The sequence below is a fragment of the Pan paniscus genome, chromosome 9, assembly GCF_029289425.2.
Source record: "Pan paniscus chromosome 9, NHGRI_mPanPan1-v2.0_pri, whole genome shotgun sequence".
NCBI classification, from domain to species: domain Eukaryota; kingdom Metazoa; phylum Chordata; class Mammalia; order Primates; family Hominidae; genus Pan; species Pan paniscus.
Window position 1 is genome coordinate 108511393 of NC_073258.2, and position 140011 is coordinate 108651403.

The following is a 140011-nucleotide window of genomic DNA, read 5'->3' on the forward strand; positions in this document are numbered from 1 at the left end:
CATCCAACAACCACAGAATACACATTCTGTTCAACAGTGCATGAAACTTTCTCCAAGATAGACCATATGATAGTCCACAAAACGAGCCTCAATAAATTTAAGAAAATTGAAATTATATCAAGCACTCTCTCAGACCACAGTGGAATAAAGCTGGAATCCAACTCCAAAAGGAACGTTCCAAACCATGCAAATACATGGAAATTAAATAACCTGCCCTGAATGATCATTGAGTTAAAAACAAAATCAAGATTGAAATTAAAAAATTCTTTGAAATGAACAACAGTAATGACACAACCTATCAAAACTTCTGGGATATACAGCAAAGGTGGTGCTAAGAGGAAAGTTCATAGCCATAAACGCCTACATCAAAAAGACTAAAGAAGCACAAACTGAAATTCTAATGTCACACTTAAGGAACTAGAGGAACAAGAAGTAACCAAACCCAAACCCAGCAGAAAAAAAGAAATAAAGATCAGAGAAGAACTAAATGAAATTGAAACAAACAAAAAAAATACAAAAGACAAATGAAACAAAAAGCTGGTTCTTTGAAAAGATAAATAAAATTGATAGACCATTAGCAAGATTAACCAAGAAAAGAGAGAAAATCCAAATAATCTCATTAAGAAACAAAACAGGAGATGTTACAACTGACACCACTGAAATACAAAAGATCATTCAAGGCTACTATGAACACCTTTATGCACATGTACTAGAAAACCAAGAAGAGTTGGATAAATTCCTAGAAAAATACCACCTTCCTAGCTTAAATCAGGAAGAATTAGATACCCTGAATGGACCAATAACAAGCAGCGAGATTGAAATGGTAATTTAAAAATTACTAACAAAAAAAAAAGCCCAGGACCAGAGGGATTCACAGCAGAATTCTACCAAACATTCAAAGAAGAATTGGTACCAATCTTTTTGACACCATTCCACAAGAAAGAGAAAGAAGGAACCCTCCCTAATTCATCCTATGAAGCCAGCATCACCCTAATACCCAAACCAGGAAAGGACATACACAAAAGAGAAAAGTACAGACCAATATCCTTGATGACCATAGATGCTAAAATCTTTAACAAAATACTGGCTAACTGAATCCAACAACATATCAAAAAGATAATCCACTATGATGAAGTGGGTTTCATACCAGGTATATGGGGGATGGTTTAACATACACAAGTCAATAAATGTAATATGCCACATAAACAACTAAAAACAAAAATCACATGATCATCTCAATAGATGCAGAAAAAGCATTCAATGAAATCCAGCATTCCTTTATGATTAAAACTCTCAGCAAAATCAGCCTGCAAGGGACACACCTCAATGTAATAAAAAGCCATCTATGACAAACCCACAGCCAACATAATGCTGAATGGGGAAAAGTTGAAAACATTCCCTTTGACAACCGGAACAAGACAAGGATGCACACTCTCACCACTCCTTTTCAACTTAGTACTGGAAATTCTAGCCAGAGCAATCAGACAAGAGAAAGAAATAAAGGGCATCCAAATCAGTGAAGAGGAAGTCAAACTGTCACTGTTTGCTGACTATATGATCATTTACCTTGAAAACCCTAAAGACTCCTGCAGAAAGCTTCTAGAACTGATGAAAGAATTCTGCGAAGTTTCTGGATACAAGATTAATGTACGCAAATCAGTAGATCTTCTATATACCAACAGTGACCAAGCAGAGAATCAAAGCAAGAACTCAACCCCTTTTACAATAGCTGAAAAAAGAAGTAATACTTAGGAATATACCTAACCAAGGAGGCAAAAGACCTCTACAAGGAAAACTACAAAACACTGCTGTAAGAAATCACAGAGGACACAAACAAATGGAAACACCTCCCAAGTTCATGAATGGGTCGAATCAATATTGCGAAAATGACCATACTGCCAAAAGCAATCTACAAATGCAATACAATCCTCATCAGAATACCACCATCAATCTTCACAGAATTAGACAAAACAATTCTAAAATTCATGTGGAACCAAAAAAGAGTCCACATGGTCGAAGCAAGACTAAGCAAAAGGAATAAAACTGGAGGTCTCACACTACCTGATTTCAAACTATACTATAATGCCATAGTCACCAAAACAGTGTGGTACTGGTATAAAAAATAGGCACATAGACCAATGGAACAGAATAGAGAACCCAGAAATAAACCCAAATACTTATAGCCAACTGATCTTCAACAAAGCAAATAAAAATGTAAAGTGGGGAAAGGACAATCTTGTCAACAAATGGTGCTGGGATAATTGGCTAGCCACATGTAGGAGAATGAAACTGGATCCTCATCTCTCACCTGATACAAAGAGCAACTCAAGATGGATTAAGGACTTAGATCTAAGGCCTGAAACTATAAACATTCTAGAAGATAACATTGGAAAAACCTTTCTAAACATTGGCTTAGGCAAGAATTTCGTGACCAAGAACCCCAAAGCAAATGCAATAAAAACAAAGATAAATAGCTGGGACTTAATTAAACTAAAGAGCTTTTGCACTGCAAAAGGAACAGTCAGCAGAGTAAACAGACAACCCACAGAGTGGGAAAAAATCTTCACAGTCTATACATCTGACAAAGGACTAATATCCAGAACCTACAATGAACTCAAATCAGCAAGAAAAAAGCAAACAATCTCATCAAAAAGTAGACTAAGGACATGAATAGACAATTCTCAAAAGAAGATATACAAATGACCAACAAACATAAGAAAAAATGCTCAGCATCACTAATGATCAGGGAAATGCAAGTCAAAACCACAGTGTGATACCATATTACTCCTGCAAGAATGGCCATTATCAAAAAATCAAAAACCAGTAGATGTTGGCATGGATGTGGTGATCAGGGAACACTTATACACTGCTGGTGGAAATGTAAACTAGTATAACCGATATGGAAAACAGTGTGGAGATTCCTTAAAGAACTAAAAGTAGAACTACCATTTGATCCAGCAATCCCACCACTGAGTGTCTACCCAGAGGAAAAGAAGTTATTATACGAAAAAGATACTTCCACACGCATGCTTATGGCAGCACAATTTGCAATTGCAAAATCGTGGAACCCACCCAAATGCCCATCAATCAACGAGTGGATAAAGAGACTGTGGAATACTACTCAGCCATAAAAAGAAATGAATTAATAGCATTCACAGAGACCTGGATGAGATTGGAGACTATTATTCTAAGTGAAGTAACTCAGGAATGGAAAACCAAAGATTGTATGATCTCACTGATATGTCAAGGCTAAGTTATGAAGAAGCAAAGGCATAAGAATGATACAATGGACTCTGGGGAGTTGGGAGGAAGGGTGTGAGGGAGGTGAGGGATAAAAGACTACAAATAGGATGCAGTGTTGATTGCTCAGGTGATGGATGCACCAAAATCTCACAAATCACCACTAAAGAACTTATGTAACCAAATACCACCCGTACCCCATTAACCTATGGAAAAAGAAAGTATGTATCTCCTTTTGAGGCATAAGTTTAGAACTTGAACAGAGTTGCTTCTGCTGCAAGTGATTGTCCAAGGCAAGTCAAAAAACAACTCCAGATTCCATCTCTTGATGGGAAGAGATACAAAGTCATATTCCAAGACCTACACCTGGAAGCAAAAGACCAATATCTATTATCGCGAAAACACATGAAAGTATAAAACCCACTGGTACAGCAAACACACAAATGAGGGAGAGAAAAGACTCAAATATTACTACTGCAGAAAACCACCAAACCACAATGATAAGCAATAAGAGAGAAAGAAAGGAACAAAGGATATACAAAACAACCAGAAACCAATAAATAGAACGACTGGAATAAGCTGTCACATATCAGCAATAACCTTGAATGTAAATGAATTTAATGTTTTACTTAAAAGATTATAGACTGAGGCCAGGTGCAGTGGCTCATGTCTGTAATCCCAGCACTTTGGGAGGCTGAGGCAGGAGGATTGCTTGAACCCAGGAGTTCATGACCAACTGGACAATATAGTGAGACCTTGTCTCTAAAAAAAATAAAAATAAAAAATGAAAAAATAAAAATGTAAAAATTAACCAAGCATGGTGGCATGAAATTGTAATCCCAGCTACTCAGGAGGCTGAGGTGAGAGGATTGCTTGAGCCAGGAGGCATAGGCTGCAGTGAGCCAAGACCATGCCACTGCACTCTAGCCTGGGCAGTAGAATGAGACCTTGCCTCAAAATATATATATTTTGAAGGATGACTCTGACTAAATATATACAGTCAGAGAGAGAGAGAATGAGAGAGAGAGACTAGCTGAATGGATTTTAAAAATTACTGAACTATATGCTGCCTATAAAAAACTCATCTCACTTGTAAAGACACAAAATAGACCGACAAGAAAGGGATGGAGAGAGATAGTCCATGCAAATGGAAACCAAAAGTGAGCAGGATATACTTATATCAGAAAAAGCAGACTTTAAGTAAAAGACAGTAAAAAGAGACATTATACAAAAAAGGGCATTATATAATAATAAAGGGATCAATTCAGCAAGAGAATATAACAGTTCTAGGCCAGGCATGGTGGCTCACACCTGTAGTCCCAGCACTTTGGGAGGCCAAGGTGGACGGATCACCTAAGGTCAGAAATTTGAGACCAGACTGACCAACATGGTGAAACCCCGTCTCTTCTAAAAATTCAAGAATTAGCCAGGTGTGGTGGCACGTACCTGTAATACCAGCTACTCAGAAAGCTGAAGCAGGAGAATCGCTTGAACCCAGGAGGCAGAGGTTGCAGTGAGCAGAGGTCACACCACTGCACTCCAGCATGGGCGACAGAGTGAGACTCCATCTCAAAAAAAGAGAGACAATATAACAATTCTAAACATATACAACACCAAAGCACTCATCTGAGTGCATGGAATGAAACTAAATATTATTAGATCTAAAGGGTGAGATAGACTTCAATGCAATAGTAGTGGGGGACTTCAACACCCTACTCTCAGCATTAGACAGATCATCTAGACAGAAATTAACAAAGAAATTTTAGATTTTAACTGTGTACTTTAGAACAAATGGACCTAACTAACATTTACAGAACATTGTACCCAACAGCCACAGAATATACATTCTTCTCATGAGCACATGGAACATTCTCCAGGATAGACCATACGTTAGGACACAAAACAAATCTCAAAAATTGTTTTTAAATTGAAGTCATATAGATTATATTCTCAGATCACAATGGAATAAAACTAGAAATTGATAATAAAAGAAACTTTGGAAACTGTACAAATACATGGATATTAAACAACATGCTCTGGAATGGCCACAGGGACAAGGAAGAAATTAACAAGGAAATAAATGAGTTAGTGTTTGTAAAGTGCTTTAAGCAGCAACTGCCACAGAAAACCTATGTGTGTTTGCTTATTTGTGTTTTTTGTTAAGTTTATCTTTCTCTTGTCTCCTGACTTCCCTGTCATGTTTCCTCCTGAAGCAAGGGATCAATCTCAGTCAACTTTCCTTTTCCCATGAAAATTCCACCCATCCCTCAAGGTTCTGTTCAAACACTTCGTTTCCTCGTGACTCTTCCTTAAAACAGGGTCTCGCTTTGTTGCTCAGGCTGCAGTGCAGGGTGCAATCATGGCTCACTGCAGCCTCAACTTCCCAGGCTCAGGTGATCCTCCTACCTCAGCCCCCTGAGCAGCTGGGACTACAGGCATGTGTCACAACACCTGGCTAGTTTTTTGTATTTTTTGTAGAGACAAGGTTTCACCATGTTGCCCTGGCTGGTCTAGAACTCCTGGGCTGAAACAATCCACCCACCTAGGTCTCCCAAAGTATTGGGATTATAGGCATGAGCCACTGCACCTGGCCTTCCTTCTTCCTTTTAATCGATATTACTTTTTACCCCTTCTGTACTCCATCATCACTTTTTATTTCTCTGACAGCAGTTGTTACATTTTGCTTTGCATAGATTATATATTTCTTCATCCAAAAAATAATGAGCTCCTATTACATTCCAGACACTGGATATAAGGCGATGAACAAGATAGACAAACTAACTGGGTTTATCACCCTACAGTAGAGGTGTGTGTGTGTGTATGTGTATGTATATACATATCTTCTAGATTACACCTCCTGAAATCGGATTCACTTGTCTTTCACATACCCTAGGCAGAGTAAGTACTCAAAAGCCATTCTTTGGGCTGGGCACAGTGGCTCATGCCTGTAATCCCAGCACTTTGAGAGGGCAAGGCGAGAAGATCACCTGAGGTCAGGAGTTTAAGACCAGCCTGGCCAACATGGTGAAACCCCATCTCTGTTCAAAATACAAAATTAGCCAGGTGTGGTCGTGCACGCCTGCAATCCCAGCTACTCAGGAGGCTGAGGCAGGAGAATCTCTTGAAACTGGGAGGCGGAGGTTGCAGTGAGCCAAGATCATGCCATTGCACTCTGGCCTGGGTGACAAGAGCAAAACTCCATCTCAAAACAAACAAACAAACAAAACCCATTCTTTGGATTGAAATAGATTGAATTGAACTTAGTCATGTTGAAGGTTATCAAATTGACAAGTTTCATTTGGGTCGCTAGTTAACTGTCTTGTTGGTTTCCTGTGACCAGGAAGGGAGCTAGATTGTCTTTAACCTTCATCAGTGGCATCTCCTAAACCATCACTTCAAGATCTCCCTATTTAGGCTCTCAGTTTAAGCCAGACCTCATTTTCTCCAGCTAAATAAAGCCAGAACAGTCAGCTCCCAGAGCAAGTGTCACTTGTGGCTTTTCATAGAGTCCGTGGGAACAAAGCTGCTTCTCGTCCCTTTGTGCTGCTTCCCGTAAGATGAAATGCGTGTCCATGACTCAGTGCTATAATAGACCCACGGAGTTACTATCAGTGAGTGTGACATGACTGTGCTCTGACTCTGAAAATACCTTCAAGTCTTCAATCATATTTTCATGGTACTATGCTTCTAGGACCTCTGCTATGGAGTTTGAGAAGTCAGTGTAGCACAAGATGAAAACAAACTAAATCATAAAATAAATGTAAAAAAAAAACTTATGTTCTGATTCTCCCCATGATGACTGTTTTTAATAACAGAAAGATCAAATTCTGGCGGGGCGTGGTGGCTCACGCCTGTAATCCTAGCACTTTGAGAAACTGAGGTGGGTGGATCACCTGAGGTCAGGAGTTCGAGACCAGCCTAGCCAACATTGTGAAACCCCATCTCTACTAAAAATACAAAAATTAGCTGGGCATGGTGGCAGGAGCCTGTAATTCCAGCTACTTGGGAGCCTGAGGCAGGAGAATGGCTTGAACCCGGGAGGCAGAGGTTGCAGTCAGCTGAGATCATACCACTGTACTCCATCCTGGGTGACAGATTGAGACTCTGTCGAGAGAGAGAAAGAAATCAAATTCTTTCAAAATGTTTTTCTCATATTTTTTGAGTGGGATTGGGAGGACCCTAAGTACCTGTATAATCAATGTATTTGATACCCTAGAATGGGGCCAAGTATCATTGTTACTCATATTTAACAAAACAAAGGTAGAGAAATAGGCAAGCTAAGGGGTTTAACCAAGATCCCAATGTTAGTTAGTGGCTAAACTGCAATTCCAGATTTGCATTTTGCACTCTCTCCCAATAGATTGTACTGTACAAATACCAAAGGGTGTGTGTGATATGTATTTGTTGGGATCTACAAATAACATGGTAGCCGGGTGTGGTGGCTCATGTCTGTAATCCCAGCACTTTGGGAGGCTGAGGTGGGAAGGTCATGAGGTCAGGAGTTTTGAGACCGGCCTGGCCAACATAGTGAAACCCCATCTCTCAAAATACAAAAATTAGTCGAGCATAGTGACACGCACCTGTAGTCCCAGCTACTCAGGAGGCTGAGGCAGGACAATCACTTGAACCTGGAAGGCGGAGGTTGTGGTAAACCAAGATCACACCACTGCACTCCAGCCTGGGCAAACTGTCTGAAAAAAAAACACTGACTAAATCTGACTATCTGACCCAAGGAAGGCTGGGACTCAGAAGGCCCAGGTTGACACATTCTCTGTGGACAGTTGCTATGGAGAATATACATTCCAGGGAGAGTCACATAAAGGTCCCTGAGACTTGGAATCTCAGAGTGAAGCACCACCCACAGAGTGCCTTAAACCAGACATGGAGACGTTTCTCCCATAATTACCATGGGGCAAGACTTCCTCTGTTGCAACGGAAGTGGTGCAGGATTCAGAGTTGCTTTTCAGGCTGGGGAGGCAGAAAAAGTATCAGCCCATCTGCTGTGTCTGGTACAGGCGTCCAGAAGAGAGTGTGAAAGAGATGGCAAGCGGTTTATTCATAGGGGGCAAGTTTTCAGTTTCACAGATGGATGATAAAACAAATCTGAATGCAGTCTTACAAATCTTAAAGAGTCTTAAGAGCTGATGTTTGCAGCCCAAGCTGGGGGAATATGGAGCCTCCAAAGTAATATAATCTTGATCAGATATATGTTCTTTCACCAGTTATTAATTATCAGGATGTCAATAACAGGACTTGACTGAAGAAGTCCCAAGAGCTTCTTGTTCTTGCATTAGTTAATGCAGGTATTTATTTTCCAAAATTTTTATTTCAACACCGCCATCTAGTGTACAGTTTCCTGATTTTTACCAAGCCTCAGGGTATCTGTTCAAGTGGGTGTTATTCAGTTCTTAGGAGGAGCAATATTCTCTAGCTTGGAAAGATGTCTATGACATTTCACTAAGTGCAAAAAAGCAAATTACAAAATGATATGTACTATGTGGTTCAATACATGCAGACTACACGTATGTATTTGTGCAAACTTTTTCATATGTGTATATGCATAAAGATCTGGAAAGGAGGCTGGGCGCCGTGGCTCAGGCCTATAATCCCAGCACTTTGGGAGGCTGAGGTGTGTGAATTACTTGAGGCCAGGAGTTCAAGACCAGCCTGGCCAACATGGCAAAACCCCAGCTCTACTAAAAATACAAAAATTAGCAGGATATCGTAGTGCCTGCCTGTAGTCCCAGCTACTTGGTGAGGCTGAGATGGAGGATCACGTGAGCCTGGGAGGCGGAGGTTGCAGTGAGCTGAGATAGTGCCACTGTACTCCAGCATGGGTGACAGAGAAAGACTCTGTCAAAAAAATAAAATAAAGATCTGGAAAGATATTCTCCAAATTGTTGATAGTGATTGTCTGTGGTTGGGAGAATTGGGGGAATTTTTTGTTACTTATTCTTATCTGTTCAGTTTTTCGTAATTGATCATTGACATATATAGGGTGAAAACTTAATTTTTAAAAAGATCAAAGGAGCCCCCAAGGTGAGAATCCACCCAAAAAAGATTATTTTCTAAGGCAATTATATTCAACAGTTATTTATTGAACAGCTACTATGTACAATGTATCCTCCTTTTTTTTGTTTTTGTTTTTGTTTCTTTGGTCTTTTTCCTTCTGTTACAATGTTTTCTTTTGATCTTCAAATATACCAACAAAGTAAGATAAACCCCTCTACCATAATACCAGCTACCATTTAATGAGTGTTCACTGTGTGTTAAGCATTGTGCTGAGCACTTTGCATTCTGAATCTTAATTCTGGAGGTGAAACTACTGAGGTGAGAATACTAAGGCTCAGAGAGGTCAAGTAGCTTACCCAAAGTCCCAAAGGATATATGGGATTTAAATACACAATACAAGTATTTTTCCAAAGCCTGAACACTGGACCACTACACAATTACACAATTCCCAATTCCCCTCCAATTTTTTTTTTTTTTTTTTTTTAGACAGAGTGTCCCTCTGTTGCCCAGGCTGGAGTGCAGTGGCAGAATCTCGGCTCACTGCAACCTCCACCTTCTGGGTTCAAGTGATTCTCCCACCTCGGCCTCCCAAGTAGTTGAGATTACAGGCACTTACCACCATGTCAGCCTAAATTTTGTATTTTTAGTAGAGATGGGGTTTAACCATGTTGGCCAGGCTGGTCTCGAACTCCTGACCTCAGGCAATCTGCCCTCCTCAGCCTCCCAAAGTGCTGGGATTACAGGTGTGAGTCACCACGCCTGGCCCTTCCCCTTCAACTTTCTAAGAAATTCCCTTGGCCCAGCATGGTGGCTCACACCTGTAATCCCAGCACTTTGGGAGGCCAAGGCGGGCAGATCACCTGAGGTCAGGAGTTCGAGACCAGCCTGGCCAACATGGTGAAACCCCATCTCTACTAAAAATACAAAAGTTAGCTGGGTGTGGTGGCGGGCGCCTGTAATCTCAGCTACTCGGGAAGCTGAGAATCGCTTGAACCCAGGAGGCGGAGGTTGGAGTGAGCCAAGATGATGCCACTGCACTCCAGCCTGGGCGATACAGCAAGACTCTGGAAAGAAAAAAGATAAGAAGGAAAGAAAAAAGATAAGAAAAAAAGAAAAGGTGAGAAATGAACTATCAGAAATGCCTAAAGAAACCAAAGAACAATGGAATATAGATGGGATATAGTTGATTCACTAAAGGAGGCTTTCACTACTAAACTGCTGATGACTTACCCACTATCACAGATGCCCCTTGGCTAGGAAGGAGCTGGCCTAAAAACTCCACCCTGATGATTCTCCAACACACATTTCCTAGGTTAGACCAGATATTATGTCAAGCAGGTAATGGAAGACTGATTCAGTAGTGATTTAGCATTGGAGTTTTGCTGGGCAAGATGTGGGTACAAGCAAATGGTGTAGGTGGAATGGAAGAAGTCCAAGCAATCAACCAGACTCCAAGCAGGGTAGAGAGAAGAAAAAGTACTCAAGAAGGGGGAAAAAGTCAACATTCTTAAAGAATAAGAGTTCAGGGGAGTATACAAAATGGCTGTGCTGGGTTTGAAGAGGTGAATTGTGCTCAGCATCTGGAATACGCGAATTTAAGATAGGGAAAGCACTTCTGAGTGGTAACAAACTTTAGAGGTAATATGGGAGTAGCTGCTAGAGAGAAATTAAGGTAACCGTCATTGGCATTAAGGAGATAAAGAAGTTATGAGGTTCAAGGGGAATTGGCCATGAATCATTCAAGTGATGGAGGAAGCTGGGTGGGAAACCTATAAGCCAAGTTTCAAAGTCTTTATTGAAGACTGGAGAGTGAATAAGAGGCAGAAGTGGACAACATCAAGAGACAAAAGGTATAAAACTAGACATGATTGGAGACACGGGGGGAAGAGCGGGAGAGACTTGAGGGATAAAAGACTACACATTGGGCCAGGTGCGGTGGCTCACGCCTGTAATCCCAGCACTTTGGGAGGCCGACGCAGGTGGATCACGAGGTCAAGAGATGGAGACCATCCTGGCCAACATAGTGAAACCCCCATCTCTACTAAAAATACAAAAATTAGCCGGGCGTGGTGGCGGGCACCTGTAGTCCCAGCTAGTTGGGAGGCTGAGGCAGCAGAATCGCTTGAACCCGGCAGGCAGAGGTTGCAGTGAGATGAGATCGCACCACTGCACTCCAGCCTGGGCGACGGAGTGAGACTGTGTCTCAAGAAAAAAAAAAATTACTGTACACTGTACACGCTGGGTACAGTACACTGCTAGGGTGCACCCAAATCTCCAAAATCCCCAGTAAAGAATTTATTCATGTAACCAAACATTACCTGTTCTCCCAAAAACCTATTAAAATAAAATTTTTTTAAAGATTACAGAACTATTGTGATAGATTCTGCCACTAAAGCATACACAATTAGCTAATGTATTAGAATCCCTTAGAACACAAGCCTCCTTAAAAAAAAAAAAAACTAAATATGAAACAGGGAGATAATAAACTAAAATTCACAGCTGTATTATTGGAAATACATTTTATGGTTGTGAGAAAATCACAAACTAATTTTTCCATTGGGCAAAATTGAAATAATACCATTGGAAACAAGTTTTATCACCATGGCAATAAAGCACAAATAGCTATTAATCCCCATCAGAGAAAAGATTTCTGGTAGGTGTTAGGCTTTTAAAGAACAATCGTCAGATTTTTATTTCTAATTTATTTCCCACACAATGTGGATGTATTTTTCTTATATTTTAAAATTTATTAGATTTTTCAAACCTGATAGTTTATTCTTAAGTGTGAATCATCCTAATAATGTAGTGAAATGACCCAGATAAATTTATGGGTTGTTTTTTCTCTTTTTCAGCAAGGAAGGTACTAGAAAACTGCCATAGATGCATTGAGCACATCATCTTTTCGAAAGGGAATAGGATAGCTTATATTCATTAAAAACAGTCATTGCTCCAGAATTTTATATGAATATATTAGAATCTCTTGGGGGCATCTCCTCTAAAAAGATCAGTATTAAGAGTTGCATCCTGGCTGGGCACAGTAGCTCGTGCCTGTAATCCCAGCACTTGGGAGGGCAATGCGGGCGGATCACCTGAGGTCAGGAGTTTGAGACCAGCCTGGCCAACATAGTAAAACCCCATCTCTACTGAAAATACAAAAAATTAGCCGGACATGGTGGCACGCACCTGTAATCCAAGCTACTTGGGAGTCTGAGGCAGGAGAATCGCTTGAACCCAGGAGGTGGAGGTTGCAGTGAGCCGAGATTGCCCACTTCACTCCAGCCTGAGTGAAAGAGTGAAACTCGGTCTCAAAAAAAAAAAAAAAAAAAAGTTGCATCCCTTAGGAGGGCTGATGGTCTTGCTTTGGTAGAGGAAGAGAGGATATTCTGTGTTTTGAGGATTGAACATTTTAAAATTATTTGACCCCTAAAGATGCAAACACCTGGCCAGGCGCGGTGGCTCACGCCTGTCATCACAGCACTTTGGGAGGCTGAGGCAGGCGGATCACTTGAGATCAAGAGTTCAAGACCAGCCTGGCCAACATGGTGAAACTCCATCTCCATTAAAAATAAAAAAAAATTTTCCGGGTGCTGTGGCGGGCGCCTATAATCCCAGCTACTATGGAGGCTGAGGCAGGAGAATTGCTTGAACCTGGGAGGCGGAGGTTGCAGTGAATCGAGATCACGCCACTGCACTCCAGCCAGGCAGACAGAGCAAGAGTCTGTCTCAGAAAAAAAAAAAAGATGCAAACTCCTGGGCAGGAAAAAAAGTCAATCGTTCTGGGCAGTAGACACTTAAATCAGTCCTTTTAAGTGCCTAAGTCCAGCTGATGCTTTAAGGGATGACTGCATATAAATTAAAATGCTAAGTATAACCAGGCATGATGGTTCATGCCTTTTGTCCCAGCAATGTGGGAGGCTGAGGCAGGAGGATCACTTGAGCCCAGGAGTCCAAGACCTGCCTGGGCAACACAGTGATACTGCTATCTCTATAAAAAAAAATTTTGGCCGGGTGCAGTGGCTCACACCTGTAATCTCAGCACTTTGGGAGGCCAAGGCAGGTGGATCACCTGAGGTCAGAAGTTCAAGACCAGCCTGGCCAACATGAAGAAACCCCATCTCTACTAAAAATATAAAATTAGCCAGGCGTAGTGGTGCATGCCTGTAATCCCAGCTACTTGGGAGGCTGAGGCAGGAGAATCACTTGAACCCGGGAGGTGGAGGTTGTGGTGGGCTGAGATCACGCCATTGCACTCCAGCCTGGGCAACGGGAGTGAAACTTCGTCTCAAAAAAAAAAAAAAAAAATTTAGTCAGGTGTGATGATGCATATCTGTGACCCTAGCTACTCAGGAGGCTGAGGTGGGAGGATCACTTGAGTCCAGGAGGTCAAGGCTGCAGTGAACTGTAATCACATCACTACACACCAGCCTCGGCAACAGAGAAAAAATGCTGAGTATTAGGCACTGGAACATGTGTAGCTAAGCTTCAGCAGGTTTTTATTCATTCTCTCTTTTTGTGGGGCACAGGGGTGGGAGGCAAGTTCTTGCCCTGTCACTAGGCTGGAGTGCAGCGGCATGATCACAGCTCAGTGCAGCCTCGACCTCCCAGGCTTAAGGGATTCTTCCCACCTCAGCCTCCTGAGTAGTTGGAACTACAGGTAAGCACCACCACACCTAGCTAATTTTGTATTTTTTTGTAGAGACAGGGTCTCACCATGTTGCCCAGGCTGGTCTCAAACTCCTGGGCTCAAGAGATCACTTATCTGGCCGGCATTTCTAATAGTTCCCTGGGTAGCAGGCCTGTGTCAGGGAAGTGACCAAAATCTGGAGCCCACAGTGGAACTGTAGTATGGCCAAAAAATAATTTTTTTTGACAGGGTCTTGGTCTGTCACTCAGGCTGGAGTGCAGTGGTGTAATTAGGGCTCACTGTAGCCACAACCTTCTAGGCTCAAACAATCCTCCCACCTAAACTTCTCAAGTAGCTGGAACTACAGATGTGTGCCACCATGCCCAGCTAATTTTTTATTTTTTGTAGAGATGGGATCTCACTATGTTGCCCAGGCTGGTCTTGTACTCCTGGGCACAAGCAATCCTCCCACCTTGGCCTCCCAAAGTGCTGGGATTACAGTTATGAGCCACCATGCCCAGCCAGCCAAAAATTAAATCTTGTTTTAAGCCAATAAGATATTTGGTGGTGTTTGTTATAGTAGCATAACCTAATTCTGTCCTGCCTGGTACAAGCCTTCATTTCCTCATTGGTTAAATGGAGATATAAATATTATATGCCTCCTTAAGATGTGAAGTTTAAATAAGACAATGTATGTTTTTAAAAAACAGTCCATTGCCAGGCACATACTACTGTTAGATCAATGAGAGTTATGAAAGGGAAGTGACAAAGAATCACCCTAGATCATCCAGCTTTTTAATGATAGAACCTGTTTCTTCAATCCTAAGCAGTCGTCTGCAGAGTCTGTAAGAGTGTGAATCATCTACTCAGATATGCAGATTCTGGCTCCCAAATATAGTCATTTTCACAAACATTCATGTTAACACCGGAATAATCATATGTTCCTCTCATTCCCCTTCTATTTACTTTGTCATTTGTCAATAGCATGTGTTCCAACCATAGAAAAATATAACCTATTGAATTAAGCTTTCCTTTTCCTAAATAGGAGTAGCACTTCCTCATCAAGCATCTTCTAAAATTCTTTGTTCTGTCCCATTTACGTTATGCCAAGAAAGACTTCCTGGAAAAGATTAATATGCAATTTAGAGATATCATATTTGGGCAATGTCTTGAATATTAAATCACTTTTTGCTTTGTTACATGGTAGGATTATTACTACTTACCCAAACAAAAAGTAGTGATTCACAAGTTTAAGATCTGATAGAACATAGGAAAAAGCATAGTTAATCAACAAATACAAATGCAATATTACTGAGTTCCTGTTACTTTTAAGGCTTTATGTTTGGTTCTATGTTGAATATTTAAAAAGTGTTTGTTTCTGACCTTTCCCATTCCATTAAGATTTTGATACACTGCAAAGTAGAATAAGGCATGTCTTGGTCCATTCACACTGCTATAACAAAAATACTATAGATTAGCTGGCTCATGAACAACAGAAATTTATTTCTCACAATTCTGGAGGCTGGGAAGTCCAAGATCAAGCTGCCAACAGAATCCATGTCTGGTGAAGTCACTCTTCCTGGCTTGTAGATACACTGTGTCCTCACATGGTGTAAGAAGGAATGAACTCTCTGGGTGTTCTGTTATAGCAGCATAAATGGAAAAAGACAGCATGGAAACCCCAGCTACTAGCACTACAAGTTCTCTACATCACACATTGTGTACAGACTGTGGCCTCCCCAATGGGCAGGCAGTGAATGTAATAGCTGATTGAGTGAGGCATATATGGAACCATCTGAATGCTTGTTTATGGTCAGTTGGAGCTAATAATTGTTCAAATGGCCTCTTAAAATTGGTACGAATTCTTTCATTTCCTTCTCCAAAAGTGTTCGCATTTTAAATTGAGATTGCTGGAAGAGGCTGGGTGCAGTGGCTCACACCGGTAATCCCAGCACTTTGGGAGGTCAAGGAGGCAGATCACCTGAGGTCGGGAGTTCAAGATCCAGCCTGACCAACATGGAGAAACCCCATCTCTACTAAAAACACAAAATTAGCTGGGCATGGTGATGCATGCCTGTAATCCCAGCTACTCGGGAGGCTGAGGCAGGAGAATTGCTTGAACCCAGGAGGCAGAGGTTGCAATGAGACGAGACTGCACCATTGCACTCCAGCCTGGGCAACAAGAGCAAAACTCCGTCTCAAAAGAAAAGAAAAGAAAAGAAAAGATTGCTAGAAGAGGAAAGTATTTAAACCAAGGATTAAGGTACATTGTAAAAGTTTGAGCACTGGGAGAAGAAAGCTTGGAACATTAAATCCTACAGGTTTGTGCATGAAGGATGGGTAAAATTTTGTCGTTCTGAAGAGGCTTTGCTTCCCCTAATGCACCATTTATATATTGCCAGACTTCTCAAAACACCCTTTAAAGGACTACTAGAGAACTGCATGGTCAGCATTATCTAATTTCCTCATAAATCTCTTGCCTTTTAATCAGCTAAGTGGCTATCTGCTAAATTTCTCTGATTTATTGATGTATTTTGAAGGCTGAGGATATGTCCAGATACTAAGTGATTAAATGTAGATGAAATGGCACATCACCATAATTATGACAGAAAAGAGAATCGTGACTAGGCATACATAAGACCTCACAGAGACAAACTGTAGACAGCTTCTTAAAAGGGCAGCCCCCAGCGTTGCAGATAAAACTGTATTACCAAGCTAGTTTTTCCAAGAAAATCATCCCAAGAGCTCTCATTAGAGATGCATTTGTATTTGCTGTCTCAGCAGTGCCACAGCAACCATGACCCCTTCAGAATTTACAGAGCGGAGACTTTGGCTGCTGACTAAACTGAAAGTTTAAAATCCTGGTTTCTGTTTTTACCTTAGCCACCAAACTCTGTGTGACCTGAGACAGATATTTCAACTTTTCTGAGACCCCAATTCTTTGTTTGTTTTTGTTTTTTGGTTTTTTTTGAGACCGAGTCTCACTCTGTCGCCGAGGCTGGAGTGCAGTGGCACTGTGTTGGCTCACTGCAACCTCCGTCTCCTGGGTTCAAGCAATTCTCCTGCCTCAGCCTCCCAAGCAGCTGGGATTACAGACACGAGCCACCACGCCCAGCTAATTTTTGTATTTTTAGTAGAGACCTGGTTTCACCATGTTGGCCAGGCTGGTCTTGAACTCCTGACTTCAGGTGATCCACCTGCCTCAGTCTCCGAAAATGCTGGGATTACAGGTGTGAGCCACCGCGCCTGGCTGGGAACCCAGTTCTTCAACAGTTTTTTTCTAACCTACATAGTCAATGTTTATTTTTTTTTCCCAGTAGATGTCCAATTGCTCCAGCACCACTTGTTGAAAAGACTATCTTTCCTCCATTGAACTGCTTTTGCACTTTTGTCAAAAATTAATTTCAGCATATTTGTGTGAGTTTCTTCCTAGGTCCAATTGATCTATGTGTCTGTTCCTCTGCCAGTGTACCCAGACAGAACGAGGGGTCCAGCTGCTTGTTCTCATAGTTCAATAATGAGATGCAGACAGACTGAGAAAGAAGGGAGTTTATTTCTGCAACCAGTTTCAGGGAGAAGGTCAGAGTAACTCACCCGACCAACTCAAATTTACAAGGTTTTTTTTTTCAGTGCTTATACATATTCTAAGTTATTTGCCTATGTGTAGGAGTGCACCTAAAAGTGGCAGTGTTTCATTCAATCTATATCTAATCTTTAACTAGGATCTAGGGTCTGGAAAGCTTTCTCTAGAGTCTTGGAAAGTTTCTTCATCTTGAATGAGCTCTGGCACGAGGTGTATGTGTAAGAATGCTTTTATTATTTGATCAGACTTTAGGGCCGGAGAAAACCCAGGCCAGGTCTTAATGGGTTTGTTTTTGCATTCCAGCGCTCACCCTCAGGCACCAATTTCTTCAGTTTTTTAATGTTTAACTTACACATTCATCAGAAAAGTGTTAGTGAACCTGACTGTTCTGGTTGATAATGGAAACCTGGCCTGACATACCAGTGCCACAGAGGCTTAAAAAAAAAGGGAAAAAACAAGAAAAATATATATATATAATATATATTTTATATATATTATATATATTTATGACATATATGTGTGTATAAGTGCAGGTTTCTTACACGTGTATATTGGGTAGTGGTGAAATCTGGGCTTTTAGTGTACCCATCACCCAAATAATGAACACTACACAACAGGTAATTTTTCAACCCTCACCTCCCTCCCACCCTGCCACTTTTTGCAGTCTCCAGTATCTATTATTCCACTCTGTATGTCCACGTGTACCCATTGTTTAGCTTCCAACAATTATTCATCTGTTAACCAAAGGTAGCCCCTGATGAGGACAATCTTTATAATACTCTTTTTAAAACAAAACACTTTGATTTACAGGACGTTATGGAAGCACTATAAAATGACAACACTGTTGTTTATGCAAACGGTCTTTAGGTTGTTAGAATTGTTAAAGCGCCACCTGCTGGAAAGTCCACCCATAAATATATACCAATTCCTTAAGAGGCTGAAGACAACTTTGTTTCAAAACACAAATAGTGAAAGTGACACCAGCAAAATCCTCTCTTCTTACAGTGTTGCCCCAGTCCAGTTGCACAGTATACTTCATCTACACAACACTATGGAAAATGTAGCAACTCTGTTAAACTATCCATCAGTAGGGTTTGGGCTTTTTTTAAATACTTTTTTTTTCTAATTTAATGGGGGGTAGGGGACGGCTATGTTGCAACTATGTTGCCCAGGCTGGTCTCCAACTGTTGGGCTCAAACAGTCCTCCCATCTCAGCCTCCCAAAGTGCTGGGATTACAGGTGCCAGCCACCAGCAGTGCTGTTTGTTTGTTTGTTTGTTGTTTCTTTTTCTTTTTTGAGACGGAATTTTGCTCTTCTTGCCCAGGCTGGAGTGCAATGGTACAATCTCGGCTCACTGCAACCTCCGCCTCCCAGGTTCAAGCGATTCTCCTGCCTCAGCCTCCCAGGTAGCTGGGATTACAGACATGCGCCACCATGCCCGGCTAATTTTGTATTTTTAGTAGAGCAGGGTTTCTCCATGTTGGTCAGGCTGGTCTCGAACTCCTGACCACAGGTGATCCGCCCGCCTCGGCCTCCCAAAGTGCTGGGATTACAGATGTGAGGCACTGTGCCCGGCTGGGGTTTTTTTTTTTTTTTAATGGCATTAATGTCTACAAAAAATATTTTAAAATCAATAAATATTGTTCTAATAGGCTTTTAAAAAGCATTTAGAGGAGGTTTTCTTTTTTCTTTCTTTTTTTTTGAGACGGGGTCTCACTCTGTTGCCCAGGCTGGAGTGCAGTGGCGTGATCTCGGCTCACTGCAAGCTCCGCCTCCCAGGTTCACGCCATTCTCCTGCCTCAGCCTCCCAAGTAGCTGAGACTACAGGCGCCCGCCACCACACCCAGCTAATTTTTTTTTTTTTTTTTTTTTTTTTTTTTTTTTTGTATTTTTAGTAGAAACGGGGTTTCACCGTATTAGCCAGGCTGGTCACGAACTCCTGACCTTGTGATCTACCTGCCTCTGCCTCCCAAAGTGCTGGGATTACAGTCGTGAGCCACCGCGCCCGGCCTTAGAGGAGGTTTTCAACTAAAGAAGGTGTGTTTCAAAAGCTTGTGCTTGCTCCTGATTTTTAGCCTCAGGGATCAGCACGCATTTAGATAAATTATTTCTTATCTTCATGAATGGAATTTTATTTAATACTCACTGAAAGATTCTTTATGAAAATGGTTGTTATCAAATGTATTTCTGATTTTAAATGTTGTGATAACTTAGATTCAATCTCTGTAATAAGACAATTTATATCAACAATCCCTAGGAGAGTCTTGTGAGCAGCCGTGATTCTGTATAGGTCTGCAGCAACTCGATTCTTGCCTCCTCAGAGGAAATAATTAGTCTAAGAGTCAAGGCAGAGTGAGAGACCAAGGCACGTTTTAGAGCAGGAATGAAAGTTTATTAAAAAGCTTTAGAGCAGGGGCCAGGCGTGGTGGCTCACACCTGTAATCCCAGCACTTTGGGAGGCCGAGGCAGGCGGATCATTTGAGGCCAGACTAGCCAGACTAGCCTGGCCAACATGGTGAGACCCCCCAACTCTACTAAAAAACACAAAAATTAGCTGGGCGTTGTGGTGTGTGCCTTTAATCCCAGCTACTCCGAAGGCTGAGGCAGGAGAATTGCTTAAACCCGGAAGGCAGAGGCTGCAATGAGCCAACATCATGCCATTTCACTCCAGCCTGGACGACAGAGTGAGGTTCTGTCTCAAATTTTTTAAAAAAAAAAAAAGAGAGAAAAGCTTTACAGCAGTAAAAAAAAAGTAAAGTACACTTGGAAGAGGACCAAGCAGGTGACTTCAGAGATCCAAATGGAGTTTTGAGTCTCTCCTCCCTTGATTATTCCTTGGGGTGGACTGTCCGCGTGCGCAGTGCCTGCCAGCACTTGGGAAGGGTCGCATGCGCAGTGTGTTTACTGAAGTTGTGCACATGCTCATTTGAGGCATTTTTGCCCTTACCAGTCCAGGCTTCCTGGAGGGATGTCATATACCAGTTAAACTCCGCCATTTTGCATCTTAGCGTGCATGGGTGAGCACACTCACTCAGCTCCTAAGATCTTATTGGGAAGCTGCTGATAACCAGCTTCAGGTGTTTTGTATCTATTGGGAGACTGCCTTTCCCTGGTGCTAGCTGTGACCAGTTATTATTTTAGACGGAGAGTTTAAAAAGCACCTGACCATCACCAGATGGTTGCCTAAGGTTCCTTAGGGAGAGCCCTCTCCTGTGGTGTTCATGTTTGCCTGCCCACCTACTCTAACAGTCTAATTTGAAGAAGTTAAGAGTTCATTGTTCAACAGGGTAGTCACCAGCCACATGCGGCTATTGGATACATGAAATGTGGCTAGTGACACACTGAAATAATATTTTTAATATATTCATTAAAATATATTATTTTAAAAAAATTTTTAAGATCTCATGTAAGCCAGATGTTTGAAAATAAATTTTTCAAGGAAGCAGTGTTATACAGGCTGGTTAAACTCTCAGTTCTCACAAATTTCTTTAAACCAGGATGCATAGCCTTGCGCAGTATTATGATATAATAGCTGTCATTCATACCATTGCTTCTCTGGGACATTGTTTTTTAACTTGGGATGCCCTGATTGGAACTCCTCTGCCCCTCTCCAGATGAGGAGCAGGCAAAGGGAAAGACTAGGACTAAAAGGCCCAGCAAGAAAGAAAACAGAGCAGGGTAGGACAACTTGCTAACCACATGTGTCTGCCTAGAAGGCTTTACTTTAGGTCAGTGTCCCCTTCAGTGTTCTGTACTGAGACAAAAGGTAAAGTTTATTTAACCCAAGAGGTGAGCTGACCAATGGGCTAGAAAGATGAAGAAAGGGGCCGGGCACGGTGGCTCACGCCTATAATCCCAGCACTTAAGGAGGCCGAGGGGGGCGGATCAACTGAGGTCAGGAGTTCAAGACCACCCTGGCCAACATGATGAAACCCCGTCTCTACTAAAAAATATAAAAATTAGTGAGGTGTGGTGGTGGGTGCCTGTAATCCCAGCTACCCAGGAGGCTGAGGCAGGAGAATTGCTTGAACCTGGGAGGCGGAGGTTGCAGCGAGCCGAGATCATGCCACTGCACTCCAGCCTGGTGCAGAGCGAGACTCCTGTCTCAAAAAAAAAGGAAAAAAGGCCACTGTTGACCTACAAGAGCTCCAACTGGGGTGAGGAAGGGCAGGTGGATAAACCGCAAGCACTGTGGTAAGTGCTAAAAGGAAGATATGAGCAAAGACTATGGAAGCTTAAAGGCGGGTGGGACCCAGGCTGAGAAAGGGTTCCTAAGAGACTACATTTGAGATCAACCTTGATGGACAGATGAGATTTTTGTCACCTGAGATTCTCTACTTCACCATTACACCATTATCCCTATAGAGATAGAGGTTTATTTTTAAATTTTATTTTATTTTATTTTATTTTTGACACAGGGTCTTGCTGTCACCTAGGCTGGAGTGCAGTGGTGGCAATCATAGCTCACTGCAACCTCAAATGTCTGGGCTCAAGTGAGCCTCGTATCTCAACCTCCTGAGTAGAGCTGGGACTACAGATGCATGCCACCATGCCTGACTAATTTTTTTTTCTTCTTTTTTGTACAGACAAGGTATCACTGTGTTACCCAGGCTGACCTTGAACTTCTGGCCTCCTGGCCTCAAGTGATCCTCCCGCCTTGGCCTCCCAAAGGGCTGGGTTTAAAGGTGTGAGCCACCACACCAAGCCCAGGTTTATTATTAAGCAAAATATTTTAGGAAATGTGTGCTCAGAGATCCCTGGCCTCCACCCCTGGAGACTGACTCAGTAGTTCTGGGATAGGGCTTGATAATCTCTATTTTTAAAAGCATCTCCAGTGTTTCTGACATTCTGCTAAGTGAGAATTAGTAATGAACTAGGAATCCAGTAATGAACTAAGAATCCATTTTCGTCTGGCATAAAACTCAGACAAATCACATCGCTTTCCTGTGCCTTCCCTTATTTATCTTTAAAAAGGGAATTGGGCTAGATGATAATTAAAATGAGAGGTCAAGGTTTTCAAATTCCTTGATTATTTACATTATTGGGAAAGTTGAAACTACTTGTACACAACTCATAACGTCCAACAGTAGGCGGAGAGATATCCTTCTTAGAGTAATAGAGAAGTAGAATGTACAATTGAAACATTGGTTGCCTAAAGTGGGGGAGATAAAATTATGAACGGCTGGCTTACACACATTCACGAGTGTGTGCTCACACTCAAAATGAGTGGAACTAGAATCTCCCGCACTAGAATTTTTTCTCCTTCTGGTTGATCTGGGGAAGGGGGGCTGGGGAGGATGTTGGTAATGACTATACAATTCTTGCCAAGGGAGGGATACACTGGTATAATGACTATAATTTTTTCTTTCTTCCCCAAATTGTAACCGCCCAGTGGGTTCACGTTGCCTGTTGCCTAGAGAGAGCTGATTTATCAAAACAGGAGAATTGCAGTAGAGAAAGAGCAATTCACGCAGACCCAGCTGTGTGGGAGAGTAGAGTTTTATTATTACTCAAATCAGTCTCCCCAAGCGTTTGGGAGGACAACTTGGTGGGTGGGGAGAAGCCAGTGAGCCGTGAGTGCTAGTTGATTAGGTAAGAGATGAAATCATAGGGAATTGAAGCTGTCCTCTTGCACTGAGTCTGTTCCTGGGTGAGGGCCACAGATCAGATGAGCCAGTTAGTCAATCTGGGTGGTGCCAGCTGATCCATCAAGTGCAGGGTCTGCAAAATATCTCAAGCACTGATCATAGGAGCAGCTTAGAAAGGGTCAGAATCTTGTAGCCTCCAGCTGCATGACTTCTAAACCATAATTTCTTATCTTGTGGCTGATGTTAGTAGTCCAGTCCCCAGGCAAGGAGGCTTGTTTTGGGGAAAGGGCTGTTAGCAATTTTGTTTTATTTTTATTTTTTGAGACAAAGTCACATTCTGTCACCCAGGCTGGAGTGCAATGGTGAGATCTTGGCTCACTGCAACCTCTGCCTCTTGGGTTCAAGCGATTCTCCTGCCTCAGCCTCCCAAGTAGCTGGGATTATAGGCACCCACCACCATGCCCTGCTAATTTTAGTATTTTAGTAGAGACAGGATTTCACCATGTTGGCCAGGCTGGTCTTGAAATCCCAACCTCAGTTGATCTGCCCGCCTTTGCCTGCCGAAGTGCTGGGATTACAGGTGTGAGTCACCATGCCCAGCCTCATCTTTGTTTTAAACTATAGCCTATAAACTAAGTTCCTCCCAAAGTTAGTTCAGCCTATGCCCAGGAATAAACAAAGACAGCTTGGAGGTTAGAAGCAAGATAGAGTTGGTTAGGTTAGAGTTCTTTCATTGTCTCAGTTATAATTTTGCAAAGGTGGTTTCAAAATCACCTCAAAAAAAAATTTTTTTTTTTTTTGAAATGGAGTCTTGCTCTGTGGCCCAGGCTGGAGTACAGTGGCGCCATCTCAGCTCACTGCAAGCTCCGCCTCCCAGGTTCACGCCATTCTCCTGCCTCAGCCTCCCGAGTAGCTGGGGCTACAGGCGCCTGCCACCACGCCCAGCTAATTTTTTTGTATTATTAGTAGAGACGAGGTTTCACCGGGTTAGCTAGGATGGTCTCGATCTCCTGACCTCGTGATCCACCTGCCTCGGCCTCCCAAAGTGCTGGGATTACAGGTGTGAGCCACCACACCTGGCCAAAAAAAATTTTTTTTCTCTCCACTACCTAATGCAGTGGTCCTAGGACCAGGTCTGTAACTACAAGTGCTGCAAGCAGGAATTATTTCTAAGCAGGAAGCTGTCACTATGTTTTTAAACTTTGTCAGAATTCCTAAGGGCCTGATGAGGGGTTGGTTGTGCCTTCACCCCATCTGGAAAAATTGGGATTAAGAATAAATACAGGCTGGGTGCGGTGGTTCAGGCCTGTAATCCCAGTACTTTGGGAGGCTGAGGTGGGTGGATCACCTGAGGTCAGGAGTTCGAGACCAGCCTGGCCAACATGATAAAACCCCGTCTCTACTAAAAAAAAATACAAAAATTAACCGGGCACGGTGGTGTGTGCCTGTAGTCCCAGCTACTCAGGAGGCTGAGGCAGGAGAATCGCTTGAACCTGGGAGGCAGAGGTTGCAGTGAGCTGAGATCACACCATTGCACTCCAGCCTGGGTGACAGAGCAAGCAAGACTCCGTCTAAAAAAAAAAAAAAAAAAAAAAGGCTCACTAGTTCAGATCCTATGTGACCTTTCCTTCTATGAATGGGCGTGGACTGAGGGGGAGGCACTCGCTAGACAGGTACTGCTACCAGCGACATGAATCAGCACAGTGGCCAAACCTAATGTCCCTTCCAAAAGTGGAAAAATTGGGGTAAAATTAAATGACAAATGGAAAAAAGGAGGAATAGCCAAGAATAAATAAATGAAAAAGTGCGTTATAAATTGAGGAAAATCCAGTATCATATTAATGACTCTAAAGAGACTCAGAGCAAGAGATGACACTGTCTCTTAACTCGATGATCCCAGATGCCTGAAAGGGCGAAGCAGTGTGCCTGCCGAGACCACTCCTGCTTTTGGAGTCTGACAAGATTAAAAGGAAGCTTGCAAATTTCAGTGGCCTCTGCCTGGGAGACAGTCACACAATATGATGGACTAAAGTAATTATTAAAGATTCTGTATATTTGTTTTGCTGTAAGGGATCCATGGTTGAAAACCAGAGGTGGCCTATGGTGTCATGATATATATTAGTTTGCATACAGTTCCTGGTTCCTAACTCCCATAGCCCCATTACAGTCTTTTGTTATGTTGGGTTAGGCCTCAGGAAACAGAATTTTCTCCTGCCCTCCTTTCACCTGCCCCGAGGCAGGACTTGCCCGCTTTTCTGATTGTGGGTCTTCAGACCCTCCCCAGAGTGAGTCCCGCCCTATACCCTGGGGGAAGGAATGCTGAATCAGGAAACTTCCATAAAAACACAAGAGGGCCAGGCGCAGTGGCTCACACCTATAATCCCAGCACTTTGGGAGGCCAAGGCGGACAGTTCACTGGAGTGCAGGAGTTTGAGACCAGCCTGGCTAACATGGTGAAAACCAAAAATACCAAAAAAAAAAAAAAAAAAAAAGAAAGCTGGGCATGGTGGCTCACGCCTGAGGCTGAGGCACAAGAATTCCTTGAACCCAGGAGGCAGAGGTTGCAGTGAGCTGAGATCGTGCCACTGCACTCCAGCCTGGGTGACAGAGCCAGACTTCCCTCAACAAAACAAATCCAAGAGAAGTGAGTTAGGGGAGCTTCTGGATAGCTGAAGCCATGAAGGTTCCTGGAAAGTGGTGTGCCCAGGGAGAGCATGGAAGCCCCTCGCCCCTTCCCCCAGGCTTTGCCCTACACATCTCTTCATCTGTATCCTTTAAAATACTTAGACACGATAAACATTCAATATCTGTTTAGTGAGGAGGAACACAAATCATATTAGTTGTAAGGGGTGACTTCAGGTTTCTCTAAGAACACTCAGACTCAAGTGAGTAACTCAATTATGTTAAAACATTAACCTTCACTTGTGGTGTATTTTCTAGTATAATACATACATCAAAAATTATTCTCTAAAAATGTTTAATTTTGTGTTTTGAATATATAAACAAAGTATATCTCTAAAAGTTAACAGAGATGGCCGGGCATGGTGACTCACGCCTGTAATCCCAGCACTTTGGGAGGCCGAAGTGGGCAGATCACGAGGTCAAGAGTTTGAGACCAGCCTGACCAATATGGTGAAACCCCGTCTCTACTAAAAATACAAAACTTAGCCAGATGTGGTGGCGCATCCCTGTAGTCTCAGCTTCTTGGGAGCCTGAGACAGGAGAATCATTTGAACCCGGGAGGCAGAGGTTGCAGTGAGCCAAGATCAGGACACTGCATCCCAGGCTGGGCAACACAGCAAGACTATGTCTCTCAAAAAACAAACAAAAAAAAGTCAACACAGATAAGTTGAGATTTGGATGGTTTCCTAGGGTTCAAAAAATGCTATCTCCTTTTTCTTTTCGTCTCTCTCTTTTTTTTTTTTTTTTTTTTTTTTTTGAGACAGGGTCTGTTGCCCAGGCTGGAGTGCAGTGGCATGATCTCGGCTCACTGGGGCCTGGACCTCCCAGGCTCAAGTGATCCTCCAGCTTCGGCCTCCGGAGCAGATGGGACTACAGGTGCATGCCACCACACCCAGCTAATTTTTGTGTTTTTTAGAGACAGGGTTTCGGCATGTTAACCCAGCTGGTCTCCAACTCGTAGCCTCAAGTAATCTGCCTGCCTCAGTTTCCCAAAGTGCTGAGAAACAGGACTAGCTGGATTTCCTAGGCTAAGAATTCCTAAGCCTAGCTGGGGAAGGTGACCTCACCCACCTTTAAACACAGGGCTAGTAACTCAGCTCACACCCAATCAGGTAGTAAAAAGGGCTCACTAAAATACAAATTAGGCTAAAAGTAGGCAGTAAAGAAATAGTCAAATCATATATCGCCTGAGAGCATGGGGAGGGGACAATGATCGGGATATAAACCCAGGCATTCGAACCGGATCGGGCAACCCACTTTGGGTCCCCTCCCATTGTATGGGAGCTCTGTTTTCACTCTATTAAATCTTGCAGCTACACACACTTCTTGTCCGTGTTTGTTACGGCTCCAGCCGAGCCGTCCACCACTGCTGTTTGCTGCCATTGCAGACCCACCATTGACTTCCACCCCTCCGGATCTGGCAGAGTGTCCACTGTGCTCCTGATCCAGAGAGGCGCCCATTGCTGCTCCTGATCAGGCTAAAGGCTCGCCATTGTTCCTGCATGACTAAGTGCCCAGGTTCATCCTAATCGAACTGAACACTAGTTGCTGGGTTCCACGGTTCTCTTCCGTTACCCACGGCTTCTAATAGAGCTTAACACTCACCACATGGCCCAAGGTTCCATTCCTTGGAATCCATTGAGGCCAAGAACCCCAGGTCAGAGAACAAAAGGCTTGCTGCCATCTTGGGTGTGGCCTGCCCCATCTTGGGAGCGGCCCGCCACCATCTTGGGAGCTCTAAGAACAAAGACCTGCACGTAACAGTGCTGGGATTACAGGCTTGAGCCAGTGCACCCGGCCTACTTCCTTTTTCTAAAGTCCATCCTGGTGTATATGTATCCTAAACACCCAAATATGTAACCAAAGACTTTGTGAATGACCCTGCTCACCAAACAGCAACCTTGCAGGATCAGCAACTGCAGTTCTGACTGCGGCTGTCGCTGGTGTAAATAAAATGAAACAATGAGCAAAATAGCACAAATTTAAAACTAAACCATCAGTGTGCTAATCAAACTGAAAGTCTTCCTAAAAGAGCCAAACATTTTAACATAACCTTTCCCACTCTCATAGTTGTTAATGTTAGGGAGCAAAAACCAAACATCAATTGAAACGGCAGTTTTAATTGGCTGCAGAAAATGAAAGGTTACTTCACTCAAAAAAGTAAAAAAAACTCGTGGTAATTCAGAATTGGAAAATGTTTATTCCTGCAAATGATCAGTAAGCTTGCTCTGAATTCCCTTGAATCCCAGCATAGTCCCCAAATAGACAGGCTTGCCTCACCCCACAGAGGATACGACTCTGAAAAATTGAATATGAAGAAATACTGAATATGTCAAGTCATTCAAAATCCACAAGGAGGTCAGGCGTGGTGGCTCATGCCTGTAATCCCAGCACTTTGGGAGGCTGAGGTGCGTGGATCACTTGAGGTCAGTTCGAGACCAGCCTGGCCAACATGGTGATACCCTGTCTACTAAAAATACAAAAATTAGCTGGGCATGGTGGTGCATACCTGTAGTCCAGGTAGGAGAATTGCTGAACCCAGGAGGCAGAGGTTGCAGTGAGCTGAGATAGCACCATTGCACTCCAGCCTGGGCGACAGGACAAGACTCAAAAAAAAAGAAGAAAAAAAAATCCACAAGGGTTTTGAAGGACGGCTTTACTGGAAAAAAAATCCACAAGGGGAAATGGTTAATCAAAGAAACCACACAGTTGATGTATTTCCACGAATTCAAAGCCTTTTAATGATGTGAACACTTACTCCCCATTTCTTTTTTACATTGTTACAAAAAATTTACATACAGTTTTCTGAAAGTGGCATTTTGTTGGTTGTTATTATACTGATGATACATATTAACACTTTGTATTGAAGAAGTATCATAAAAATCACAGGGCATTACAAATTTTTGATAAGAAGAAGTAATAGTATTGTCTTTTAACAGCTGGAGGCTCCCAGGCATACTCTTTGGTGAGAAATGATTAATTTTATATTTTCATTTTGATGAGAATCTTTTCTTGTTTTTACCAGTTATAAAAACAAAGCTTTTTCTTTGTTGTGATAATGTGCACTAAGACTTAGTTTCTTGAGCTGATGCTAAATAAAATGAGATCAATAGGAATATTCCAGGAGATCGTGAGAAGTTTTTAGAAGGGATGGCATCTACATATACATGGAGCTCTGAAAACTGTTGGAGAGTATGACCTGGGACTGAAACTGTGGAGCACATAGCCAGTGTCACAGGCTCCGAGAGCAGAGAGAGTTTGCTCTGGGACCTGGAATGAGTGATGGAGAAATGTTTTAAACAAACAAACAAACAGGCCAGGCACAGTGGTTCACATCTGTAATCCTAGCACTTTCGGAGGCCGAGGTGGGCAGATCGCTTTAGCTCAGGAATTTGAGATTAGCCTGGGCAACATGGCGAAACCCCATCTCTCTACAAAAACAAACAAAACAGGCCTGGCACGGTGGCTCAAGCCTGTAATCCCAGCACTTTGGGAGGTCGGGGCAGGCAGATCACTTGAGGTCAGGAGGTCAAGACCAGCCTGGGCAACATGGTGAAACCCCATGTCTACTAAAAATACAAAACTTAGCTGGGCGTGGGGCCACATGCTTTTGTAATCCCAGCTACTAACACTTGAACCCAGGAGGCAGAGGTTACAGTGAGCTGAGCTTGCACCACTGCACTCTAGACTTTGCATCTCAAACAAACAAAAAAACAATTGTGGGAAGGTTCCTAGGTTTACTGCACTCCAGTTTAATGCTTGTATAGTACTCACACTTATATCTCAGGACTTTTCAAGGGCTGACCCACCCGTTTTCTGCCACATGCAGTTAGCCCCAAGGCCTCATCTGTACCCAAAGGCCTGTGGACAATAACTGCCTCAGCAGAAAAAAAAAAAAAACTTGAAGCATCTGACAGAGGAAACGTACTCCAGAGCCACCGTGAGCTGCCCCTGTTCCTGACCACCAAGCCCAGCCTGGACAGCCTGCTTTCCCGCCCTGGCCTGAGGCTGGCTCAGTCCTGGATCTCTCCCCAGTCCTGCTTTCCCACTGGTGCCTCTAAGACCCCAGTGTGGAGTCTGCACCTCATCTCCTCAACACGAACAGATATTGGTCCTCAAACACAGAAACACACTCTTGGCTTGGTTTCTGCTCTATTTTGGTATTTCTACTTTTGAACTTTGTTCAGTGTTCCTTTCTAAAACCTAACCACTGGATCCAACCCAGGGTTGTAGAGTGTCCATTCTGAGTCTGCTATTTCCCCAAGTGTCCCCTCAGCAGGCAGCAGACTCTGCTTTATCCTGGTGGGGGATGGGTGCGCCATCTTCTCCAGCTACAAGACAGCAGAGTGGGTCTCCTGAAGGTTCTCCTCCAGCTTCAGCCCCAGGTTGTCAATCCCAATGCTGGTGACTGGAGGCACGCTGCTTTCAGCCGGCTCGGCCGTGCGAGTAGGGGTGGAGCAGTACAGGATAAACCCCACCATGATGACAGTGAAGGACAGGATGTAGAGTCCTGAAAACTAGAAGGGAAGAACAGGCAGTGAATTGTGCCCCTCACATACACATCTTTGCTGCTGGCTTTTGCCAACTGTGCTTTGAGGATTACCCTCTCATAATCCTTTTATTTTCTTTCTTTCTTTTTTTTTTTTTTAAGACAGGGTCTCGCTCTGTGGCCCAGGCTGGAGTGCAGTGGCACAATCTCGGCTCACTGCAACCTCCACCTCCCAGGCTCCAGTGATCCTCCCGCCTCAACCTCCAGAGTAGCTGACACCACAGGCACTCACCACCACACCTGGCCAATTTTTGTGTTTTCTGTAGAGACGGGGTTTTTTGCATGTTGCCCAGGCTGGTCTCGAACACCTGAGCTCAAGCAATCCGCCCGCCTCAGGCTCCCAAAGTGCAGGGGATTACAGGCGTGAGCCGCCATGCCTGGCCTCATGATCTTTTTTCTGAAAGTTACCTAAGGAGATGCTAATGCACAAAACCTTCCCATGTATGCTGGTGAATGATAGGACTCTGCCAACAGCACCTGGCACATAAGCCACCTGGATCCTTGGATCTTTAGGAGAAATGGACCTTTGCTTTTCTCTGTCATAATCCAGCTACACCCGACTCTGCATATAGTCCCACTTAGTGGAGAAAATAAAAGGTCATCATGGATACCACAGAGAGCCCCATTCAGACCCTAGACACTGCTTACAATATTGGTATGAAGCAGAGGAACTTAAGACTGTGATGAAATGTGGAAGTACAGAAGTGGCATCTGCTCAACAGCCTCTCAATGTGTGCTATTTAATGAAATTCATTTTGCTAAAATTTAATACATTATCTTGTCTCTGTGGGCAAGTATTACATAGTAAAATTTATGGTGGACTGAGCAGATTCAGAATTGTAGAGCTAGAAAGAGCCTAAGATACTAGAAGAGTCCAAAGCCCAAAGAGGTGACTGGGTGTAAGGTCCGGTGAGGACAATCATAGGGAACAGAGCCCTGTGAGAGGCATCTCATACACTCTCTGTTCCCAGAAGGACCAAAAAGAGCAGGAGCCCATTCTGACAGAAATTTTAAAAGTATGGATGGAGTTTTTGGTGACCTTCCCCAACTTTCCCCTTCCTAAGACTGAAAACCACCACCCAGAGCAAAATGCAAAGAGGAAAGAACACTAATTCATTGGGTATATATATGGAAAAATGATATACCCCAAAAGTCTAAATAAATTCTATTAAGAATTTTGTATATTTCCTCTTGAGTTGAAAATCCATACAAAAGTTGAAGTATTAAAGAAATCAGTCTGTATTTTTTTCTTTTTTTCTTTTTTAGACAGAGTTTTGCTCTGTCTCCCAGGCTGGAGTGCAATGGCGCAATCTTGGCTCACTGCTACCTCTGCCTCCCGGGTTCAAGCGATTCTTCTGCCTCAGCCTCCCAAGTAGCTGGGACTACAAGCATGCACCACCATGCCTCTAATTTTTGTATATTTGGTAGAGACGGGGTGGGGTTTCACCATGTTGGCCAGGCTGGTCTCGAACACCAGACCTTGTGATCCGCTCGCCTTGGCCTCCCAAAGTGCTGGGATTACAGGCGTGAGCTACCACGCCTGGCCATCAGTATGTATGTTTAGCAGCATGATAAAGCACAGAAAGAGAGTGGCTAAAGACTGACCAAGAATGGTGTACTAAAAATTAGAGAAACTATGTACTGTAATTAATGTGTAATCAAATACCCAGGGCCTTATTTTTCCTTTCAACTGGAGAAGCAAACTCAACTTATGATTAATCCTGCTAACCTGATTTTAAAATTAGGAATGGAGTAGCTAACATCATACTGAATGGGGAAAATATAAAAGCCTTACTTTTAAGAACTGGAAAAAAACAAGGATGCCCACTTTCACCACTCCTATTCAACATAGTACTGGAAGTCCTAGCCAGAGCAATTAGGCAAGAAAAAGAAATAAGAGGCATCCAAATTAGAAAAGAAGAAGTTAAATTATCCCTCTCTGTAGATGACATGATCTTATATCCAGAAAAATCTAAAGATGCCACAAAATAGCTCTTAGATCTGATCAATAAATTAGGTAAAGTTGTAGGATACAAAATCAACATATAAAAATCAGTAGCCTTTCTATACACTAATAATGAACTAGCTGAGATAGAAACCAAGAAGGCAATCCCATTTACAACAGCTACACAAAATAAAATAGGATTAAATTTAACCAAGGAGGTGAAAGACCTCTATAAGGAAAGCTACAAAACCCTGAAGAAAGAAATTGAAGATGTCACAAATGGAAACACCCATGTTTACGGACTGGAAGAATTAATCTCATTAAAATGAGCATACTGCCCAAAGCAATCTATAAATTCAATGCAATCCCTATCAAAATATCAATGTTATTTTTCACATAAACAGAAAACACAATCCTAAAATTCATATGGAACCACAAAAGGGCCCAAATAGCCAAAGCAATGCTGGGCAACCAAAACAGCATGGTATTAGTATAAAATGAAAATGAACTCCTATCTCTCACCATATAAAAAAATCAACTCAAGGTGGGATTAAAGACTTAAACGTAAGACCCAAAACTATAAAGCTACTAGAAGAAAACACAGGGGAAACACTTTAGGACATTGGTCTAGACAAAGATTTTATGGCTAACATCTCAAAAGCACAGGTAACAAAAACAAAAATAGACAAATGGGACTATATTAAACTAAAAGGTTTCTGCACAGCAAAGAAGACAATCAACAGAGTGAAAAGATAACCTCCTGAATGGGAGAAAATATCTGCAAACTATTAATCCAACAAGGGACTAATAACCAGAGTATACAAGTAACTTAAATGACTAAAGAGTGAAAAACAAATAATCCTATTAAAAAGTGGGCGAAGGACATGAATAAACATTCACCAAAAGAAGACATAAATGGCCAACAGGTATATGAAAAAATGTTCAACATCACTAATCATCAGGAAAGTGCAAATCAAAGCCACAATAAGATATCATCTTACCTCAGTTAGAATGGCTATTATTAAAAAGTCAAAAAATAATATGCTGGCAAGGATGTATAGAAAAGGAACTCTTAGGCCAGGTGTGGTGGCCCACGCCTGTAATCCTAGCACTTTGGGAGGCTGAGGCGGGTGGATCACCTGAGGTCAAGAGTTCGAGACCAGCCTGGCCAAGATGGTGAAACCTCGTCTCTACTAAAAATACAAAAACTAGCTGGGTGTGGTGGTGGCACCTATCCAGCTACTCGGGAGGCTGAGGCAGGAGAATCACTTGAACCCAGGAGGCGGAGGTTGCAGTGAGCCGAGATCGTGCCACTGCACTCCAGCCTGGGCAACAGAGCAAAAACTCCATCTCAAGAAAAGAAAAAAAAAAGAAAACGAAAAGGGAACTCTTAAACACTGCTGGTGGGAATGTAAATTAGTATAGTAGAGCCACTATGGAAAACAGTACGGAGATTCTCAAAAAACTAAAACTAGAACTACTATACAATCCAGCAATCCCACTACTGGGTATTTATCCAAAGGAAAAGAAATCAGTATATCAAAGGGAGATACCTGCACTCATCTGTTTATTGCAGCACTATTCACAATAGCAAAGATATGGAATCAACCTAACTGTCCGTCAGTGGACAAATGAATAATGAAAATATGATATATAAACACAATGGGATACTATTCAGCCACAAAAAAATGAAATCCTATTTGCAGCAACATGGATGGAACTAGAGGTCATTATGTTAAATGAAATAAGCTAGGACACAGAAAGACAAATAGTGCATGTTTCACTCATATGTGGGAGCTTAAAAAGTCAATCTTGTGGAGGTAGAGCATAGAATGACAGATATCAGAGGCTGTGGAGGATGTGTGGATTGGGGGTGGGAGATAAAGAGAGGTTAGGTTTTTGTAGTGGTGGTTGTTTTGAGACAGGGTCTGGCTCTGTCACCCAGGCTGGAGTGCAGTAGCTCAATTTCAGCTCACTGCAACCTGTGCCTCCCAGGCTCAAGCAATCCTCCCACCTCAGCCTCCCAATTAGCTGGGACTACAGGTGTGCACCAACATACCCGTATAATTTTTGTATTTTTTTTTTGTAGAGACAGGGTTGTGCCATGTTGCCCAGGCTGGTCTCGAACTCTTGAGCTCAAGCAATCTGTGTGTCTTGGCCTCCCAAAGTGGTGGGATTACAGGTGTGAGCCACCATGCCCAGCCTAAGGGACGTGTTTAATGGGTACAAACATTTAGTTAGATAGAAGGAATAAGTTCTAATGTTTGACAGCAGAGTAGGTTGACTACAGTTGAAATGATAAATACTCGAGGTGATGGACGTCTCAAATACTCTGACTTGTACAGAGTCTATGCATGTAACAAAATGTCTTATGTATCCCATAAATATGTATAAATATTTGTATCAATAAAAAATTAAGAATGGGGCATTCGATTTTATTCACACCAATAAATAGTTTTAAATTAGCTTAAGTTTCATATTATGCCCAATAAAAAGTTCAAATAAGGAGATGACAGCGAAAAACAGTAAGAAAACAGAATGGGCTAGGGAAGGAGGGAAAAGGAAGAGAAAGAAGATGAGAAGGAAGGAGGGGGTGGAAGGAGTGAGACAGAGAAGAAAAAGAAAGCAAGCTAGCTTGGCACAGTGGTAGGCACCTGCAGTCCCAGCTGCTCAGGAGGCTAAGGTGGGAGGATCACTTGAGCCCAGGAGTTTGAGGCCAGCCTGGGCAACATAGTGAGACCCTATCGCTAAAAAGAAAATTAAAAATTAAAAAAAAGCAAGATACACTCCCAAAGGTAAAAGAAAAAACTAAGTAATTTTTTGAAATGAGTATTAAGTAGATTGCTGGTCACATCCAGCTGTGGGCTCCTTGGGTCACCAACAGCTTTAATGTGCTAACTTGTTATAGATGCTCAATTATTTCTTAACGTTAAACCTTAAGAATTCTTTAAGGAATGTAATAGCCACAGCCCTCCCCAAGACAGGAAAATGCTTCCTGGATTAAATGATAATGCAAAACCAATAATAATGTCAAGCTAAGCAGACAACTATAATTTCCTACCACTGACTTTCAGTCTTGGATCTAATACATAGCACAGGGCCCAACACATAGCTGGTGTTTAATAAATGTTTGTTGAAAAAAATTGATTCAGAGAATATTAGGGGAAGTTAGAGCTGTTTAGAGTACTCTAAACTTTTAAAGTTGGTATTTTTTATTTATTTGTTTGTTATTTTTATTTATTTATTTTTTGAGACAGAGTCTTGCTCTATCACCCAGGCTGGAGTGCAGTGGTGCAGTCTCAGCTCAGTGCAACCTCTACCTCCTGGGCTCAAGCAATTCTTGTGCCTCGGCCTCCCAAGTAACTGGGATTACAGGTGCCCGCCATCATGCCCAGCTAGTTTTTGTATTTTTAATAGAGATGGGGTTTCACCATGTTGGCCAGGCTCGTCTCAAACTCCTGAACTAAAGTGACCCACCCACCTCAGTCTCCCAAAGTGCTGGGATTACAGGTGTGAGCCACTTGCGCCCAGCCTTAAGTTGGTATTTTGAAAGGTAATCTTGCTGTCCCATAAAATGTTTACTGTTACCTGTGAAAACACCTATGTAACTTGTTCAAAACCTGTTATATTTGGTTTGGTGGCTTTTAAATGTTCAGAAGAAAAACTATCATGTCTCTCTTAAGAAGGCAGTTGATTAAATGGAATCACTTTTATTAGGATGGAGAGACTAATAAAGAGATTAAGTCTCCTGAATTAGAGGCACTTACTTCTTTGTCTTGTAAAATTCTTTGTGTCTGGATCTATACAGGAAGTTTCTTGCGATTACTTTATTCAGCAAATATTCACTCAAGATCAATTTCAGGAGAGGCAGAGTGCTTAAGGGACACGGATGAGCGTAAAAAATTCTGAGCCTCTTTTTCAACTGTCTGCTTCAAAAAATTAGAGCCAAAGTTATTTTAGACACAGTTTTTAAAACTGGTAGTGTATCAAGCTTACAATCTGCCTTTAAAAACTACTTCTTGGCCAGGCTCAGTGGCTCATGCCCTGTGGTCCCAGCACTTTGGGAGGCAGAGGCAAGCGGATCACCTGAGGTCAGGAGTTCGAGACCAGCCTGGCCAGCATGGTGAAACCCCGTCTCTACTAAAAATACACAAATTAGCCGGGTTTGGTGGCAGGTGCCTGTAATCCCAGCTACTCAGGAGGCTGAAGCACAAGAATCGCTTGAACCCAGAATGCAGGGGTTGCAGTGAGCTGAGATCACACCACTGCACTCCAGCCTGGGTGACAGAGCGAGACTCTGTCGCAAACAAAACAAACTACTTCTAAAGTGCTAGGTGTCTTCATTATGTTCTGAGTTTTTTCTACCTTTGTAATTTATTCTGAAGATTTCAGAAGACCTGGTCTTTGCTCTGTAAGTCTTGAAACAACATTTGACCAAAAATAGTAAAAATCTGATCTAAGAATGTACTATTAGACATTCAGGGACAAAGGAACACAAAATAACTGGAAAGGAATTTATCAACTGCATGCTCCGATTCTGAGAATAGTAGTTTAAAGTTATGTGGCCAAAAAATGACATAAGAAAGGGATTTTTCATTTTAAAGTTGAAAGCAGTTGAAGTTATAGCCAGCCACCAACTGGCCTGCAACTGCTATATAGAAATACCAGCACCCCTAGTGGTGACCAGATGAAATGCAGCCACGGCATCACAGAAAAACTTAAGGCTGACATTGTAGTCTATGACAATTTGGCTCTCAGAAAAAAATCTGCACCCATCAGGATGACTTCTCTGATTCACTTTGACTTTATTTATTTATTTTACTTTTTTGTTTGTTTGTTTGTTTAGACGGAGTCTCGCCCTGTCACCCAGGCTGGAGTGCAATGGCATGATCTCGGCTCACTGCAACCTCCACCTCCCGGGTTCAAGTAATTCTCCTGCTGGGACTACAGATGCGCGCCACCACTCCGAGCTAATTTTTGTATTTGTAGAGACAGGGTTTCACCATGTTGGCCAGGATGGTCTCGATCTCTTGACCTCGTGATCTGCCCGCCTTGGCCTCCCAAAGTGCAGGCGTGAGCCCCTGTGCCCAGCACACTTTGGCTTTTTTGTTTTGTTTTGTTTTGTTTTTGAGACAGAGTCTTGCTCTGTTGCCCAGGCTGGAGTGCAGTGGCGTGATCTCGGCTTATTGCAAGCTCTGCCTCCCAGGTTCACGCCATTCTCCTGCCTCAGCCTCCTGAGCAGCTGGGATTACAGGCGTATGCCACCACGCCCAGCTAATTTTTTGTATTTTTAGTAGAGACAGGGTTTCACCGTGTTAGCCAGGATGGTCTCGATCTCCTGACCTCGTGATCCTCCCGCCTCGGCCTCCCAAGGTCCTGGGATTACAGGTATGAGCCACTGCGCCCGGCCTGGCTTTTTTTTAATGATGTTACCAGTAAGCTATAAATACTCCTTCAGTCTTAGTTCAGGAATACCTTAACCAGCAAGTCTGCAAAGATAACAGCTGGTTCCTTCACATGTAACCTTGCAAACCAAAAGGTTTACACTCCTTAAGCAGAAATTTCTGAGAATCCACTGAGCTTAATGTATCAGTAATTCAGCTAAGTGTTGTGAGTTCATGGCCGACTTCTGGGAATAGCATAAATAAGGATTTGTCTGGATACAAAATTTTACAAGGACGAAGAAATATAGTTGATAACCTCTACTGAAACTAAAATTATCAGGTAACAGCCGGTATCCTAACTATCTGCTCAAATGACTGTCAGGAAAATAGGAAGCAGGTCAACAATCCTTTACTGAAGGCACACTGAGAAAAGACAGGTCTCGCTCTGTCAGCCAGGCTGGAGTGCAGTGGTGTGATCAGATCATGGCTCACTGCAGCCTCGACCTCCCTGGCCCCAAGTGATCCTCCCATTTCAGTCTCTCTCTGGAGTGGCTGGGACTACAGGTGCACATTACCATATCTGGCTCATTATTTTTGTAGAGATGGGGTTTTATCAGGTTGTCCAGGCTGAGAAGAGGTATTTCTAAAGCAGGGGTTCTCAAAGTATAATCCAAAATCCTTGAGGGGACCTAAAACCCTGGGGAGGAATCTCTACAGTAAAAGCTATTATTGCTTTTTTTTTTTTTTTTTTTTGAGACGGAGTTGCTCGTTACCCAGGCTGAAATGCAATGGCGCAATCTTGGCTCACTACAACCTCTGCCTCTCAGGTTCACGCGATTCTCCTGCCTCAGCTTCCCGAGTAGCTGGGATTACAGGCATGTGCCACCACACCCTGCTAATTTTTGTATTTTTAGTGGAGAGGGGGTTTCCCCATGTTGGCCATGGCTGGTCTCGAACCCTTGACTTCAGGTGATCCACCCTCCTCAGCTTCCCAAAGTGCTGGGATTACAAGCGTAAGCCATTGCACCTGGCCCTCAAAACTATCATTACTATAATACTAAAATGCTATTTGCCCATTTCGCTTTCATCGTCTTGCAAGTGCACAACGAAATGTTCTAGAAGCTACATGATATGTGATATCACAAGGCAGAAGGAAGAAGCAGATGTGAGAATCCAGGTGTTTTTTTCTAGTAAGCCACAGAGTAAAGAGATTTTTTAAATATAAATCAATGAAATTCTTCTCACTATTTTTTTATTTTGAAAAATACATTTTTTCATAAAAATGATAACATGGTGAATTTATTATTTTCTTGAGTTAATAAGTATTTTTTAATTTCTCAGTTTTCAGTTATAATATGGTAAATAATAGGTATAAATGACTGGGGTTCCCAATTTTTAAGCATTTAAAAGGGGCTTAAAATTTTAAAAAGAGTGATCAGCAAGCCCTGGATCTAAGAAAAAAAAAAAAATAGATGAGAACTGCTAAACTGCTGCCCTAGGAATTTTCAAATTAGCTGTGAAGTTGGAAAAAAAAAATCTATATACTTGGTTCTGTCTGATTATGAGACTTTAACATGATGCAATCATAAGCTTGAGACTCTTATCTTAATAATGAAATTAAGGTGGAAAGTGCAGTGGCAAGAAGCCTGGACTGATAGAAGACTGACAACTAAGACTTAATATTGGCTTTACCATTAACCAGCTGCTGACTAAGGGTAAGTCACTGAGCTACACATCACCTCCCTGGGCCTTTGTTTCTCCATGTCTAAAATAAATGGCTCCGCCAGGCATGGTGGCTCACACCTATAATCCCAGCAGTTTGGGAGGCTGAGGCAGGCAGATCATCTGAGGTCAGGAGTTCAAGACCAGCCTGGCCAACATGGTGAAACCCTGTCTCTACAAAAATACAAAAATTAGCCAGGAATGATGGAGGGTGCCTGTAATCCCAGCTACTCAGGAGGCTGAGGCAGGAGAATCACTTGAACCTGGGAAGCAGAGGTTGCAGTGAGCCGAGATCACACCATTGCACTCCAGCCTGGGCAACAGAGTGAGACTCCATCTCAAAAAAAATAAATAAATAATAAAATAAATAAAATGAATGGCTCAATCAATTCTCAAGGGAAGGTGTATCAGACTCTCTGAGGATGTTATTTTTTCAAACTCCATATTTGCTCTCTTGCTTCCCCTGAAGACACTGATATATTCCCTTCCACCCCACCTGCCTTGAGAATTAGTACAGGTAATAGGACCCATTGCTGATGGCAACAGGTTACGCTTGTAAATGCTGTGATGATGTGGATAGAAAAAGTCTGAAAAACCACTGGACTGAATTACCTTTAAGATATAAAATTACTATCAAAGACAGAACCATTCCAATCATGCATGCATGATAAGCTGGCCATCTCTCTTTCCTTTCCATCAGGTACTCCAGACTTTCTGTCTGTATACCAAGGCAAAAAGAATGAATGGAAAAGTTCCTAGTGCTCAGGTTAAGTTACACTGTCCCTCAAGGTCAACAGCAGCTCTGGGCCAGCTTGTTTATCACCTGAAAACATGCGTTAACAATTCCATAAGCTAGTGCCCTGGGCCATACCATCGAAGATGAAATCCATGTATTTCACTCTTTAGAAAAACCCTAGAAGGACAATTCTTATGTGAACCCATTTTGTAATTCAGAAGCAGCAAAGGGAGGCCTGACCAATGAAATTCTTGCCAAGAAGATGAGAAGGTTTTATTTTTTGATCTAGAGTCTTGAAGAAACCTGCTACATTTTTTGGATCCAAGCAAGTATTCTTATTTGAACATGATCTATTTGTTTACCTTATAGCCAAACAGAAAGAGTCCAACGAAAAGGCTGTAGAGGTCCGCTGTCAGGATGCCCAGGTTGACGGAAGTGGCACTAGTGACTCTAATCACCAATGGCATGAAGCTGTACAGGCAAAACATACACAGGGCAAATGCCACGAACAGCAGGGCTGTGGAAAAAAACATGGAATATCTAATATTAGGGCAAGAAAACATAAGACAAAGGAGTTTGAGGCTTAGCTGTCATATAAAACTCCCTAACCCTTTAACATATTATGTACAAAGCCCCTTGTTAACAGTCAGCATTGCAAATGAGACCATAAAGCTCTCTCGAAAAAAGAATATAAATAGCAAGTTGTGATGTAGATAAAGGACCTCAAAAAATCCAACAAGGTATTGGATGATCAAGGTCAGAAAATCCTGCTTATGGTGTGACAGTCCATTGCTCTTAATCACCCCTTGCTACGCACCCTGCCAGGACAGAGTGATGCCTGTGATAAAAGGCCAATAAAGGCAGAATCAACATCTCATGTCAAGAAAAATCACTCATTATCTTTTCTTTGCTTTTGTTTGGTTGGACATGATTCGTATAATTGGATTCAGAATAAAGTATCTTTAAAGACATCAAAGACAGTTATTAGGTCCATTGTATTTTGTTCATCTCATTAAATTAAGTGCTCCGAGGCAGCACAATATAATTATCCTTTTTAGGACAGTGCTTGCCACGTGGATGTTGACTACATTAGCAGTATCTCTGCTTTGCAACTACTTCTTTAATCTCATCCCATACTCAACACACACACACACACACACACACACACACACACACTTTCTAGCAATCTAAGTTATTTTTATTTTTATTTATTTTTTTTGAGACAGAGTCTCGCACTGTTGCCTGGGCTGGAGTGCAGTGGCGCAATCTCAGCTCACTGCAACCTCCGCCTCCCAGGTTCAAGTGATTCTCCTGTCTCAGCCTCCCGAGTAGCTGAGATTATAGGCGCCCGCAACCATGCCCGGATAATTTTTTTTTTTTGTATTTTCAGTAGAGACGGGGTTTCTCCATGTTGGCCAGGCTGGTCTCGAACTCTTGACCTCATGATCCACCCACCTCAGCCTCCCAAAGTGCTGGGATTACGGGCGTGAGCCACCGCACCAGGCCTGCAATCTAAGTTATTTAATTGAATTAAATTACCAACCATGGTAGACAATCTTCCATGACACCTATGTACTGTTTAACTTCTCCCCACCCCATCATTAAACCAGGTTCCAATCTTTTCTGACTGTCCCGTCACCATTTTCTTTTCCTTTATTTATTTATGCAGAAGCCTAGGAATATCAGATGACAGGAGCAATGGGAGGTGAGGGAGATTTCACACCATTAATGATTCAGGTTAATGCTTCACAAATTATATCAAGCAGACAACCTTCGCAAGAAGTTTGAGGACCCAAGACACAGATCTAATTGAAAGCTGGTTTGACCAAAGGTCAATCTCCAGTATTGTTCAGGATTCCTAGTAACCAAAGGCTATTCCTGCAGGTAAAGATTAACAATTAACTTTTATGGAAGCTTATCTACCAATTTTCAGAGAAAACTCAATGTAAACCACTATAGTTGATATGTATTAAATCACTCCTGGATTTTACAAAGACGTCTAAATATTATTAAAATAAAGCACATATTTCTAGATGTTCATTTGTTTGTTAAAGAATGCTGACTAAAAGGAATTATTTCTTTACATACCAATTTTCCAGTCCCAATGAATGCTGGCAATATCCTTATATTCCACAATCAATCTAAGATTAAAACAAGAGGTCACAGAGAGGTCCACATACTAATTTTCACTATTTTATAAGCATTTTAGTCACTATACTTCAGCTAAAGTGAGGAATTACATGGACATTTGAATTTGTCTTAGAATATAAAAATAATGATCTTTAATAAAAATGACAAAGAATAAAACCAAAGGAGTTCATAAAGATATGTTTGACTCCCTCACAGGTGCTCTGCAATAATAGTCAAGTATAGGAGGAAAATATGATATTATGCTTTGTTTTTGAATAAGCTTAGGAAGTTAATGTGTTAATATTTTCTGGAAATAACTAAAAAAACTCCTTACTGGCAAATGCCTCTACCACATGGTAATCAGGAATCCTAAGCAACACCCATGTTTAAGAAAATAGGAAGTAATTCTTGATGTTTTAACAATCCTCTAGCAGACACTCAGCAACTTATTAGGTAATGGCAAAACCACAATTACTCTTGCATCCACGTAATACTAATTCCAAATGTGAATTTGGGCCAAATAAACAATGAATATTAGTAGTTATCATCTATAATATATTTGCTTATTTTGTCTTTAGAAAAAAATTGTAGAATCTTACAGCTGTATACCACTGATAATTGTTCCAAACAGGCCCACCATTCCTAAAAACTCCTGTCTGCTCAGCTTCTTCACGATGTATTCCTCACAAACATTCGAAATGGCATAGAGGGAAGCCCCAAGAAGGACCAAGATGTCACCAATCAATACATCACTCCCTGCAGGAAGACAAGCCACAGAAAGCAAAACACTGTCAACAGATGAACCTCCACAGCGTGCCTCCAGGCGGTCATCTGACTCGTGTTCATTTAAATGACACTAAAGAAGAAGAAACTGGTTACTAGAAGTTTATGTGTGAGAGTGTGTGTGTGTGTATGTGTGTGTGTGTGTATGTGTGTGTTTGAGACAGTCTTGCTCTGTTGCTCAGGCTGGAGTGCAGTGGCGCAATCTCAGCTCACTGCAACCTACACCTCCGGGTTCAAGTGATTCTCCTGCCTCAGCCTCCCAACTGGCTGGGATTACAGGCACCCTCCATCATGCCTGGCTAATTTTTGTATTTGTACTGGTCTTGAACTCCTGACCTCAAGTGATCCGCTCACCTTGGCCTCCCAAAGTACTGGGATTACAGGTGCGAGCGACTGTGCCTGGCCTAATTTTTGTATTTTTGGTAGAGACCGAGGTTTCACCATGTTGGCCAGGCTGGTCTCGAACTCCTGACCTCAGGTGATCCACCCACCTTGGCCTTCCAAAATGTTGGGATTACAGGTGTGAGCCACCGCACCCAACCTGGTTACTAGAAGTTTAAAATCTCTTACTCTTCTCACTTTCTGGTGCAATTCTGCTGTAATTTTTCATAATTTAACTCCTCAGAAGTCTAACAGGCTAGAAATTGATGATATATATGATAATGTAAGGCCTCAGAAAATGATTCCATGACATGACAAATTAATGGAGTTCATTGAAGGGGTAGGTCAATTTGAAAAATGGGAACCTGCTTTCAAAGTAATTTTCCCTCTCAATCCAAAGAGACACTTAACTCACTTGTAGACTGGGTGAATTCATAGACCTTAATTAGATTTTATACTATCAACTATAATTTTCTCTCTCAATCCAAAGAGACACTTAACTCACTTGTAGACTGGGTGAATTCATGGACCTTAATTAGATTTTATAGTATCAACTGTAATTTTCTCTCTCAATCCAAGGAGACGTTTAACTCACTTGAAGATTGGATGAATTCATAGACCTCAATTAGATTTTATACTATCAATTGAATTCAACACAAAGTGTGGCAAAGTGTTCTCACCTACACAGTGACTTAAAAAGAAATACTCCAGTAAACAAGTTTCTTTGTTGATTGATATAAAAGTGAAAACATAAACAAAACTCTGCTGTGATTGAAGCACAAACATGTAACACTGTCTCACCTGAATTGTCTTCCCTCCCTGCTAGTATGTCTGCACCAACCATGGTTCCTACACCCAACAGACAGACAGCCACGGCGATGAAGTGGATCACTCTGTATCTTGCATGAAGAATAAACCATGACAGAGCCATCAACACAGGAATCCCAAAGCAATCCAAAAGCTGCATGGAAAGAGAATCAACAGTTTAAAACATATCTCTCATTAGCTAAAAGATGGGTAATTAAGAAATAATAGGAGTCAGTATTTATAATAGGAGTCAGTATTTATTGAGCATTTATTATTGCCAGCCCTGTACTAAGAGCTTTACCTGGATTCACTCATTTAATCCTCACAACAACTCCATGAGACTGAAATTACAATCCAATTTTATACATGAGAAAATGAAGATACAGAGAGGTGAAATGAGTTGCCAAAATCACATAGTTAAAAATGGGATGACAGCTGGGCACGGTGGCTCATGCCTGTAATCCTAGCACTTTGGGAGGCTGTGGCGGGCAGATTGCTTGAGTCCAGGAGTTCGAGATCAGCCTGGGCAACATGGTGAAACCCTGTCTGTACAAAAAAAAAAAAAAAAAATTGAGTGTGGTGGTACACTCCTGTAGTCCCAGCTACTTGGGAGGCTAAGGTGAGAGGATCACTTGAGCCCACAGTTCAAGGATGCAGTGAGCTGTGATGGTGCCACTGCACTCCAGGCTGTACAACCCAGAGAGACCCTGTCTCAAAATAAATGAATACATAATAAAATACAATGGAAGAGTCAGTTGCTGTATACAAGAATTCTGCTGAGGGCCTGTGCACTTTACCTCTATGCTCCCACCTGTGTATATCTTTTATTTTATTTTATTTTATTATTATTTTTGAGATGGAGTCTCGCTCTGTTGCCCAAGCTGGAGCGCAGTGGTGCAATCTCGGCTCACTGCAACCTCTGCCTCTCAGGTTTAAGCAATTCTTCCTGCCTCAGCCTCCCAAGGAGCTGGGATTACAGCCGCCTGCCACCATGCCCAGCTAATTTTTGTATTTTTTAGTAGAGATGGGGTTTTGTCATGTTGGCAAGGCTGGTCTCGAACTCCTGACATCAGGTGATCTGTCTGCCTCGGCCTCCCAAAGTGCTGGGATTACAGGCGTGAGCCACCACGCCTGGCCCTGTGTGTATCTTTAAGTTCAGTAGACAAACATTCCTTCCTACCTGCAACCATTTACTCAGTCAACAAATATTTGTTAAACACCTTGCATGTGTGAGACACTGTGAAAGGAGCTAGGAATAGAGGTGAACAGGACAGAGCAAGCTGTGTCCTTAGGAGCACACAAAGCTAGAAAGGACATGGAATAAATAATCACACCACCAGATATTTCACTGGAATCGGGCTAAGCGCTACAAAGAAGCACGGGTTACTGTGAGAGAACAGACACCATCTCCCTGACAAAGCGTCCAACCCCACCATGTGAGACACACTCGTGCTCACGGCAAATACTCTTGCTCATCCTCCTCACATGCTCCCCCTCACCTGTTGATACTGGGTCCAGAAAACACTAGCTATACACCTGATATTGCTCATCTGGAAGGTAGAGGGATTAAGTGTGCCAAAATTACAGCAGGTCCAAAATTGTTTGCAAGATAAAAGATAAAAAAAGAGAGTGCACTTGCTCAATTCTTAAATTCACAAATTTAATGTGCATTCAAGGATAAAATATATTCAAGAGATTCTTGATGCATTCCAATGTATTTCTTTCAAGGAAGAAATATATTCCTTATACCAGTAATTTCCCGAAACTGCTGTTTTATTGCTCACCCTTTTGTTGTTTCAAACCTTGTCCCTGATTCTCTCTGTATCTGTTTGGTCTTGAACAAGACAGGCCCCTAAATCTCCAACAGCCCATTCGATCCTGTCCACAGTTGTTTACTGATTGCCTTTCACTGCAGTAGCATCAGTGGAGTCCAACGCATCATGTGTAGGAATGGGCATCTTGCCTTCTTATTTATTCCAGCTGCAGAACTCTAATCTCCTAAGTGCTTTATTCAGCCTGCCTGAATAACAAGACATTAAACGATGCAAATGATAATACCCTGTCCCTGAAGACACCAGCAGAATCCAGCCATAACGGCTTAACAAAATCTCAACTACATTCCTTAAACAAAAAAAGTAGAAAAAGACATTCTAAGAACTACCACAGAAGAGTCCCTTGTGTCTTAAAATCAAACTTAAATTTGCTCTATCTTTAACAACTTTTGTTGGGCAATGAGGGAGATGCCCATGTCATGATCAGAGCTCCAGAAACCTCAGGCCCCGGCCCCACGCTGACCAGCTAGCTGTGTGGCCCCAGCCAGTCACTCTCCAAGTCAAAATATAAAATAAAAAGATCAGACGAAATGATCACACAGTTTCCCTCCGACTCTAACATTCCATGACTTCTCATCTGATATCTATCACCTTTAGTCATGTGAACCTTCTTTTCAAAATGTATTCTTGGTGGCCGGGAGCGGTGGCTCATGCCTGTAATCCCAGCACTATGAGAGGCCAAGGCCGGAGGATCACTTGAGGTCAGGAGTTCGAGACCAGCCTGGCCAACATGGCAAAACCTCGTATCTACTCAAAATACAAAAAAAAAAAAAAAATCAGCTGGGCACATGCCTGTAATCCCAGCTACTCAGGAGGCCAAGGCTGCAGTGAACCAAGATTATCCCACTTCACTCCAGCTGGGTGACAGAATGAGACTCCACCTCAAAAAAAAAAAAAAAAAAAAAAAAAAAAATTAGCCAAGTGTGGTGGCGCATGCCTGTAATCCCAGCTGCTCAGGAAGCTAAGGCAGGAGAATCACTTGAACCTGGGAGGCGGAGGCTGCAGTGAGCCGAGATCATGCCATTGTACTCCAGCCTGGGTGACAGAGCAAGACTCCTTCTCAGAAAAAAAAAAGTATTCTTGGTGATGGATGTCTTCTCTGTTTCAGTTCGAAGAGTATCAATTTTATTTTTAAAAATTATTGTATAGTCACAGTAAGCAGAGTACTAAGACAGACCCTGCGACATGGGTATAAAAACAAGTTAGATCATATTAGAGGTACAATAGAGTATAGAAGAGAAAATGAAAATTGAATTAACCTTTGACAATGAGGGGAGCAGGCTTCAAAAAGGACTGCATTCTGGGAAGAACAGAGCAGCACAGGGGAGAAGGAGCAGGCCATGAGTGGGAAATGGGTTGATGTGGCAGTAAAGTGGGAAGGGACATGAGCAGCAACCTAGGCCACATCATCATCTTCACGTGAACTATCCCATGACTGTTGGTAATTACAGAACCTTCTAAGGAATCCTTAAGAAGAAGGTTCAAAGACCACCTAATCCAAATTTCCATCCTTTTGAACTACCCAGGCCAGAGATTTACTCAGTTGGAGAACCAACTTGAATCATTCCTGTCACAGCTGTCGCTGCTGCTGGAGAAAACTTTACCTTGTTAGATGCCTTTTTTATAATATATTCTTTGCTAGGACTGTAAGTGCATGACTTTTGGCAACCAAATGCTTAGGTTTTTCTAAGAGGCTAGCGTGAAAGAAATTGTTTTCAATTTCTTTGAAATTGAAAGAAGGCATGAACTTCAGTCGCAACTATCCAACTGTAAGTGTTCTGTTTAACTGTGTTTAGGCCTCGCACCAATTCAAAACTTTTTATCATTATTAGTTAGAGATCAAAGTTCCTGGGAATTGTAATCAAGTAATTAAAATGTAGGTGAGATTATGAGAGTAGATGTGACAAGAAAATACCATTTTCTACATACTTATGTATACTTCATTAACCAACGCTAAAAGTACACTTACTCCTATTAGTGACAAACTTCATTCTCTAGGTAACTGCTGGGTTTAATTTTTACGAAACTTTAGGTTCTTTGTGTGCCTCCTATGGTGTCTGTCTTAATAAATCATTTCCTATCTCAGCTTTTTAACCCATACTGGTCAAAATCCAAGAGGTTTGCTGAGAACAATGCTTAGCACAATGTTACAGAAAAGAAAGTAGTTAATATAATGGTAGTAACATTTAATGTAGGTTCACATTAGAAAAATACTGAGTTCTCATCAATCCTTATATTTTCTATGCGAAATAAGTCTAATTTCAATTTTTCCAGTCCCTAAAATTTGGAGTCAAGTAAGAACATCTCTGTATTTTGTATAGTGAGAAAGGGACATATCAAAAAGTTATAAACTTCAAATCCCACATCTGATACACACTTTTTTTTATTATTTAAAAAAATGAAAAAAAGTTATAAATAAACTGTGACATCTAAACCTGGCATTTGAATCTATCTCACTTTCACCTCCACTTATAAAACATTTTGTAGTCAGTAATGGTGAGTCAGTGTTACGACACATCCCATAGTTTGCTAACATTAAGACAACTGAAATCAGTTGTCTTCAACTTTACAAAGTTGAAAACCTCTGCAATGTAGGAATATTTTTCTTTCAATGCAGCAAGAATAAACCTAACAAAGAAATAGGGATGGGAGTTTTAACTCTGGCTACCACCTCTCCCAAAAATGTCTAATGGGTTTCTTCCAATGGTTTCTTTGTCATGAATATCTACTATGCTTGCAAAGCTTCAACTTTCCTATAGAACAAAGGTATACTTTCATATGCCATGTTTGAGCAGCATAGAAAACAGAACACGTGTCAACACCATAGCATCAACTGCCAACTAAATATTTATGCTTATTTGGTAGGAACTGTTCTAATCTGCCATAGCAGTTTGGGGGCAGCTTAAGTTGTATACATTTTCACTAATTCTAGGAAACATTACTCATTAGAGCATATGCTCTACTAGAAAACAGCATCCACCTGTGTTTAGGTTTTCTTCAAGTGAATAGATTTTCAATAAAATTAGGTCAACACATATGACTTTGTGCTCTTCTTTTGAAGCTATAAAATCCAAAGTGGTCAGAGGGCTCCCTCTTACCTGGACACTGGTTAGAGTTGTGTACTGGTAGGCTCTGACGATCACATAATTAGCTTCCACATCTGCTAGTCCCAGCAGGATGTACTTCCACCATTTTCTTTTCAAGATTACTAAAAGGTTATCACTGCCTGGTTGAAAGAAATATGGGTTAGTACATGTTCCTTGCAAATGATACCATACATGTTGATTTGAAGATAAAAGAGTAGAAGCAAGAGTTTCTTGGTTTTTTCTTTTTGCTTCTTCTTCTTTTTGAGATAGGGTCTCATTCTGTTGCCCAGGTTGGAGTGCAGTGGCACAGTCTCGGCTCACTGCAACCTCTGCCTCCTGGGTTCAAGCCATCCTCCCACCTCAGCCTCCTGAGTAGCTGGGACCACAGGCGTACGCCACCATACCCACCTAATTATTTTTGTATTTTTAGGAGGGATGGGGGTCTCACCATGTTGCCCAGGCTGGTCTTGAACTCCTGAGCTCAAGTGATCTGCCTGCCTCAGCTTCCCAAAGTGCTGGGATTTCAGGCGTAAGCTACCACGCCTGGCTATTGTGTATTTCTAATGTGGCCCCCTCCTAGTTTCCATTCTTCATAACCCAAACTCCTGCAACAGCTCACCAGAGTTAGATTTTTTCCTAGTATGAAACCCTAGTTAAAGTATCATCAGAGACCAAGTGTTCAATAAAAGCACCAGAATGAAAGTAAGAGAAAAGTGGTTAAATTCCCTTTCCCAAATGGGCACAGTGGTGTGCACCTGTAATGCCAGCTACTCAGGAGGTTGAGGTGAGGGCGGAGGACAGCTGGAGCCCAGGAGTTCAAGACCAGCTGGGCTTACATAATGAGACTCCACCTCTTTAAGAAAAAAAAGAGGGAGGGCGGGGCGGGAGAAGAGCATTAAGGAAAACAGCTAATACATGCTGGACTTAATACTTAGGTGATGGGTTGATAGCTGCAGCAAACCACCATGGCACGTTTATCTATGTAACAAACCTGCACATTCTGCACATGTATGCTGGAACTTAAAAAAATAAAATAGTTTTTTTTTTAAATCCCTTTCCTATCATAACAGAAACAAAATTTCTGGATATGAGCTTGTATGTCGCCACTTCTGACAAGCCACGGACTATCCTAGGAAATGAAATGTTTTCCTAGAAATTAATTGGTTATTTAACTTCTACTCACGGGCTTCTTCAAAGAAAAGTCTGCATGTGATCATTCTTTTGGAAGAGGTTTGCTTTCAAGTGAAAATTAAGTCCGCGATAAGCTTGAGAAAAGGCTTAGTGCACACTGAAGAAACACCTTTTATTCCTCCAAATTATATGTATTCAAATTAATTGGATTCACTACTTTGGAGAATCTGGCATCACAGGAGATGCAGAGTTGGCACATATATGAGAAGGTTTTATGGCAAGATAACTCACAAATAAATAAAAGTAGTGAGAATCATAACCAAATAATTATCAGTAAAATCCAGTTAGCAGGAACATCTTGAAAACACAGAATTAGGCCGGGTGCGGTGGCTCACACCTGTAATCCCAGCACTTTGGGAGGCTGAGGTGGGCAGATCACCTGAGGTCAGGAGTTTGAGACCAGCCTGGTCAACATGGAGAAACCCCATCTCTATTAAAAATACAAAAATTAGCTGGGCGTGGTGGCAGGTGCTTGTAATTCCAGCTACTAGGGAGGCTGAGGCAAGAAAATCGCTTGAACCCAGGAGGCAGAGGTTGCACTGAGCCGAGATTGTGCCATTGACCTGAAATCGTGCCATTGCATTCCAGCCTGGGCAACAAGAGCAAAACTCCGTCTCAGAAGAAAAACAAAAAACAAAACAAAAACACAGAATTAGTCTTCCTCAGCATCAAATGGCATAGGAAGCACCTAACAACCATCCCTTAGGGAGACTAACTGCACTGATACATTTGGGAGTCTCACCAAATTCCTGAAGGCCAATGCTTCCACAAAGAGCAAAGTCCAGGGTTATTAACCATGTACAGTTCCACTCCCAACTCTTCTTTTTTTTCCTTTGGAGACAGGGTCTTGGTCTGTCATTTGGGCTTGACAGCAGTGGTGCGATCTTGGCTCACTGCAACCTCAGCCTCTTGGGATCAAGCCATCCTCCACCTCAGCCTCCCAAGTAGCTGAGACTACAGGGACATGCCATCATGCCTGGCTAATTTTTGTATTTTTTGTAGAGAAGGAGTTTCATCGTGTTGCCCAGGCTTGTCTTGAACTCCTGGCCTCAGGTGATCCTCCCACCTTGACCTCCCTAAGTGCTGGGGTTACAGGTGTGAGCCATCACACCCAGCCCTAAATTTCAATAAAGACCTTTAGATAGCTGGTGCATGGGATGAAATAAATTACTCTAATTTCCTAAGTGTGCACAGTGCTGTCCTTGTTCACTGGATTCACTAACCTTTGCGAGGCTTTTTCTTCTGCTATGTCGGCCACACGATTCAAAAGCAAGTAGTAAACTTAGAATCAGACCTTCAAACCCCTTTACAACAAAGGGTTAAACTAAAGTTTTAAAAAATAATGAAGCTGGACAGGCACCTGTAATCCCCGCACTTTGGAAGGCCGAGGCAGACAGATCACGTAAGGTCAGGAGTTCGAGACCAGTCTGGCCAACATCTCCACTAAAAATATAAAAATTAGCTGGGTGTGGTGGCACGTGCCTGTAATCCCAGCTACTAGGGAGGCTGAGGCAGGAGAATCGCTTGAACCCAGGAGGCAGAGGTTGCAGTGAGCCAAGATCACGCCACTGCACTGCACTCCAACCTGGGTGACAGAGCAAGACTCTGCCTCAAAAAAAAAAAAAAGAAGAAGCTGTAGCTACCAGGAGTTTGTGGGGAGGGAGGGAGGAATGAATAGGTGGAGCAGAGGGATTTTTAAGGCAGTGGAGCTGTTCTGTTTGATACTGTAATGGTAAATGTATGCATTGTACATTTGTCAAAACCCATAGAATGCACAATACCAAGAGCGACCCCTAAGGTAAATTATTGACTTTGGTTAACAACAACGTATCTGGCTGGGCCCAGTGGCTCACACCTGTAATCTCAGCACTTTGGGAAGCCAAGGTGGGAGGACTACTTGAGCTCAGGAATTCGAGACCAGCCTGGGCAACGTGGTGAAACCTTGTCTCTACAAAAAATACAAAAATTAGCTGGGCACAGTGGCTCACGCCTATAATCCCAGCACTCTGGGAGGGCAAGGCAGGTGAATCACTTGAGGTTAGGAGCAAGGTAAGACCCAGACTCCACTAAAAATACAAAAACTAGCCAGGTGTGGTGGTGTGCACCTGTAGTCCCAGCTACACAGGAAGCTGAGGCAGAAGAATCACTTGAACCCAGGAGGCGGAGGTTGCAGTGAGCCAAGATTGTGCCACTGCACTCCAGCCTGGGTGACAGAGCGAGACTCTGTATAAAAAAAAAGAGAGACCTGAGCTACACGTGCAACTGACATTCCATTTACCATCTTTATTTAGTTGGAAGTAAATATTTTGGAGAGTAAGGTTCTTGACTTTAAGTGTTTTTAATATCATCTTAATATTTTAAAATATTTTTAGAACTGGGGGGGAAAACCTAACTTGTAATGACATTTACACTTTTTAGGTTGGGTCCAGTGGCTCACACCTGAAATCCTAGCACTTTGGGAGGCTGAGGTGGGCAGATCACTTGAGCCCAGGAGTTAGAGACCAGCCAGGACAACATGGCAAAAACCCATCTCTTAAAAAAAAAAAAAAAATTAGCCAGGCATGGTGGCACACTCCTGTAGTCACAGCTTACTAGGCAGGCTGAGGTGAGTGGATCACTTGAGCCTGGGAGGTCAAGGCTGCAGTGAGTCGAGATTGCACCACTGCACTCCAGCCTGGGTGACAGAGTGAGATCCTGTCTCAAAAACAAACAATAACAACAACAACAACACACACATAAAAAAAAAACCACTTTTTTTGGGACAACTTCTGTGTTACAAACAGTATGGTGCTACTTACTTTAATCAACAATTTCAGAGAATTGTGCATAAGTCTCCAGTCACTACTTTCACAGAATTTAGAGGTGTCATACTTTTCTAGTAATTTTTATGAAGATAATTTTGTTGAAAAGATAATTTCCACATTTGACATACCTGATCGAAATGCCAGCATCACTGTATAAATTAGGAACAGCAAGCAATAATTGATAAAGCTCTGAAGCATGGGGGTGTTCACTTTGTATCTTTCTGCCAAATACTGGCTGGTGATGGCTGTCCCACATATACACAAGGACAACATCTGACCCAGGGCAATTGTTTTCAAAATATTCCTAGAAAATAAGGGAAGAAATCAGAATAGCATGCAAATAAGTTATACCTTACACACACACACACACAAACACACACACACACTGCTAAACACAAAGGGAAATGCTAATTATTCCAGGTGGTTCTTCATTTCATGAAATAAAAATTAAAATGTTAGTTATTGAAGGACTACATTTTTATTCTCTATTTTTCTGATCCCCTCCATTCCCACAAAAGCATATTCCCCCATTTCACTGAACATCCATTTAGAGATCATTTTGATTACTCAGCTATAACATATACTTTGTAAAGTGCGTGCGCGCACGCGCGCGTGTGTGTGTGTATGACTTTTTTTTTTGAGACAGGGTCTTGTTCTATTGCTCAGGCTAGAGTGCAGTGGTGCAATCACAGCTCACTGCAGCCTTGACCTCCCAGACTCAAGCAATCCTCCCATTTCAGCCTCCAAATAACTGGGACCATAGGCACATGCCACCATACCCAGCTAATTTTTGTGTGTGTGTGTGTGGAGATGGGGTTTCACTATGTTGCTCAGGTTGGTCTCAAACTCCTAGGCTCAAGGGACCCTCCCACCTCAGCCTCCCAAAGTGCTAGGATTTCAAGGGTGAGCCACCGTGACTGGCCCTTACCCTGCATTTCTAACATGGAAACTAATTAAAGAAACAAGTTGACTGAGACAGAAGAGGCTACAATAATACCTATTTTCTGGATCAGATAATTGGATAGATAGCAATATGGTTAACCAAGATCCTAAAGGCAGAAGGAAAAGGCATATCTGGAAAGGATAATAGCTCCATTTTGGACATGCTGGATTTTGTTTAATTATGAGACAGCCAAGAAGAAATGTCCAGTAGGCAGCTTGGAGCTGGAAGAAAGGATTGGATTGGAGAAATAAACTTGAGAATCATGAGCATAAAGGTGGTGGCTGAATGTGGGGACATAATGAGATCACTAAGGCGTATAACTAAAAATTGGGAAGAAAAGAGCAAAAAAGAAATGCTGTGGGAAACAGCAATATTTAAAGGGCTGGAGAGGCTGGGTGCGGTGGCTCACACCTGTAACCCCAGTACTTTGGGAGGCCGAGGCAGGCAGATCACTTGAGGTTGAGTTCGAGACCAGCCTGGCCAACGTGGTGAAACCGTGTCTCTACTAAAAATACAAACATTAGCGAGGTGTGGTGGCAGGCGCCTGTAATCCCAGCTACTCGGGAGGCTGAGGCATGAGAATCACTTGAACCCAGGAAGCGGAGGTTGCAGTGAGCCGAGATTGCACCACTGCATTCCAGCCTGGGTGACAGAATGAGACGACAAAAGGAAGAAAGGAAAGAAAGAAAAGAAAAAAAAAGAAAAGAAAAGAGCTGGAGGGGAAAGACTCATTAGAGATGGAGATAAGAGGGCATGGCCAGAGAGGTAAAGGGAGAACTAGGAAGGAAGAAACAATCTGGAGGCCTAGAGAAGATGGTGTTTCAAAGAGGAAACTTTTTCTAAGCATTCTTCCTATCCTACTCTCATTCTACCCAAATCCAGTCTCCACACTGCAGCAGGAGTGATGTTCTGAGTGTTAATATGATGAGATCATTTCTCATGTCTAAAACCTTTCGGTGGCTGGTTCCTCTCTGGCCTTAGGTGAAAGCCACACTTTAAAATGGCCTACAGGCAACCCACCCTCTGAATCTCCAGCCTCACCTTGAACTATTCTCACAGCTTATTTCATTTTCAATTTTTAATATTTCTTCTAACACACAACAAAGTATGTATAATGTATAATCAACATGTATCCGTGTATCTATCACCTCAAAAAATAAACAATTTGCCAGGCACGGTGGCTCACGCCTGTAATCCCAGCAACTTTCGGAGGCTGAGGCGGGCGAAGTCAGGAGTTCGAGACCAGCCTAACCAACATGGTGAAACCCCATCTCTACTAAAAATACAAAATTAGCCGGGTGTGGTGGCATGCACCTGTAGTCCCAGCTACTCAGGAGGCTGAGGCAGGAGAATCGCTTGAACCCGGGAGGCGGAGTTTGCAGTGAGCCGAGATCGTGCCACTACACTCCAGCCTGGGTGACAGAGCAAGACTCTGTCTCAAAAAAAAAAGAAAGAAAAAGAAAGAAAGAAAGAAAGAAAGAAAGAAAGAAAGAAAGAAAGAAAGAAAGAAAGAAAGAAAGAAAGAAAGAAAGAGAAAGAAAGAAAGAAAGAAAAGAAAGAAAGGAAGGAAAAGAAACAATTGTCAGCTGGGCATAGTGGCTCACGCCTGTAATCCCAGCACTTTGGGAGGCCGAGGCGGGTGAATTACTTGAGCCCAAGAGTTTGAGGCCAGCCTGGGCAACATGCCGAAACCCCATCTCTACTAAAAACACAATAATTAGCCAGGCACAGTAGTGCACGCCTGTAATCCCAGCTAGTGGGGAGGCTGAGGCACAAGAATAGCTTGAACCCAAGAGGCAGAGGTTAGAGTGAGCTGAGATCATACCACTACAAAAAAGAAAAAAAGAAAAGAAAGAAACATTTGGCAACATCGAGGTATCCCACCTGTGTTCTCTCTAATCTCTTAGCCCTCTTGAGGTAACTAATTAGAACTTAGTATTTATTATTTTCATGCTTTTCTACATATTTTAATATTTATGTAAGTATCCCTAAGCAACAAATAGTATTGTTTCAAAATTTTATACAGACGGCATCATACTGTATATACTTCTGCAATTGTGGTTTTGATCAACATGGTTTGAGAGGGCCATCCATATTGATATATGAGTTCTTGTTCTTCCTTTTCAGTACTGTATAGTACTCTACCACATGACTACATCATGCTTTATTGATCCATCCCACTGTTGATGAATATTTTGGTTGTATTCCTTTTTCTTTTTTGTTTTCATATGTCTCTTGATGTAATTTTCTAAGAGTTTTTTCTAGTTTTTATCCAGGTGGTAGAAATGGATTACAGATGGTGAGGTGTGGTGGCTCATGCCTGTAATTCCAGCACTTTGGGAAGCTGAGGAAGGAGGATTGCTTGAGCCCAAGAGTTCAAAACCACCCTGGGCAACAAAGTGAGACCCTGTCTCTATTTAAAAAAAGTGGGAGGGGGTGCGGTTATAGATATGCTGAGATTTAATCTCCTCAGTACTCAGGATGACCTGATGGGAGCCATCTAAGGCATCTGGAGAGATTCCAGCCAGGTGCATTCTGCTGGGAGCAGGAAACTCAGAGTGTCCTACAAATATAATGACTTTCTATTTCTATAATAAAGTTTAAAGGAATCACTTGCTCTGGAGATATATCCAAGAACGGAAATGGACGAGATGGTGTTTGTTCTTAGGGCATGAGCATCTTCAGTTTCGTTTTCCTAGATTGCTCTCCAAAGGGTTATATTACTTCATGTAGCTGAGTCTGGTACTCTCAAAAGTAAGGAATCTCCACTCTCCAAAGGGAAGGTGATGATGTCAAGAACTGGCCAAATCCAAGGACATTGTGTTAGGTTACTGGAGGAAATTTTCAGCAAGATGAGCAAAATGTTAAGGATTTCCTCCCCTACAGGTAGCATTCTTCCTAAGCATGCTCTACTAGGCACCAGCTGATGAGCTAAACCAGATCCAGAGTTGCTATCTCCTTCTCTTGTGCACACTTCCTCTTGAAGGAGTCATGGTTTGCATTGATTCGGGTCTGAGGCTGCCCTATCCTAGACAAAGGAAATTCACCACTTAGTCCGGTATAGTGCACCAGGAGTCTCCAGGAATGTGGGGCCAAAGCCAAAGGCTGAAAAAGTTCATTCATTTTGTGTCATTATTCCCAGCCATATGCTTCTCTCAGGAACCATGTGGGGAGAGGTACCTGGCCGAGGAAATGGTTCCGATTTCCCTATATTTCATTGTTCAATTAATACCTATCACAGCTCACAATCTCAATAACATGATCCTGACAACAGCCCTGAGAAAAGTACTATTGCACTCATGTTACAAATGGAGAAGATGACTCAGAGTGGGTCCAGAATTCACCCATTGTCATACTGTCATACTGTAAAAGGCAGAAGAGATCAGTGCTCCTATTAAAAGACCAGATCACAGGATTCAAATTTGCTTAAAGGTGGCTCACACCTGTAATCCCAGCATTTTAAGAGGCCAAGGCGGATGGATTACCCAAGGTCAGGAGTTTGAGACCAGCTTGGTCAACATGGTGAAACCCCGTCTCTACTAAAAATACAAAATTTAGCTGGGTGTGGTGGTACACGCCTGTAATCCCAGCTTCTCGGGAGGCTGAGAGAGGAAAATCGCTTGAACCTGAGAGGCAGAGGTTCCAGTGAGCCAAGATAGTACCACTGCACTCCAGCCTGGGCAAAAGAGTGAGAGTTTGCCCAAAAAATTTAAAAAAAAAAAAAATTGGGAGAGAGAGAAAAGAAAGGGAGAGAGAGAAAAGAAAGGGAGGGAGGGGAAGGAAGGAAGGAGGGAGGGAGAGAGGGCTCTAAGGAAACTTCCTCTCTTCCCTGGAAGGAAGTCTCAGAATTGCAGAACCTTGGCCCTAACCCACTTTAATCAAGGAGACTGGGGCCCAGAAGAGAGTAGTGTTTTGCCTAAGATCACACAGGAGCAGTGTTAATGCCCAAATTTCCTGGCCATTAAACATCTGCTATCCCTCCTACAGCACACAGTCTTGGGATAACAGGTGGGTCATCCCTCACAGTTGGTATCTTCCTACGTTCTATATCTCTTTCTCCTTCCTGTCCTTCCCCTCATCCCTCTCTTCCCCTCCTGTATCTCTCCATTATGATTTTGTAACAGAGTTTATATTAGAAAACCCCTTCAGGCTGGGCGCAGTGGCTCACGCCTGTAATCCCACCACTTTGCAAGGCTGAGGCGGGTGGATCACTTGAGGTCAGGAGTTCAAGACCAACCTGGCTGACATAGTGAAATCCCGTCTCTACTAAAAATACAAAAATTAGCTGGGCATAGTGGCAGGCGCCTGTAATCCCAGCTACTCGGGAGGCTGAGACAGGAGAATTGCTTGAACCTGGGAGGCAGAGGTTGCAGTGAGCTGAGATGGCGCTACTGCACTCCAGCCTGGGCAACAGAGCAAGACTCTGTCTCAAAACAAAACAAAACACCCTTCTTCAAAGCATCCCTGTACCTCGCCTTGCTGTCAGGAAAGAAGGAACCTGGCCTGATCTCTCTCCTCCCAGTAGTCACACTGCTTCCCTGTACATCATGGGGGAGTTGGATGTCCAAAGTACCAGGCACAGAAACCCTAACCAAGTGGCTGATAACCTAATCAAATTGAGAGCATTTTTCACATCTCATAATGGACTTGAAAGCAATTATAAATCTGAAATAAGTGAGAATAAAAAGTGTGGAAGCATTAAGCCCTCTTCACAAATTGACAGAATTCCTACAGTAAGCTCATATCTGCATTCTAAAATAGCACAATTAAGCAAGCTGTCCTCCAACTATAAAGTAAAACTATCTTCTAAAAAAAGGAGAGTCACAAATTGAGTATGGAGATTTAAAGTTACAGGAATGCACTTCTCTTGGCTCCAAATCATAATGACCTCATCTATAATAGAGGAGTAGGAGAGCAAGAGTGAGAGAGAAAAGCTGGCGGGGAGGGGGTAGGAAATTGAACAAAGGAAGAAAGAAGACAAGAACACTCAAACTTATAGACACTGAAGGCCTCAAAACAATTTTAGTTACTTATAGCTCCACTTTCATGTTTGTATAAATTTGTACAAGGTCCTGGTTCATGTGAATTCTGAACAGAGGAACCCTCTATACCATAACAAAACCTGTTCCTGTTTAAGCAAAGCTGCCAGAAGAAACATGCATCTGACCTTGGGATATATCCTGTCTCGGTTTTTCTAACGGAACCTCCACTAAAATGAACTTCAATGGCAGGATATGATCCAACTCCAAGACAAATTTCCCCAAGGCAGCTTCACACTGGGGGCCAGGCTACCAGAATACACAGCAAACAAGAGTTATGCATCACTGAGGGAAGGAGTGGACAAACAGGTAGAAGACGGGCTGAGTAAGGTCACTTCCAACCACATTACTGTTAGAATCTATTTTATAACTTTAAGAATTTAAGGCATGAGGCCAGGTACAGTGGCTCATGCCTGTAATCCCAGCACTTTGGGAGGCCAAGGCGGGCGGATCACTTGAGGTCAGGAGTTCAAGACCAGCCTGGCCAACATGGTGAAACCCCATATATTTTGGAAAAATACAAAAAAAATTAACTGGGTGTGGTGGCACATGCCTGTAATTCCAGCTACTCGAGAGGCTGAAGCGGGAGAATCACTTGAACCCAGGAGGCAGAGGCTGCAGATCACACCACTGCACTCCAGCCTGAGCAACAAAGCGAGACTCCATCTCAAAAAAAAAAATGTAAGGAATGAAAGAAGAAAAGATCATGAGGCACTTTACTTCCCTCCTTCTTTCTTCTAGGAAACTTAAAATGTATATCGTAACCTCCCTTCCATTCCAAAATAGATACTTATGTACCTGATTTCCAATGAAAATATATTTTTATTTACGTCTTCAGTCAGTAAGCTCCTCAGTCATATATTCACCAAAGTTCAATGGTTGTTAATATGTGCCAAGCACAAGGAATTTAGAATTAAGACTCACCTATCTTCTAGTCCCAGACCCTCTTTCTTCTCCCCAGAACACATCGGGGAGCTCCACTGTGTGCCCCCACAAAATACCACAACCCTCCATCACAGTACCCACCACACCGCTTATGACTGTTCTTTCCCCAAAACTCTAAGCTCCAGGAGGAAAGGGACATTATATTCTCCATGATTAATAGTGCCTGGCAAATAGGGTATTTGCTATTGTTGAACAACCTCAGAAGTTTTCTGTGTGAGGAGTCAGACAGACCTCACAACACAAAACCACAATAAAATGAGAAAGCGTTAAAATAAGAGTTGTGCATGCAGCCAAGGAGAAGGAAAGCTCAAGACGTCCTGGAGAAGGTTCACAGAGGAGTCAAAACAATCACATACCTGAAAGGTATTTCAGGAAGATTGAGGAATGCAGGAAAGGCCATAATACAAGTTTGTGCCTAATTTAAACACTAGTTTTACATTATATATATATATGAGACACAATGATGGGATGCATTCATATACATATATATAATATATATATGAGACACAATGATGGGATGCATTCATTTCTTTAGCTCTTCTTTATTTACTATTTCAAATTAGATAGGCAGTCCTCTACTGATTATATATTTAAAAATCACTGGGCTTTAAAAATAACACTGACACCAAGACCCCAGCCCAAACCAGTTGGATCAGATTCTCAGGGGGTAGATTCCAAGTATCAGCCTATTTTAAGTCTCCTAGATGAGTCTAAGACATGATCAGGATGGCAAACCACTAAATTATTCTTTCCTTTTTATTTGAAAAAAAGGAGTTCCAAATGACCGATAAGATGCATTACTTGAATGCAAATTATGCATTCCCTTCACTTTATGTCTCAATAAATCTGTGCTGCTAGGTTGCATGTTGTCAGCTAAAGGCAGGATTTCATATTAGTGCTAAGACTCCTATGGAACATAGTTACTTGGGGGAGATTTTAAAATCCATTACATCTGCCACCTGTAAATACCTGGTAAAGAATAATAACTTCCAGTACGTCTATAAAAATCCTATTATGAACCCAAAAAGACATATACATTTAGGCCAAGTTCTCGCACTCTGCACATAAGCTACCCAGTTTCTATATCTAAAGCATTTTAAATTATATCGGAAGCATGTTTAGAAATAAATTATAAGTAGTTTTTGGTCAGGCACTGTGACTCACACCTGTAATTCCAGGACTTTGGGAAGCAGAGGTGGGCAGATCACTTGAGGCCAGGAGTTTGACACCAGCCTAGCCAACATGGCAAAACCCCATATCTACTAAAAGTACAAAAATTAGCAAGGTGTGGTGGCGTGCACCTATAGTCCCAGCTACTCAGGAGGCTGAGGCAAGAGAATCACTTGAACCCAGGAAGCAGAGTTTGCAGTGAGCCAAGATCATGCCACTTCATTCTAGCCTGGGCAACATAACAAGACAGTCTCAAAAAAAAAAAAGAAAAAAGAAAAGAAATAAATTATAAGTAGCTTTTCTTTACATAGTGAGTAGCAGCCAAGATGAACTGTTTTCTTTCCATCTCCATAGTCCTGCGATTCAAAAGTTTAGCCATCAATGTATCATCTAATTCTAGTAAGCATAAGTAGCTTGCAATTGTGAAGAACCTACATTCTGTTAGTCATATTCACAACTCAAAGTAGCTAAAAAAGTCAAATTTTAAAAAATAGATAGTGTAGTGGTGTATATGATCACCTCACAAAGAAGGCAAGTAAAAGAAAGGAAATCAGTGTTTTCTTTTTGCTCACTGGATGATGTCTTACTCGGAATAGGTGCTCAGTAAATGTTTATTAACAAAAAAATGCACTACTATGAAGATGGCATCATGTTAAAATGCAAGGGAGACAATACTGTAGACAAGAGGCCCTCAAAAGTGAACTCAATGAATGTTACAGTGGAAAAAATACAAACTCCAGAGTTAGATAAAACTGGGGTCTGGATTTAAATTTGAAACATGAAAGAGAAGAGAAACAGGTACAGGCAAGTGAAAACAGTGGTTCACACCATGTGTTGTTCTGGAAAAGGCTAGTAGAGAGTGCAATTTGGATGTGACCTTCAGGAAAAGATTATTCCTTCTGAACATAGCAGAAAGAATCCTAGTCTTTGAATCCAAAGATCTAACTCTACTCTTTATTAGTGTTAGGTAGTTCTCTTATGTCTTTTTTAAGTGAGTGTAATACCACCTTTATGCGCCTAAGGGTTAATTGATGTAACCTATAAAAGTACCTAGCACATCCACCCACCTGAGGCACTGAGTGCATTTTATTTCCTTCCTTCCTCTGGCTCGCCCTGTCTTTTGGTAACCTCTTGACCATACCTGTCTATTCTATACATGCACCATCCAATAGAGTAGCCTCTACCCATATGCTGCCATTGAGTGTTTGAAACATGGCTCTATATATGCACCATCCAATAGAGTAGCCTCTACCTATATGCAGCCATTGAGTGTTTGAAACATGGCTAATGTGAATGAGGAATTGAATGTTTAATGTAATTTCGTTGCAACTTAAATAAAATGGCCATATATGGAGAATGGCTACCAAATTAGACAGTGAAGCCAGGGATCAGCATTGTGCAATACTGCAGATGTTACCACAATGATGGAAATGTTTGAAAAGTAGCTCTTGAGCACTTGAAATGTGGCTAGTATAAATGAGGAACTGAATTTTTTGTTTTATTCTATTTTAATTCATTTTCATTTAAATAACCACATGTGGCTGGGGGTTATAGTATTGAATAACACAGTCCTAGCCTGGTGCTTCTCAAACTTTCATGTGATATGAATCATCTAAGGCTCTTGTTAAAGTGCAGCTTCTGATTCAGTAGGTTTGGAGAGAGGCCTGAGATTCCGCATTTCTTTCTTTTTTTTTTGAGATGGAGTCTCGATCTGTCGCCCAGGCTGGAGTCCAGTGGCACGATCGCGGCTCACCGCAACCTCCACCTCCTGGGTTCAAGTGATTCTCCTGCCTCAGCCTCTCGAGTAGCTGGGATTACAGGCGCCTGCCACCACACCCAGCTAATTTTTGTAGTTTTAGTAGAGACGGGTTTCACCATGTTGGTCAGGCTGGTCTCGAACTCCTGACCTCGTGATCCGCCCACCTCGGCCCCCCAAAGTTGCTGGGATTACAGGCGTGAGCCACCGCGCCTGACCTGAGATTCCGCATTCCTAACAAGCTCTCAGGAGATACTTATGCTGCTGGTCCACGGACCAGACTTTGAGTGAGCAAGGGTCTACACAATGCTTCTGATTCTGAGGTCTCTCAACTTTTAGGAATCCGTGGAAGAAGTGAATGCAATCCATGGGCTGTTCAGGATGTTTTTGACACTTCAAAAACTTAACAGTACTTCTGACTGTTGCTGGTAAAAGCACAAAATAATAAATCTATTTCAGCGGGAGAGTTTGGGGGTGCTGATTTGACAATTTCTAGCAATTTTGTCTCAAGGAATCTACCCCAAGGCAACTCTGGCAAAAATACAAAAAGGTGTATTTACAAAGCTATTCATTGCAGCACTATTTATACTAGCAAAAGACTAAAGGAAAAAAACAAAATGTCTAACAATGGGAGACTAGCTGAATAAACACACAGGAGTACTACTGTACAGCTATAAAAAGCAAGGCACATATTTATATGTACTGTTATAAAGTGACTGCCAGGTATACCTTTTTAAAAAAGGAAGCAAATGTGGAGAAAAATGGGTATGGAATGCAAATATTTATCTATAATTTGTTAATTTTTTAAAAGGAAAGATAAAACTTTTTTTTTTTTTTTTCGAGATGCAGTTTTTCTCTTGTTGTCCATGCTGGAGTGCAATAGCTCGATCTGGGCTCACCACAACCTCCGCTTCCCAAGTAGCTGGGATTACAGGCATGCGCCACCACGCCCAACCAATTTTGTATTTTTAGTAGAGACAGGGTTTCTCCATGTTGGTCAGGCTGGTCTCGAACTCCTGATCTCAGGTGATCCATTCTCCTTGGCCTCCCAAAGTGCTGGGATTACAGACATGAGCCACCGCATCCAGCCAAAACAAAACTTTTTAAAAGTTGTGTACAGGGAGGACAGCAGAGGGAGCAAAGTAAAAGGTGTATGTCTGACTATACCTTGTTTTATAGATTTGCCTTTGAGGCCATGTAAGTATGTTACATAACTTATAATTATGTAAAACAAAAATTAAATTTAAAAAAGTCATATCTAAAATAAAATTTAAAATAAACTTGATGTTTTAAAAATTGGTAGAAAAACCAAACAGACAGGAATTATTTCAAGGGACTTTAAAATATACTAATTTGATAGTACACTCCTAATAAAATATACCATAGGATCAAAAAGAACTGTACAATAGCTTAAACTGTTTTGATATGGTGTTGATATTATTCTGGGAGTATTAACAAATACTGTGGAATACAGAAAATAAGAAAATTATATTGATGGAAGCCCCTTTAACCTCTTCTGGTTTTCAGTGCTATGTCCCCCTACAACATGAATATTGTATATACATATTGATATATGAATATCGTATATACATACATATACAATATGAATATTGATGTATTCATTGGGATATATAGAAAAAAGATGAAGATGTAAGATTGAAGAGGTTGAGTTAAAAACCTTATAGTTTTGAACTTTACTGAAAGGTACAATTGACTCATGAGTACTTCGTAGTATGTCATGAGTATTTCATAACATATACATATATATATCCTATCTCTTTCCCCTAAAAAGCTCTCAACAATGACTAATCCATTAATTACGAACACCCCTAGTGCCTAGATAATGGCAACTAAATACTACCTCCCACTAAAAAGAACTAGGAGCTGGGCGTGGTGGCTCACACCTGTAATACCAGCACTTTGCGAGGCCAAGGTGGGTGGATCACTTGAGGTCAGGTATTCAAGACTAGCCTGGCCAAAAGGGTGAAACCCCATCTCTACTAAAAATACAAAAATGGCTGGATGTGGTGGCTCACGCCTGTAATCCCAGCACTTCAGGAGGCCGGGGCGGGAGGATCACCTGAGCTCAGGAGTTCGAGACCAACCTGGCCACCATGGCGAAACCCCATCTCTACTAAAAATACAAAAATCAGCCGGGCATGGTGGCATGCACCTGTAATCCCAGCTACTCGGAAGGCTGAGGCAAGAGAATCACTAGAACCCAGGAGGCAGTGGTTGCAGTGAGCCGAGATCGCACCACTGCACTCCAGCCTGGGCGACAGAGCAAGACTCTGTCTCAAAAAAAAAAAAAAAAAAAAAAAAATTAGCTGGGCGTGGTGGAGCACCCATAATCCCAACTATCCAGGAAGCTGAGGGAGGAGAATCACTTGAACCCAGGAAGCACAGGTTGCAGTGGCCGAGATTGCATCATTGCACTCCAGCCTGGGCGACAGAGTAATACTCCGTCTCAAAATAAATAAATTAATTAAGTAAGTAAACAAAAATAAGAAGAACTAGAGCTTTTTGGAGAATGGCTGATTTCAGACCTGGGGCAGGAAATTTACAAAATAAGCCTAAAACACCTTGTCACACCAAATAGCAAGAAAACTAAGGATTGAATCTATGACAAAAATAAATTCTTAGCACTGGGAAGAATAACTGCAATGGACTGAAACACCTCAAATGTTTAAACCCATGAGTTAATAGCAATACTGGCTGGGCACAGTGGCTCAGGCCTGTAATCCCAGCACTCTGGGAGGCTGAGGCAGGTGGATCACGAGGTCAGGAGTTCAAGACCAGCCTGGCCAACATGGTGAAACCACGTCTCTATTAAAAATACAAAAATTAGCTGTGCCAGTGGCAGGAGGCTGTAATCCCAGCTGCTCAGGAGGCTGAGGCAGGAGAATCGCTTGAAACCGGAAGGCGGAGGTTGCAGTGAGCTGAGATCGCACCACTGCACTCCAGCCTACCTTAAAGATCAAAACTCCATCTCAAAAAAAAAAAAAAAAAATAGCAATACTAAAAATTTTTTTTAACTTGCTGGTCTTCTTTGGAGGGTGCTAGGGAATGAACTTACTATTTTGAAGACTGGTGAATAAAAGAAATGAATTAATGTTTATCCTGCCCTTCTTATACAAATTATACCTCAGGGTAATCAAAGAGTTGATGAAAAGGAGTTTGTCCTTGTGGAAATAGTCTGTATAATAAATTAAGATGGGATGACAAATAAAATATCACTTTAGGAGCCCTAATAAAATAATGGATCTAGACAAAACATCAATAGCTCCTAACATAACAAAAAAGAAAGAGACAAGAAAAAATTATATGTCTCCTGCTATGATCTGAATATCTGCCCTCTCTAAAACTCATGCTGAAACTTAATCCTGGCCGGGCGCGGTGACTCATGCCTGTAATCCCAGCACTTTGGGAGGCCGAGGTGGGCAGATCACTTGAGGCCAGAAGTTCGAGACCAGCCTGGCCAACATGGTGAAACCCTGTCTCTACTAAAAATACAAAAAATTAGCCAGGAGTGGTGGCGCACGCCTGTAGTCCCAGCCACTCAGGAGGCTGAGGCACGAGAATTGCTTGAACCTGGCAGGCGGAGGCTGCAGTGAGCCAAGATCACGCCACTGCACTCCAGCCTGGGCGACAGAGTGAGACTCTGTCTTGGAGCGGGAGGTCGGTAGGAAAAAAAAAAAAGAAAAAAAAAAAGCTCACGCCTGTAATCTCAGCACTTTGGGAGGCTGAGGTGGGCCAATCACCTGAGGTCAGGAGTTCGAGACCAGCCTGGTCAACATGGTGAAACCCCGTCTCTACTAAAAAATACAAAAATTAGCCAGGCATGGTGGCAGGTGCCTGTGATCCCAGCTACTTGGGAGGCTGAAGCAGGAGAATCATTTGAACACAGGAGGCAGAGGCTGCAGTGAACAGAGATCGTGCCACCGCACTACAGTCTGGGTGACAGAGTGAGACTACATCTCAAAACAAAAAAAAAAAAAAAAAAAACCTGTTTGACTCCCAGTGCACCCTTCTCGCCCTGTGATGCCTTCCACCATGCTATGACACAGTACAAGGCCCTCACCAGAAGCCAAACAGATGCAGCTGCCCAATCTTTGGACTTCCCAGCCTTTAGAGCTGTATGAAATAAACTTCTTTTCTGTATAAATTACCAGTCTTGCATATTTTTATAGCAACAAAAAACAAATTAAGACACCTCTTCATGGTAGTACATAATACCTATGAAATCTCACAAAAAAAAAAAAAAAAAAAAAAAAGACTACAGAGTTTTTAACCTGGGGCACATGGACCAGGTCCATGAAAATATTCTAGGGTCTATGAACTTCAGTAGAAAAAAATATATATATCCTCATTTTCAGTAACATTGAACTAAAATTTAACAATCCCTTCAATTATAAACATAGGCAACAAACTATAGTGGTGCTAGCAAGACCTAAGACTTTGCTGCCAAAAGAATTCACAGATATTTTCACTTCGTATGGCAACTATAGCTAAAATTTCAAATAAAATTTATATTCATCACTACTCCAAAATCATGGTGAACCAGGCATGCTGGCTCACACTTGTAATCCTAGCACGTTGGGAAGGCCAAGGCGGGAGGATCACCTAAGGCCACAAGTTGGAGACCAGCCTGGGCAAAATAGCAAGACCTCATCTCTATAAAAGTTAAAAAAAAAAAAAAAATTGTAATTAAAAACTCATTGTGATATTTTGTTACTTAGTAAATTTTAAAGAAAAGAAGCCTCTATATTAACATATATCCCAATTTGCTTTTTAATAATTTGACAACTAAATCTTTGCAATTGGTTTCCATTATAATCTTTAATATGTATGCATTTAAAAACATTATCCTAAGAAGAAAATACTGTTGGCTGGGCACAGTGGCTCACGCCTGTAATCTCAGCACTGTGGGAGGCCAAGGTAGGCAGATCACGAGGTCAAGAGATCGAGACCATCCTGGCCAACATGGTGAAACCCCGTCTCTACTAAAAACACAAAAATTAGCTGGGCATGGTGGTGGATGCCTGTAGTCCCAGCTACTCAGGAGGCTGAGGCAGGAGAATCACTTGAACCCAGGAGGCGGAGGTTGCAGTGAGCTGAGATCACGCCACTGCACTCCAGCCTGGCAAGAGAGTGAGACTCCATCTCAAAAAAAAAAGAAAGAAAGAAAATACTGTTAACTTATCAGAAAGACACAATCAACAAAAACCAAAATATGGAAAACCACATGATAAATGAACTGTTTCTTTAAAAACAAATTGCAAGCAAAAGGAGAGGAAGGTAAGCCTAAGAAAGAAAATGATATAAACATAACAACCCATTAAAATATATGGCCTTTATTTGCATTGTGATTTGAACAAACTTTTTTTAAATTACTAGATAATTAAGAAAATTTTAATGTGAACTGGGTATTTTATATTAAGGAATTATTGTTACTGTTTAGATGGAATGATGGTATTATAATTGCTTTTAAGTTCTTATCTGTTAGAGATTAATATTGATCTGTACATTAAATTACATGATGCCTGAGATTTACTTTAAGATCATCCAGGAGGAAGAAAGTGGAAGTGTATAAATGCAACAAGAATGAACTGCTTATATTCATTGAAATTGGGTGATGGGGGCAGGTTGCAGTGGCTCACGCCTGTAATTCTAGCACTTTGGGAGGCCGAGGTGGGCGGATCACTTGAAGCCAGGAGTTCAAGACCAGCCTGGCCAACATGGCAAAACCTCATCTCTACTAAAAACACAAAAATTAGCTGGATGTGGTGGTGCATTCCTGTAACCCACTTGGGAGGCTGAGGCAGAGGTTGCGGTGATCTGAGAACACACCACTGCACTCCAGCCTAGGCAACAGAGCAAGACTCCACCTTAAAAAAAAATAAGAAGGAAACTGGGTTGTCATCACAGTAGACAATAGCCTCTACTTGGCCGGGCATGGTGGCTCATGCCTGTAATCCCAGCACTCTGGGAGGCCGAGGTGGGCAGATCACGAAGTCAGGAGATCGAGACCATCCTGGCTAACACGGTGAAACCCCATCTCACTAAAAATACAAAAAAAAATTAGCCGGGCATGGTGGCAGGCACCTGTAGTCCCAGCTACTCAGGAGGCTGAGGCAGAAGAATGGTGTGAACCCGGGAGGTGGAGCTTGCAGTGAGCCGAGATCACGCCACTGCACTCCAGCCTCGGAGACAGAGCAAGACTCAGTCTCAAAAAAAAAAAAAGAAAAAAAAAAAAGAGAATAGCCTCTACTTTTATTTGAATGTTCCCATAAAACTTTTTTTTTTAAGCCAACAGAAACCCTACATGTACCCATGCCAAGGCTGTTCAGACAAGCCAAAACATCACATGTTTTTGCCTTCAGCTCTAATTATATCAACCAAGTGTGGAAACAGTCATTTTCTCTTGCTAATCAGAAGTTCTGGTGTCTGATTAGTTAAAAGAAAGAGAGAAAAAAATAAACTCATTATTACTTAACAAATGAGTATTGGGGAAAGGGTATCAAAATCTTTCAAAACATAAGATTCCTGGCAAAAAATAATAATAAAAGGGGTTCATAATGGAAGAAAAACCTGAAGATTGCTGATCTAATATAAAATGTCTCACACTGTATTCTACTTACTATGTATATGGCTACCCAGGTAGGTCACAAGCTCCTAAAAGACAGAAACAGTGTCATATTCATCTTTGTTTAACCAGGATATGAATCAATATGGGCTGGCACAATTGCTGCAAAGGTAAAAAATGCCACCGGAGAAAGCCGATCTTTCTGAAACCTCTGTTAGTTCAACTGGAACAAGTAGGAACAAATGGATTACAAGAAGAAATCAATCTACAGTTTAACTTGGAAATATGTCAACCCAAATGTGACTATCAGGAAGCATTCAACTTAAAAATAAAAATGTAAAATAAGTTGCAAAACTCATTGGAATGGGACAGGGTGATAGTATCTGCTCCCATCTCAGCCTACCACATAGCTGGGACTACAGGCACATGCCACTACACCCAGCTAATTTTTAAAATTTTGGTACAGACAAGGCCTCACTCACTATGTTGCCCAGGCTGGTCTCAAACTCCTGGCCTCAGGTGATCCTCATGCCTAGACCTCCCAAAGCACTGGGATTATAGACGTGCACCACCACACCCAACCAACAAGACAATCTTATCTGGTTGCAAGGCAGATACAAAATTATCTTCGTGAAGTGGGGGGACATGTAATTTCTTTGCCCTTGTTCTAGATACACCAAGCAACATTAATCCTATATTTCCCAGGTAGGTTTTTCTTTTGAGATGGTTGTCTTGTGACCATCTGTCAAAGTTAGCAGTGACAATTCTCATTAAAAACTACCACCTTTCTTTTCAAGTATAAGTGTAAGTTTGAACAGCAAGAGCTACTTTCTCCAGAGACTGGTCACTACCAAATGAACTGATCATGATGTTCCAGACAAAGAGAACTGGAAAATTCTGGCAAAGAACAGGAATCAAGAGGTTCAGGTGTCAGCCTTCTTATCTACAACTCTAGAAATATGTTCATAAGGTTTTGCCAAAACCACAGTCTCACTATTTAATGAAGCAATAAAGCAAGCTTTTCCAAAAATTACCCTATAAATTATAACACCAGTTATAATTTCTTATGGAGCAGGACATTTCTGAAATTGGCAAAATATTTTTTTTTTCTGCTGATCTTCACCAAATGTTATACTGCATTTCTTAGACTAAAGGATGGGGTGGGTGAGCTAATTTTGCAGTATTCTATAACAATACAACAGAAGTTTGGAGCAGAGCAAGTTTAGTATGGGTCTAGATCCAGCAAGTAACCCACTAGGTTATATCCAGTCACTTTAGTTGTAACTCAGGATATTTCCAATCAAGACAGCTTCTACCTCTGAGCATTCCCAATGTTGTTAGTTCCCGAAACTGGTTCATTCTATTCTGAATCTACGAGAACAAGAAAAGGCCTGGAGCCAAAAGATAGTAGTGGGAGGGTTTAGAAGTCAATGACTTGATGAATTGATTGATGGATCAAATTGCCTGATTGACTAAACCTTAAAAGAACCAGATAATTTGGGTGGGATTGTGGAAATTTTTTGTTATTTTCTTTTTATTCTGTACATACTAGTTTTCAAACAATGAGAAATCTATTTACAGCCAAGTGTGGTGGCTCACGCCTGTAATCCCAGCACTTTGAGAGGCCAAGGTGGGCAGACCGCTGAAGCCCAAGTGTACGAGACAAGCCTGGGCAACATGATCAAATGCCTTCTCTACAGAAAAAAATGCAAAAATTAGCCGGGCATGATGGCATGCACCTATAGTCCCAGCTATTTAGGAGGCTGAGGTGAAAGGATCACCTGACCCCAGGGAGTTCAAGGCTGCAGTGAGCCATGATCATGCCACTGCACTCCAGCCTGGGTGACAGAGTGAGACCCTGTCTCAAAAACAAACAAAATCTACATTCTGTCAGGAAAGTACAGGGACTAGAAGAAAATATAACATTGGAAGGCTTCCCCTCAACTCCTCATGTTTAATCCTTGTGGCTAATTTGGATTTGCAGCTCACATTCCATCTTTTGTTTCTCTCCCAACCTCTTCTGGTCTGTGATCCTCTGTTGACAATTTGAGATTTCCAAACCGCTGACTTAAAGCTCCCTGGACTTGCCAGTGGGGCATCCATCATCATCAAGTATTATTTATTTATTTATTACATTCATGCTAATGGACCCCATCAGAATACCTTGTCTATGTTTTTTATAGTGCCTCACAGTTTACAAAAACTCTTCTATACCCTATTTTATTTTTGATCCATTTGCCAATGCTGTGTGGTTGCAGATGAAGAAACTGAAGCTAAGAGAGGTGAAATGGCTGGATGCGGTGCCTCACGACTGTAATCCCAGCACTTTGGGAGGCTGAGGTGGGCAGATCACGAGGTCAAGAGATCAAGACCATCCTGGCCAACATGGTGAAACCCTGTCTCTACTAAAAATACAAAATTAGCCAGGCGTGGTCGCACATGCCTGTAATCCCAGCTACTTGGGAGGCTGAGGCAGGAGAATAGCTTGAACCTGGGAGGCAGAGGTTGCCGTGAACCAAGATCACACCACTGCATTCCAGCCTGGGCATCAGAGTGAGACTCTGTCTCCAAAAAAAAAAAAAAAAAAAAAGGAGAGAGGTGAAATGGGTTGCCTAACTGATGCTGTTCAAAAGTATCAGAATCAGGAGCAAAATACAAACCTACTGGCACTAAGTAGAGTGCTTTTGCTAACCATGTTCCCTCCTACATGACTCTTGTTAAAACTGTTATACCCAGGCGAGTTAGAGAAAATGCCACACTCTGAGACGAATTAAGAGTCTTTTATTTAAGCCAGCAGCCAAAGAGATGGCTAACGCTCAAAACTCTCTCGGCCCCAAGGAAGGGGCTTGATTAACTTTTATACCTTGGTTTAGGAAGGGGAGGGGAAGTTAAATGCAATAATTCTACAGAAGTAAAAACATGCAAGAATCAAAGAAACAAATGGTTACAGAGAGATAAACAATTTAAAAGACAAATGGTTACAAAAAAGCGACGGAACCAGGTGTGGGGCTCTAAATCTTTCATTAGAGTTAGATATAGATGCTATGCCGGACACAGACTCAAGGCTTTATGTTGTTATCTCTTTGAGTAAAATCCTGGGAACTTCATACATTGTTTGTTTCAGTACCTTATCAGTTAATTGGGCTCCTTTGAAATGCTGAGGATCTACTTACACAGGTTAACTCCTTGCGGAAGGGGATTGGGTAAGGAGCCCTTAGTGTCTTGTAAATTAAGGGGTCAATTGGAGTTTGTCCGGCTTTCCCAGCTAGAGAGAGTCTTATTTACAGGAGAAGCAAGGCTAGGTGATTAAAGAGACAAACAGGGAAAATTTAAAGTAGCGAGTTAGAGTAAAAACAAGGTTAGGCATTACAAAATAAATTCCAAATAGAGGATGCATCCAAATGTTGACGAAAATGAATGAAGCGGCTGGGCGCGGTGGCTCACCCCTGTAATCCCAGCACTTTGGGAGGCTAAGGTGGGTGGATCACTTGAGGTCAGGAGTTCGGGAACAGCCTGGCCAACATGGTGAAACCCCATCTCTACTAAAAATACAAAATTAGCCGGGTGTGGTGGCGCATGTCTGTAAACCCAGCTACTTGGGAGGCTGAAGCAGGAGAATCACTTGAACCCAGGAGGCGGAGGTTGCAGTGAGCCAAGATCGCGCTATTGCACTCCACCCTGGGTGACAAGAGTGAAACTCCATCTCAAAGAAAAACAAAATGAATGAAGCTACAAAAACACAGGCTAGATTTCCACAGCTGTAAAAATACAGGCTAATGCGATTTCTCTCTATAAATGCCCAAACTTTATCTGATCATATATACTCATATATACTCATATCATATATACTCATATCTAAGTATATTTTTCCATACATTTTATAATACATAACATATTGCATGACTACAGATTCAGTTATTATGGAATTATAATTATTATACATTTAATTTGGAATTCTGTATGCAAAAATATCCTAACACACTTCAATCATATTGTCCACACTACTGAAATATACAAAATATACAACTCCTGTAATACCTGACAACTGTAAATCATCATAATATCATCCCATAGCCAATAAGATAAAAGCTACCAATATCAAGTCCTGTAGAAAATGAGAGAGAGTTACGCAGAAAATCAAACAGGTGCTAGTTAAAGAGGCCAACAATCAATGCCTTAAATCATTAACACGCACACTCACATGCAAAAACAGAAAAGCGTGGAGCAAGAGCAAACAGCCACTTAAGGTATTTGAAGGTAACTACACCCACGGGCTGAACACAGCACACCTGGTAAACTGCAGCCTTGTCGGCGGGAGGTCATCTATCTCAAAACAATCAAATCAGAGGTTATACCTGTGTCTTTTTTCAAGAGAGGACTTTGCAGTAGCACACCACTTCAAGATTTTTACCTAGAGACTGGAATGTGTGCGAATTTTCCTTCCCTGCTTAGTGGAAATAGTCCGAACCTGGAAGGCAGCTTCAATAGCCCACAGTGACTTTTTTTTTTTTCCTTTTTTTGAGACAGGGTCAGGTCTCTGTCGCCCAAACTGGAGCGCAGTGGCATAATCAGGGTTCACTGCAGCCTCCTGGGCTCAAGTGATTTTCCCACCTCAGCCCCCAAGTAACTGGGACTACAAGTGTACACCACCATGCCCAGCTAATTTTTTTATTTTTAGTAGAGACAGGGTTTCACCATGTTCCCCACACTGGTCTGGAACTCCTGGACTCAAGCGATCTGCCTGCCTCGGCCTCCCAAACACAATGACTCTTATTACCATCTCCTTAATGGTACCCAATTCAATTCAGCATGTTTTTTTAGATCCTAACACTGTGTCAAGCTATGGGAGCAGAGAGACGGAGCCCCTGTCCTCATGGAATTCACAATACAGCAGTGAAGAAGAATAGTAAAGCAACAATTCCAAATGTGGTGAGGGTGAACAAAGAGATGTACAAGGTAGGATGAGATCTAACCAAATCTGGGATTCATGGAAAGCCTTATTCATAAGGTCTTGACTTGAAGAATAAAGACAAGTTGTCTGCGTCAAGAGAAGGGCTATAGGAATTGTCATCCCAGCAAAGCGGACAGCATTGTAAATTCTCCAGCATGAATGGAGCCTGAACATGCAGCTCATCCAAAGGAATCAGTATTTTTCTAATCTGTGGTATAACTTAAACAGTCAGTAGCAATTATTGGTTTATTATTTCAAACACTGAGTATGTGTAAAAGGTTGTGGGTGAAAGTTGAGTAAAGGTTTCCTTGACATTTTATGAATTATCACTTACATTTTTTCTTTTTCTTTTTTGTTGCCCTGCTGTTCATGAGCTCTAGAAAGCTGTAGAACTATTGCTTACATTTTCACCAACATCTAGGTGTTCTTATTTCTTTGTGCTCTAAAGCTTTTTTTTTTCTGGTGGGGGGCATCATTTCTGGGTTCTACCACTAAATGTAGGTGGAAGAATACTGGTCCTCCAAAAGTGTCCACACTCTCTCCCTCACCCCTGAACCTGTGAATAGGTTACCTTACAAGGCAAAAGGGACTTCTGTAGATGTGGATTAACCAGGTAGCCCCAATCTAATCACATGAGACTTTAAAAGCAAAAACGTTTCCCAGCTGTAGTCAGAAGGAGCTATAACTACAGAAGGCTCAGAGAGATGCAACGTTGCTAGCTTTGAAGTCACAAGCCAAGGAAGGCAGGCGGCTTCCAGAAGGTGGAAAAGGCAAGGAATTGATTCTCCCCTAAAACCTCCAGAAAAGAATGCAACACCTGCAACACTTTGATTTTTAGCCCGGGAAGATCAGTGTTGGCCTTCTGACCTACAGAACAGTAAGATATTAAATTGGTGTTGTTTTAAACCACTAAATTGGTGGTAATTTGTTATGATAGCAATAGAAAACGAATATACAAAGTCAACAATGCATGTGATACTTTAAAACAACACTTGAATCATAATGTTATAACTATTTACATTCATCTCAGTGAATTTCCTTAGTAACAAAATAATCACATCAAATAAAGAGTCTATTAAAAAACTGCAAGCAAAGCTGATCGGGAGCTACCTTGGATTAAAACACTTTCATCGTTTGCCAGGGAGAAAATAAAACCATGCCATCAAGCCAGAAACTGCTGAACTAGTTCCATGGAAACCAACAAAAATTGAAAGTATAAATCCAGTAATTTATTCTTATGCATTATGTCCCATGTGACTTAGTGAAGAACACAGGGGACACATTAGTACTGTCCCATCCCCTACATAATAAAAGACAGGGAAGTGCTAGCCGCTGATGAGCTCTTACGTATATTAACATACTGCATGTTCATACAACACTATATATGTATCATTTTGGCAGCATTTAAGTCTTTTAACCAAGTTTATGTGCCAAATAAATAGCAGCACTAGATTAAAATCCAAATATGATTCCAAAGCCTGTGTTCTTTACATCCTGCCATGCTAAAAAATTGAAATAAGGCCAGGAGCAGCAGCTCATGCCTGTAATCCCAGCACTTTGGGAGGCCGAGGCAGGTGGATCACTTGAGGTCAGGAGTTCGAAACCAGCCTGGCCAACATGGAGAAGCCCTGTCTCTACTAAAAAAAAATACAAAAAGTTAGCTGGGCGTGGTTGCACAGACCTGTAATCCCAGCTACTCGGGAGGCTGACGCGGGAGAATCAGTTGAACCTGGGAGGCAGAGGTAGCAGTGAGCTGGGATGGCACCACTGCACTCCCGCCTGGGTGACAGAGTGAGAGTTTGTCTCAAAATAAAAATAAAAATAAAAAAGTAAATTAATTGTGGGAATAAAGATAGTAAGAAAGGCACCCACTACCAGAATGATGACCTCTAAATTCCTATGACATTTTGGTTGCAATCCTCTTTTTCCATTTTCTATATTCTGCCTGTAGAGTTTTATATGTTCCACTTGCTTTACTAGATTCTAAATGCAGACATCGTGTTATGGATTTTTTGCCACCCACCCACCCCCACCTTATACACACATAGTCTCACAATATCTAGTAATAGTAATGGTAATAATAATTATGACATCTAACACTTATTGAGTGTATACTATATACCAAGCGCTAATTGATTTAATCCTCCCAACAATCCTGAGATGGGTACCATTATTACTGCTATTTACAGATAACAGAAATGGAGGCACAGAGATGTTAAGTAACTTGCCCAATATCACACAACTAGCAAATGGCAGAACCTGGAGACCAACCCAAGCAGTGTGGCTCCAGAGGCTGAGCTCATAACCACTGTTAGACTGCAAGTACACTACTTGCATTTATTAGGGATTCATAAAACCTTTCTTACCTCAACAAAAGTGAAGTGGCTTAATAAAAATAAATGTGTGTGGGTGCCATACTAAGTACTTATATATGATGTTTCTTTTCATTTCTTTTCTTTTGAGATGGAGTTTTGCTTTTGTCACCCAGGCTGGAGTACAATGGCGTACTCTCGGCTCACTGCAACCTCCACCTCCTGGGTTCAAGCGATTCTCCTGACTCAGCCTCCCGAGTAGCTGGGATTACAGGCGCCCGCCACCACGCCCAGCTAATTTTTGTATTTTTCGTAGAGATGGGGTTTCACCATGTTGGCCAGGCTGGTCTTGAACTCCTGACCTCAGGTGATCTGCCCATCTCGGCCTCCCAAAGTGCTGGGATTACAGGCGTGAGCCACTGTGCCCGGCCCTCTTTTTTTTTTTTTTTTTTTTTTTTTTTGAGACAGTCTTGCTCTGTCCCCCAGGCTGGAGTGCAGTGGCGCTATCTCATCTCACTGCAACCTCTGCCTCCTGGGTTCAAGCGATTCTCCTGCCTCAGCCTCCCAAGTAGCTGGGACTACAGGCGTGCACCTCCATGCCTGGCTTATTTTCATATTTTTAGTAGAGATGAGGTTTCGCCATATTGCCCAAGCTGGTCTCGAACTCCTGACCTCAGGTGATCTGCCCATCTCGGCCTCCCAAAGTGCTGGGATTACAGGCGTGAGCCACCACACCCGGCCGATAAGTTTCTCTTAAATATCACAAAAACTCTTGTGAGATAGAGATTATTAGTACCATTATACTGTTGAAAAATAGTTGTAACAGTTTCAGCTGTTCAGAAGTAACTTTTCCAAGATCAGAAAATTAGTAAGTCTACATTTTTCCCGTTCCATATACTACTTCCCTGATAACAATAAAATATACCATATGTAATATTGACAATTATGATACCATACAGGGAGATCAATTGGTACAAATTACCCTGGCTCTGGCTGGACGCAGTGACTCACTCCTGTATTCCCAGCACTTTGGGAGGCCAAGATGTGGGGATCGCTTGAGGTCAGGAGTTCAAGACCAGCCTGGCCAACATGGTGAAACCCCGTCTCTACTAAAAACATGAAAATTAGCTGGGCGTCATGGCACATGCTTGTAATCCCAGCTACTCAAGAGGCTGAGGTGGGAGGATCACTTGAACCCGGGAGGCAGAGGTTACAGTGAGCAGAGATCACACCACTGCACTCCAGCCTGAACAATGGGGCAAGACACCGTTTCAAAAAAAGAAAAACAAGAAAACATATTACCCTGCCTCTCTAACAAAGGGTACTGATTAGCCAAACCCATATGGTTATATGTTCTACAATTATTTTAATAAGGGGTGTTCTGATAAAAATAAGGGAAAATATAAAATCCATGTATGATATCCTTCTCTTTGTCATCTGGCTTTCATTGGCTGAAAGGAGAAAGTGTGAAACACATTTTCTTTTTGAGACGGAGTTTCGCTCTTGTAGCCCAGGATGGATTGCAATGGTGCGATCTCGGCTCATCGCAACCTCTGCCTCCTGGGTTCAAGCGATTCTCCTGCCTCAGCCTCCTAAGTAGCTGGGATTACAGGCATGCGCCACCATGCCTGGCTAATTTTGTATTTTTAGTAGATATGGGGTTTCTGCATGTTAGTCAGGCTGGTCTCAAACTCCCCACCTCAGGTGATCCCCCTGCCTTGGCCTCCTAAAGTGCTGGGATTACAGGTGTAAGCCACCATGCCCAACCTGAAACACATTTTCAAATCAGCTATTCTCTTTGGATATGGGTCAGAGGAACTTAAGTCTATTGCCTAGATTAGGGGGAAGGGGGCAAAATAAAGAGGGCAGCATTCAACTGTGGGCAATATATGGAGTATGTGGCCTCTGCCTCCAGGATCCTCCCTCCCCACAACTCTTCTGTGAGAAAAATTCTAAGAGGTGCACAAACATGGACACACTCCAAAAGACACAGAGGAGCTCCAGGGGGGCTGAAAAGGTGGGTGCTGGGGTGGGAGGCAGGTAGGATCAGGAAGCATAGGATTAGCGTTGGTAATAAACGTGCTGCCATTTTACAAGTCTGGATTGCAAGAGAGTACATCCCTGAGACAGGCATACAACCCTCCCTCTGCCCATCCCAGTCTGGCACAGGGACTGAGCACAAACAAACCCTGTTCTCAACAGGCAGCCAAGAAGCCACATAAAATGTTCAATTCTTAACACTGCCTGCCCATTGAGGCAGAACAGAAGGTTCTGAAGGACGATTCTCTTTAACTATTGTAAAAGCTAGATTTCCCTCATTGCGGATTATCAAAACAAAAATCGCTTTCAACACTTGAGGGGTTTGTTCATTTTGTGTTTTGTGTGATCTAAATTGTCCAATGCAATCCTCAGATGAAGATAATCAACTGGCATGCAGCTGGAAGAATGAAGCCAACAGCAAACGCAATGCACAAAGGCTTACACAGAATCCTGCTGTGGTTTGGACTCCTGGCTCCTGCTGCTTCTCTGGTCTCTCTGTGGTTTGGCAGCGTAACCCTCCATGATGCTGTAAAGTAATAAATCCTCTTTTTTTTCTTTCCTATGCCAGTGGTGAGCTGGACACCACCAGTACCTCTAACAACTGACCTACTACACTCGTCACACACCAATCAGGCACCTGAAGAAAACAGGAGTCTGTGACTAATCTAGAAAGCTCGTGGAGACCTGGCCCAGTGAGGGAAGCAGAGGCGGCGGGGAGATTTCCTATGAGTCATGTCATCCTTTCTAGTCTTTCAACACCCTACAGGCCCCAAACCAGAAAAACTGTCATATGCCTCCCTTAAACTAGCTTCAACTTCTCCTAATTTAATCCAGACAACTCTGAATAGGCTCAAAAACTTTTCAACTTCCACTACACACAAGAACGAGGATTATCGGGGAACCTGATGCAAGCCCAAAATTTTGTCAGTCTCAGGTGGGATCTTTAAATCCGTTAAGTTGCAATGTGTATAGAGCAATCTGTTTAACAGGAAAATAATATGGAAAAGGTGGGTATTTCACAGAACAGCAGCACTTCACAGAAGTACACTAAGGCCGGCCAGGTGTGGCGGCTCATGCCTGTAATCCCAGCACTTTGGGAGGCCAAGGCGGGTGGATCACCTGAGGTCAGGGGTTCAAGACCAGCCTGACCAACATGGTGAAACCCTGTCTCTACTAAAAATACAAAAATTAGCCAAGTGTGGTGGTGCAGACCTGTAATCCCAACTCCTCAGGAGGCTGAGGCAGGAGAATTGCTTGAATCCAGGAGGCGGAGGCCACAGTGAGCTGAGACTGTGCCACTGCACTCCAGCCTAGACGAAAGAGACTCCAACTCAAAAAAAAAAAAAAAAGTACACTAAAGCCAATAAACATAGACAGAGACCCAACTTCATTAGGGATCAGGCATATGTAAATTAAGATGTTATTTTACATTCATTTGACCATCAAAAATTTTAAAGCCTGGCCGGGCGCAGTGGCTCACACTTGTAATCCCAGCATTTTGGAAGGATGAGGCAGGTGGATCAGTTGAGGCCAGAAGTTCAAAACCAGCCTAGCCAACATGGCAAAACCCTGTCTCTACTAAAAATACAAAAATTAAGGCCAAGGCGAGCGGATCACGAGGTCAGGAATTCGAAACCAGTCTGGCCAACTGGTTTAGTAGAAACCCCGTTTCTACTAAAAATACACAAAAGATTAGCCGGGCGTGGTGGTGTGTACCTGTAATCCCAGCTACTCAGGAGGCTGAGGCAGGAGAATTGCATGAACCCAGGAGGCGGAGGTTGCAGTGAGCTGAGATCGTGCCACTGCACTCCAGCCTGGGTGAAAGAACAAGACTTCGTCTCAAAAAATAAAGAAAAATAAAGAAAAATAAAAAATAAAAATAAAAATACAAAAATTAGCTGGGCATGGTGGTGTTTCGGTAACCCCAGCTACTCAGGAGGCTGAGGCACGAGAATCACTTGAAACTGGGAGGCAGTGAGGCAAGATTGCGCCACTACACTCCAGCCTGGGCGACAGAGTGAGACTCCGTCTCAAAAAAAAAAAAAAAAATTAAAGCTTGACTGGAAATTGTTTTACAGGATTTCTCATATACAGCTGGTGGAAGTGGAAAAAAAATTTTTAATTTTTTTATTTTTTGAGCCAGAGTCTCACTCTGTTGCCAGGCTGAAGTGCAGCAGCATGATGTCAACTCACTGCAACCTCCGCCTCCTGGGTTCAAGCAGTTCTCATGCCTCAGCCTCCCAAGTAGCTGGGATTACAGGAAATGTGCCACCACACCCCTCTAATTAAAAATAAAATTTTTTAATACCGCCTCACTCTGTCACCCAGGCTGGAATGCAGTGGCGCAATCTCAGCTCACTGCAACCTCCACCTCTTGGGCTCAAGCGATCCTCCCACCTTAGCCGGCCCAGTAGCTGGGACTACAGGTGTGTACCGCCATAACTGGCTAATTTAGGAGTGGAAATTGGTACGACTGCTTTGGAAAACAGTTTGGCATTATTTTATGAAGTCTAACAATCACCTGCCCTATAAACCAGCAATTCCGCTCCTAGATATATGTATATGTGCATGTCTGTAAATGAAAGAAGCCCTTTACACATGATCAATAGGAGATCTGCATAAGACTGTTTCTAGAAGTCTGTATACAATAGCAAAAAACCCGGAAAAAACCCAAATGCCCATCAACAGCATGAATGAATAAAGTGTGGTATATTCACAGGAAAGAATATTACAAAGAGTCAAAGTGAGTGTTTGTATACAGCATCAGCATCTGCAACAATATGAATTAATTTTAACAACGTGATATAAGGGAATATAAGTCTCACCAGATTATAGAGCATGATATCCTTTTTATAAAGTCAAACATGATAATAAAAGCATACTTTTTAGAAATACAGAGGTACAAAGCAATATTAAAATGAGAGCAAAGGAAGAGTGAAAGGAAAATTCCAGATTGTGACTATCTTTGGTCTAGGTACATGTAAATTCTAGCTTTAGGACTGGTGATGCGTTTACGGGAACTTACTATATTAAAAAAGCAATTGAGGCTGGCCAGGCACAGTGGCTGATGCCTGTAATCCCAGCACTTTGGGAGGCCGAAGTGGGCAGATCACCTGAGGTCGGGAGTTCAAGACCAGACTGACCAACATGGAGAAACCCCATCTCTACTAAAACTACAAAATTAGCCGGGCTAATCCCAGCTACTCGGGAGACGGAGGCAGGAGAATTGCTTGAACCCAAGAGGTGGAGATTACAGTGAGCCAAGATCGCACCATTGCACTCCAGCCTGGGCAACAAGAGCGAAACTCTGTCTCAAAAAAAAAAAAAAAATTTAATTGAGGCTGAGCAGAGTGGCTCACGCCTATAATCCCAGCACTTTGGGAGGCCAAGGTGGGAGGATCATTTGAGCCAGGTGTTCCAGATCAGCCTGGGCAAAATAGCAAGACCCCATTTCTACAAAAATTTTTTTAAAATTAGGTCTAGTGATGCACCCCTGTAGTCCTAGCTACTCTGGAGGCCAAGGCAGGAGGATCACTTGAGTTCAAGGCTGCAGTGAACTATGATCACACCATGGCACTCTAGCCTGGGTGACAAAGTGAGACTCTGTATCTTAAAAAAAAAAAAAATATATATATATATATATATATAAATTAAGCCATTCATGAGCCCACAATGAGAGTGTGTCATAGGCCAGTGATTATGATTAATCCATTTCCATGCAACTAGGGTCTAAACAAATAAATAATGCTCCCAGAAGATGCATTCTATTTATCTGACTTTATATACTCTTTGCCATCCCTAGAGATACAAATAATCCAGAACAAGCCTAGGGATAGACTGCCCAAGGTCTGTTTTTTGTTTGTTGCCCTATCGCAAAAGACAGAAAGGTACAGTGAGTAAGAGCACAGGCTCTGGGGGCCAGACTGCCTGAGGGGGAAGCCTGGTTGCATTCCTCACTACTGTGTGAATAATACTGTTAGGCAAAATTACCTCACCTCTCCGTGCTCCAACTTTCACATCTGTGAAATGGCACTAGCAATAATAGTATTATAATACCTGCCGCAGAAAGTTATTATAAGGGCCAGGCACGGTGGCTCCCGCCTATAATCCCAGCACTTTGGGAGGCCGAGGCAGACGGATCACCTAAGGTCAGGAGTTTGAGATCAGCCTGGCCAACATGGTGAAATCTCCTCTCTACTAAAAATACAAAAATTAGCCAGGCCTGGTGGCATGCACCTGTAATCCCAGCTACTCAGGAGGCGGAAGCAGAAGAATCGCTTGAACCCAGGAGGCGGAAGTTGCAGTGAACTGAGATCGCGCCACTGCACTCCAGCCTGGGTGACAGAGCCAGACTCCTTCTCCAATCAATCAATCAATCAATCAATCAATCAATCAATAAAGTTATTGTAAGAATTACACAGGCCGGGCGCGGTGGCTCACGCCTGTAATCCCAGCACTTTTGGAGGCCAAAGCGGGCGGATCACAAGGTCAGGAGATCGAGACCATCCTAGCTAACATGGTGAAACCTCATCTCTACTAAAAATACAAAAAAAATTAGCCAGGCATGGTGGCGGGCACCTGTAGTCCCAGCTACTCGGGAGGCTAAGGCAGGAGAATGGCGTGAACCCGGGAGGCAGAGGTTGCAGTGAGCCGAGATCACATCACGGCACTCCAGCCTGGGCAACAGAGTGAGACTCCATCTCAAGAAAAAAAAAAAAAAAAGAATTACATGAGTTAATTCACCCTGAGATCCCAGAATAGTGTGGTTGCTCAGTGCACAAAGTAAGCCTTACTCAACAAATGTTATTATTATTTTCATTTCTTGCTTCATATCACAGTGAAAAGCTTAGGAAATGCTCTTCCCCCAAGTATATCCTAAACACTTCTGGAGTAGGAATATCCCCACAATTCTCTGGGAAGATCTACTGCACCCACCCAGCACAACACCATCCTCCTTAGTAAGGCTGTATTAGACTGAAGAAACAGAATCTGTTTTTTCCTTAAGTACCCTTACATTTTTAAGAAATGACTAGAAGGTTCACACTTGTAATCCCAGCACTTTGGGAGGCCAAGGCGGGCAGACCATCTGAGCCCAGGAGTTCAAGACCAGCCTGGGCAACATGGCAAAACCCAGCTACTCGGGAGGCTGAGGCTGGAGGATTGCTTGAGCCTAGGAAGTCGAGGCTGCAGGGAACCATGTTTGTGCCACTGCACGCCAGCCTGGGTGACAAAGTGAGACCCCATCTCCAAAAAACAAGAAAGGAAAAAGAAATGACTAGAAAGAAGTTTTGGATTTACCTGTGGTTTTTCATGGAATCTCTCTGTGTATCATTAACATAAATAACCAAGTTTTTGTGACACATCACTTGTTGGATGGCTTTCAATAACATAGGCTCTGGCTGGGCACGGTGGCTCATGCCTGTAATCCCAGCACTTTGGGAGGCTGAGACAGGCGGATCACTTGAGGTCAGGAGTTCAAGACCAGCCTGGCCAACATGGTAAAACCCCATCTCTACTAAAAATACAAAAATTAGCTGGGCGTGGTGGTGTGCACCTGTAATCCACGCTAGTCAGGAGGCTGAGCCAGGAGAATTGCTTGAACCCAGGAGGCGGAGGTTGCAGTGCGCCAAGATCGCGCCGTTGCACTCCAGCCTGGGCGACAGACTGAGATTCTGTCTTAAATAAATAAATAAATAACATAGGCTCCTGTCATTATCCAAAATAAACAGCTCAAAATCTCTGGATTCAAAGCTTTTATAATTTATAAAAATGAAAACCATTCAAATCTTTATTTGGGGTCTATTTATACTTTGACTACAAGCAATTCTAAGAAACTGAGTTATCTGGTTTCTACAGTGTTAATACAGTAGAAATCATAATTTAGAAAGAACACAGGGTTCCAGAGATATGATTGGTAACAGAAAAAAAAAATCACATGTGACAACCTGGGAGAAAAAAGGCTGAAAAAAATCAGACAAATAATTCATATCAATGCCCATGAACGTATTGTTGCCTCTCAGCAGAAAAAAGTGAATGATGATGATCCTGAATCATGAAGAAAACATGATACCATGATAAATGTACTGTTTATCAAAAGAGTAGTCTCATATATGTCTTAAATATGCCATGAAAATTTTTAAGTAATTTTTTTTTTTCTTGGCAAAATCTCCAGGATTAGTTGCAAATGGACCCAATAAGTAACTAAATGGCTTGGCCTACCCTAAGACAGTTGTTCAGTACAAACCAATTAATCCTCAAAGAATTGCTGCCAAAATTATAAATAAATGAATTAGCAGAAGTTAACAATCCATTACATAAATAGTGTCATTAAACTGGATTTAAAAGTGAATTTTAGGCTGGGAGCAGTGGCTCAAGCATGTAATCCCAGCACTTTGGGAGGCCAAGGTGGGTGGATCACTTGAGGTCAGGAGTTCAAGGCCAGCCTGGCCAACACGGTCAAACACTCTCTCTACAAAAATACAAAACTTAGCTGGCATGGTGGCGGGCGCCTGTAATCCCAGCTACTCAGGAGGCTGAGGCAGGAGAATCGCTTGAACCCGGGAGGCGGAGGCTGCAGTGAGCCAAGATCACGCCACTGCACTCCAGCCTGAGTGTCAGAGCGAGACTCTGTCTCAAAAAAAAAAAAAAAAAAAAAAGTGAATTTTAATGCTTAAAAGAATGAGTTTTAAATTATCTGGAAAATTAACCTGTGTGAAATGATTTGTTCTCTCTGATGATCTTCAGTAAATAATGACATAGGTTTTCATAGCTTTTCTTTTACAGATAGGGACTTACCCTGTCGCCCAGGCTAGAGTGCAGTGGAGTGCCTTTGAAATACTGGACTCACAATCTCAAGTGATCCTCCTGCTTCAGCCTTCCAAGTAGCTAGGATTATAGGCCTACACCACTGCACTTGGCTAATATTCTATTTTTTATTTTTTTGTACAGAAAGGAGTCTCGCTTTGTTGCCCAGGCTGGTCTTGAACTCCTGAGCTCCAGAAAGTTTCCTGTCTTGGTGTTCCAAAGTGCTGGGATCACACCCATGAGCAACCTCACGCAGTCTACTACAGCTTTTTCATAAAGGTACCAAAATTTGCCTACACAAGCAATTTCCTGGGGAGGCAATTCACTTCTTCCACAAATGTGGCTACCTTCAGAAATAATCTCTGAAAGCTATTCAGAAATAGCCTAATTTTTATTTCAGTCTTAACTCATACATCTCATGGGAGGAATTGCTACCATTTCAGATCTGTGCCAGGCATAAAGTACTGCAGGAACTTTAAAGATGAATTATCATCTCTGTCCTTAAAAAGGCACTCTCCCAGGCAAGTGATAATTATACTTAACATTACAATATGAGAAGTGCAATGATGAGGTAGGAACAGGTACACAGAGGGGCACCCAACTGAAGATGTGCGTCAGGAGGGACAGAGGAAACAGGGAAGAAGATTTCCTAAGTTGGTGCTAACAGCGAAAGCAATCCCAGGAGGGAACTACAGGTGCAAAGGCGCAGGTATGGTGTGCACAAGGGAATCACCAGCAGGTCAGTGTCTCTGAACCAAGTGCCAAGTGAGAGAGGGACATTCTGGGAGGTAAGCCTGGAGAGGGAAGTGGGCCAGTGATGGAAAGCCTCCTACCTCGTGTTGAGAAGACTGAACTCTCACAAAATGACAAGTGCCAAATGATTCCATTTATATGAAGTATCTAGAGAAGTCAAATTCATAGAGACAGAAAGTAGAACTGTAGTGGCCAGGGGCTGGGGAGGGGGAATGCAGAGTTATTATTTGAAATGTGCAGAGTTTGGGATAATAAACAAGTTCTGGAAACAGATATGGTGATGATTGCACAGTATTACAAATGTACTTAATCCCCCTGAATGATACACATAAAAATGGATGCATATTTTACCACAATAAAAAATAAAACTTAAAAAAAGAATTATTATGTTCAGGTAAAGAGGAAGAAGATAGAGGAGAGAAGGGTGAGGAGAGGAGGAGGGGCAGCAGTTTGAGCTCTAACCAATAAACAGTGGCTTTCAGATTTGTTTTAGCTGCAGAGCCCTTTCTTCAAACAGCATTGGTATAGACTTAATATTTGTCTCCTCAAAATTCATATGTTGAAATTTAATCCCTAATGTGATACTATTTGGAGGTGGGGCCTCTGGGAGATGATAAGGTCATGAAGGCGGAGTCTACGTAAATGGGATTAGTGTCCTTACAAAAGGGACTCCAGGGAGCTCCCAAACCCTTTTTACCATGTGAGGACACAGAAAGAAAACAGCTGACTATGAACCAAGGGACACCAAACCTGCGGGCACCTTGGTCTCAGACCTCCCAGCCTCCAGACTGTGAGAAATAAGTGTCTTTAGCTTCGAAGTTATCCAGTGTACAGTATTATTGTACAGTATTATCTGGCATAAAAGCCCAACTATAAAACAATCAATAGCAGCACACCCTGGTGGGTGCCAGAGGCCAGCCCAGAAGCCCACCAGCTCCTATCCCCTACTTGTTTCCCATGGTGAACCCTAAGGAACCTCCAGGGAACCCCAAGAGCTCCTCCGGTTTGCAAACCACTGGGGTAGGTGATGGGAAGAATCCTAAAAGATTTTCAACCTGAGCATAATGCAGTGAGATTTCTTTCTTTAATTTTTTTGAGTAAACTAGTCATATCACATGAGATTTTTGAAAGAGTAAAGCAGCTCTGGATTTTAGAATCAAATGAAACTATCTCAGCTCTGCCTCTCACCAGCCAAGTGTCCTGGGTAAGTTACTTACCTGCTCTGTCTGTCAAAACAGAATTAAAAACCTATTTTTGTAGGATTGTCATGAGGATTGATGAAAGATAAGTAGGGTACCTGATACACAGCGAATTCTCATTTGATGACAGCCATTAATACTCTTTCGTTTTATTAGGCATCACTCTGACTTCTGTGTAGCGAGATGATTGGGGTCGGGGATAGATGGAGGCATGGATGGAAGCTATTACAAGAGTCTAAGTGAGAGATGATAAAGGCTTGAACTGAATTAGTCACAATAGGGATTGAGGCCAGGTGCGGTGGCTCACGTCTGTAATCCCAGCACTCTGGGAGGCCGAGGTGGGCAGATCACCTGAGATCAGGAGTTTGAGACCAGCCTGGCCAACATGGTGAAACCCCGTCTCTACTAAAAATGCAAAAACTAGCCAGGCATGGTGGCAGGCACCTGTAATTCCAGCTACTCAGGAGGCTGAGGCAGGAGAATCACTTGAACCTGGGAGGCAAAAGTTGCAGCGAGCCGAGATTGTGCCACTGGACCCCAGCCTGGGCGACAGAGCAAGACTCCGTTTTGGGGAAAAAAAAAAAAAGACAACAGGGATTGAAGCGGGTGGTGGACTCTACGACTATTCTGGAAGCGCTGTCAAGACAGGGAATAAGCACTGACTTCCTTCAAGTCAACCAGAAGAAAGAAGCAAACAAAAGAAGGAATAACCCAAAGGTTGTCTAGAACTGGTCTAGGGGAAGAAGGAGACTACAGCCTGGGGCAGAAAGAGGAACCAGAGGCCCAGTGGAGGGCATGCTGGAGAAAAGCTTTTCAATTCCAGTCTTACCTCTCCCTACAGTACACGTCTGCCCCTTTAACAACTCCCTCCAGTGTTGAGAAATTAATAAAACAGGTTCAGGCTGTCCAGCCAGCAATCATTCCTCACCTACCCTCTCCAAGCTCCTTGGGCTAATGGGCTGTAACCTAGAGAGACTTCCTCCTCCTTCTTTCAGAGCAGCTGATAGGAATAGCTTAATGGACAGTCACTGAACAACAGAAATCAACGGTGATTCTGTAGCGCCCAAGATTGCTCCATCCTGGGGTACATCCCCTCCCCTCTACCTAGAGGGACTCAGACCCAAGCCTGGCTATCATCTCTTTCTTCAGCACATAGGGGACATGTATGAGAGTGGTCATCACAGTGATGTTTGTGGAGGCTGGGAGTTGGAAGCTGTCTGGTTGTCTAACACTGGTGGATGGACCATGGAACCACAGAATACTCTGTAGCAGGTAAAAACAATAGACTAGATCAGTGGTTCTCAATTAGGGATGATTTTTGTCCCCAAGAAGACATTTGGCAATGTCTGGAGACAATTTTGAATATCACAACTGGGAGTGGGGGTGAGGGTGCTATACTGGCATTTATTGGGTGGGGCCAGGGATCTACATCTTACAGAACAGCCCCAACAAATAGTCAACTCAAGGCCGGGCACGGTGGCTCACTTCTATAAGCCCAGCACATTGGGAGGCCGAGGCAGGTGGATCACTTGAGGCCAGGAGTTTGAGACCAGCCTGGCCAACATGGTGAAATCCCATCTCTACTAAAGATACAAAAATTAGCCGAACGTGGTGGCAGGTGCCTGTAATCCCAGCTACTCGGGAGGCTGAGGCAAGAGATTCGTTTGAACCAAGAAGGGGAGGCTGCAGTGACCCGAGATCATGCCACTGCACTCCAGCCTGGAATGAGACTCCGTCTCCAAAAAAAAAAAAGAATTAGTCAACTCAAAATGTCAAGAAGGCTGAGGTTGATTGGGCACAGTGTCTCACGCCTGTAATCCCAGCACTTTGGGAGGTTGAGATGGGTGGATCACCTGAGGTTGGGAATTCGCGACTAGCCTGGCCAACATGGTGAAACCCTGTCTTTAGCTGGGTGCGGTGGCTCACGCCTGTAATCCCAGCACTTTGGGAGGCTAAGGGGGGCAGATCACAAGGTCAGGAGTTCGAGACCAGCCTGGCCAATATGGTGAAACCCCATCTCTACTAGAAATACAAAAATTAGCCGGGAGTGGTGGCGCGTGCCTGTAGTCCCAGCTACTCAGGAGGCTGAAGCAAGAGAATCTCTTGAACCCGGGAGGCGGAGGTTGCAGTGAGCTGAGATCGCACCACTGTACTCTAGCCGGGGCAACAGAGTGAGATGCTGTCTCAAAAAAAAAAAAAAAGAAAGAAAGAAACCCTGTCTTTACTAAAAATACAAAAATTAGCCAGGCATGGTGGCAGGCGCCTATAATCCCAGCTACTTGGGAGGCTGAAGCTAGAGAATGGCTTGAACCCAAGAGATGGAGGTTGCAGTGACTGGAGATCGCGCCATTCCACTCCAGCCTGGATGACAAGAGAGAAACTCCGTCTCAAAAAAATAAAAATAAAAATAAATTAAAAAAAAAAAAAAGGCTGAGGTTGAGAAACACACTAGATGAAAAAAACAACATGACTGGGTCACAAACATATAATGCAGGGTGGAAATTTTTTCTAAAAAAAGGGATGTAATCCTTTATACAATGCCTATTGGTATTAAGGATTCATTCTCAGCCATGCATCCCATATTTTTTGTGAATCTATTGCAAGGTCAGTAATGTAACAATCAGAATATACAATGGCCATAACTAGATATGATTCCTGACTCCTGGAGTCTAGTAGAATGGGCAGATACTAAATAATTTCATAGTAAAAAGGGGGAAGGGAGAAGAATTTATGGAGACTAGTAAAATCCAGAGTTCCCCAATTCCCCAGGGAACTGCACAAGCCACAAAAGATCCCTAACTTTACATCTTTGTTTAAATAACACTATAAAACAATACCCTTCAACAGGGATACATACCAGCTTGGGATTTATGCTGCATACACAGTGAGAGCTCAATAGATGTCTGTTGATTGGATAAAGTCTGCACAGTTAAGCACAACTAAATGACTCCTTCAAAAATGTCTAGGACTTTACCCTGTGGAAGGCGGAAACCAAAATGAAAGGAGAAAGCACAGGTGTATCCCAGACCTGTTGCTAGACAATAACAAGGAGTGTGGGTGTTGGCCAGGCGTGGTGGCTCAGGCCTGTAATCCCAGCACTTTGGGAGGCCAAGGGAGGTGGATCACTTGAGGCCAGGAGTTCAAGACCAGCTCAGCCAACATGGTGAAACCTCATCTCTGCTAAAAACACAATATTGGCTGGGCACAGTGGCTCATGCCTGTAATCCCAACACTTTGGGAGGCCGAGGCAGGCGAATCATGAGGTCAGGAGTTTGAGATCAGCCTGGCCAACATGGTGAAACCCCGTCTCTACTAAAAATACAAAAAATTAGCTGGGTGTGGTGACAGGCGCCTGTAATCCCAGCTACTCGGGAGGCTGAGGCAGGAGAATCACTTGAACCTGGGAGGCAGAGGTTGCAGTGAGCTGAGATTGCGCTACCGCATTCCAGCTGGAGCAACAGTGCGAGACTCCACCTCAAAAAAAAAAAACAAAAACAAAAACAAAATTAAACTGGCTGGGTGCAGTGGCTCATGCCTGTAATCCCAGCACTTTGGAGGGGGCCGAGATGAGCAGGTCACCTGAGGTCAGGAGTTCAAGACCAGCCTAGCCAACATGGCAAAACCCTGTCTCTACAAAAAATACAAAAATTAGCCAGGCATGGTGGCATGCGCCTGTAATCCCAGCTACTACTAGGGAGGCTGAGGCAGGAGAATCACTTGAACCCAGGAGGTGGAGGCTACAGTGAGCTGAGATTGCACCACTGCACTCCAGCCTGGGCAACAGAGCAAGACTCCATCTCAAAAAAAAAAAAAAAAAAAATTAGCCAGGCGTGGTGGCCCATGCTTATAATCCCAGCTACTCAGGAGGCTGAGACAGGAGACTCACTTGAACTCAGGAGATCATGACACTGCACTCCAGCCTAGGGCTCCATCTCAAAAAAACAAAGTAATGTGGGTGTAGACTGACCACCTATTATCCTTCCCTCCTCCAGCCCATGCCCCCTTCACACCAAGCTACTTGAAGTTCCTTAAGCAAAACACTTTCTGGCACTTTCAAGCCTAGACTACCCTTCCTCACCTAGGCCACCTGGAAAACTCATTCAGGCTTCATAATCACGATCACCTTCCCTCTCAAGCTCCCTAACCCTATCTCACCCTGGTAGACTTGGTCTCTGCCCTTTTTTGTGCCATTGCTGAACCTTGCACTTATCTTTATGGCACTTATCATAACTTTTTATCATAATTTGATGATGAGCTTTCACTAGAGCAGGAACTTAGTCCTATTCGTTATGGCCAAAGAGACAAGTCTGAAGCCTAGAACATTACAGATGTCCAAGGCTTGGTGAATGAAAGAATCAATGAATAAACCATGTCCAGCACTCTGCTACAAAAGGAACATGATAAAACTCATGCCCTTGAAAAGCTTATTTATCTATTTGATGGGAAAAAGATAAATATATAAAATAATAATTAAAGGTTTTTGCTAGAGATATAAAGTTGATGGTTGTTACAAGGAATACGCGTTTTTAAAATATATGAATAGGCCTGGTGCAGTAACTCATGCCTGTGATCCCAAATTTTAGGAGGCCAAGATGGGAGGATTGCTTGAGCCCAGGAGTTCAAGATCAGCCTGAGTGACAAAGTAAGATTTTGTCCCTACAAAAACTAAAATTAAAAATTAAAAACATACATATGAATAAATTAGGATCTATGTGTCAGAATGTAAACTGTCTGACAGTATACAATTAAATAATAATACCAGGTGCAGTGGGCCACTCTTGTAATCCCAACATTTTGGAAAGCCAAGGCAGGTGGATCACTGGAGCCAAAGAGTTTGAGACCAGCCTGGGCAACATGGTGAAACCCTGTCTCTACGGAAAAAAAAAAAAAAACTAGTAGTGCGTGGCAGTGCATGCCATAGTCCCAGCTACTCAGGAGGCTGAGGTGGGAGGATCACTTGAGCCACGGAGGTCGAGGCTGCAGTAAGCCATGATCAGCCACTGCACTCCAGCCTGGCCAACAGAGTGAGAGCCTGTCTCAAAAAATGATGATAATAATAATAAAAAACAATTAAATAAGAAGTATTCTCAGATACTCCTGGAAGTCTATGGTCTTCTATCACAATATTTTTCACTTGAGTAGACAGCAATAAATCACAAAAGCCAAAATTACACACTCCACTAAGGAATATATGGTTCTCATTATCATGAATGTCTGGCACATGGTAAGTGTTCAATAAACTTTTATTGAATGAGTGATCTGATATTCCTAATCATAGAGAAAAGTTGTCTGTACCCTATGGGGGCAGGTAAGTTAAGAGCTGGGGTCACTTAGAACATATCCTCCTCATAATGAAAACATAACAAGCTCTATGCCCCAATCTTCTCCCTGTATTTAGTACCCAGTTGCCCAAAAAGCCTCTTCTTGCCCCTTTTTGGTAAAAGGAGTAGAAATGAGCTATGTGGTTATAAATCTCTCTCTGTATCTTGCCCATATGGTGATAACACATCATATCCATTCACCAACCTCTTTCTACACTCTCCCACCCTTGGTTCCCTGGCCACAGGTGGGGATTCACAAAGCTACTCAAACTTGGGACATGAGTTTTGACAACAAAGCTTAAAATATTGAGTATTAGGAGTACTGGATATCTGGTAAACCACTCTTTTCTGATTGCTGGGTCAGATAAAGAGAAACTGCAATCCAAAATCCAAGTGCTTGGATGGCTGCCAGAGGTAGGAATGGAAACTTTAATTAACAAAAGAGCCCAGCCAACCAAACAAGAAGCTCAGCCCAAGACCCTTGGAATAAAGACCAATAAAGGGAAGAGTTCAGGGAGGGAGGCAGAATGGAAAGGAAGACTTGTGAACCTTTGTCATCCCTCAGTCATTCACTCATTCATTCATTCATGTGCTAAGGGTTGTGGTAGATATAAAAAAGAAAAAGACACCATTTCTGCTGTTAAAGAACTTCGTCCATGGCCAGGCGTGTGGCTCACACCTGTAATCCCAGCACTTTGGGAGGCCGAGGCGGGCAGATCACCTGAGGTTGGGAGTTCGAGAACAGCCTGACCAACATGGAGAAGCCCCATCTCTACAAAAAATACAAAATTAGCCAGGTGTGGTGGTGCATGCCTGTAATCCCAGCTACTTGGCAGGCTGAGGTAGAAGAAGAGCTTGAACCCGGGAGGCGGAGGTTGCGGTGAGCCGAGATCGCGCCATTGAACTCCAGCCTGGGCAACAACAGTGAAACTCTGTCTAAAAAAAAAAAATGCCCATAACTGCTATTCCACAAGAAAGGAAAAAGCCCTCAAAGAGATACATAAAAAGGACATTCATAGACAAAAGAAATCTCATATTTAGGAGGCTACTAGACTGATTATAAAACATACCCGGATTCCAAAAGTATCAGAACATTAGGAGAGAAAAAAAAAAAAAAATCAGGCCAGGCACGGTGGCTTACACTTATAATCCCAGCACTTTTGAAGGCTGAGGTGGATGGATCACCTGAGGTCAGGAGCTCAAGACCAGCCTGGCCAACATGGTGAAATCCTGTCTGTATTAAAAATTAGCCGGGCATGGTGGCAGGCGCCTGTAATCCTAGCTACTCAGGAGGCTGAGGCAGGAGAATCACTTGAACCCGGGAGGCAGAGGTTGCAGTGAGCCATGATCGTGCCGCTGCACTCCAGCCTGGGCAACAAGAGCAAAACTCTGTCTCAAAAAAAAAAAAAAGAAGAAGAGGAAGAAAAGAAAAGAAAATCATTGTTAATTCTTATCACATCTTGTTAAACATACATCTTGCCATATCATCTGCCCCAGCCTCAAGGCCACTGGCATCTCCTGAAGCAATCACCAAATGTTCCCATCACCCAAGAATAGAGAGAGCTAATGGTGACAACTAACCCATATAGAGCACTGAAAGGAGCCAGGCTCTGTCTGCCCTTTCCTGCATAGTAACCCAATTAATCCTTGTAACAGCACTACAAGGTAGGTACTGTTATTATCTCCATTTTACAAATAAGAAAACAGGAGCACAGGCTGGGCGCGGTGGCTCACGCCTGTAATCCCACTACTTTGGGAGGCGGAGGTGGGTGGATCACTTGAGGTCAGGAGTTCAAGACCAGCCTGGTCAACATGGGGAAACCCCATCTCTACTAAAAGCATGAAAAAATTAGCCTGGCGTGGTGGTATACATCTGTAATCCCAGCTACTTCGGAGGCTGAGGCAGGATAATCGCTTGAACCCGAAAGGTTGAGGTTGCAGTTAGCTGAGATAGAGCCTCTGCACTCAGGCCTGGGTGACAGAATGAGACTCTGTCAGGAAGGAAGGTGACAGAATGAGACTCCGTCAGGAGGGAGGGAGGGAGACTGGAGCACAGAGAAGTTAAGTGACTTGTCCAAGAAGGGAGGGAGGGAGGGAGAGAGGGAGACCGGAGCACAGAGAAGTGACTTGTCCAGGAAGGAAGGAAGGAAGGGAGGGAGGGAGGGAGGGAAAAGAGGGAGGGAGACTGGAGCACAGAGAAGTTAAGTGACTTGTCCAAGAAGGAAGGGAGGGAGGGAGACTGGAGCACAGAGAAGTGACTTGTCCAGGAAGGAAGGAAGGTAGGAAGGAAGGGAGGGGTGGAGGGAGGGAACTGGAGCACAGAGAACTGATTTGTCCAAGGTCACCCAGCAGAAGGAAGGGAGGAAGGAAGGGAGGAAGGAAGGGAGGGAGGGAGACTGGAGCACAGAGAAGTTAAGTGACTTGTCCAAGACGGACGGACACGGATGGAAGGAAGGAACAAAGAAGGAAGGAGGGAGGGAGGGAACTGGAGTACAGATAACTGACTTGTGGAAGGAAGGACGGAAGGAAGGAGAGAGGGAAGGAAGGAAGGAGAGAGGGAAGGAAGGAAGGAGAGAGGGAAGGAAGGAAGGAGAGAGGGAAGGAAGGAAGGAGAGAGGGAGAGAGGGAAGGAAGGAAGGAGAGAGGGAGAGAGGGAGGGAAGGGAGGGAACTGGAGCACAGAGAACTGACTTGTCCAAGGTCACCCAGCCAGGATTTGAGTCCAGAATGTGAGTGCCCTTAGCCATTACACTGAATTGCCTCCCAGCTGAGAACTTTTAACAAATGTATCAGGACATACACAACTGGATGCTACAAGGTGGTTTTTGGCCAACTTTCCCCTTTAAACACATGCATCAATTTCAAACTATTTATATGATAAAAAATGCTTACACCTTTATCGATCTCGTTTTTAAAATGGTATGGCTTTTCAGGACTATCTTTCACAATCGTTAAAGGGAAATTCGCTTTGTTAATATGAAAAAAAAATCAAATATCTGTTTCATGAGTTGTCAGTGGCCAACGCTGTTTAGACTAGGGCTTGAACGCATCACCCCTTAAAGATCATCTTGTGGCCTTGGGCAAATTGCTTAGCCTTCTTTGTTTCTCCAGCAGCAAAGTGGATATAACAATAGTACCATCTCCTAAAGTGGTGAGGATTAGCTGATATTATCCGTATAAATTGTTATGCACAGTACACACACACAGCGAATGCCCAATAAATGTCTTTCACTATTTAGGTCCTGGGTTCTCTCATTTCCAGAGTGCAAGTCCTCCAGCAACCACAGAAACGCTTTCTAGAGTCGCTGCCCACTCCTTAAAAACATTTGTCCCTACTTCGCACAGAGCATAGTGATACCACAAACAGGCTTCCCTGGACCCCAGCCCTGGGGGTGGCTATATCACCTCGCTCAGGCCCAGGAAGAGAGAGCCGGCTCTGGTCTCCCACCCGGCAGCAGCACAAAACTTAACCAGGATTTCTCACTTCGGTCAACTCTTGAATCACCGCGCCCAGTCTGGCTGGCTCGGCAGCAGATGGAATGAGGGCGCCGGCGCCAGGAAGTGGCGCTCACCCACCTGCCCAGCCCGAGGTGGGCACTCCTCCTTCACAGCATCCCCGGGGACCTCGTCCCTCCACCGCGGAACGCCCCAGAGGACCGACCTAATAGTGCCAACAGGGTGGATTTCCCCCCAAATCCTCCAAAATACATTGCCACGATTTCGAAACGGGAGCCGAGGGAGACACACCAAGTGCTTCCCGAGGCCAGGTGAAGCGCACCATACCTGGTGTGCGTGTTGAGCCCCGAACCGAAGTCCGTGCGGCCGCCACCTCTGCCTCCCTGCTGGGGGCCTCAAAGAGTGTGCTCCTTGTCCACGTGCGCGAAGGGCCCGCAGCCGCCCCCACGCCCCAGCGGAGCTGCAGCGCGCGCCTTCCACTCACCAGGTGAAGAGTTTGCCTTTTATCCTGCGCAGCAGGCTGGAGAAGTCGCCCGCCGCTCCCTCCGCGAGGGGCTCTGGGGCGCCGGGGCCCGCTGGCGAGTCTGCCTCCATCGGCGCCCTTGCGCGTCTCCGGCGCCCAAAACCCCCGAAGTGCCGGGTCCCGGAAGACGGGAGGCGGCGCCTGTGCAGCCGGCTGGGGCTCCGCTCTGGCCCTGCGCTCCCTCCCTCGCTCGCTTGCTCGCGTCCCTCTCGCTCCTCCGCTCGGCTCCTTCAGCAACCAATCATTAACTGTCAAGCCCTAAGGGCCAGACAATACATTTGCAGATTACAACCTGGCACCTCCAGGGTGGCAGGAGGAGAAAGGGCAATTTTCTTTTTCGTCTTGGCAGCCGAGCCTTATTGTTGAGCGGCACCCAGTGTGCCTTTCGGGTTTTTAGGGTTCCTTGTTTGAAATCACAAGATACAGTGACACGAGGTTATTGTAGGTGATTCCTAAGCTAAGAAGCGGTGAGTGAGCAGTGAGTTAGAAGCAGTGAGTGAGCCGGGACTCTCCTAACTGGAAGGACTGGCTGACCCCTCCTCTTCCCTCCCACTCTCCCTCCCTCTGGCTGATTTGTACAAGATCGCTTCATTAAAATAACTGAAGGCTGGCAGGGCGCGTTGGCTCACACCTGTAATCCCAACGCTTTGGGAGGCCGAGGCGGGTGGATCACCTGAGGTCAGGAGTTCGAGACCAGACTGGGAAATATGGTGAAACCCCGTCTCTACTAAAAATACAAAAATTAGCCGGGCGTGGTGACGGGTGCCTGTAGTCCCAGCTACTCGAGAGGCTGAGGCAGGAGAATCGCTTGAACCCAGGAGGCGGCGGTTGTGAGCCGAGATCGCGCCTTTGCACTCCAGCCTGGGCAACAGAGGGAGACGTCGTCTTAAAAAAAAAAAAAAACACCTGAAGGCGCTTCAGGTCTGTGTCGCTTTTCCCTGCAAAACATGGGTAAGATCCTAAAAAGATCTTGGAAACGTGCCTTTGTGGCGTGGATGGAGGCGTGGCTCATTCCTCGCGGTGTGTTGGTTTTGTCTTTCAGTATTCAGTTGTCTCCGCCGTGCCAGGGAGAGAGACGGTGCCAACCCCCGGCGCTCGGCTTGGATGCCCTGCCCTGGCCACGCCTTTCGAGGCTTCCACGGGCTAAAGAGGGATTAAGAGACACTAAGCTGGGGTCGAAAAGTTCCTGTCACTGACCCCCTGCTTCCGGAAAGGAGGAGATCCAGAAAACAAAAGAAAAGGTGTTGGGACCTTTTATTTTTTCCTGGCCACCTGCTTTGGGGGTTGGGGTGGGGCAAAATAAACGTAGGTTCAAATAGACAGGCTGTGCAGACAAGCTGGCAATTCTGTAAGAGGAGTCTAAGAAAAAAAAAACAGCTTTCGAAAATGAAATATGACTTCAGGAACCCCAAGTTTAGCAGCTGCAGGAACCTCAAAAAAACCTTTGAAACTAAGAACATGGTCATCCGTAGAGACTAATTAAGTATTATAATACAAGCATATTATGAAACAAGAGGACATTAGAAGCACATTTAAGATGTCACTTTTGTAAAGTAAACAACTCATTTAACCCTGCATATTGACAACGTTGAATTCTACCTGAGCCCTGTGCTCCTGGAAAGTAATGACAATTAAGAAACCTTCCTAGGCCGGGCGCGGTGGCTCACGCCTGTAATCCCAGTGCTTTGGGAGACCGAAGCGGGCGGATTACTCCTGAGGTCAGGAGTTCGAGACCAGCCTGACCAACATGGCGAAATCCCGTCTCTACTAAAACTACAAAAATTAGCCCGGCGTTTTGGTGTGTGCCTGTAATCCCAGCTACTTGGGAGGCTAAGGCAGGAGAACCACTTGAACCCGGGAGGCAGAGGTTGCAGTGAGCCAAAATCGTGCCACTGCACTTCAGCCTGGGCAACAGAGTAAGACTGTCTCAAAAAAAAAAGAAAGAAAGAAAGAAAGAAAGAGAAAAGAAAAGAAGCCTCCCACCTTTTTTTTTTTTAATCAAAGATTTTGGTTGAATTTCTCTTCCTCCCTCATACCTCTGAACTTTCACCCACCCTGACCCTGAGCCGCAGGTAACCCCTCCTTAATAGCCCCTCCTGAGAAGTTGGCCTCAGGGTGAAACATTCTCTAATCTATTATCCAATGGAGAGCCACCTTTTCATTCCACTTCCCACCAGTAGGGAATAGGCCCCCTCCTCCTACTGCAGGAACCCTTCCCCACAGTCCCCACCCATCCCCATTTGCAATAATCCCTTCAAATAAAGTCTCTCCTTAACCAAATTTGATTTTTTATTTGCAATATATACAGTAGTCACCTCCTTACCTGAGGTTTTGATTTCCACGGTTTTAGTTACCACAGCCAATTACCCTCTGAAAATAGGTGACTAGAGTATAGTAAGATATTTTGAGAGAGAGACCACATTCACATAACTTTTATTACAGTATATTGTTATAATTGTTCTATTTTATTATGAGTTGTTAATTTCTTACTGTGCCAATTTTATAAATTAAATTTTATTATAGGTATGTGTAGGAAAAAAGTATATACTGTATAGGGCTAAATACTCTCTGCAGTTTCAGACACCCACCGGGGGTCTTGAAACATAAGGGAGGACTACTATGTTTGATTATGTGAGTATGAAGAAAAATAGAAGATACACGTCAACACCAGTAACTTTAAAAGAGGGTGGGGGGCCAGGCACAGTAGCTCACACCTGTAATCCCAACACTTCAGGAGGCTGAGGCAGGAGGATTGTTTGAGCTCAGGAGTTTCAGACCAGCCTGGGGCAACATAGTGAGACAGTCTCTTAAAACACACACACACACACACACACACACACACACACAAGTCTGGCACGTATAATAGAGTCCCCACCTTTTTTTTTTTTCAGACGGAGTCTCTCTTTGTCAGGCTGGAATACAGTGGTGCGATCTCAGCTCACTGCAACCTCCAACTCCCTGGTTCAAGCAATTCTCCTGCCTCAGCCCCCCAAGTAGCTAGGACTACAGGCACGCGCCCATGCCTGGCTAATTCTTGTATTTTTAGTAGAGACAGGATTTCACCATGTTGGCCAGGTTGGTCTCGATCTCCTGACCTCGTGATTCACCTGCCTCGGCCTCCCAAAGTGCCAGGATTACAGGTGTGAGCCACCACGCCCACCAATAGAGTCCCTGTTATGTCAAATGTATGCCTTTGTATAAATACATGAAATTAAAAGATGAATTTAGACATTGTAGCAAGCTGAATAATGTCCCCCAAAATATCCAGGTCCTAATCCCTAGAACCTGTGAATGTTGCCTTGAGTGGCAAAATGGACTTTGCAGATGTGATTAAGTTACACACCGTGAGATGGAGAGATTATCCTGTGGGCCATAATGTAATCACAGTGTCATAGGAGGGAAACAGAGGCCAGGCATGGAGGCTCACACCTGTAATCCCAGCACTTTGGAAGGCTGAAGCGGGTGGATCACGAGGTCAGGAGTTCGAGACCAGTTTTGCCACCATGGCGAAACCCCATCTCTACTAAAAATACAAAAATTATCCAGGCATGGTGGTGCACGCCTGTAATCCCAGCTACTCAGGAGGCTGAGGCAGGAGAATCACTTGAACGCGGGAGGCAGAGGTTGCAGTGAGTCGAGATCGTGCCATTGCACTCCAGCCTGGGTGACATAGCAAGACTGTGTCCCCACCACCACCACCACCAAAAAAAGGAGGGAAACAGAAAGAAAAGAAAGTGATATAATGTAAGCAGAGGTTGAAGTGATGCGCTTTGAAGACAGAGAAAGGCTAACACAAGCCAAGGAATACATGCAGCCACCAGAAGCTCAGAGGCTCCAGAAGAAAGTAGCCCTGACACCTTTAGGCTTGACAACCGGCCAGTAAAATTGATTTCAGACTTCTGACCTCCAGAACTGTAAGAGAATAAATCTACGTTGTTTTAAGCCACTAAATTGGTGATTTATTGCAGCGGCCATAGGAAACAAATGCAGATGTGTATACACTAATTTATAGAAATCAGGGTACACTGTCAAGTGAAAAAAGCAAATTTTAGGGTAACTGTATAATACAGTTACGTTTTAATAAAAGCTACCAACTAAATATCTTTATATATACATATATTAATACATTGATAGACATATATTTATATTTGCTGTGTTTATTATAAAAGCAAGAAAAAGGATTTGGAAGAATACATAACAGGTTATTGATAGTGGTGAAATCATGTGAGTGGTTGGGGATGGGGGTGGGGAATGAATAAGGGGGTGAGAGATTGCCATATATATCTTCATTTTGTGCTCTTGCTATGAGCATATACTGCCTTTGCAATTTAAAAAATGTACGATTAAGACATTTTTCAATAGGTCACATTAATCTTAATTTAAAACATATTAAGCTCAGCTGGGCGCAGTGGCTCATGCCTGTAATCCCAGCACTTTGAGAGGCCAAGGCAGGTGGATCACCTGAGGTCAGGAGTTCAAGACTAGCCCCACCAACATGGTGAAACCCCATCTCTACTAAATACAAAAAAAGTAGCCTGGCATGGTGGCACATGACTCTAATTCCAGCTACTTGGGCAGTAGCTGAGGCAGGAGAATTCCTTGAACTCAGGAGACAGAGGTTGCAGTGAGCCGAGATTGTGCCATTGCACTCCAGCCTGGGCAACAAGAGCAAAACTCCGTCTCAAACAAACAAACAAACAAACAAACAAAACATATTAGGCTCAACATGTCACCCCCAGGAGACAATGGGGCCAGGAAATATAATTAACCACTGACATGGATTCTAAAGTTATGGACAAAATTATATGTATTTCTTAAACACAAATCCTCCTCAAAAAGTGGCCATAGTAGTACTGCTCTAGCATTGCTCCAAAATGAGCTCATCCCTGCTGAGGAGTATCGATCAGTCTACCTTATTTTCGTATCAGAATTAAAATACATTGAGTGGATCTGTGGGCACTGATCCACAAGTTTATGTCAATGGAAATTTACTGGAAAAATAAGTTAGGTGTTGGGGATTTTTTTTGCACATAGTAACTTTACTTCTTACGATTACAAAATAACAGCTACCACTTATTGAGTGCCACTGTGTGCCAGATAATTTAGATTTTCTATTATATGTATCAAATCACCCCAAATCATAGAGGCTTCAAACAGCAATCATTTTATTATCCCTTGCGGTTTCTGTGTGTCAGGAATTTAGGAAGGTGTGGGCCAGGCAGTTCTGGCTCGAGATCTCTCTTGTGGTTGCAGTCAGAAGGTAGCTGAACTGAGAAGGCAAGGGGTAGAGTGGGAGGTTTGGGCTGGAGCATCGAGCGCCTGACCAGCATCTCTTTCTCTCTCTCTCTCTCTCTCTCTCTCTCTCTCTCTCTCTCTCTCTCTCTCTCTCTCCCCATTTAGTTTCAGGGGCTTTCCATGTGGTCTCTCTTTGTGGCCTAATTTGCTAATTTAGTCACCTGGCTTCCTCATAGCCAGGTGACTTCAGGATAATTGGTCCGCTTACGTGGCAGCTGGCAGCTGGTTCTTACCCCAAGCAAGTGCCCTAAGAGAAAAAAGCAAGAGCTATTGTCAATATCCTCCAACCAAGGCCACTGTGAATGTATGTGTAGTTCAACAAGTTGAACTTACTACTCCTTGCTGTGAGAGAGAATTCATGTGATGGGGGAACCATAGATTCTCAGTAACAGGGAGTTAGAAAGAACTAAATAACTAAATATATATAGGATATTAGCTTGTTTGAGTGATTCGAAGAAGGGTCTAAGGAAGCAGGAGTTCACTCTAGATTGGAGGCTGTTTGGATGCAATTCTTATTGGTATCTCAAGACATCTATATGGAGGGCAGACTTGGGTGAAGGAAAAACTGTAATTGGTAAAGAACTAGCAGTCAGTTATTTTGGCAAAAAGCCCAGAGTTGGTATTATACCGGTGGCACAATGACATTGTTTTTGTGCTTAGAGAAGATTATGAGCTAGCCTTGCTTTGTTTTAGCATGGTCTCAGGATAATCTCGTCTGAGAATGATATTCTGTTAGATTATGTCCTATAAAAGAATAATATGAAGGCTGGTCATGATGGCTCATGCCTGTAATCCCAGCACTTTCAAAGGGCGAGGCGGGCGGATCACCTGAGGTCAGGAGTTCGAGACCAGCCTGGCCAACATAGCAAAACCCCATCTCTACTAAAAATACAAAAAGCCAGGCATGGGAGCTGCTGGGGAGGCTGAGGCAGGAGAATTGCTTGAACCCAGGGGGCAGAGGTTGCAGTGAGCCAAGATCGCGCCACTGCACTCCAGCCTGGGTGACAGAACGAGACTCCGTCTCAAAAATAATAATAATAATAATAACATGGCTCAGCTATAAGTGCCAGGCCAGTTTCAAAAAAAAAAAAAACTGTTTATTTTTCTATTCTTTCTCAGTATCTCCTTTCATGACCTAGCCAAAAACGTCCTGTAGTCTCACTACCACCATAGTCCCAAACCCACCCAGGCTCAAAGGAAGGGAATGTAGACCCCACCTTTCAAAGGAACACGGTGTCACCATCACATGGGAAAAGAGCATATGGGATGGAGGATATTGTTGCAGCCATCTATGGTCTGCCACAAATGCTTTGCAAATTGCTCTCAGGCATAATTAATACTGTTTTTCAGGTGAGTAAGCTAAAATTCAGAAAAGAATAAGTAAATTGTCCAAGATCTTCAGAATAGTAACTGATTGATACTGACATTAAAAGCACCAAGCTGTCTTTCCAATTTAATTGACAAGCATGTATGAGCCTCTTTCCCAGTATCTTTCTCTTATTGCTTGTAAAAATAATTATAAATAGATATACTTTTTAGATCTCACCAAATACAACATACTGAATAAGAAAAGCTGTGATAGTCACATCCACATTAAGATTACCATCCATTTAAAAAAATAATAAGACAATAGTTCTAAGTGATGGTTTTGGATGTTTGTCCCCTCCAAATCTCATGTTGAAATGTGATTCCCAAAGTTAGAGGTGGGGCCTGGTGGGAGGTAATTGGATCAATGGGATAGATCCCTCATGAAAGCTTTAGCACCATCTCCTTAATGATAAATGAGTTCTCACTCAGTTTACACAAGATCTGGTTGTTTAAAAGAGTCTGGAACCGGCCAGGTGTGGTGGCTCACACCTGTAACCCCAGAACTTTGGGAGGCCAAGGCAGGTGTATCACCTGTGGTCAGGAGTTCAAGACCAGCCTGGCCAACATGGTGAAACCCCGTCTCTACTAAAAATACAAAATACATGGTGGTGCATGCCTGTAATCCCAGTTACTCGGGAGGCTCAAGCAGGAGAATTGCTGGAACCCGAAAGGTGAAGATTGCAAGATGAGCCGAGATCACGCCACTGCACTCCAGCCTGGGCAACAAGAGCAAAACTCCATCTCAAAAAAAAAACTTCCCCCACTCTTGCCATGTGACATGCTGGCTCTCTGTCACCTTCCACTGTGATTGTAAGCTTATTGAGGCCTCACCAGAAGCAAATGCCAGTGCCATGCTTCCTGTAAAGCCTACAGAACTCTGAGTCACCAATTAAATCTCATTATTATTATTTGAGACAGGATCTTGCTCTGTCACCCAGGCTGCAGTGCAGTGGCACAATCATGGCTTACTACAGTCTCGACCTTCTGAGCTCAGGCAATCCTCCCACCTCAGCCTCCTGAGTAGCTGGGACTATAAGCATGCACTACCATCCCGGCTAATTTTTATATTTTTAAAATTTTTGTAGCGATATGTAGTACTTTTGTAGAGATATGTAGTGCTACTTATGTAGTACTTATTCTAAAATAAGTACTGAAAGGAAAATGAAAAGGAAACAAATATAGGTTGTACAAAAAATAAAAACACAAAAGAGAAAAACAAAAAATCATCTTGAGAAGTTTTAAACTGTGTCATTAACCATAGCAGTCCCTTTTTGTCTAATGCAGTGGTTTAAAATACCAACCATAGGCTAATGACTCCCTGACTTTTTTAGCTCCAGCACAGGCTTCCCCTGAGCTTCAGATTTGTATATATAATTGCTGACTTGCCATATCCACTAGGAAGTCTTAAAGTCTTAAAGTCTCAAACACGGCCCAAACAAAACTCTCTCTGTTCCTCCATTTCTTACTTTCCTCACTTACACCCATTGCAACATAAAGCACTTCAATCTATCAGTTCTCAAACTAAGAAATTAGGAATCTACCAGGCATGGTGGCTCATGCCTGTAATCCCAGCACTTTGGGAGGCTGAGCTGTGAGGATCACTTGAGGCCAGGAGTTTGAAACAAGCAATAAAGTAAGACCTCATTTCTATGGGAAAAAAATTAATTTTAAAAATAAAAGAATCTAGGGATCATACATGGTTTCTCCTTTTCTCTTATTTCTCTCATTCAATTCAGTAGCCAGTCTTTCCTTTTTTTTTCTTTTCTTTTTTTTTTGAGACAGAGTCTTGCTCTGTCACCCAGGCTGGAGTACAGCGGCACAATCTCGGGTCACTCCAACCTCTGCCTCCCGGGTTCAAGCAATTCTCTTGTCTCAGCCTCCCTAGTGGCTGGGACTACAGTCACACGCTGCCACGCCTGACTAATTTTTGTATTTTTAGTAGAGACAGGGTTTCACCATATTGGTCAGGCTGATCTTGAACTCCTGACCTCAGGTGATCCACCCACCTCGGCCTCCCAAAGTGCTGGGATTACAGGCATGAGCCACCACGCCCAGCCCAGTTTTTATATTCATTTTCAAAATATATCTGAAATCCATTCCCTTTTCTCTGTCTTCACCACCATAGGCCAAACCACCAAAATCTGTGGCCTATATGCTGCAACAGACTGGTATATCTTCTTACTTATTCTATTCTTGCCTCCTACAGTCCATTACCCAAAATCCCTACGAAATAAGGTCACTCTCCCCTGCTTATAAGCCTACAATGCCTGCCTGTTGTATTTAGCATGAAATTCAGGCTCCTTGCTCTAGCTTAAATGCGCTGCCTAACTCTTCAACCTGCATACCATGCTCTTTCTCTTTCCCTTTATTTTTATTGCCTCATTTCCTCTGCCCGGAATAATCTGCCTTCAGATCTAAGCATAGTCTTAGGTCCAGTGTTGCCTCCTTAGAGAAGATGTCCTTGACTTAATCCACTGGTTCCCAGTCTCTCCCTATCAAATTGATAGGTTACATTTTCATCATAGGTATTGTTGGGGGCTGAATTGTGCACCGCCCCCTGCCCAGAAATTTATATATTGAAGTCACCCAGGGCTGAGGGGGTGGACCACCACCCTGGTGGGCCGAGGACAGAGCATCAAGCCAAAGATTATTCTGGAGCCTTAGTCTTTTTTTGTTCGTTTGTTTGTTTTTTGGAGACAGAGTCTCGCTCTGTCACACAGGCTGGAGTGCAGTGGCATGATCTTGGCTTACTGCAACCTCCGCCTCCTGGGTTCAAGCAATTCTCCCTCCTCAGCCTCCTGAGTATCTGGGACTACCGGCATAATAAACTACCAGGTCTGGTTAATGTTTGCATTTTTAATAAAGAAAGGGTTTCGCCATATTGGCCAGGCTGGTCTCGAACTCCTGAGCTCAGGTGATCCACCCGCCTCGGCCACCAAAGTGCTGGGATTATAGGCGTGAGCCACCGCATCCGGCTGGGATTTATTTTTTATTTCTGACTTTTGGAATGGGAAAGACTATGCTATGCCTATGCCATCATTGTATTTTGGAAGCAGATAACTTGTCTGGTTTTATAGATTCACAGCTGGGGAGGAATTTTGCCTCAGGACAAATCATAACTCCTACGCGTCTCACTCATACCTGATTTAGATTATATTTTGTGCTTACACTTGATGCTGAAATGAGTTAAGATTTCTGGCACAGTTAGAACAGGGTGAGCGTATGAATTTGGAGGAGAGGTGGACGGAGGGCTATAATGAGGTCTACCAAAATTCATATTTTGAAGTCCTAACCTCCAGTGCCTCAGAATGTGATTGCAGTGACGAAGTCTTTAGAGGTATTAAGTTATAATGAAGACATTAGGGTAGGCCCTAATCCAATATAACTAGTATCCTTATAACAAGAGGAAATTAAGACACAGACGGTTACAGAGGAAAGACCATGTGAAAACACAGAGAGATGGCCCTCTACAAGCGACGAGAGATGCTTCAAAAGAAACCAGTTCTGGCTTGGCGCGGTGGCTCACGACTGTAATCCCAGCACTTTGGAAGGCCAAGGCGGGCGGATCACCTGAGGTCAGGAATTCAAGACCACCCTGACCAACATGGAGAAACTCCATCTCTACTAAAAATACAAAATTAGCCGGGCATGGTGGCACATGCCTGTAGTTCCAGCTACACGGGAGGCCAAGACAGGAGAATCGCTTGAATCTGGGAGGCGGAGGTTGCAGTGAGCAGAGACCACCCCATTGCACTCCAGCCTGGGCCACGAGAGCGAAACTCTGTCTCAACAAAAAAGCCAATTCTGCCACCATGTTGATTTCAGACTTCTAACCTCCAAGACTGTGAGAAAATAAATGTGTTTAAGCCACTCAGTCTGTTATATCTTGTTATGGCAACCCTAACAAACTCATACAGAAATTATCTAAAATTATCTTGTTCTTAGATTACTTATATTGTGTTCTCCCGCCCACAAAGAATTTCCTGCCCATCTATGGAGAACAGCCCCATAAGTATCTTGAGAATCATGTTAGCACTCAAAAGAAGCTAAATCATAAAGTGACCTCCCAAAAACATATATTTCTTTTTATCTTTTCATACACATCTTCCATGAATTTTAATGTATTAATCTCAGTGCCTCTCTCACTGCCTTTTCCTTTCTTCACTCTTCTGCACCCACTTAACAACCACTATCCCTCTAGCCAGACCAAGTTACTTACAGCTCGTGAACTACAACATGCCATTTTGCACAGCTATACCTTTCCGTTAGATTAAGGGGAAGTCTTATCCTTCAACAGTAAGCAAAGGGATTCCTTCCTCTGGGAACTCTTTTTTAATCCTCTCTATATTTTATTTATTTACTTATTTATTTATTTATTTTTGAGATAGAGTCTCACCTAGGCTGGAGTGCAGTGGCATGAACATGGCTCACTTCAGCGTCAAACTCCCAGGCTCAGGTGATCCTCCCACCTCAGCCTCCCAAGTAGCTGGGACCACAGGTGCCAGCTGCCATGCCTGGCTGTTTTTGTATCTTTTGTACAGACTGGGTTGCCCAGGCTGGTCTCCAACTCGTGGGGTCAAGCTATCTGCCATCTCGGCCTCCCAAAGTGCTAAGATTACAGGTTTAAGCCACCGACCCTTGCCCTACTTCAGTAATTTTTGTTCCAATTTATATTATTTCCTTCCTTCTACATTATTTGGGCTTATGTTGCTTTTTCCCTAACTCCTTAAACTGCGTTCTAAACTCATTAATTTTGAGTTGGCTCTCACGAGTTTTGATAATGGCTTTACTATCATTCACTTCTACGTATTTTCCAGTTTCCATTATAACTTCTTCTTTGACTCGTGAGTTGGAAAGACACATCCCTTAATTTCCAAGCATAATAAGAGTTTTTAACTTTTTTTTTTTTTTTTTTGAGATGGAGTCTCGTTCTGTCGCCAGGCTGGAGTGCAGTGGCGCGATCTCGGCTCACTGCAACCTCTGCCGCCCAGGTTCAAGTGATTCTCCCTCCTCAGCCTCCTGAGTAGCTGGGACTATAGGCATAAGCCACCACGCTTGGTTAATTTTTGTATTTTTAGTAGAGATGGGGTTTCGCCATATTGGCCAGGCTGGTCTTGAACTCCTGACCTCAGGTGATCCACATGCCGTAGCCTCCCAAAGTGTTAGAATTACAGGCGTGGGCCACTGCACCTGGCCAAGTTTTTAATTATTTTCTATAGTTGATTTCTAACTTAATTGTATGATAATGTAGGCTATATGATACTTTTTTTTTTTTTAGAGATAGGGTCTCACTCTGTCACCCAGGCTGGAGTGCAGTGGTATAGTCATAACTCACTGCAGCCTCAAACTCGTGGGCTCACAGGATGTTTCTGCCTCAGATTCTGGAGTAGCTGGGACTACAAGCGAGCACCACTACACCTGGCTAATTTTTAAATTTTTTGTAGAGATTGGTTTTATCCATGTCGCCCAGGCTGGTCTAGAACTCCTGGCCTCCCAAATCATTGGGATTACAAGTGTGAGCCACCATACCTGACCTGACCTGATACTTTCAATATTTTGAAAATAGCGAGATAAGTTTTAAGACCTAGTACACGGTCAATTTTGATAAATGTTTTTCATGTGTGTGTAAAATAATTTTTTTTGTTTGTTTTTTGTTTTCTTTCTTTTTTTTTTTTTTTTTTTTTTGAGACAGAGTTTTGCTCTTGTTGCCCAGGTTGGAGTGCAATGGCGCCATCTCGGCTCACTGCAACCTCTGCCTCCCACGTTCAAGCGATTCTCCTGCCTCAGCCTGCTGAGTAGCTGGGATTACATGCACCACCACACCCGGCTAATTTTGTATTTTTAGAAGAGATGGGGTTTCTCCACGTTGGTCAGGCTGGTCTCAAACTCCCAATCTCAGGTGATCCGCCTGCCTCGGCCTCCCAAAGTGCTGGGATTATAGGCGTGAGCCACCGCGCCTGGCAGAATGTTTATTCTCAATGTGTTTTTTGTTTGGTTGGTTGGTTGTTTTTTTTGTTTTTGTTTTTGTTTTGTTGAGATGGAGCCTCACTCTGTCACCCAGGCTGGAGTGCAGTGGTATGATTTCAGCTCACTGCAGCCTCCCTCTCCCAGGTTCAAGCGATTCTCCTGCCTTAGCCTCCCGAGTACCTGGAATTACAGGCACCCGCCACACACCTGGCTCATTTTTGTATTTTTACTAGAGATGGGGTTTCACCATGTTGGCCAGGCTGTTCTCAAACTCCTGACCTCAAGTGATCCATTGGCCTTTGCCTCCCAAAGTGTTGGGATTACAGGCATGAGCCACCGTGCCCAGCCCTCAGTGTTTTAACATGTCCATTTGAACAAATATTCAGTCTCCTACTGATTTTTTTTTGTCTATTTGATCTATCAATTTCTGAAATATTTGTTAAACCAGTGGTTCTCAAAGCATAGGCCTGAATCAGAAACATCAGCAGCACCTGAGAACTAGGTGCTTCTCTCAGGTGCTTGTAAGAAGTGGAAATTCTCAGGCCCCACCCTAGACCTATTGAATCAGAAGCTCTGGAGTTGGGCCCAGCAATCTGTTTTAAGAAGCCCATCATGGGATCGTGAGACGAAAATTTGAGAACCAACCTATTCTTCCATTATAGGAAGAAATAGAAACTTAGTTTCTCATTATAAAATTGTCAATATTTACTTCATATGTTTTAAATTTTTATTATTAGGTACAGAGTAGTTTTTGTTACACATCTCTGTTGAGTATTTTATTATTATGACATGATACTCTTTATCTGCCCTAATACTTTTTGTGTGAAAGTCTATTTTTTCTGATGCTAATACAGCTTTTCCAACTTCATTTTAGTTGGTATTGGCCTGGCATATTTTTTTCTATTCATTGCTTTTCAATATTTCTGTATAATAATTATATATATATATATATATATATATATATCTTGAAACAGCACATAGCTGGATTTTATTTTGTTTTGTTTTTTGTTTTTGAGACGGAGTTTTGCTCTTGTTGCCCAGGCTGGAGTGCAATGGCAATCTCGGCTCACTGCAACCTCTGCCTCCCGGGTTCAAGTGATTCTCCTGCTTCAGCCTCCCAAGTAGCTGGGATTACAGGTGCATGCCGCCGTACCCGGCTAATTTTGTATTTTTAGTAGAGGCAGGGTTTCACCATGTTGGCCAGGCTGGTCTCGAACTCCTGACCTCAGGTGATCCACCCACCTTGGCCTCCCAAAGTGCTGGGATTACAGGCGTGAGCTACCACGCCCAGCTTTGTTTTGTTTTTAGGCTCTTTGCCTTTTCTTTTTTTTTTCTTTTTGTTACTTGAACTGCTAAATCTACTTTAATCTTTGCCTTTTCATTGGACAGTTTAGTCTATTTATACATAGGATGATTACTGACATATTTTGATTTATTTATACCAAATTACTATGTGGTTTGCAACTTGTCTTAATGTTTCTGTCTCTCTCTGTCTTGCCTTCTTTTGAACTGGCTGAGTTTTTTCTCCTGTTTGGAAGTTTTGTTACCTATGCCTATTCTTTCATAGTAGTCATAGCTATTCTAACATGCAAACTTAGCGAAGTCTAAAATTAATCAAAAGTTTTATCCTCTTCCCAAACAATGCAAGAACCTTAGAATACTTTATAACTCTCCCAGCTTATATGCTGTTGTTATCTAGCAATTTAGTTCTAGCTTGCTTCTTCTCAACCGCAAAGTACAGATTTGTGGAAGCTAAATCAACTCCATATGCTAATCCATGTTGATTTATGATTAACTCCAGTTCTGAGAATGCCTCTTAAGATTTATAGTTTCACATACTTACTGTATGTCCTGCCCTTCAGCAAATTCCCTATTATTGAATATAAGCCCTGGGTCTTGGGGGTAACTGCAAGGATCCACCAATTTGCAGTTGCATGAGACAAAGCTTCTGTTAGTAAGTCCTATTAAATATTGCTTTATGAGAAACTGGATTTGTCAGCCTCTTTCTATGGTCTCTCAGCTCCCTCGGCCTTTGGGGTAGGTTTTCATATGCCTGCCCACCACAGAATAGTATTATTGTTGTTTCATATAATTAATGATTATATAACAGTCATTCAACAGTACAGTACCTAGGGCCAGATTTGTGGATGTATGACCTATGTAGTCACAAAGGGCCCCATGCTTGGTGTCTTAGTCTGTTTGTGCTGCTATAACAAAATACTGGATAGTTCATAAAGAAGATACGCGGTGGCTCAGGCATGTAATCCCTGCATTTTGGGAGGCTGAGAATCACTTGAAGTCAGGAGTTTAAGACCAGCCTGGCCAACATGGTGAAACCCTGTCTCTACTAAAAATACAAAAAATTAGCTGGGTGTGATGGTGTGCACCTGTAATCCCAGCTACTTGGGAGGCTGAGGCATGAGAATTGCTTGAACCTGGGAGGCGGAAGTTGCAGTGAGCCGAGATCAAGTCATTGCACTCCAGCCTGGGCAACAGGGCAAGACTGTCTCAAAAAAGAAAGAAAGAAAGAAAATAAATTAATTTTCTCATAGTTCTGGAACCTGAGAAGCCCAAGATCAAGGCACCAGCAGGTTCAGTTGTCTGGAAAGGGCTGCTGTCTGCTTCCTGGATGGGACCTTATTGCTGTATCTTGTGGAGAGGGGGATCCCTGTGTCCTCACAGGGTGGAAGGCAGAAAGGCAAGCCAACCTGAACCTATGTGAATCTCTCTTAAAAGACTTAATCCCATTTCAAAGGGTAGGAGCCCTGATGACCTAATCACATCTTAAAGGCACCACCTCTTACTATCATTACACTGGCCATTAAGTTTCAACACTTGAATTTTGGTGGGGACACATTTAAACCACAGCACTGGCTCTCACGTTCTGCTGTTGTCATCAGGTTTTTTTGTTTTTTGTTTTTTGTTTTTGAGACTGAGTCTCGCTTGTCACCCAGGCTGGAGTGCAATGGTGCACTTTTTCGGCTCACTGCAACCTCTGCCTCCCTGGCTCAAACGATTCTCCTGCCTCAGCCTCCTGAGTAGCTGGGATTACAGGTGCACGCCACCACACCTAGCTAATTTTTGTATTTTTAGTAGAGACAAGTTTCACCATGTTGGCCAGGCTGGTCTTGGACTCCTGACCTCAGGTGATCCACCTGCTCTGGTCTCCCAAAGTGCAGCAATTACAGGCAGAGTCACCACGCCTGCTACTGCCATCTTGAAATTTTTAATAATTTTTTTAACAAGGAGCCTCATATTTTCTTTTTTCTTTTTTTTTTTTTTTTTTGAGACAGAGTCTCATTGTGTTGCCCAGGCTGGAGTGCAGTGGCATGATCTTGGCTTACTGCAACCTCTACCTCCTGGGGTCAACCGATTCTCCTGCCTCAATCTCCCCAGTACCTACAATTACAGGCACCTGCCACCAGGACTGGCTCATTTTTGTATTTTTGTAGAGATGGGGATTTCACCATTTTGGCCAGGCTGGTCTCGAACTCCTGACCTCAGGTGATCCGCCTGCTCTGGCCTCCCAGAGTGCTGGGATTACAGGTGTGAGCCACGGCGCCTGGCCTCGGAGCCTCATATTTTCTTTTATCTTTTTTTTTTTTTTTTTTTTGAGACGGAGTCTCACTCTGTCTCCCAGCTTGGAGTACAGTGGTGCAATCTCGGCTCACTGCCAGCTCTGCCTCCCAGGTTCACGCCATTCTCCTGCCTCAGCCTCCTGAGTAGCTGGGACTACAGGCACCCACCACAACACCCAGCTAATTTGTTGTATTTTTAGTAGAGACGGGGTTTCACTGTGTTAGCCAGGATGGTCTGGATCTCCTGACCTCGTGATCCGCCCGTCTCGGCCTCCCAAGGTGCTGTGATTACAGGCGTGAGCCACTGCGCCCAGCCGAGCCTCACATTTTCAATGGCTCTGCACTAGGACCCAAAAATTATGTAGCCTAGGTCTTCCATCAGGATTTTATTTTGTTTCTACTGCAGTTACATCTTTAGAATTCCCTTTACAGGGGGTCTTTTGATGTAAAGTCTATTTTTGTCTGAAAATACCTTTATGGCACCCTCTTTGTTTTTTAAGATACTGTTGATGGATATAAAACTGAAGATTGACTAATATTTTCTGTAACCACTTTGAATATATTTTCCTATCTTCATTTTTGCAATTGAGAAGGCAGCCAACCATCTAATTACCTTTTTCCTGTAGGTGATCTGACTCTTTTCCTGTGACTTTTCACCATCCTTTTTTTTCTTTATTTTTTTTTTAGGGTTGTGCATTTCACTATGATGTATCTAGATGTGGATTTTTTTGCTTGGGATTTACCTGGCTTTATTGGGCTTCCTAGATCTGAATATTGATATATTATCCATGAATATTTTGATACCTGGATTACAGCTGAATTCTCCCAAAGATAAGTTACTTCTGACTGAGAGAGCTGTCAGGCCTCTGAGCCCAAGCTAAGCCATCATATCCCCTGTGACCTGCACGAATACATCCAGATGGCCTAAAGCAACTGAAGATCCACACAAGAAGTGAAAATAGCCTTAACTGATGACGTTCCATCACTGATTTGTTCCTGCCCCACCCTAACTGATAGGATATATTCTCCCCTGCCCTTAAGAAGGTACTTTGTAATATTCTGTCCCTCTCCCCCTGCCCACCGCCCCCCAACCCCCCCGCCCTTAAGAACTAATAATAATCCCACCACCCTTTGCTGACTCTCTTTTCGGACTCAGCCCGCCTGCACCCAGGTGATTAAAAAGCTTTATTGCTCACACAAAGCCTGGTGGTCTCTTCACACGGACGCGCATGACAAGAGCTACCAAATAGCACCATTTAAAATTCCCTATTCGAAGGTTTTCTGAGTTTCACAGGTAGCATGAATTAAAACTGCAAAACTCATAAAAGCTAGCTTGTGTTATGAATCCGCAAGAAATAGCTTTCTCTTCTGTCAAGTTCCAAGTTCAAGATATGAAACTGCCTTTGCGAAATTATGACTGAGACAGTGAAAGAGATCTAACTTAACAGACTCCATCTTGCTTCTAACCTCCAAGTTGTCCTTGTACATTCCTGGACGTAGGGCGAACTAACTTCGAAAGAAACTTAGTTTGTAGTTTATAGTTTTTTTTTTTTTTTTTGTAATGGAATTTCACTCTTGTTGCCCAGGCTGGAGCGCAATGGCGCGACCTCAGCTCACTGCAAACTCCGCCTCCCAGGCTCAAGCAATTCTCCTGCTTCAGCCTCGTAAGTAGCTGGGATTACAGGCACCCACCCCGACACCTGGGTAATTTTGTTTTGTTTTGTTTTGTTTTAAGGAGTTGAGAGTTTAATAGGCAAGAAGGAAGGGAGAAGACAGAAGGAAGAAGCTCCCCTGTACAGAGACAGGGACGGGGGCTCCAAAGCCGAGAGAGGGAACCCCCACCTGGTTTTTTGTTTTTTAGACGGAGTCTCGCACTGTCACCCAGGCTGGAGTGCAATGTGTGATCTCCGCTCACTGCAACCTCTGCTCCCGGGATCACGTGCTTCTCCTGCCTCAGCCTCCCAAGTAGCTGGGATTACAGGTGCACACCACCACACCCGGCTAATTTTTTGTATTTTTAGTAGAGACAGGGTTTTACTATGTTGGCCAGATTGGTCTTGAACTCCTGACCTCTTGATCCGCCCATGTCAGCCTCCCAAAGTGCTGAGATTACAGGCATGAACCACTGCGCTAGGCCAATTTTTTTGTATTTTTAGTAGAGTCAGAGTTTCACCATGTTGGCCAGGCAGTCTTGAACTCCTGACCTCAGGTGATCCACCCACTTTGGCCTCCCAAAGTGCTGGGATTACAGGCGTGAGCAACCACACCTGGGCCTATAGTTTATAGTTTAAAACAAAGATGATAACAGTCCTTTCTCATAGCAGACCTCCTTCTTGCCTGGGGACCAGATTGCCTTTGTAGGACTAACATTAGCCACAAGATTAGAAATTATGGTTTAGGAGTCATGCAGCTGGAGGCTACAAAACTCTGACCCTCCCTCAACTACTCCTAAAATCAGTGCTTGAGATATTTTGCAGACCCTGCACTTGATGGATCAGCTGGCACCACTCAGACTGATAAATGGGCTTTTCTGATCTTGTGGTCCCCACCCAGGAATGGACTCAGTGCAAGAAGACAGCTTTGACTCCCTATGATTTCATCCCTGACCAATCAGCACTCCGGGCTCACTGCCTTCCCCTACCCACAAAGTTGTCCTTAAAAACTCTGCTCCATGAGTGCTTGGGGAGACCGATTTGAGTAATAATAAAACTCCAGTCTCCCTCACAACCATCTCTGCATGAATTACTCTTTCTCTATTGCAATTCCCCTGTCTCGATGAATGGGTTCTGTCTAGGCGGCTGGCAAGGTGAACCCCATTGGGCGGTTACAGATAGGCAACTTTCTTTTCTGATGTCTTTTGCACAATGGAATTTATTTTTTCATTTTTCTTTATACTTCAGGTGTAGATCTGGGGAGCTTCAGTTTTATTCAGAATGTTACAGGAAAGGGGTCCCCATCCAGACCCCAAGAGCGGGTTCTTGGATCTCACACAATAAAGAATTCAGGGCAAGTCTGTAAAGTGAAAGCAAGTTAATTAAGAAAGTAAAGGAGTAAAAGAATGATTACTCCACAGACAGAGTAGCCTTGAGGGCTGCTGGTTGCCCTTTTTTATGGCTATTTCTTTCTTTCTTTTTTTTTTTTTTTTTGAGACAGAGTCTCACTCTGTCACCAGGGCTGGAGTGCAGTGGCACAATCTTGGCTCACTGCAACCTCCGCCTCCCTAGTTCAAGTGATTCTCCTGCCTCAGCTTCCCGAATAGCTGGGACTAGAGGCGCCTGCCACCACGCCCTGCTAATTTTTGTATTTTTAGTAGAGACGGGGTTTCACCATGTTGGTCAGGATGGTCTCGATCTCTTGACCTCGTGATCCGCCCACCTCAGCCTCCCAAAGTGCTGGAATTACAGGTGTGAGCCACCAAGCCCAGCCGGCTATTTCTTGATTATATGCTAAACAAGGGGTGGGTTATTCATGCCTCCCCTTTTCAGACCATATAGGGTAACTTCCTGCCATGACGTTACCTTGGCATTTGTAAACTGTCATGGCGCTGGTGGGAGTGTAGCACTGAGGGCCACCAGAGGTCACTCTTGTGGCCATCTTGGTTTTGGTGGGTTTTAGCTGGCTTCTTTACTGCAAGCTGTTTTATCAGCAAGGTCTTTATGACTTGTATCTGGTGCCAACCCCCAATCTCATCCTGTGTCTTAGAATGACTTAACCATCTAGGAATGCAGCCAGTAGGTTTCAGCCTCATTTTACCTAGCTCCTATTCAAGATGGAGTTGCTCTGGTCCAAATGCCTCTGACAAGAAGGCTGATTTCTAGATTTCTCACCTAAGCATGTCCCAGACTTTAACTTCTACAATTAAAGAAGTAGCTCCAAGAGGTCTTCAAAGCAGAAGACTCACATTCTTCAAGATTTAGCAGAAAACTCCAGGGCAAATACTGTCTTTATCATATTACCTCTCAAGGTCTGTGAGTTTTCTTTTGTTTGGAAGCCTCTGCAGAGTTATTGTTACAGTAAGTAATTAGTCAGGTATGAGCAGGGCAGGAGAGGGCCTCTTGCTCTACCAGAAATGTTAGGCAACCATCAGGTGATGGTCAGGCAGTTGTTAACTTTCTCTCTTGGTTGCAGCCAGCACCAGGGAAAGGCAGTCTCCCAATATGTAGAAAAACCTGAAGCTGGTGATCAGCAGCTTCCTGATAAGATCTTAGGAGTTGGGCAAGTAGGCTCACACATGCGCACTAAGAGGCAAAATGGTGGTGTTTAACTGGTATATGACCTTATAGGAACACTTGACTGGTAAGGGAAGAATGCCTCAAATGAGCATGCATACAACTCCAGTAAACACACTGCACATGCTCACCTCCCAAGCGCTAGCAGGCCACTGCACATGTGGACATCCCACTCCAAGGGAAGAATCAGGAGAGAAGTAATGCAAGACCCTGGAAGCATGCCAACATATAAAACCCCAAGTCAAAAGATCAGATTGTGCACTTGACTCTCTCAAGTCCCTCACTTGGCCCTCTTCCAAGTGTACTTTACTTCCTTTCATTGCTGCCCTAAAACTTTTTAATAAACTTTAATTCCTGCTCTAAAATTTGCCTGGATCTCTCACTCTGCTTTATGCCCATGAGGTGAATTCTTTCTTCTTAAGAGGCAAGAATTGAGGTTGCTGCAGACCTTACGTATTCGCTGTCGGTAACATGCTTTGGTGCTCTGTGACTTGGATATGTTCCGCTGCTAACATTATTACTTTCATATCAGCTCAGTAATGCATTTTAAATTATTTTATGTGCCTTATATTTTATTTAGTTTGAAGGGTCATTCAGGTGTCTAATTGACATTACTGCCTAAAATGGAATTTTGCATTTACTTAATCTATAATATAAAAGTGTTGAGCCATTAAAACAATTTTTTAAATCCAGCAACAGATTTATTTATTTAAAAATATTAGGTCAGGCACAGTGGCTCATGCCTGTAATCCCAGCACTTTGGGAGTCTGAAGCGGGCAGATCACAAGGTCAGAGTTCAAGACCAGCCTGCCCAACATGGCGAAACCCCGTCTCTATTAAAAATACAAAAATTAGCGAGGTGTGGTGATGGGCACCTGTAATCCCAACTACTCAGGAGGCTGAAGCAGGAGAATTGCTTGAACCCAGGAGGTGGAGGTTGCAGTGAGCTGAGATTGCGCCACTGCACTCCAGCCTGGGTGACAGAGCAAAACTCCATCTCGGGAGGAAAAAGAAAAATTACAATACATATATCTGCCAGAAGACTCACATCTTTTTTTTTTTTTTTTTTTTTTTTGAGACAGAGTCTCAGTCTGTTGCCCAGGCTGGAGTGCAGTGGCATGATCTTGGTTCACTGCAACCTCTGCCTCCCAGATTCCATTGATTCTTCTGCCTCAGCCTCCCAAGTAGCTGGGATTACAGGTATGCACCACCACGCCCGGCTAATTTTTTTTATTAGTATAGTAGAGACAGGGTTTCACCATGTTGGCCAAGCTGATCTCGAACTCCTGACCTCAAGTGATCTGCCCGCCTCGGCCTCCCAAAGTGCTGAGATTATAGGTGTGAGCCACTGTCCCCGGTCAAAAGACTCATATCTGTATACATAAAGAACTCATATAAATCCAAAAGAAAAAGCCCAAACAAAAAGTAGACAAAAAATTTTGTTCATTTTTCTTTATGTTAATTTTTTTCTTTGTAACATTTAATTAATTTATTAATATTATTTTTGGTAGAGACAGGGTCTCTCCAATGTTGCCCAGGCTGGTATCAAACTCCTGGGTCAAGCGATCTTCTAGCTTCAGCCTCCCAAAGTGCTGGCATTATAGGCATGAGCCACCACAACTGGCCAGCAAAATTTTTTTTTTTTTTTTAGACGGAGTTTTGCTCTTGTTGCCCAGGCTGGAGTGCAATGGCTTGATCTCAGCTCACTGCAAGCTCCGCCTCCCGGGTTCACGCCATTCTCCTGCCTCAGCCTCCCAAGAAGCTGGGATTACAGGCATGCGCCACCATGCCTGGCTAATTTTGTATTTTTAGTAGAGACAGGGTTTCTCCATGTTGGTCAGGCTGGTCTCGAACTCCTGACCTCAGGTTATCTGCCCACCTCGGCCTCCCAAAGTGCTAGATTACTGGCATGAGCCACCGCACCCAGCCAGCAAAATATTTTTATAGGCCGGGCGCGGTGGCTCACGCCTGTAATCTCAGCACTTTGGGAGGCCAAGGCAGGCGGATCACGAGGTCAGGAGATCAAGACCATCCTGGCTAACACGGCGAAACCCCGTCTCTACTAAAAATACAAAAAAATTAGCTGGGCGTGGTGGCAGGCGCCTATAGTCCCAGCTACTGGGGAGGCTAAGGCAGGAGAATGGCGTGAACCCGGGAGGCGGAGCTTGCAGTGAGCCGAGATCGCACCACTGCACTCCAGCCTGGGGGACAGAGGGAGACTCTGTCTCAAAAAAAAAAAAAAAAAGAAAAAGGAAAAAAAAAATGTATTTTTATAGACCCTTCACAAAATAAGACATCTGTGATACTGTGATATAATGAGAGATACATATTTGGTCTTCATCCCAGTTCCTGGCACAGAACTCCTAAAACCCTTGGAATCTCTGAAGTAAGAGGAGTGTCTTTTGTTATTCATAGCAAGCTCCTTTCAACTAAACCTAAAATAACGCTAATAAGGTGATTCTTATATAGCTAATAAGGTTCCCTAGATAGCTATAGGATGGAGGATGGTAGCCAGAGGAATCAACCATGTGATTAGAGAGTTGGAACTTTGGCCCCCACCTCACCTCTGGGAAGGAGGGAAGAGGTGGAGATTGAGTTCAATCACCAATGGCCAATGATGTAATCAATTATGCTACCATAATGAAATTTCCATAAAAACCAGAAACAATGGGGTTTGGAGAGTTTCTGGGTTGATGAACACATTGAGGTGCTGGGAAGATGGGGCACCCGGAGAGGGCATGAAAGCTCTATGCCTCTTCCCCATATCTTGCCCTATGCATTTCTTTTATTTGGCTGCTCCTGAGTTGTGTTCTTTATACTAGATCAGTAAGTGTAAGGAAACAGTTTTCCTGAGTTCTGTGGGCTGTTCTAGCAAATTATAGAACCTGAGGAGGGGATCATGGGAACTCCCGATTTATAGCTCGTCATTCAAAAGAAGGGAGGCCCTCAGCTTGCAATTGACATCTGAAGTGATGGCAGCCTTGTGGGACTGAACTCTTAATTTGTTGCATCTGATGCCAACTCAAAGTACATAACATCAGATAGAACCGTACGAAGTCCAGTTGGTATCTGAAGAGCTGGAGAACTGGTTGATGTCAGGGGAAAAAAAAAAACCCACACATTTGGTGCCAGGAGTGTTCTATGGGTAGAAACAGATCACAGTAGTTGGTATCAGAAGTATTATGGATAAAACACAGTTCCAAATTAATAATATCCAAATGATCAATAAACATAAGATATTCACTATCATTAGTCATCAAAGAAATGCAATGACATTCCACTACATGCCCAAAGGAACTGCTAACTTTTTAAATGATAATACCAAAATTGATAAGGATGTGTAACTACTGGAATTCTAATATACTGCTGGCAGGAATAGAAAGAAGTATAACCAGTTTAGAAAACTTTTTGGCAGTATAGCTGCTAGAGCTGAACATATGCATATGCCATGACCCTGCAAACCCACTCCTAGGTGTATGCGCAAGAGAAAATGAATACATATTCACGAACAGAAGAATGTTCATAACCTTTTTTTTTTTTTTTGAGACAGTCTCTCACTCTGTCGCCCAGGCTGGAGTGCAGCGGCACAATCTTGGCTCACTGCAACCTCCACCTCCCAGGTTCAAGTGATCCTCCACCTCAGCCTCCCAAGTAGCTGGGACCACAGGCGTGTGCCACTACGCCCAGCTAATTTTTGTATTTTTTGTAGGCACAGGGTTTTGCCAGGCTGCCCAGGCCAGTCTCAAACTCCTGGGCTTAAGCAATCCACCTGCCTCAGCCTCCCAAAGTGCTGGGTTACAGGTGTGAGCCAATGCACCTGGCTCCATTTTTATTAGTTATAGCCTCAAACTGGAAAACACCCAAGTACCCATCAACAGAATAAACTGTTGTATATTCCTACAATACTATAGTACATGAAAAGAACAAAGTACTGCTATGGGAAACAAATTGAGATGAATCTCACACGCATAATATTGAGTGACAAAAGCCATTACATACTGCATGCTTCCATTTATGTGAATTTCAAGAAAACCAAGAAGGTAAAACTAATCCATTATGATAAGAGTCAGAATAGTGGTTACCTTTGGTGTTATGAGTTGAATTGTGTCCCCACAAAAAATATGTCAAAGTCCTAATCCAGGTACCTGTGAATGTGACCTTATTTGGAAATAGGGTCTATGAGAATGTAATCAAGTAGGATAAGATCAGAGTGGATTCAGGTGGGACCTAATTCAATGATTGATGTCCTTATAAGAAAAGGACAATTTGGACCAGGCACGGTGGCTCACACCTGTAATCCCAGCACTTTGGGAGGCCAAGGTGGGCAGATCACCTGAGGTTGGGAGTTCAAGACCAGCCTGACCAACATGGAGAAACCCCATCTCTACTAAAAATACAAAAAATTAGCTGGGCATGGTGGCGCATGCCTGTAATCCCAGCTACTCAGGAGGCTGAGGCAGGAGAATCACTTGAACCTGGGAGGTAGAGGTTGTGGTGAACCGAGATCATGCCATTGTACTCCAGCCTGGGCAACAAGAGTGAAATTCCATCTCAAAAAAAAAAAAAAAAAAAAGGAAGAGGGTAATTTGGACATAGAGACATAGAAGGAGAATGCCATGTGACGATGGAGGCAGAGACTGGAGAGAGGTCACTGCAAGCTAAGGAACACCAGGGATTGTTGGCAACCACCTGAGTCTAGGAGAAGGGGCATGGAACAGATTCTCCCACAGAGCATCCAGAAGGAATCAACCTCACCCATACCTTGATTTTGACCTTCTAGCCTCTAGATCTGTGAAAGAATAAATTTCTGTTGGTTTAAGCCACCCAGTCTGTGATAATCTAGGAAACTAATACACTGTGGAGAAATATCAACTGGGAGAGAGTAGGAAGGAGACTTCTGGGACATAAACATAATTTATATCTTCATGTAAGGAGTGGTTACATGGTATATACATATGTAAAAATTCACCGACCCACACTTTTATGTGCACTTTAAGGTATACCCAATTTTTAAAATGTACACGAAAAGAAAAACAAATGGGAAAAAAAATAGTACATAAAATAAAGCTTAGTTAGGTTTAGAGTGACATAAAAGATAATCTCATGGTTGGCTGTGATGGCTCATGACTGAAATCCCAGCAACTTTGAGAAGCCAAGGCAGGAAAACGCTTGAGCCCAGGAGTTTGAGGCCAGCCTGGGTGACAGAGCAAGACTTCGACTCTTAAAAAATAAAAATAAAAATAAAAGATAGCCCCTTTGAGCACACTCATCTTAATATTTTAGAGCTTTTGCTTATGCGGAGTACATTATACTATTCTATCTACTTTTGTAAATGTTTGTTTGAAAATGTCCATACTAAAAAGTTTTTTTTAAAAAAAAACACATAGCCACTAGGAGTTTGGGAAATCTAAAATTTTTGCTTTCCTGTGTGCAAATGAGGAAGGCACACTAGAAGGAAACTGAACACGGATCAAGCGCTAAGCCATTGTGTTACCGCGTAAATGAAACACAAAAGGGGTGATGTAAACTGGAAAGCCCCTTTCCCGCAGTAGCTTCCATCTCTCCAGTAACCTAAGTATGTATGTATTTATTTATTTTTTTTTATGATTATCTTTTTGAGATGGAGTCTCGCTCTGTCAGCCTGGCTGGAGTGCAATGGCATGATCTTGGCTCACTGCAACCTCCACCTCCCGGGTTCATGTGATTCTCCCTCCTCAGCCTCCCAAGTATCTGGGATTACAGGCATGCACCACCACAGCCAGGTAATTTTGTAGTGTTTTATTTATTTATTTATTTATTTATTTATTTATTTATTTATTTTGAGATGGAGTTTCGCTCTTGTTGCCCAGGCTAGAGTGCAGTGGCTTGATCTCAGCTCACTGCAACCTCTGCCTCCGGAGTTCAAGAAATTCTCCTGTCTCAGCCTCCCAAGTAGCTGGGATTACAGGTGCCCACCACCATGCCTGGCTAATTTTTTGTATTTTTAGTAGAGATGGGGTTTCATTATGTTGGCCAGGCTGGTCTCAAACTCCTGACTTCAGGTGATCCACCCACCTCGGCCTCCCAAAGTGCAGGGATTACAGGCATAAGCAATCCGGCCAATTTTGTAGTGGTTTTTGTTGTCGTTGTTGTTGTTGTTGCTGTTTTGAGACAGAGTATCGCTCTGTCCCCAAGCTGGAGAGCAGTGGCACGACCTCGGCTGACTGCAACCTCCGCCTCCCGGATTCAAGCGATTCTCCTGCCCCAGCCTCCTGAGTAGCTGGGAGTACAGGCGTGTGCCACCACGCCCAGCTATTTTTTGTATTTTTAGTAGAGATGGGGTTTCACCATGTTGGCCAGGATTGTCTCCATCTCTTGACCTCGTGATCCACCCGCCTCGGCCTCCTAAAGTGCTGGGATTACAGGCATAAGCCACTGCTCCCAGCCCAATTTTGTAGTTCTAATAGAGACAGGGTTTTGCCATGTTGGCCAGGCTGGTCTTGAACTCCTCATCTCAGGTGATACACCCGTCGTGGCCTCCCAAAGTGCTAGGATTACAGGCATGAGCCACTGCACCCGGCCTAAACAGAGTATTTATAGTTGTAAAATATAGTGTTTTCCTCATGTGGATAGTGCTGAAGGTTATAACTTTCTGAGTTATTTACCAGCCCTAGGATTACAGCATAGTCCCAGTGTTTGTTAGCAAAACCCATCTTAGAGTGGATATTTCCTGAGGCTGCTATCCACTATAAGAGTTAGTTATGGAATACGTTGATTCTTTTTGGTATTGCTCTCAAAGCCAACAAATTCTGGGAATGCCTTACTGTAGCCCTCTTTATATTAATCTCCTTCTCATTGAGGAATAACTAAGTAGCCTCTGTTAAGAATGTCAAAGGGAAAAAATTGAGAGAAAATGCCTAAGGAAACTATTCCCATTATCTAGAGTCATTCCATGTAAAATCTACATTGTAGATTACTGCATTCTTGTTAAAAAACTGAAGTTCTGGCTGGGCACAGTGGCTCACGCCTGTAATCCCAGCACTTTGGGAGGCTGAGGTGGGCGGCCCACCTGAGGTCAGGAGGTTAAGACCAGCCTGGCCAACATGGTGAAACCCCGTTTCTACAAAAATACAAAAATTAGGCAGGCATTATGGTGGGTGCCTGTAATCCCAGCTACTTGGGAGGCTGAGGCGGGAGAATCGCTTGAACCTGGATGGCGGAGGTTGCAGTGAGCTGGGATCATGCCATTGCACTCCAGCCTGGGTGACAAGAGCAAAACTCTGTCTAAACAAAACAAAACAAAACAAAAAACCTGAAGTGCTTTTTTGTTTTGTTTTGTTTTGTTTTGTTTGAGAATGAGTCTCACCCTGTCACCCATTCTGTGGTGTAGTGGCAAGATCTCGGCTCACTGCAACCTCTGCCTCTCAGGTTCAACCGATTCTCCTGCCTCAGCCTCCCAAGTAGCTAGGATTACAGGCACCTGCCACCATGCCCGGCTAATTTTTGTATTTTTAGTAGAGATGGGGTTTCAGCATGTTAGCCAGGCTGGTCTCGAACTCCTGACCTCAAGTGATCCACCCCTCCCCGGCCTCCCAAAATGCTTGGATTATAGGCGTAAGCCGCTGTGCCCAGTCCCTAAAAATTGAAGTGCTTTTGAAAATTTTCCAGGCAGAAGTAAAAAGAGAAGGGGTTTGGACATTTAGGATGTAATGGAATACCCTTTAAAAGTGCTGCTGGCAAAAAGTAAGTAAGTAAGCACTTGAGAAATTTGGGCATATAGTATTGAGTGCATATGAAGATGATATTTTAAGCTCACGAATGAACTAAAAGTCTTATTGAACTGCTGGCAGTTTTGAAAAGTATTGAAAAACTATAGTGGCACAAAGAATTGAAAAGGCAAATACAGCGCCATCCTGTATCAACTGCATATGCCTTGTTCCTTAATGTTTCTTACAATTATCCTTACAGGCTCTGCCACTTGTCAGCAAAAATTAAATGGCAGAGTTATAGTGATATCATTACTGAGATGCTGCCTACTTTTACAAAACACTCCTTAAGACATTTACTAATGCACTACAGTGTGTTGCTATAAATAATTAAAATAAATAAATTCAGAATAGCTAAATAATTTAAACATTTGTCAAAATAAATCAGCTAAGAATATTCTGAGGTTTAATGTATTTGATTTTCATGCTTTGATTTACTTGTTTTGTGTTAAATTAGATAAGATAAAAAAAGTTAAACTTTTAATTCATCTATGCCAAATAACATCGGCTTTACTGTGCTGCAAGACACATTAGTTAGAAAACAAATACACAAACACAAAGGACTTATAAACTGATCACAAAATTTGGGTGGGTTCCCCGTGAGTCATGAGTACTTGAAGTTCAAATGGCAGTCCTGTGTACAGACAAATTTTCACACACCATATGTCCCAATTTTTAATTTAATGTATATGACTCTTGGGCTCAAGACACTATTGTATGTATTAATGGATATATAGGTATATGTGTTCTTGGCATCAAGAAATTAGCAATATCAGCCAGGCGCGGTGGCCCACACTGGATGGATCACCTGAGGTCAGGAGTTTGAGACCACCCTGGCCAACATGGTTATACCCCATCTCTACTAAAAATACAAAATTAGCCGGGCGTGGTGGTGCATGCCTGTAATCCCACCTACTTGGGAGGCTGAGGCAGGAGAATCACTTGAACCTGGGAGGCAGAGGTTGCAGTGAGCCGAGATAATGCCACTGCACTCCAGCCTGGGCAACAGAGCGAGACTCTGTCTCAAAAAAAGAAAAGAAAAGAAATTGGCAATGTATTAAAGAAATAAGGCATATGCATTAAAAGTTAATTGACAAAGTAAGGCACTAAATGTTAGTATGATAAATTATATAGGAATTCAAAACTAGATGAGATGGCTCTGAATTAAATCAAAGAAACCTTACTGGGAAGAAGAAGAAGAAGGAGGAGAAGGAGAAGGAGAAGGAGAAGCCTCTTTCCCTGAGCTTTAAATTATGATTAGGTCCTGGATAGGCTATGAATAAGGGAGAATTTGGAAGCCAGGTAAAAAGTGGAGTATAACATGAAAGAATAGGCAAAACGGCCTGGCTGAAAGAGGGGATTTCATGATAGGAAACAGGAAAAGAGAAGGAAAGAAAGGCAAATTGAAACTTCATTGTTAATAGTCTTGAGTTTTATAATTCAAGAAGTTTCCATTTCCTTCTATGAAACAGTGGACAGTCATTAAGAGGCTTTTTGAGTAGTAGAGTTCTAAGAAGGTTGCTCATGTAGAATAAATTAGAAAGGATTCTGAATGTACAGCGGGCCATTAGAAGGTAATTATTACAGCACCACAAGTGGTAACAGGGTCCACTTTAGTAGTGATGATAGCAGTACCAAAGATGGGACCAAAACAAAGGAAATAGCTATAGAATTTGGTGATTGCTTGCCAAGGAAATGAAAGAGATGAAAGGTAACCTGAAGATGTTATTTTGTTTTGTTGTATTGTGATAAGAACACTTGATACAAGATCAACCCTGTTCATTTTTTTTTTTCCCTTGGAAACGGAGTTTCACTCTTGTTGCCCAGGCTGGAGTGCAATGGCGCGATCTTGGCTCACTGCAACCTCCGCCTCCCAAATTCAAGCCAGTCTCCTGCCTCAGCCTCTGGAGTGGCTGGGATTACAGGTGTGTGCCACCACGTCTGGCTAGTTTTCGTATTATTAGTAGACACAGGGTTTCACCATGTTGGCAGGCTGGTCTCTAACTCCTGACCTCAGGTGATCCACTCTCCTCAGCCTTCCAAAGTGCTGGGATCACAGGCATGAACCACGTGCCCAGGCCCTGTTAATATTTTTTTAAGTGTATAAGACATTATTGTTGATTATAGGTACAATGTTGTGCAGCAGAACTCTAGAATTTATTCATCTTGCTTATCTGAAACGTTATGCCCATTAATTAGTAAATCCCCATTTTCTCTTCCCACACCCCCCACCCCCACCCCTGGCAACCACCATTCCACTCTTTGGTTCTATGAAATGGACTATTTTAGATACCTCATGTAAGTAGAATTATGAAGTATTTGTCTTTCTGTGACTAGCTTATTTCACTTAGCATAACATCTTCAAGTTTCATCCATGTTATTGCATATTGCTGAATTTCCTTCTTTTTTTAAAAAAATTAAGGACTTGAATAGACATTTCTCCTAAAAAGACATACAAATGGCCAGTATCTGAAATATGCACATCAAAACCACAGTGAGATACCACCTCACAACTGTCAGGAAGGCTATTATCAAATAAAAGATGGCAAGTACTGGCAAGATGTAGAGAAATTGGAACGTTTGGACACTGTTGGTAGAAATGCAAAATGGTGCAGCCATTGTAAAAAGCAGTATGAAGGTTTCTCAAAAAATTAAAAATAAAACTAACATATGATCAAGCAATCCCTCTTCTGGGATATAAAAGAATTGAATTCTGGGCCAGGTGCGGTGGCTCACACCTGTAATCCCAGTACTTTGAGACGCCGAGACAGGTGGATCACCAGGTCAGGAGATTGAGACCATCCTAGCTAACATGGAGAAACCCCATCTCTACTAAAAAATACAAAAACTTAGCCGGGTGTGGTGGCAGGTGCCTGTAGTCCCAGCTACTTCAGAGGCTGAGGCAGGAGAATGGCATGAACCCAGGAGGCGGAGCTTGCAGTGAGCCGAGATCGTGCCACTGCACTCCAGCCTGGGCGACAGAGCAAGACTCTGTCTTAAGAAAAAAAAAAAAGAATTCAATTCTGGATCTCAAAAGATACTAGCAGTCCTATATTCATTGCAGCACTGTTCACAATAGCCAAGATGCGGAAACAGCCTGAATGTCAATCAAAAGATGAATGAATAAAGAAAATGTGTTATATAAAACCTGAAAGTTTTGAGAGTGACTGAGAGACTGATGGTACTATTGACAGAGAAAGATAAATCAGGAGGAGTCAGTTTGTAAAGAAGAAAGCGAGTTTGATTTTCAAGCATGTTGTAGTTCAAGGAGCAGCTGAGCTTTCAGGGAGTCAAGTCTGGGCCTGTTACATGGAAAAGACAATAGCAGAGAGAAAGATTTGAGGTTTTTTTTTTTTTTTGCCTAGAAGCGGTGGCTGAAAAGATTAAACTGAACTAAATTCCCTAAGGATGAGAATGTAAATAGAGAAGAACAGAACCAAATCTAGAAAATACCCTATTTACAGGATGCAAGAGGAAGAGAGGCTATTGTGGAGGCCAAAACACTTAATGGATCTCAGTGCAGGAAATGGAAATATGAAACATGAGTGATGATAATGATTATTATTTTAGAAGTTTGTCCCTCAATATTATTCAAGTAAATATAAGATGTTGAAATTTTATTTAAGAATAATGAAAAGGGGCTGGGTGCTGTGGCTCACACCTGTAATCCCAGCACTTTGGGAGGCTGAAGTGGGTGGATCGCCGAGGTCTGGAGTTTGAGACCAGTCTGACCAACATGGTGAAACCCCATCTCTACTAAAAATAAAGAATTAGCTGGGCCTGGTGGTGCATGCCTGTAATCTCAGCTACTCGAGAGGCTGGGGCAGGAGAATCGCTTGAACCTGGGAGGCAGAGGTTGCAGTGAGCTGAAATCACGCCATTGCACTCCAGCCTGGGAAACAAGAGCGGAAACTCTGTCTCAAAAAAAAAAAAAAGACAAGGAAAGAAAAGAAAAGAAAAAAAGAATAATGAAAAGGTAAGAGGGATACCAAAACTGTTTTTCAGAAATTCTGAAACTAGAAATTATAACAGGCTGGGCATAGTGGCTGACACCCGCAATCCTAGCACTCTGGGAGGCTAAGGCCAGAGGATCACTTGAGCTCAGGAGTTCAAGACCAGCCTGGGCAACATAGTGAGACCCCCCTGCATCTCTAAAATAAATAAATAAATAAAAGTTAAAAAAAAAGAAATTATAACATATTAAGAGACAGAGATGGCAAGGCACTGTGACTCACACCTGTAATCAGCACTTTTGGAGGCCAAGGCAGGAGGATTGCTTGAACCCAGGAGTTCAAGACCAGCCTACAATTTTACACACATGCACACACACAAATTAGCCAAGCACGGTGTTGTGCACCTGTACTCCCAGCTGGTTGGGAGGCTGAGGTGGGAAGATCACTTAGGGCCCAGGAGGTCAAGGTTGCACCAATGCACTCCAGCTTGGGTGACAGAGCAAGACCCTGTCTGAAAAAAAAAAGAGAGACAGATAAATGTTGTGGTGTTTCAAATTAAGTGTGTATCGCTCATTTAAGTAAGATGAAGGCTAATAAAGTATATGAATACAAATATTTGAGTTAATAAAGACTACAAAATTTCTAGGAAGGAGAAGATGAAATTGTCCATAATAATCACACACACACACACACACAGACACACACACACACACCCACACACACAGGGAAACTAAATCACCTGTGCTAGCTAGCTACCCGAGTCACTTAACTAGTTGCATTCTTAAAAATAAATTGACAAGTTGATTGAACTAACATATTTGATTGACTGTTTAGAATCGTGATCAAGATGATCATGCAGCCAAAGCCAAACATATTCAAACATATGGTTAAATCCTGATTACTCACTAATATATTGTAGACAATCCTGTAAACAGCTCAATTGTTAGGTCCCTGAATTCTAACTGGATTGATCCCATTTCTACATTATGTCAAGCAATAAAGTAATGTTTAGAAATAATTGCCTTGTATAAGCATGAGACTATTGTTGGTAAATTTTTATGGAACCACAGAATTGTAAGAAGACTCTAAAGAGGTTAATATTGGCTGGGCACAATGGCTCATGCATGTAATCTCAGCACTTTGGGAGGCCAAGGCGGGCAGATCACCTGAGGTCAGGAGTTCGAGACCAGCCTGGCCAACATGGTGAAACCTCATCTGTACTAAAAAAAAAAAAAAAAAAAAAAAAAAAAATTAGCCAGACTTGGTGGCACATGCCTGTAATCCCAGCTGAGACAAGAGAATTGCTTGAACTGGAAAGCAGAGGTTGCAGTGAGCCAAGATCATGCCACTGCACTCCAGCCTGGATGATGGGAGTGAGACTCTGTCTCAAAAAAAAGAAAAAGGAAAAGAAAAAAAAGAGGTTAATATTCAAACCAAAAGGCTGTATGGTAAAATAGCATGAATTTAGGAGTCAAGCAAACTTAGACTCAGATAGAACATTGAGAGGGTTACATAAGTGCACATATGTATTACATATGCACATCATAATAAGCGCTTAATGTTGTTAAATAATTAGTTAACAAAGTTCTGACCTCAGATGTGCATGGACAGCAGAGGAAGCCATACATACAAATCGCCAATTAAAATAAAGTTAAATAATGCAATAATAAAAATACTTATTATTATTACTATATTAAGTGCTTACCATGTATCAAATATTATCTCCATTTATAGAACAAGAAACTGGGGCTTAAAGAGGTCATATAACGGCGGACGGTGAGCAGGAAAAAAAAAAATTTAAGAAAAAAATTTATGGCTGGGCTTGGCGGCTCACGCCTGTGATCCCAGCACTTTGGGAGGCCGAGGTGGGTGGATCACTAAGTCAGGAGTTCAAGACCAGCCTGGCCAAGATGGTGAAACCAGGTCTCTACTAAAAATACAAAAATTGCCGAGCGCAGTGACTCAAGCCTGTAATCCCAGCACTTTGGGAGGCCAAGGTGAGTGGATCATGAGGTCAGGAGATGGAGACCATCCTGGCTAACACGGTGAAACCCCGTCTCTACTAAAAATACAAAAATTAGCCGGGCGTGGTAGTGGGCGCCTATAGTCCCAGTTACTCTGGAGGCTGAGGCAGGAGAATGGCAGGTGAACCCAGGAGGCGGAGGAGCTTGCAGTGAGCCGAGATCACGCCACTGGCCTCCAGCCTGGGCAACAGAGCGAGCCTCTGTCTCAAAAAAAAAAAAAAAATACAAAAATTAGCTAGACATGGTGGCAGGTGCCTGTAATCCCAGCTACGCGGGAGGCTGAGGCAGAGAATTGCTTGAACCCGGAAGGTGGAGGTTGCAGTGAGCCGAGATTGCACCACTGCATTCCAGCCTGAGCAACAGAGTGAGACTGTCTCAAAAAAAAAGGAAAAAGAAAGAAAAAAATTTACCTAGTTAATAAGTGATAGATTGAAACCCACATTTGCTAACTCCAGAGTCTGGGCTCTTAAATGCAGACATGTATGGTCTCCAGATAGAGCTGAATAGAAGGTGCTTTGGAAGTAGAAAAGAAGAATCTCTTGGCCGGGTGCAGTGGCTCACGCCTGTAATCCCAAACTTTGGAAGCCTGAGGTGGATGGATCATTTAAGGCCAGGATTTCAAGACCAGCCTGGCCAACATGGTGAAATCCCATCTCTACTAAAAATACAAAAATTGGCCAAGCATGGTGGCACACACCTGTAATCCCAGCTACTGGACAGGCTGAGGCATGAGAATTGCTTGAACCCAGAAGGCAGAGTTTGCAATGAGCTGAGATCGTGACACCTCACTCCAGCCTGGGCGACAGAGTGAGACTCTGTCTCAAAAAAAGAAGAAAGAGAAGGAGATGGAGAAGAAGCTCTTGAGGCTGAGTGGCAAGAGACAGTATAGAGTGAGTGAAAGGGGATCAAGAATGACTTTATTGACAAGATGGCAAAAGCAGCTTCTTAAAAAGTAGGAATTTGGGGCTGGGCGCGGTGGCTCACACCTGTAATCCCAGCACTTTGGGAGGCCAAGGCAAGTGGATCACCTGAGGTCAGGAGTTCGAGACCAGCCTGACCAATATGGTGAAACCCCATCTCTACTAAAAATACAACAATTAGCCGGGTATGGTGGCAGGTGCCTGTAATCCCAGCTACTCGGGAGGCTGAGACAGAAGAATTGCTTGAATGCAGAAGGTGGAGTATGCAGTGAGCCAAGATCGTGCCACTGTACTCCAGCCTGGGCAACAGAGCAAGACTCCGTCTCAAAATAAAATAAAATAAAATAAAATAAAATAAAGGTAGGAATTTGGTAGACAGCCAAGGAGATAGAAAGGACATTACAGGCAAAAAGGAGAGGAACTTCAAACACATGGGATATGGCTGGCTCACAGAGGGTACATGGAGATGCAGTGAAAGAAGAGGTCATAGAGGTCGCAGGCACATGCCATAAAGCACTTGATGCCTCCTGAGGAGCTGCAGCACCTGGAAGCATGGGAATGCCACCATCATTCTGTCACTAATGTGTGTTATACAAAGGAGGGGGCAGAAACACTAGTTAGAAGGCAATTGTAATAGTCCAGGCAAAAGATGATGAGAGCCTGAGTTAAGAATGAAGTGAAGGGGACACGGTTGAACATATGTAGGAAATAGAATCAACACGGTTTAGTGCTGACTGGATGCCATGGGTAGAGAGGATGGAGGCATCTAGGCTAAGTCCCTGGCTTCTGACTAAGGCAACTGCATGAAGGATGAATTATTCCTTTTAAAGACTGTAGGGACCAGGTGCAGTGGCTCACACCTGTAATCGCAGCACTTTGGGAGGCCGAGGTGGACGGATTACTTGAGGTCAGGAGTTAGAAACAAGCCTGGCCAACATGGTGAAACCCCATCTCTCTAAAAATACAAAAATTAGCTGGGTGTGGTGGCGTGCACCTGTAATCCCAACTACTTGGGAGGCTGAGGTAAGAGAATGGCTTGAACCCAGGAGACAGAGGTTGCAGCGAGCCAAGTTCGCGCCACTGCACTCCAGTCTGGGTGACAAGCGAGACTGCATCTCAAAAAAAAAAAAAGACTGTAGGGAGAGGAGCAGATCTAAAATGGAAAATAACAAATTATACATTGAACTTTTTGTGTTTGGGTACCTCTAAGACATCTGGATGGAGATATCTAGCAAATCTCTGCCACTCAGAAGTGATTTATTAATATTTACTAATATAAAATTAATTTAACCCATCCAAATGTACAATGTTATTTTACTAATTCACAAAACATTGTTTTATATAGGCAAAAACAGAGGTATAGATTTAACAGCTTGCCCCAGTGGACATAATCATGCAACTAATGCACAACAGATCCTGGTGGTGAATGCTAGCCTGACTCCAAATCTCAGACTCCATTAGACTGTACTGCCTCCATGTGTATACTTCTGCAATAGCAGAAGGAAAATTAAGTCACCTACTTCACTGTTTTAGGCAAGTCTGTAGGAATTCAAACATTTGGAGGCCAAAAGCAACCCAATGGAACAGATTCTTAGGTTTATGAAACTGAGAAACTTTTTGGGAGCTCTACCATAGTCTGGTATTTCCCAGAACAAAACCTCAACTAACAATAATAATTTCTGTAGGACAGAAAAAATAGTTTTTTAGGCTGAGCATGGTGGTTCATGCCTTTAATCCCAGTATTTTGCGGGGCCGAGGCAGGAGGATGACTTGAGCCCAGGAGTTCAAAGTTGCAGTGAGCTGTGAATGCACCACTGCCCTCCAGCCTGAGTGATGGAGCGAGACTTTGACTCTTAAAAGAAAAAAATAGTTATTCAATAATCTGAAAGAACTTTATTCTTAGCTTTATTAAGTTATCAAGAGGTAATGGACCAGTCGGGAACAAGGGCTAGAAGTAAAATGTAATTACTTGCTATACCATCTTCCCATAGTCTTTAGTGAAAAGCACTAAAGGCCTGAATTTCTCTAGTATTAATAAAAATGAAAGCACTTTTAAGCATTATAGTCAGCATACTCCGAAGATTAGGGGAAAACACCAAGACAATTATGATCTTTCTAAACTTTGGGGGAGTAGACTCACATAAGTTCTGCAAAATATAATTAGCACTTACCCATTCAGACAAAGAAAGAAATGCACCTCCTTTCTTTATTTATTTTTCCTTTATTTTTTATTTATTTATTTTTTTCTGAGATGGAATCTCGCTCCGTCACCCAGGCAGGAGTGCAGTGACATGATCTCGGCTCAGTGTAACCTCCACCTCCCCGGCTCAAGCGATTCTCTTGCCTCAGCCTCCCCAGTAGCTGGGATTACAGGCACCCACCACTATGCCCAGCTAATTTTTTTGTATTTTAATAGAGACAGGGTTTTCACCACGTTGGCCAGGCTGGTTTTGAACTCCTGACCTCAAGTGTTCTGCCAGCCTTGACCTCCCAAACTGCTAGGATTACATGTGTGGGCCACTGTGCCCAACTTTTTTTTTTTTTTTTTTCAGACGGAGTCTTGCTCTGTTGCCCAGGCTGGAGTGGAGTGGCCCGATCTCGGCTCACTATAACCTCTGTCTCCCAGGTTCAAGTGATTCTCAAGGCTCAGGCTCCCAAGTAGCTGGGATTACAGGCATGCACCACCACACCCAGCTAATTTTGTAGTATTAACAGAGACAGGGTTTTGACATGTTGGCCAGGCTGGTCTCAAACTCCTGACCTCAAGTGATCCATTTACCTTGGCCTCCCAAAGTGTTGGGATTACAGGCGTGAGCCACCATGACCAGCCACCTCCTTTCTTTAAAAACAGACACCACAGAACTCCAAAAGGGGAGAATAATTATGAGAAGGGAAAAGACAGAAATAGAATGCACTGACCTAGGGCTTTAAAAATCAGATACTTTACCTTTTTACACTTGAAAAGGAGAAAGAGGTTGCACAAATTGTAGGTGAGGTAACTGGGATTTGAACCCAAGTGCTAAAACCTACCTCTGTCTTCAAATCTCATATTCTTTTTTTCTTATTTTTGTGGGTATATAATAGGTGCATATATTTAATTTCATACCGTTAATCACCCTGTTTTCTGCTTTTCAATTAAGAAGATTAGGCATATTCTTCCAAAACCACAAGTCAAATGTCTGTATGCCTTCCACCAGTCATCATCTGGAGAAGGTGTTTTTCTCAAAAGCAAAATCCTAAGTGAGGGGAAATCTAAGGTACAGGCCACTTACCTTTTCATTCATTCATTCAATCATTAAGTTCTGAGTGCTTACTCTGTGTCAGACACTGTCCCCGTACTACATATATGTAGCATGGAAGATGGGGTGGGGAAATGAGCAAATAAATAATACATAGGAAGACTACTGGATAGTTATAAGCGCTAGTGGTAGAAAGGGAGGAGTGGGAAAGCGGAAATTGATAATAATAACCCTGAACTTGAAAACAGAAGCACTAAGTACTAGCTTGGTTTTGCCACACACTAGAGTTTGGTGCTTGGGCAATTCACCTCACTCCCTTAGATCTTAGTTCATCACACATCAAATAAGTCATTTTGAAACATATTGTACTGAGCAGATGTGTTTATATTTGTTCCTTTCCAATATCCCAGTGAGTAATAGTAAACAAATTAACAACAACAACAACAAAAGAGACTTAAACCCACAAAGACAACAGAAGAAAAGACAACAGTAGACAAGGATGTCAACCACATTTTGGAAGAGACAAGTAATCAAACACATGGCAACTGACAGTGGAATTGAGGAAGCTGAAGCCTCCTGTGGAAAGTCGGAAGCCAAAACAACCCACCAGAGAGAACAAAATGAACTCAGAGCAAACATAGACTAAGCAGGGACTAAAGGAAAACTTCGAAGATAATAATTAATATCATGAAACAAGAAGAGCACAGTGTACAAAGAAAATAATCAGAGAGCAACAACAAAAACAACAAAAAACTGGCTGGGTGTGGTGTTTTACATCTGTAATCCCAGCACTTTGTGAGGCCAAAGTGGGAAGATTGCTTGAGCCCAGGAGTTAAAGACCAGCCAGGGCAACATAGAAAGACCCATCTCTAAAAAAATAATAATAATAGATCAGCCAGGCATGGTGGCACACACCTGCAGTCCCAGCTACGCTGGGAGGCTGAGGTGGGTGGATCATTTAAGCCCAAAAGCTTGAAGCTGCAGAGAGCTGTGATGGTACCACTGAACTCCTGCCTGGGTGACAGACCCAGACCCTATTAAAAAAAAAACAACAAAAAAAAAATCACAAACTCTTGGAAATTAAATGATGACAGCAAAAATTAAAAATTCAACTGAAAGATTGGAAGATAAAGTTGAGGAGCTCTATCAAAAAGTAAAACAAGAACACAAAGAGACAGAAAATGGGAGATACAACATAATCATCTACCAAAGTTGCTCTTTTCTTTTTGGAAGGTCTGTGGAGGAGAAAGAGCATTCATCACGGGTTTCCCAGAGAGAAGAGATAAGTCAGTGTACTGCTGACAACATGAGCCAGGGTTAAGATACCCCTTGGAATTACTGATTTCTAAGATTAATAAAGTAATTATATTTAAAAAAAGAAAATAGGAGATTATAAGAAAATCAGAATATATATATCCAAAAGATATTACATTCAACTTTTAGGCATTTAGAGACAATAATAAGAAATGGGGCCAGGTGTGGTGGCTTATGCCTGTAATCCCAGCACTTAGGGAGGCCGAGGCCAGTGGATCACCTGAGGTCAGGAGTTTGAGACCAGCCTGACTAACATGGTGAAACCCCGTCTCTACTAAAAATACAAAAATTGGCCGGGTGTAGTAGCAGGCACCTGTAATCCCAGCTACTCAGGAGGCTGAGGCAGAATTGCTTGAACCTAGGAGGCGGAGGTTGCAGTAAGCTAAGATCGCGCCATTGCACTCCAGCCTAGGCGACAGAGCCAGACTCCTTCTCAAAAAAAAAAAAAAAAAAAAAAAAAAAAAAAAAAAAAAAAAAAGGATAAGAAATGGGTCCAGTCACTGTGGCTCACACATGTAATCCCAGCACTTTGGGAGGCTGAGGCAAGAGGATCACTTGAGCCCAGGAGTTCAAGACCAGTCTGGGCAACATGTAGAAACCCCATCTCTACAAAAAAAAAAAAAAATTACCCAGGTGTGGTGGTGCACACCTGTGATTCCAGCTACTCAGGAGGCTGAGTTGGAAGGATTGCTTGAGCCCAGGAGATTGAGGCTGCAGTAAGCTATAATCACACCACTGCACTCCAGCCTGGGCAACAGAGTGAGACCCTGTCACAAGAAGAAGAACAACAACAACAAAAAAAGAAATAAAAGGAAATTCTCAAAGAAACAACAATACAAAACTTCCCAGAATTTAAAAGTGAGAGTCTCCGTGATAAAAGAGCCCACAATTAAAAAGAAAGCCATACATTGTAAAATTTTGTGAAAATTTTTAAAAGGATCCTAAAAGCTTCCAGAGAGGAAAAAAAGCAAGTAGATCACAAACATGTAAGAATGAGAATGGCAATGAAATTTTCAATCACAACATGGGAATCTAGGAGACAATACAAGGATGTCTTCAAAATTCAGATGAAAACTTATTTTTCAATCATAACACTATAGCCAGGAAAAGTGTTAAGAGTAAAATAAAGACTTTTTTGAGCACAAAAGTTCTCAGAAAATGACTTGCTATGTATCCTTTTGGTGGGAAACTATTGGAGAATGTGGTACACCAAACTGAAAGTTTATTTTTTATTTTTTATATTTTTTTGAGACGGAGTCTCGCTCTGTCGTCCAGGCTGGAGTGCAGTGGCATGATCTCGGCTCACTGCAAGCTCCACCTCCCGGGTTCACACCATTCTCCTGCCTCAGCCTCCCGAGTAGCTGGGACTACAGGCGCCCACCACCACGCCCGGCTAATTTTTTTGTATTTTTAGTAGAGACAGGGTTTCACCATGTTAGCCAGGATGGTCTCGATCTCCTGACCTCGTGATCCGCCCACCTCGGTCTCCCAAAGTGCTGGGATTACAGGTATGAGCCACCGCGCCCAGCCTCAAACGGAAAGTTTATTAAGAAAGTAGGAGATATTTTCTTTTTTTCCTTTTTTTCTATCTTTTTTTTTTTTTTTTTTTTTTGAGATGGAGTCTCTCTCTGTCGCCCAGGCTGGAGTGCAATGGCATGATCTCAGCTCACTGCAGCCTCTGCCTCCCAGGTTCAAGTGATTCTCCTGCCTCAGCCTCTCAAGTAGCTGGGACTACGGGCACATGCCACTATACTCAGCTAATTTTTTTTTTAATGTATTTTTAGTACAGATGGGGTTTCACTGTGTTAGCCAGGATTGTCTCAATCTCCTGACCTCGTCATCCACCCGCCTCAGGCTCCTAAAGTGCTGGGATTACAGGCGTGAGCCACCGCTAGGCCAAGAAGGAGATATTTTCTTTTTTTTCTTTTCTTTTTTTTTTTTCGAGATGGAGTCTCGCATTGTTGCCTGGGCTGGAGTGCAGTGGCAGGATCTTGGCTCACTGCAACCTCCACTTCCGAGGTTCAAGCAATTCTCCTGCCTCATCCTCCCAAGTAGCTAGGACTACAGGCACACTCCACCACACCCAGCTCTTTTTTTTTTTGAGACGGAGTTTCGCTCTGTCACCAGGCTGGAGTGCAGTGGTGCAATCTCGACTCACTGCAACCTCTGCCTCCCAGGTTCAAGCGTTTCTGCTGCCTCAGGCTCCTGAGTAGCTGGGACTACAGGTGCACGCCACCATACCCAGCTAATTTTTGCATTTTTAGTAGAGATGGGGTTTCACTATGTTGGCCAGGATGGTCTCCATCTCTTAACCTTGTAATTTGGTAGCCTTGGCCTCCCAAAGTGTTTTGTATTTTTAGTAGAGATGGGGTTCACCTTATTGGTCAGGCTGGTCTCAAACTCATGACTTTAGGCGATCCACCCACCTCGGCCTCACAAAGTGCTGGGATTACAGGCGTGAGCCACCATGCCTGGCAGAAGGAGATATTTTCTATTCTGTATTTTTTTTTTTAGGACAGAGTCTTGCTCTGTTGCCCAGGCTGGAGTGCAGTGGCACGATATCGGCTCACGGCAAGCTCCGCCTCCTGGGTTCATGCCATTCTCCTGCCTCAACCTCCCAAGTAGCTGGGCACAGGCACCTGCCACCATGCCCAGCTAATTTTTTGTATGTTTTAGTAGAGATGGGGTTTCACTGTGTTAGCTAGGATGATCTCGATCTCCTGACCTCGTGATCCACCCTCTTCGGCCTCCCAAAGTGCTGGGATTACAGGCGTGAGCCACTGTGCCTGGCCTATTCTGTATTCTGGCTGGTTGTTTGCGTCTCCTTCTGCAGTCATCCACAGGAATGCAGTGGTACAGCTCCAGGAAGTGCTTTCAGAATTTTAGGCAGTTCCATGCTGGCTCTTTCACATGCATGACTTTCTTCTGTCCATAGAAAAACACTCACTCATCCTTTGCCCAAAGAACAAAAAATCCAGGTTAGTTCCAACACAGGCAACCTCTTCTTGGCTCCTCCATTAGGAGGGATAACCAGCAAGGTGCTCACCTTTTAGATTTCCTAAGTGGAGCTAAACACACCCCACAACTGCAGGGGGTACACACTGAGCTTAGTGAGTGGTCCCGTTGAGGCTCTTTCCCTGGACTTGAGACGGGGAGCATCTACCCTTGCGGAAGAGAGAAAGAACATGCAGAACACTACCAGCTCGCTGCAAAACTTCCTCTTCATCACCAGCAAACCATGCCTTTTTGTTTGTTTGTTTGTTTGAGATGGAGTTTCGCTCTTTTGCACAGGCTGGAGTGAAGTGGGCGATCTCTGCTCACTGCAACCTCTACCTCCCAGGCTCAAGCAATTCTCCTGCCTCAACCTCCCCAGTATCTGGGATTATAGGTGCCCCCCACCATGACCAGCTAACTTTTTTTATATTTTTAGTAAAGACGGGGTTTTGCCATATTGGCCAGGCTGGTCTTGAACTCCTGACCTCAGGTGATCCACCCACCTCAGC

The 140011-nt window shown here is 42.9% G+C and overlaps 1 protein-coding gene across 2 annotated transcripts; it reads right to left on the reverse strand.

Moving 5' to 3' along the window:
* Positions 1 to 28444: 28444 nt before the first annotated feature.
* SLC35F2 (solute carrier family 35 member F2) lies at positions 28445 to 99131 on the reverse strand. Of its 2 annotated transcripts, none has more exons than XM_003828347.5 (8): positions 96838 to 99131; positions 53208 to 53383; positions 49097 to 49224; positions 44161 to 44320; positions 42795 to 42951; positions 42154 to 42206; positions 40428 to 40582; positions 28445 to 30246 (listed from the first exon to the last, which is right to left on the reverse strand). In XM_003828347.5, the coding sequence occupies exons 1-8, from the start codon at positions 96945 to 96947 to the stop codon at positions 30061 to 30063; spliced, it is 1125 nt and encodes a 374-aa protein (XP_003828395.1). In that variant the 5' UTR covers positions 96948 to 99131; the 3' UTR covers positions 28445 to 30060. The 2 variants fall into 2 exon arrangements, with proteins under 2 accessions (XP_003828395.1, XP_034789517.1); XM_034933626.3 differs by lacking the exon at positions 96838 to 99131 and adding an exon at positions 96681 to 96811.
* Between the last annotated feature and the right edge of the window lie 40880 nt (positions 99132 to 140011).

Excerpts from the sequence above, each read along its gene's own strand:
- SLC35F2 (XM_003828347.5), bottom strand. The coding sequence starts at position 96,947 with ATGGAGGCAGACTCGCCAGCGGGCCCCGGCGCCCCAGAGCCCCTCGCG. Across the intron at positions 53,384-96,837 it reads AAAGGCAAACTCTTCACCTG|GAATATTTTGAAAACAATTG; the intron begins GTGAGTGGAAGG and ends CTTATTTTCTAG. Across the intron at positions 44,321-49,096 it reads CAACTCTAACCAGTGTCCAG|CTTTTGGATTGCTTTGGGAT; the intron begins GTAAGAGGGAGC and ends CTTTCCATGCAG.